At 51.7% G+C, this 137,363-nt stretch overlaps 15 protein-coding genes across 17 annotated transcripts; 9 read left to right on the forward strand and 6 right to left on the reverse strand.

Annotated features, from left to right (window-relative positions):
* Positions 1–1,878: 1,878 nt before the first annotated feature.
* LOC100905440 (tyrosine-protein kinase RYK-like) lies at positions 1,879–11,074 on the reverse strand. Its single transcript, XM_003746339.2, has 7 exons — positions 10,900–11,074; positions 4,215–4,421; positions 3,955–4,119; positions 3,633–3,821; positions 2,530–3,529; positions 2,106–2,420; positions 1,879–1,990 (listed from the first exon to the last, which is right to left on the reverse strand). Exons 1-7 carry the CDS (start codon positions 11,072–11,074, stop codon positions 1,879–1,881), a joined length of 2,163 nt encoding a protein of 720 aa, XP_003746387.2.
* Positions 11,075–19,679: 8,605 nt separating this feature from the next.
* Positions 19,680–20,358, forward strand: LOC100899992 (uncharacterized). The gene is made up of 3 exons (XM_003746302.1): positions 19,680–19,933; positions 20,023–20,112; positions 20,196–20,358. Exons 1-3 carry the CDS (start codon positions 19,755–19,757, stop codon positions 20,326–20,328), a joined length of 402 nt encoding a protein of 133 aa, XP_003746350.1. The 5' UTR covers positions 19,680–19,754; the 3' UTR covers positions 20,329–20,358.
* Positions 20,359–22,102: 1,744 nt separating this feature from the next.
* On the forward strand, positions 22,103–22,691 carry LOC100900137 (uncharacterized). Its single transcript, XM_003746303.1, has 3 exons — positions 22,103–22,212; positions 22,339–22,403; positions 22,521–22,691. The coding sequence occupies exons 1-3, from the start codon at positions 22,119–22,121 to the stop codon at positions 22,677–22,679; spliced, it is 318 nt and encodes a 105-aa protein (XP_003746351.1). The 5' UTR covers positions 22,103–22,118; the 3' UTR covers positions 22,680–22,691.
* A 4,491-nt stretch (positions 22,692–27,182) lies between these two features.
* On the forward strand, positions 27,183–28,793 carry LOC100905877 (3 beta-hydroxysteroid dehydrogenase/Delta 5-->4-isomerase type 1). The gene is made up of 6 exons (XM_029112331.1): positions 27,183–27,301; positions 27,385–27,473; positions 27,589–27,866; positions 27,961–28,134; positions 28,235–28,486; positions 28,608–28,793. Exons 2-6 carry the CDS (start codon positions 27,416–27,418, stop codon positions 28,791–28,793), a joined length of 948 nt encoding a protein of 315 aa, XP_028968164.1. The 5' UTR covers positions 27,183–27,301; positions 27,385–27,415.
* A 4,013-nt stretch (positions 28,794–32,806) lies between these two features.
* On the forward strand, positions 32,807–56,773 carry LOC100906024 (protein Wnt-4). Its single transcript, XM_029112325.1, has 7 exons — positions 32,807–32,985; positions 36,309–36,622; positions 47,685–47,762; positions 47,909–48,119; positions 48,220–48,352; positions 56,341–56,553; positions 56,672–56,773. The coding sequence occupies exons 1-7, from the start codon at positions 32,915–32,917 to the stop codon at positions 56,771–56,773; spliced, it is 1,122 nt and encodes a 373-aa protein (XP_028968158.1). The 5' UTR covers positions 32,807–32,914.
* Positions 56,774–62,822: 6,049 nt separating this feature from the next.
* LOC100906171 (cytochrome P450 4V2-like) lies at positions 62,823–64,412 on the reverse strand. Its single transcript, XM_003746344.1, has one exon. It carries the CDS (start codon positions 64,410–64,412, stop codon positions 62,823–62,825), a length of 1,590 nt encoding a protein of 529 aa, XP_003746392.1.
* Positions 64,413–68,091: 3,679 nt separating this feature from the next.
* Positions 68,092–72,253, forward strand: LOC108864619 (uncharacterized). The gene is made up of 16 exons (XM_029112332.1): positions 68,092–68,198; positions 68,546–68,652; positions 68,729–68,890; positions 68,989–69,086; positions 69,217–69,346; positions 69,428–69,545; positions 69,696–69,771; positions 69,869–70,036; positions 70,151–70,299; positions 70,471–70,537; positions 70,622–70,862; positions 70,951–71,102; positions 71,188–71,407; positions 71,593–71,731; positions 71,902–71,977; positions 72,125–72,253. Exons 1-16 carry the CDS (start codon positions 68,092–68,094, stop codon positions 72,251–72,253), a joined length of 2,139 nt encoding a protein of 712 aa, XP_028968165.1.
* A 183-nt stretch (positions 72,254–72,436) lies between these two features.
* LOC100900561 (tumor protein D54) lies at positions 72,437–75,030 on the reverse strand. Its single transcript, XM_003746306.2, has 4 exons — positions 74,846–75,030; positions 73,457–73,673; positions 73,172–73,321; positions 72,437–73,058 (listed from the first exon to the last, which is right to left on the reverse strand). The coding sequence occupies exons 1-4, from the start codon at positions 74,886–74,888 to the stop codon at positions 72,947–72,949; spliced, it is 522 nt and encodes a 173-aa protein (XP_003746354.1). The 5' UTR covers positions 74,889–75,030; the 3' UTR covers positions 72,437–72,946.
* Positions 75,031–76,452: 1,422 nt separating this feature from the next.
* Miro (mitochondrial Rho GTPase) lies at positions 76,453–79,679 on the forward strand. The gene has a single exon (XM_003746345.3). It carries the CDS (start codon positions 76,804–76,806, stop codon positions 78,841–78,843), a length of 2,040 nt encoding a protein of 679 aa, XP_003746393.2. The 5' UTR covers positions 76,453–76,803; the 3' UTR covers positions 78,844–79,679.
* Positions 79,680–81,932: 2,253 nt separating this feature from the next.
* On the reverse strand, positions 81,933–102,329 carry zip (myosin heavy chain 10). Its single transcript, XM_018640660.1, has 12 exons — positions 102,259–102,329; positions 99,481–99,763; positions 90,813–90,955; positions 90,561–90,717; positions 89,905–89,922; positions 88,130–88,222; positions 87,672–88,014; positions 85,289–87,561; positions 84,410–85,168; positions 83,481–84,272; positions 82,707–83,363; positions 81,933–82,593 (listed from the first exon to the last, which is right to left on the reverse strand). The coding sequence occupies exons 1-12, from the start codon at positions 102,327–102,329 to the stop codon at positions 82,267–82,269; spliced, it is 5,916 nt and encodes a 1,971-aa protein (XP_018496176.1). The 3' UTR covers positions 81,933–82,266.
* A 3,830-nt stretch (positions 102,330–106,159) lies between these two features.
* On the forward strand, positions 106,160–109,577 carry LOC100906459 (ras-related protein Rab-40C). The gene is made up of 6 exons (XM_029112338.1): positions 106,160–106,516; positions 106,971–107,109; positions 107,479–107,852; positions 107,967–108,168; positions 108,283–108,439; positions 108,559–109,577. Exons 2-6 carry the CDS (start codon positions 106,987–106,989, stop codon positions 108,831–108,833), a joined length of 1,131 nt encoding a protein of 376 aa, XP_028968171.1. The 5' UTR covers positions 106,160–106,516; positions 106,971–106,986; the 3' UTR covers positions 108,834–109,577.
* Positions 109,578–112,454: 2,877 nt separating this feature from the next.
* On the forward strand, positions 112,455–113,273 carry LOC100906602 (methyltransferase-like protein 22). The gene has a single exon (XM_003746347.2). It carries the CDS (start codon positions 112,455–112,457, stop codon positions 113,271–113,273), a length of 819 nt encoding a protein of 272 aa, XP_003746395.2.
* A 748-nt stretch (positions 113,274–114,021) lies between these two features.
* Positions 114,022–115,002, forward strand: LOC100906750 (protein glass-like). Its single transcript, XM_003746348.1, has 2 exons — positions 114,022–114,092; positions 114,174–115,002. Exons 1-2 carry the CDS (start codon positions 114,022–114,024, stop codon positions 115,000–115,002), a joined length of 900 nt encoding a protein of 299 aa, XP_003746396.1.
* Positions 115,003–116,055: 1,053 nt separating this feature from the next.
* LOC100900845 (epidermal retinol dehydrogenase 2) lies at positions 116,056–121,581 on the reverse strand. The gene is made up of 5 exons (XM_003746308.1): positions 121,053–121,581; positions 119,499–119,704; positions 117,635–117,803; positions 117,341–117,533; positions 116,056–116,312 (listed from the first exon to the last, which is right to left on the reverse strand). The coding sequence occupies exons 1-5, from the start codon at positions 121,369–121,371 to the stop codon at positions 116,210–116,212; spliced, it is 990 nt and encodes a 329-aa protein (XP_003746356.1). The 5' UTR covers positions 121,372–121,581; the 3' UTR covers positions 116,056–116,209.
* A 4,064-nt stretch (positions 121,582–125,645) lies between these two features.
* On the reverse strand, positions 125,646–128,647 carry LOC100900993 (high mobility group protein DSP1). 3 transcript variants are annotated; one of them, XM_003746309.2, is made up of 2 exons: positions 128,561–128,647; positions 125,646–127,268 (listed from the first exon to the last, which is right to left on the reverse strand). In XM_003746309.2, the coding sequence occupies exon 2, from the start codon at positions 127,263–127,265 to the stop codon at positions 126,702–126,704; it is 564 nt and encodes a 187-aa protein (XP_003746357.1). In that variant the 5' UTR covers positions 127,266–127,268; positions 128,561–128,647; the 3' UTR covers positions 125,646–126,701. The 3 variants fall into 3 exon arrangements, with proteins under 3 accessions (XP_003746357.1, XP_003746359.1, XP_003746358.1); XM_003746311.2 differs by lacking the exon at positions 128,561–128,647 and adding an exon at positions 128,310–128,421; XM_003746310.2 differs by lacking the exon at positions 128,561–128,647 and adding an exon at positions 128,111–128,278.
* Between the last annotated feature and the right edge of the window lie 8,716 nt (positions 128,648–137,363).

A 137,363-nucleotide genomic window follows, 5' to 3' on the forward strand; every position in this document is an offset into this window, starting at 1 on the left:
ATGAATGGACCCTGCGGGAAACTCTTCATCCCGGTGTCGTGCTCATATGCATCGGGTATTTGCTCCGTGTTTCCGCGCTTTGCATACGGGCGAGAACAAACTATCGCGATGAGCTGGAAATCGCTCCGCGACAGTGCCGTCCGCGAGAGAGCACTCGTACAGGAGACCGGAGTCACAACACGGGGTAGAGTTGCATTGTTTTGAGCGGAACACATCCCTTCACCGGTAGGCAAAGGACTGCCTAGGGAGTATGGATAAGGAAAGTCTAGCCCGCCATCCACCCGCTTGCTTGGTCGCTGGTTCGTCGGCGTCTTTATCAGCTTTGTTCATCTGTGTCCCCACGGACCTTTCGGTAGGGATGTGCTGGCGAGACAATGTATTGTATTTGGTTTCCCATACACGCAGCGGGCAGCAGCACAAACACATCAAGGCGTGATAAACACAATACAAGAGAGGCGGCATCGCAATCCGATGGTCGCCTATGCACGACCAGGGGTATTTGTCGCCTAACCGCGGAGGGTTACGGTCTCCAGCGGTATTTCCAGCGTGGAGTGCCTCGGTCGCATAAGGTTTTCAAGAACGATTCCGCTTCGAGTGCGAGGAGGAGCTAGAGCAGGAGGAGTTGGCGAGCCCTGATGGAAATTCAGATGTCAAACAAAGGGAATATCCGCACACACACGGACTTAAACTTACCTGACCTAGTTTTTCGGGGAACCTCCATCAGAGAGGTCCATCTTCATTTTTCAAGCTCGTTCTGAATAGGAGCTCCAACTTTGAAAGATCTTTCGTTAAGCGTCGTGGTAATGAATAGATGAGCGAATGAATGAATGTGCACGAGCGTGCGTGCGTCCGTCCGTCCGCCCGTGAGTGAATAGTAGAAGCTTGACCTCATGACGCGGTGCCGCCCTTGGTCCTTCTGTTCATGCATTTTATGATATGATTCTCACACCCAGTTCATTTTTATCCATCGACGTCCATGGTCCGAATTTTCTGCAAAATGCACGGTAAGCACACAAGGAGGGCTACCTCTCTCCTTAGATCGGATACCCACCTCGCTTGTTCATTCGGATGATTGGATCCTTTTCCGGAGATGCCGAAATCAGAGCTCCGAGAGGAGCATCCACATTAGGTAACGGAAAGAATGAGACCTCGTTCCTTTCTTACGCAAACAACTTTTTTATAACCTAATCCACTCCGAGGAGCGACTCCTCCACATAAACATCCGACCTTGGCGTATGTACAACTCTGGCAAGACTCGCACTCATATTCTTCGCTGAAGTCACTCCATGGACCAGGATTGTATCCAATAAGTCAATGCATCCAGAACAGAATTTCTATTCAAATTACGTCTCGGATGAAGATTTCTCCAGATGAATATCTAGGAGGAGCAGGACCGAGACAGATCCACTACCGTCATTCTCCATTCAACGAAAAGGGAACCTAACGATTCCCAGCGATCCTGCATCGGGTCGATGAAACTCCACAGTACAACGAGGTTTCCTTTCTGGACGATTTCGTCCCCTCTGGATAGAGTCTACGTGATGGTGTAACATATGAGCGTTCCTAGCCCGCCTCATGACGTGGCCTCGCGAGTCCAGCGAGGGTTCACAGAAACGAAATTCCATCCATTCCCCATCCCAATAACGACTTCATCCTCAGAGGAAGGCCCACTCTGAGCCGATTGGAGTCAATTTCTCGTTTTTTTTTCATTAAACCATACACAATCCGATGCAAACATCCCATCAGGCTCGCGATTTCCGTCTCCTCGCTTCACATTCTCCGGAGAACAGATTCTTCCGCGTCGGCGTTCTCTGGATTCTGAGGAATGACTGGGTTCTGAACACCTCGCCAGGGAAATGCTGAGGTCGCGCCGAGCACTCAGATGTAGCTCCCAAGCTGATTGTAGAAATTGGCAAGTGCCCTCAACATCTGCGGGAGAGTGAGCCGTTCGCCGGGGCACATCGACCAGCATCGGAACATGACGTCGTATCTGAAAGTTGCGGATAGTCGGGAATGAATTGCATGCTGATTAGGAATACGAACCCCATCGTCTCACAGCGGCCGATCTCGCGACACTTCGCCGATCTCCAGCGTCAAGTGCTTACAGTTCATCTGGACAGTTAGTCGGCTGTGGTAATCTGTAGCCACTTTGGAGGTAAGTGACCATTTTTCGAGGATCCACTTCAGGAAAAGGCGGCTGTCCGAGAGTGAGCAATTCCCACAGGGTGACTCCCAGCATCCACAAATCGGAGGCGGGCGTGAACTCCCGCTTTTGGAGCGACTCCAAAGCCAGCCATTTCACCGGCCGCTTCTCCTGCTCCTGGTCTCGATTGCTGTCGTCCATCCAATGGTAGTCCTCGGAGAAGAAGTCGCGAGCGAGCGCATTGTCGGTCAACTTCACGTGAAGGCGCTCGTCGACCCTGAGGGGAGGAAATCATCCGAATTTCTTCTCGATCCGAATCTCACACAGAACCTCGAATTTCTCCGTGTCCGGGACGGTCATGCAAAAAGTCCGAGCTCGTTACTCACATGCAGTTCCTCGTCGCGATATCTTTGTGCAGGAAAAACCTCCGATGTAGGAACATGAGACCCTCGGCGATTTGGACGGCCATGTCGACCAGGTCTTGAGTTGACAACGTCGTCAGAGGATGTGCCGTCTCCGTTCTCGGAGGGCTGTTCCTCGAGAATTTGCTCCTCTGCAGGAAATGCGCGAGATTCCCCTCGTTCATAAACGGATATAGGAGCGCTGGTTGACCGTTGGGCATGTCCAGACATGTCCCGACGACCGGCATCACATTGGTGTGGTTCATCCCGACGAGCATCATGCCTTCCTGCATGAACATCCGCCGTTGATCCGAGCTTGTTTGCTCGGTGACCGTCTTGACGAGGACGGGCTGAGACTCTGCTGAGCTGTTCCCTGACGAGGTATTCAGCAGAGCATGGTAAATTCGCCCGAACGAGCCCTCTGTCAACAGCTTGACAAGAGTTAAACAACGCGCGTCCACAGCGAGTTCTGCCAGCTGCTCGGACAGCGTAGAGCTGCTGCTCTTGAACGTGTCGTTAATGGTGCTGTACTGACCCGCGGAGCTATTCACACCGGCCGCCGAGTGCATTGTGAGAAGACTCATCGGCGGAGCGGGCGAGGGCGGCACGCCGAAATTCGGCTTACGGAACGACGAGTACGACGCGACGGTCGATGCGACCGGGCTTCCGGGAACTCGCAGGAACCGATTGGTTGGACCGGTCGCGACCGGCATCTTCCCCGAGAATCCCTTGTTGCTGTACTGCGGGGCTTTCAAGTGCAGAGTGGAACTCGCCGTAATCCATTCTTGTAAATATTTATCCGCTGTCGCCTGGATGATCACGTTCCCTTGATGCTGATTCAGACTCTGCAGTTTTCTTGTGCGCACGTAGCATAGTGTTGTAGCCGTCATCAGAGACATCGCCACCACTACGGCCGCTCCCGCGACCGCGTACAAAACCAACGAATTGCCATCAGCGACCAGGAGGGGTGTCGTCGCAGCGTCGTCTGCGTAAGGAAAAGACGGAAATTCGGGTCAAATCTGAATTCGTGTGGATACTTCAAGCCAGCCGGCCTGGTTCCTCGCTGAATGATGCGGAGCGCAACTCACCCATGACCATGGCCGTGTTTGACGTGTTCGCCGTGTTCCTCCGTCCGTGCTCAACGCGTTGAGTCTCTGACACGAATATTGTATTCTCCTCGTCCCCGTCTTCGTCCGTATCGTCCTCATCGACATCCTCTTTGTAAACGTGTGCCGTGGGACTCCGTGTTGTAGATGTTCTGCTCGTTTTCTTCTCGTCTGCGGAAGATCATGTTTTGGCATTGCGATGAGTTCGAATTCTATCGTCAACGAGTAAGCACAACGTCGATCAAAATCAATTGCCTTGCTGGTCGATATTGGCGACCTCCGAGATGTTTTTTTTTCAGCTTACCTTTGAGACATACTTTCTTTCGTTGGATTTTCACCAAGGTCGTCGACGTTTCCTCTCCAGCTGCGCTTATGTTCAGATTGATCCCGATACGAACCTCGGCACTCGTCATTCCGGTACACGAGAGGAAAACGACGAAGGATGATGGCGAGGAAACTGGCAGGTTACCTACGGGAGGAGAGTAACACTCGTTTTGAGTATGGCCGATGCCCGAGCTAGAACACGCGAAGTTCCGAGAATTTGTCAGGTGGCGAGGAACTCACCCGTCGATGGAATGTCGAGTTTTGGCGGCTGCATGGCCTCCGGGTTATCGACGGTCATTTCGATGCGGTACTTGAGGGACTGTTGGGGACGCAGGTTCTGCCACGTGAACTCCAGCCGGGAAAGATTGCCGGGAACCGGAACAGGAAATCGGAGGGCGTAATCATTCATTGAGCCTTCTTTCACGTAGTACAAGGACACGTTGATACCTGCGAACGAATGTGGCGGAGAATGTATTAATGTTCGGTCCAACGTTCAGCTCGATCCTAGCACCGAAGAAGATTGACGGAGAACTAGCTTGCTTCGCATCCTCCTCCACCGCCCTCGAAGTTCGCGCACTGATCCACTTCTCGAAGTTGGAATCAATTCTCACGAGCGGCGTTAACGAGCTGCTTGTTGGGCTCCCTATCTCGACGCAACAGTTCGCAGTGTGGAGAGAATTTTTCAAAAGTTTATCTTGTACATAAATTATCGATGAACTCAACGTTGGAGAGCTTTACGACAACGTCTGACCGAGCAGCCGTTCGAAGTTTCGGGAGAGTTGAGTATCAGCACCCATCTGAGAGCTGTCTGTTTGACGGCGTTGGGAGTGGTTGCCGCACGGAGTTCTTGTTGCGTCATTGGCTCATCGCGTCGACTAGCTCGGCTCGCAGCTGGCATCGCTAGTTTTCGAAAGCTTTTCGGAACCGGATTGGGAATCTTGATTGGACGGAGCCAAAATTGATTCTGCCTCGACTTCGCTCCTCAATTTTGCGCTTTTTTCCCGGCGCGAAAGCTTGGTCTTCCCCTTCACGTTCTGCGCAGCTCCCGCGTTCCTTTCAGAGCATCATTCGCCTTCTCGGATGCGGCATTGTTTTTCTTGCGTTTTCCGTTGTCTGCTCTTCGATCTCACCATCCCTCAAACCGCGTGAAGTCACTTGTTGCTAGCCGGAGAGTCATCGAATAGAGACTCCGCGTTCGAATAAAGCGGATGCTTTAGCGATCTCGAGGAACCCTACAGCGACTCCCACGAGGAGGGGTCTTACTCTGAAGCGATCTGCTCGGGGATTCCGCAACAGCGATTCCGTCAATTTTTCCGGCGGTCAATCGGGGGATTTGGTTCCAATCGCTCGCAAGCGAGCGACGCATCACGTTGGCATCTTCTCAGAAAGCTGACGCAGATTCGAAACTCGATCCGAGGAAGTCTCCTTCGATCTAAATCCTCCGACAGCCGAGGCTGCTGGAGCCGAATCACTTCAATGGACTCGAGTAGTGAAGGAATTTTTGGCCGGCGGACTCATCGATTTTTGTGGAATAGACTTCTTTCAGGGAGCGGTTTCTCCGTCGACTTGAGGGTTCTACTCGTCAACGCTGAGGGAATACGTTTCAAGAATACGGTCCCGGACGACACTGAAGCGAGTTAGGTGTGACCCGCGAATCTTTCTTAAAGAAGTTTGCGATGCTCTCCGCAGAGCATCTCTGGCTGACTGAGCATGAGTAAAATTTCTCCGGAATATTCAGAGGTCATTGACGCGAAGCCATATTTTCTCTGGTGATTGGTGACCTATCGCATTCCCTGACCTCGCTGCTAGGTCATTCATGATTCTAAGCGCTCGGACGGATGTGATTCGACGTGGCATATGTTCAGTCGTTTGCCACTCCGGACGCAAAGTTTGTTTGTTTTGCGAGTTCGAGCTCGGACAGCACTCAGTTGCATTAGGAACTTTGGCCCACGAACACAGCTGGTGGTGACTCCGCTCTGAGCGTTCAGCTCTATCCAGCTGCCGCTGAGAGACGCAATTAAACCTCAGACCGTGAGTTTTCTGTGCGAGTTTCTAGGCAGCGGCCCGGCTTCATTGCATTGCGCGGAGCTCGCCCCTACGTTTGGCGAAAACGACTCGGATCTAGAATTGAGGGAGCTGCGAGTCGAGTCCGACTCAGAAATATCTTGGACGTACCGAGGATGTTTTCCGCATAACATGTACCTACTGCCGCAGCACCCCTCGACTTTCACTCCGATAATCCGTTCACGAAGACGTCGAATGCTCCTGAATTCCCGATCACTTGCTGTTGATATGGAAAGAATTACATCTCATACACAAACCGTCAGAATGAGTGATGCAAAAGCAGGCAGGCATACAGACAGAGGAAAACATGGTTTGCACGTGGGTCGGCTTTGAACTCAAAATAAGACGCTTACCCCCTAAAGCTGGGACCTCTGGCAAGCAAGAAAAAATTGTCTGACCTCTCCTCCATCTTCGATATCCCCCAGCTCGTCAGGAATAGGAGTAGCATCAGCAATATTCGGAGCACGGACTCCCTGCTCGGAATGGAGTATCACTCGGCCGATCGATTGAAGCGAAAATTTTGATCTTCTTGTCTTTGGTCACGTTACCGGCGAAGATTTTCGGTGGAGCTCCGGGATCCCTCCAACCGCGAGCCTGCGCTTGCCGTGGCTCCTTTCATTTGTCGATAAGGGCATAAGATGCACAGACGTCAGCAACCGAGCGGGAGGAAAAACCTCTCCAAGAAATTTTCCTCCGAGGTCGAATCTCCGACCCAGAACTTCGAACGAAAGCGCCTGGCATTCGAAGTTGCGCGGTGTAGTAATCTCGCGTTGGCAGGTATTGCAACTTGCAGGGAAACTAGTCGAAGGAAAAAATTTAATATCGCGGATCTGGATGGGGGCGGAGTCCGGGGAATGAGCCCAGAACACGAGATGCCGTGAATGAAAACACAAGGAACCACAGGCGAGGATTCGAACAGAATAGAACTTCGGCGCTTCCAGCGTGCCCTCAGCGCGGGAGCCGGAGGGCGGATGGCGGGAAACAAGAATTCTCAAGATCTTCATATAGGGAAGATCTGTATTGTATCCATTCTGTCTCCTGTTTCACTCCAATTTCACTCCAATTCTCATACTGAACGGAGCGGCACTCCAGAACAGCTGCTCGGGTCGAATCTTCATGGGAGCTATAGCACGGTCGTAAAATTCCCTAATTACCCGAATTCGAGGCTCGATACGACGATACGAGGTTCGATCGAGAAGCTACTGAGTCAGCATCCAAATGCTAAGTGGGAGCGGGAGTCTGACGCGTTCGATTTGCGGGTAAAGGGTCGCATTTTCAGCGGGGGCTCACGTGAGCGACCGAATGCTTCTCGTGAAGTGAAGCGTCTGTGACGGGATTCTCTCCATCGTCCCGAAGTCGGGCTGGTCGACGACAAGACAGTCGCGAAATCGGGAGGAAAACAGCGAGGTAATATCATCGCCCGGGTTTGCGACTCGCGAAACCGTAAAGCTTGGAATTTACTACTCGGGCTCCCGACGCAAGTAGAACATCGATCCGAACTGAGATACATCGAATGGCAGGACAAGAAAGAAGTAGCGAACTGGACAAATACGCCCTGGGTTTCATTGATTTCCCTCAGGCTCTTGTGAAATGCAACCAATGCTTGGCCCGGGGATCCAAACACGGAGCGAGACCGACAAATCAATTTGGTCACAAACTCTGCTCAAACAATGAGAAGCGAACGTGTGGTCCAAACTCGCTTGTCCTGAGAGCTTTCCTCCCTCTGGATCTCGGGAGGGAACGACCGAGGAGAAGTTGGAGTCGATTTTCATTGAGGGCCGTCTAGCCTCCTTTCTAGCGATTCCACCGATGAACCTGCGCCGTCGACATAACGGAGACGGCGACGGCGCTTTGAGGCAAGACCGTATGTTTTCAAGAGGAGGTTTTAGTTTGCAGATAAGCCTCCTTACCCACCCTGCACTCAACATTAATCTTCCTGCCCTCGGCTGATATCTTTATGTATCCGTAATCATCTCTCGACTCATCGTTTATTATTATGCGCTGCAGCTCGATCAAAAGGAGAGGAGGTGCCTCCTCGTCCTAGATCCGAACGTGCACTTCGATAACCTATTCAGGATGAAGAATATATCTGAAGTAAAGTAAAGTCTCGGAGAGCTGTTTGTCAATGGAATTTGCATCACAGAAGGAAGCGCGTGCACAGTCTGCAATTTCTGAATAGCGAAGAAGCTGCTGATGTATTGTCGCGGTTCCAGGTGTGCGCTTCGGTCTTGGATCCGAGCTCTCTCGAGCTTCGCACTCGTCGAGTTGCGAAAGCACGTTCAGCTGCTCGTCGAAGGCTAACTATCATCGTCCCTCGATGCCTCGCGGTTTCCATCGAAATCCATTCTCGAGGGAAACTTCGCGAAGCACAGTTGCAAAGCGCCTCCCCAATGGAATCCATCAGACGAAGACTGCGCATCGGGTTCTCCTGATGCAGGGTGAACGTATTCTAGAGAGCTCCAACGCTATACGTCGATTTTCGCGAAAAAAAGGACTGCCCTCCGCCTCTCGAGCGAAATCGGTCGATCAATCGAAGTGCGTCGAAGAGCCCTCATTTCAAGAATAATTCCGACATCTGTGGTCATGATGTAATTTGTCTCAGAGTCGCTTCTATTCTCCCCGTGGACGTCCGAGCGAAGACGTAAGCTCCTCGCGGGACCCACCGAACCACCGTCGATCGACCGGGCCGTGAAATTCTATTCGCCGTCTCGTAGAATGAATTAAAATCGACTCGAAGAATGATCCGCATTCATCGGTCCGGGTCTGCCACATCCCATGAGTTGCGAAGAGACTGAGGAGATATGAGTGGGGAGGTCATCTGAATCACACAATTGATTCCCGGGAATCGAGGCCATCATGACCAACGGAGTGTATCGTCGTAAGCGAGCGGCTTCATTTCTCATCGTCGACTCGAACCTCGAGCACGCGGAGCGATTTCGTCCCCCATCCCGGCAATCGTCATCGTCTGGAAATTGGGGGAATCGTCCGAGTCCCTCCGGGTGTTTCTTACGCGAAGATAACGGAAGGTCCCGACAAGCAACTGCCGAGCAAATCCACCAGAAGACTGTCGCGCAGGTCATTAGGGAAGCCTACAACGTTTAGTTTGGTCGAACCAAATATCGGATTCCGATACCCGATGTCCACTTTGCGCTAATTACGTCGAGGACTCATGGTCGAGGCTCTCGAGTTCGCTGTACGATAAGTAAACTCTTTGCCGAGCGAGCGCTGGAAACTCGGGGCCGGAGGGACCGAAACAAGGATTCCCGCCTCACCTCGCTCGGGAGAAAACACCTCCGTCGAGTGACGATTGCGAGCGTGCGTCTTCCCCAGTCAGCGGAAAGTTCCGTCGCTCGGGTCACTTGTACCTGCCTACCTACCGACAGCTTGTTGAGCAAGGGTCTGACTCCCTCCGGCGTTCGTCTTTTCCGTCGGCCCTGAATCCCTCCGCCCTCTTTCCCCCCGCTGTCTCGCTCTCTTGTCGTTCCGCTGAAACCGATAGAAGCTTTTCAACAAAGGCGTTGGAGCGCATTACGTAGAACTACGTGAAATGGTCGACGTCTGGAGGCTTTCACGCCTCAACTCGTTTCTATCAACTCTTCAATTCAACTCACTCAGACAAGTTGTGTAGAGCTGCCAGACTGCTTGCTTACAAGTCGAGTTCTTTTTCCCATCCAGCAGAACCCATCCACGCACCCACCTATGGTCTTGTACATACTATCGTTCCCGTTGCGGACTCGTCGGCCTCTCCTCTGGGTAGATGCCTCGACCGTCCGGACCGGTATTCCCGCTCGCCCGACCCAGCACCTATCGCGATTTCGTTCACTCCTAGAAAAGAGAGCGAAACGAGAGGCTTGCCGAGGCGGGGACGCGTATTTTTTGATGAGCTCGGAACTCAGATAAAGATTTCAGCGAGCACCGAGGCAAGGGCGGTGTTTACCTCGATGCTTACGTACACAGCTTTTATGAAGCCAAAGGCGCAGCTCTTGTATAACATGGGGATTTTCGGACGATGCCTTCCCGTCGCCGGCAAATGATCATAATCTCCACGACAAACAGAACATGAAATGTTTCGCTACCCCAGCTCAAAACTGGCCGATCTATTCAAGCGGAGACGAGCGCTCCGCATCGAAGATGGGCCCGATATTTATGGATCGACAACCTCTTCCCACTGTAGAACACCCGGAAGAGTCGTACAAATGGCTTGGAAGCAATTGGCACCGAGTAAAAGGCACATTTGCGTTATTACAAGCCATTGATCTTGGACTCGGCCTGCAGGGCAGTCGAGCTCACGCTCGGTGCGCCCGAACGTACGTACTCTCAGATTGAGAGACAGTACCGAGAAAGGGCATCGAACGTCTATTGTGGTGACGTTAAGCGTCTTTCGTTCGCGGAACACGATCCGAGCATCGGACGTATATACGGGGCTATATTTTGCCGCCGGTCAATGTGCGCAGCGACCGGATGCGAATCTGAATGGCCAGCATTTTCTCTGCGGCCGAACAATAGGAACAGTATGGACGGGAGCTGTACTCCAGGAAAAGGCTACACGGAAACGATTTGTGCGTAGCTCCCGTTGCCGCTAATCGACGCTTGAAAGGAACGACGACATATCGTCATTTCGCGATACCGAGGCACTACTCGAGAAAGTCTAGCGGAAAATTGGAGGCGGCTCGTCGGGGTCCGCGAGATGGGAACTCGTGGGGCTCTCCTTCCATAATGTGAGTGTTCCTGCCTGCCCATGCGCGATATGGCTCTGGAGTTGGCATTCACAGCGGAAAATATGGATGTTCTACACACACACAACGCTCACAGATCAAATTATCCCCATTATTATCCTGAGAAGCGATCCCGATAGACTCACCTAACATTCTCTGCGATTCCTCTTGGCGTAAAAATAGATTGAAATTCAAAGTAGGCCCCTTCTTGTGACCGCTCTTCTGACCGTTCTTCTGCTGGCCGTGGAACGTCTCACAACCAGTGAGCCACAGAAGTGGCAATAGTATAAAATGATTCGAGGACGAGCACGGAAGACGCATCTTATCCTGGGAAGCCGCTACTACAACGGAGAGCACGAGTTCACTCCATCGATTGAGGAAAATTATACGCACTCCACCTACAGGTCCAGCCGTCCCGGTTTTTTTGGAACATCCTGAGAAAACTGCCGACGTCCTGCCATATGAACTTCCAATTTCGCTAGGAACTTGGGCATCGACGCATCGAGCGTTCTCGCGAGCTCCGACTGAAGAGGAACGGAGCAAATCCTGCAAGCAAGTCAGAAGGGACCGAGCCCTCTCTCGGAGCCCTTTCCGTACCGCGAGAAGGAGGGCTCACACAGCAACAGGTAGGGTACGTGTGAATACACAAAATTCCGGGAAATCTCCAGAATCCTTGGAAACTCATGCGAGTACGCACATACCTGCTGTTCGTGCAAGAGACATGTCCGAGCATCCGGCCTTGGGAGCGAACAAAGACGCTCTGCTGAGTCGGGAGGGCTGGAACTTAGGCCTGCTATGTGGTCTGTCATCTCTGATAACCCCTTCATCGAGACCTTCGGCGTTTCAAGTGAACTGGTCGATCGGATTGCTGAGAGAACCCATGCGATAACCATTTCTCTCTTCCTGAAGGCGATTGGATTCCCGAATTATTCTCGAGTCCCTCCTCGAACCGCCCCGCGTCACGTCGGAAAGCTGGACTCTGTGCGCGAGGATGCCGTCGTTGAGCTACTAGACGTGTGTGATGTTTTCAATCGTCTCCGAGTATTGCGGAGCTAAATGCCTGACGTCGTCGCCGGAACTGACCGCAGATGGCTGCACGATGAGGGTTCAATGACGGCCTTAATAAATATGATAAACAGTTCGGAATGTTGAGTTGCTGTCGGAAATGGCCAGTGTCGGTATTCTACGCTATTCTTCCCGCGGAAGAGCAAGGAGGGAATGTGGGAGTTGTGGGAGAATAGCGAGACAGACGCCATGGCCCCTCCCGCCTTCTCTCTTTCATAGTCGGGAATTTCATCTCGCAGGAATCCTCGCCTTTGGAGTGAAGAGAACGAAAGGCGCAGGCCAACGAACCGAGTACATAAGCAACGAGCGACATTTTCTACTCACAATGGGCAGTAGAGAGTTTTTTTCGGGCCCTTCCCGAGGAACCAACCATTTAGGACTCCGAAAATGAATTCGGCCCCTCTCGCGCGGTCGCTCGAAGACCACAAATTTAGGTCGCGAAGGACGACATTCTCGAATGCAGACGAGCCTCGTCGGGCCCGATGCGTCACGGGGTAGCGCCGTATACGTCATTGAGCAGAGCAGCAGATCGACGTCGATGAGAATACTTGAGAGGCAACTCGAAAAACGGAAATCTGCTTCATCTTGAAACAGGCCCTCTTCGACTCGGAGAATCAAAATATCGATTTCGAGCTGTCCGTCGCGTCGTTGCCCTACGTGAAACCTGTAGACGCGGGAGCGAGCGCCGAAAGATATCATCATCGTTTCTTCGTTTGTCTTTCCGTTTCGAGTGTGAAAATTCGATCGAATCAATTTAGTTTCTCTCTGCGCAGCTTGTCTTGACAGCTCTCGCGGAGACGGGGAGCGCAGCAGGAACAAAACAAACGGAAAGCGAGAACCTTATGGGTCGCTGCCAGGAGAAAAACAAAAAAAGTCCGCTCCGCAGGGGTGGAGTACGACGGAGTATGAAAGCTCACTCCGAAATTCATCTCAAACGATTGCCGCTAATGCATGTATTGGGAATCCAACAGCGAATCCGAATGCCTTAGGATTTTTCCCGTTCGAGAATCGTTGCGTTCGGGTACGTCGATTCTCCGTTTTCCGAAATTCCCCGTCTCCCGCTCGCGAAGGCGGAAATCAAGCAATTTTTCTCCCGTGTCGATGAGAAGCTCGACGTGCAATTAATTCGAGGGTTCGCTCCCCACCCTCCATCTCTCTCTCTCTGCGTATAATCCCCACCGCTCTCTTCCTCTCTCGTGATGTGCTCGACTCACTCTCGGTGTTTCGTTGCCGGCTCACCTCCGAGTCGTTAATTTTTAGGAAGAGGTGACTGCTTTAAATTTTTCCAATGGACCTATCTGTTCGCGCGTCGGCTGGCGTAACAAGGGGAAGTTGTCGTCGACAAGGACGGCTACGCTAATGAACGTGTCGGCGGGCTCGCGGGCGTCTCCGGCTGCTCCCATCGATAAGCAGCTTAAACATGCGCCGTTCCAGCGATGTATTCCCCGCTTCCACATCAGTTGTGCTGCTGTTCATCGAAGGGCCTCGAACGATGTTGTGTATAGGGGTGCTGCCGGGATCTTTTCCAGCTGAGCTCACTGGAGCTATGCAGCTATATATGTATGTATGTATAGCCTCATTCGGTGCGACGGAACGCCTGTGCGCGCCTCGATTCTTCCCGGGAACTAATTGCTCCGCTCCGTACACGAGCTCAGAAGGATGCTCGTACAACGGGGTCGTTGGATACCGATCATGCCACATCATTTGAGGTGGCGCCGGGAAACGACTTCGCGGAGCATCGCATCTCCGCGTGCCCTCCGGAGGCGGCTATACGGGAAGGAACTTCAAGTGCTCGCTCGTTTCGCATGAAGTTCATGGATCTATTCGCGGGAAATATGCAAGAAAGATTGACCCCTGCTTGAATTCCTTTGATCAACGCGTCCTGAACGATATTTTGCGGCATTTGGCTCCCTCGCTCTGCTCCACCGGCGTCGATCGTGGAGCTCTACGTTTACTCAACTCCGTGAGCGAGGACTCCCGCCGTTGTCAACTAGAGTACAGACATGGGATCGAATCATTCGTATCTCGAACTTGAGAGAAAGATGACTCATTTTACTGAGGAAGAACACGGAGAATAGGATGTCGGAGGAACACGGCCGTGTGCGTCGTCTCGGGTCGAGGAGTGAGACGATTCAATGAGCGGAAAGCCATCCAGCCGAGGAGCCTTTGGACTGTGATCGGCCCACTCGCGCCGAAAATGTTTCTCAGACTACCCAGATATCCAACATCATGAGTTTTGTGAATTTATCCTCGATACTACATACAGGGACGGCCAAGAAATTCATGCTCGTCCATAGCAATCGATGAGAGGAATTTCATCCTTCCCCTTGATCAACGGAAAGCCGTGGAGAATTGCATTGGGATAGAAGCTCACTCGAGCTCATCATGGCCAGCTCTATGATCTCGAGCCGGTGGATTCAGCGCGATCCGACGGGTCTGAGAGCCGCTGCGGGCACATTGGTTCGCCTGCTCTAGAGCGATTTCACATTTCCCTCCGCAGTAATCGACGATATGCTGGGGACCGGCCAATCGACTGATATTTGCTTTCGCAATTTTTTCCATCGCGAAACTGCTCGGCACCAGTGTTGTAGTGAGCACGACGATACGGAGCCCCAGAGGTTCGTTCGGAGCTTCAGTATGAGCCGGCGGCTCCCGCATGAGGGGCACCGCTGAGATCACTGACAAGTGAGCCTCCGTGTACCCTCCTTCCTCCTGCCACCGGCCCAAAAGGGCTCGCTTATCAATGGATTCATCATTTAATGCAAGAAAACGAGGAGAGACTCCTGTGATCCGTGTCGCCAGTGAGCGTAATGCGCTCCAGTGCGCAATTATAAAAATTCATGCGCCTTCGTGTCGTGCCATCGCCATTTCTACGCGTCGTTCCCCGCGAACCGTAGGAACATTCATTGTTCAATCTGTCCTGGCATTCATTCAAAGTCACCCGTCCGGAAACGATTCAAGGGCTCTCCGTCTGATGTATTCATACGTCACCTGCCCCGGAACAGGAACAATGCCGCCAAGAAGTCGCGAGAGATCCCCAACGATTGCGGATCATGATTACGAAGCTCGCCATTTCAACGAGGTTATCCGACGACACGAGTACCCTCTCGCGATAATCGCTCGGCGTGTCATGCTTGATCGGCTGCGACGGAGTTTCCCTCCTGAATTGATCTCCCTAGAGGTCTCGGGAGCCAAGCGATACCGTAGGTGACACATCGAGAGGCAATGACATAGGTGGGACTAGATACGATTCATTCAAAGTCCGCACGTTCCGATATACGGGCCTAGGACCCGTCAGAGCAGACGGTTCCCCACGTAGTCCGCAGCATCATCCCCGCTCACACCGTTCTCACTTTTTTCAGTCCCCCCGTTTTAGCTATATGACTAAATGAATCAACTCACATGGAGTAGAGATAGCTAGCTGACGGAGCCTAACGCGTCAAAATCGAACCAATGAATAACAGCGAATCGAGGGCGCTACATGAGAATCTGTTTCGTCCGCAATGCAGAATCCATGCTCGCAGAATCATATCCGAGAAGAAATGTCGAGGAAAACTCGTCCTGCGGACTCGGCGGCCGATGCTCCGCAGCCTGATCGTGAGTATGGAAGGACTACCAAGGCGGGGAAGTTTGCAGATTCGGGGCGTCTGATTCCGCAAGGGAGAATGAATTCAAGGGCGTGCGCATCGCACCATCCAAATCGCCTGCGTATACGCTGCGGAATCGCCCCGCCATCTTTTCCTCGCCGGAACACTCCGAAAAGGGGCACAATTTAATCACATCCATCTCCGGGAGCAGCGATATCCGTGCCTGGCCGCGGTCTCGATGCGAGGATCGTTCGAATGTCTTCAGAATGTTCCGGACTCGGATGAGCCTACAACGGGCCGGTACGAGGGACTGTTCGAACTAATTCCTCCTCTTCAATACCGAACTGCGCCGCTCATCCGTTTTTCTCAAATATTTCCCCGACCGGGGACGGGATTTCTCTGTCTCTCGAAAGCTTCCATCTGTGTCGGTGAAAGGCGGTTCTGATGTTGTACGGTATCAGCATGAGCTGATCACAGACATGCCGACGGGAAATCCCGCCAAAAAGTTTGAACTACCCTCTCCGGCGAGGGGCTCGCCTTCGAATTCGAATGGCGGCACCCGGAGCAAAATAACAACGGACAAAGCTAGGAGGAACACAGTCGAAGTTTTTTGATCAGTCCAATTCCCTTATGGTGACAACTCCAATTCATTGTACTCTACGGAAAGGAGGAGGAGACCGCCGCCAGATCCGAAATGCAGGGACGGCGCTCTGTGAGTTATTCGACATTCGGAGGGGGTAAATCAGATGATCCCAATCGGCTCGTCACTGTAGCTCAATCCTGCAGAAAAGTTGGAATCATCTGATGAACTTCGCGACAAATATGAACCCAGAATCTGTATCCTTAATTATTCTCGCTAATTATTCCCCCATACAGATAATTAAACGGCGAGACGACGATGAGATCACTCTTACTCGTCCGCTGAATAAAAGAGTGAGCTTCAGCGCCAACAATTACACAAGGCTATTCCAAGTTGACTCTGATGAATCGACGCGGCATACGAACCTGGACTCGACCGGACAACAGGTGAGATCAAAGCACGAGGGAGCTAAGATACGAAAGAGAACATCGGGCTGACGTGTTGCTCTCATTTTGGCTGATCAAAATGCCTGAACTCGAAACTCGTGGGTCCCTTTAAGACATCCTGCCTCACCATCCGGCGGAACCTCTGATGATGGAATAACCAGCGTGATTTTTCGCAGTCAACAATGTCCCTCATGGAGCACACCGCCTCCCACTCTGTGACCCTCGGCAACTTCAACCGAACTGCCTCATCAGCTGCCATGGAAACAACTCAGATCGGCTTCCCTCTGGACGGTGAGGATCTATTGTTTCTGCACTAGATGACCAATCCTTATGGACGGGTTGTACTATCCCAAGCTGCCGGGGCTGAAAAAGAGAATGCTCCTCTAATTATTTCGTTCTATGATTCGATACAGATGATGAAGCAGGGTTCGACTGGATCGATGAGAACTTGGAAATCGATCCGAACGTTCCCATAAAACCGATGGGAACCGACAGACCAGACGTTTGCGACGGAGACAAATCGCGCTCGGGTGAGATCTGCGTTCGAAACTTCAAAATCAAAAATGCAGTCGAGGTCTCCTGATTTTGGTTTTCTGGGGAATACGCCCATGACTGTCCCACGTCATGACGTCATAAGTTGCCAAATGCTCCATTGAATTGCTCATGAACTCTTTGACGGGGGGCCCGCTCCATCGGAAGATTCGACGGAAAAGGATTGGCGAAAGTCCAATCAGAAGCAGTTCAACTTCGAGAAGTTGACTGTGTACACTCGAGAGGAGTTTTCCAGTTGAACCATGTGGCGTTCTCTCGTCTAAAATTCTCCCTTTCCCCAGCGCCCATCCAAACTGCTCTCGACAGTGACTCTGATAAGACTCATGCGGGTGAGTTGGAGGACTATGCGACCTTGACTGTAGATTAATGCTCGCTTCCCGACGGGGGCCAAATCATTTTTAGCGGCAACTCGCGGTGGAATCTCATATATCGTAGGTCGTAGGGCGCCGAGAGTCTCGGAATTTCGAGTTCATCATTATATTCTTCCTTCCAGTCGAGCTGCGAAGCGAACAGACAGAGAGCGTCAAAAACGAGGTTTTGAAAGTAGCTTCGAAATTCTTTAAATCGGACAGGACAAATGAGGAAGCGAAATCGGCTCTCGACATCTTCGGCATCAACGCTGCTCTTAATAGCCAAACGGGTTAGTGGCTGCATGCTTGAGGGGAGCCTGTCCGTTTCCGGTCGTTCTTTCTTCATTCTGGCTCTCGATTTAGCCTGTTGGACATCGGCTAAACATAGAATCTCCATCTCCAGGTCGACAGGAAAAACAAGACCGAGTGCCACCGGAGCCCGAAGTCAGTACGAGGCCAACACTCGGGGAAGTGTTCCCTCGACGAGATAGAGCTCGACTGTCGAGTATCGAAAACCAATCATCGAGTTCCTCGAGCACCAAAGTCGAATCGGCCATGGACCAATCGGGAGCCTCCGAGAGATCAGCTTGTCGAAATTCCACTGAATCGAGAATGGAAGATACAACGATCGGCGACAATTACGGGCAGACGGACGACAGGACCGCGAGCTACGAGGAATCCGATGAAGACATGAGCGAAGGTGAAGCTTCCATCGAGATGTCCCGGTGTCGCAGTTCCCAAGAGTCAATAGTTCTGCAATCAGAATCGTGGTGCAATTTGACTGGGGTGAAGAATCTGGAGCTGGACGAGGAGTCCGGCTTGACGAGCTTCCAGCCGACTCTGCCCGTGGAATGCATGCCGAGCCAGTCCTCTTTCTCTCAAAGCTGTGACCAAGAGAACGAGTCGGTCAGTCGTCGAGAAAGCTACCGATTTCAGTCATCAAACCTCACCGCGGACTTATCATATCCGGTGAAGAGGTCCGATGACGAAGATTCGCCCGGAAGCGACGCGTCTGGTAACAACGATGAGCCCGAGGACGAAATTCTTGTTGATTCCCCGATGCCGAGAAACGTGAAGACTCGCCGAGCCACGATGGGACGCCCTCCAGTCGAAACGACTATTTCCTCGGACGAGGATGGAAGCGCGCAAATGGAGCCAACAGCTCTCTCGGAGCGACTCTCTGTCGGTTCAGGAGGAACTCCGGACTCGGCACATGCAAGACGGAGAACTTACGAAGTTTCCGCCACTAATGAAACCTACTCCATACATCATACCACTCACGTGAGCTTCGTGAATTCTCGGGGATCTGATCTAGATCAGCAATACCCATTTGGGGCTTCGCGGAGAATCACCGATTGCGAGGCCTGAAATTACTTTCAGACCATTGACGCAGATGACTGCAGCAACATAACGGATGAGAGAGAACCCACAACGATGCATCAAAGCCAATCTCCAACGTTTGTCCGCCCGAGCCTCCGCTCTAGCGTTTCATCGGTGGAGATGCCCAAACCTGACTGGACTCTGGAACAATGGATCCAATGTGAGTATCTCTGACCCATGTCCGCCTTATGCTTGTTTCTTTGTCGGGGGAATCCCGGCGGAATTTATAGTCATAGTCTGAGCTGTGGCACTGAGCAGACGCTCGCGAGACAAGGCTTTCCAGTCTTTTCCTTGATTCCGTTCGCGTTCCTCGCACATACCCCTCCTGGATATCGGTTCAGTCTGGGGGAAATACGCGGAGATTCGGGGATTCAGCTGACAGGCTTTCCAGATGATCCGGAAACGTTCTCCATCTTCGCGGAGCCCATCGTGGAGCGCGAGCCAATCCCGAAGGTGGTCAGAGCAGACAAGCAAATTCTCCAAGTAGACCGCGACCGACTTCGAAAGGCTGTCACGCTGGAGCCTGACGCCGCGCTCGAGGAATTCATCAAGTAAGCGGAGAGACCTCTAAAAAGTGACATCACCTCTGACACAGACACTCCAAGGGAATGATGATGAGATTTGAGATCGACAATCCCCTCGCCAGGCGTGAGAAGCTAGTGATGCGGAACATCAAAAGCGAATGTGAAGAACTCTTGAAGAAATTGAAAACTCGATTGGAGCAAATGACTGCTGTCCTCATCGATAGCTCGCCCTTCTACGAAGTTCTTCCGCCAGAAAATTTCAAGATTTCAACGGACAAAAAATCAGAGACGGTGACCGTCAGGTAGGACTCACGCCCGAGAGATATCCACAAGAAGTTTCCACGCCTATGCGACGATCATTGCATCGCATTCTCTTATCGGAGCCGCTTTTCACAGCTACCAGATTGTGCTGATACCGTGTGTGACTTTTGAGTGTCGACAGAGACTAGACGGGCTAGTGCTTTGTTCCGTCACGGTCTGCGAAGTTCCATCGGCAGTCTGTATATTCTCGGCGTACATGCACACTTGGATAAGAAACGCCCTCGGTGGCCAGAGTACTTTCAAAGGAAGGACATGGCTGGAGGTCCAGTCCAAAATTCTCTCCGCCTTGCAAGTCATCGATAACCATTTCAAGGCTTTCGAAAGCGTCCAGCATAGGCTCCGCTGGTGCCAGACGAGAGAACAGGTCTATCTGAAGTGAGTGATGGGTTGATTGCTCAAGCGGTTGAATTGCTCGTCATCGATGACTTAACTGTACAATCCTGATGCTTCTGATGATCTTCCAGTCTGATGTGGAGGGATCGCGTCGTGCGGGCCTATATAAGCGCCGATCTTTGCGAAGAACTGGTCCCTGACGATACCGCGACTACTTTGAGGTGAGTTCTTCATGCCTGAATATTTTGTGGTTCATCTGCTCTCGTGACGCAATGAGGTCGATTAAGGATTGTCATCCGGGCAGTTTTAGGCAAGAGGATCTGCAAGCGGCTTGGAGAGGCGACGGAATTTTGAACTTCCGTGAGAGGATAAACAAGGTTCATCGGAGGAACTTGGAGATTGCCGCCGAGGAGACCTTGCAATCGGCGAGATTCTAGGTCACGCCCAACGAACTGCGAACTGTAATATATATATACATATGCGCATGTAAATAAATGGTACACGGATCAGATGGTCTCGAAGGTCCAGTAATGAGGAGAAATATCATAAGCGTATCTCATCGGCCGATGTTTTATCCCTTTCTGGCTTCAATGAGTCCAGTGTATTTGATGGACAGATTGGACGAGGCAAGCATGATCTGCCAGCTTCAGCATCTATCAGGCATCTTTCATCGATGTATCCATCCACCTGAGACTGATGTCCAGCGACGAATCTGAGCCATGTTGTGCCCGACACGGGAGTCGGGAATGCTCAAACTCCATTGACCTTGTCCATCATGCCTAACCTATTGACGATTCCCATCTTCGAATCCCAGTCCTCTAGACGCCGTTGTGTGAAAAACAAACACCACCGAAAATAGCGCCGAGTCCTTTGCACGACCAATAGCAGGGTCGCATACTCCGCTGAGTGAGCCGGTCCATAAACCCTTGGATGAATAGTTTCATGCTGTTTCGAGCATACATCACTTACTGGGAAGCAAAAATGAACTACTCACCGAAACATTATTCCTCAAAATTCCTATTATACAGAAATCATCGTGAATTATTGGCGAGTGAGCCCTGGATCCCATAGCCATGATCTGGAATCATTTCCCCCGCTTTTCAAGGTTTTTAGGAAAAGATTACGGCCACGTAAGACGATCGAAAAGAAGAAAGGGAATCCAACGATGGATTCGTTTCATCGTGTGCTGAGGCGAGAGGAAACCGTGACAGGTGAAAGAAAGCTAAACGAGGCAATCCAGAATGGCATTTGTCTTTCACTCAGTCTGACTTGTTTCCATCGGTCGGGCCGATCGTTCGGTCGACCTCCCTAGTAGGGCGATGGGAAGTCGACGAGACTCTCAAACCGCGAATCCAATAACATTTTGGATCGGACGGAGTGCTGGGTAACTATTCTCGCCAGTCAGTTCGGACGTCGCCAAGATGCGTTACAGTTCTCGTGTCGTCGCGATCCTGTACCTCTGTGTGACCTGTCACACAAGCCTTTGTTGTTCGCAGGCCTCCGAGCCTGTTGTTCAAACCCGATCTCGCGCGAAAAATGGCTCAGACGTACCATTAACGAGCGTCGGTGGAGAATCCGGCGCTGTAGCCGATCTCAGTAACCGCGAGAACGGGAGTGATACGGGTTCCCGGGCCGGTCGGGTGGATTCGATCAGGCAAGAAGGAGAGCCACGGGAAGCCACGGGTGCGCCGTACCAGTTCTCGTTTCGAACCAGAGTCCGACTGGACGTGAAAGAAATCACACAAGATAAGAGATGTTGCGGTGAGTACTGCCGTTGCCGAGTACCTAAGTTGATCCAAGTAGCTATAGTCTATGCTTAAAGAATTTTGAGCGGCTCACAGACGTGCGGATCTTTCATCAGAGCTCGAGCTACGAGAAACGGAGGACAACCGGCTGAATCTAACTCTCGTGAACATACCGTCGACTAGATGTGTCGGATGTGGGAGATACGGTGTGACAAAGGCGAAATGTCTGATAAAGAAAACAAAGTACGACATAGGTGAGCCATTTCGCGATTGGATTGCCGTTCCAGCAAGCCCACCGCGGTATTCTCTCAAGGATGGCTACACCTACTCGCAAGATTCCGGAGACTATTCGAGACAAAGAATTTCACGGCTGTTTCGCCCCGGGACGGCATTCAGTTGAAACTGATGAAGGAACTTTTTTAGCGCTGGGCGTCTTAGAGCCCACTGATTGGACCTGCTTCTCTGCTGGAGTGCCTCGCGAAATGTATGAAGCCCACTCGGACCTGCAACCAGTTCTTGACCTGTCGTGTCGAGCTTCCAAGAATGATGGGGATCATAATCTCTGCGTACACATGAGTGAGTTCGATTGTACACCTATTCGGCCCAGTTGAATCGTAGGTGGGGTTCCGAGGAAGGCGGACCCGCATCGGGAACATCTCGAAGCGTAGAAGAATACTAGAATAGAACACCCGATTTTCGCAGAGAGTTGTGAAATCACAGCCGCCATGCACCCCAATGACATGCCTGAAGGTTCTCGAAGATTTCACGTAAGTACGCTCAAGCCCTCCAGTGCCCCGGATGAGACCGCAACGCGCGAAACAGGCGCTGCCGGCGAAGCGACCGACAATAACACCAACAAACTAAAATCGAGTGGGTATCTTCAGTGGGATGCCATTTCTGTTGGAGTTTTCGTATTCGCGGCTCTGATGGTTTCTTCTGCGGTCGCGGTCATCTTATACCTGCGGCGGGGGCTGCACTCTAAGCCTCTTACGGGGGAATCCTCATCCGCACTGCAGCCGAAAGGGAAAGCTGAAGTGGAATAAATATTTTTCCTGCGCCCGGACAAGATCATTCAATATCTATCACTGCTACACTCTACGAGACGTTTGGTCGAAGGTTCCCGCGAAACTATTTCCCATGGGTGACTTGCTTAGAGATTCGGCCATTTGCTTGTTCTGCAGAGGTATCATTCCGCCTCGGGGACCGTATTTCGATTGAGAGCGAAAAGTCAGAAATCGGGGTTTTGTTCATCTATCTCGGTCAGGAATGAAGCATCCCCTATGCGAAGTGTTACGCTGGAGGATCGAGGATTTCCGAGCGCGAGCATCGGAATAATCGAGACGACCCCAACGGGACGACGAGTATTGAAAGATTCCAAAGGCTCTGGACTTACTGATGATCACAAGGTGGAGTCACCGAATGGCCAGGCTGATCGGTTCCTGTACCTTCTTATTCATATTCTCGCCTATTGCCACAGACTCATATAGGCCGATCCTAATTACTTATCTATACCTTGTGATTTCATATTTTGCATGGTGAAGCATTAAGACGCTTCTAGTGCTTTTGACTTTGACCAGCAGTATAACGAGGCGCCTCGCCACTGACCAGCGAGCAAACAGGTGCCCGGATTTCGCAAAACCCTCTGTCGTCCTCCTGGTTAGAGTCAAAAGACGGAAATGCGTGAAACCACTGGATACACTGAGCCTTTTCGCGCCTGGATTGGAAGGTTGATGTCCACATGATATCGTCGGATCCAAGTGAACCCTTATCAAATACACCATCAAACCATTTTGCCCCGGGGTACTCGAAGCAATAATAAAAAAACGCATTCCGTTCAACCATTTATATTTCTTTACTTCTTCCGTCACCCAGAAGAACGAGGAGAGTTTTTGCTGTCACTTACGATTCTCCGCTCAAACCAGTTCGAGAGACTCGGAAGGGGATAATGGCGGACGGCGGCGTGTTTCGGCCAAAGTACTGCAGAAAAAAAGAAATAATTTTCGAGCGAAAATCTATTCGGCCGTGGCCACAATAATTAGTGTCATCGTTGTCGTCGGATGTCGATCGGGGACCGCGGAGGAACAGCCGCTCTGAGCTGGTCCATCGCTTTGGATGAATATTTTCCTGCCTGAACTCGAATGATCGAGCCAGTCTTCTGATCTTACAATTAGTGACAGGAAGCCTCGAGCGGATGCAACAAGCCTGGATTGCCTGACCGCTGGCCGTTGACGAGCTCCGTATTCCACTCGAGCAGACGCAATGGGGCGATACTCTCTCGGAGTCGTCGTCATCATGTTCCTTTGTACAGGCCCAGCTTCATCAAGTACCAGCGCAGGCCCGGAATCATTGAGTACCGGTGCGGACGTAACATTATCGAGTACCAGTGCAGAGCTAGCATCATCGAGAGCCACAGGGTTCCCGAAACCCGTGATTCAGCCCGACCAGTTCGAGCTCAAAGCCCACGTGCGGATCTATGTGGAGCACTTCGGAGTTGTGGACAATTGCATAGGTCTGTTGGAGTGTTCTCGATCGACGGAGCTTTTCGCGATTCCATGCGAGGCCGGAATGAATTGATTAATGTAGTGCTCAATGAACTTATTCTCGCCAGGACATGAACTCGGAAGCGAAAAGCACTCGCAGATCGACTTGGATCTGTTCTCATTCGAGGAACAAGTGCAATGCATCAGGTGCAAGGAGTACAACATGACTAAAGCGAGATGCTTCGTGCCGGCCGCCAAATATGACGCTGGTCAGTTCGGTTGCGCCCGAATCGCTCACTGTCCGGGGCTCCTCATCGTAGTCGACCCGCTTTAAAATCGAGGTATCGATTCCATACTCCTGCCATGGATGTGGAATCTCTACTCCGATTAGCCGCGATATCAAGATCGAAGACGCCTCGCGGTGGCGCAGGGCGGGTAGCTAAACATTTGGTTTCCTCAGTGATCCAGGTGCTCGAGCCAAAAAATTGGCAGTGCCGATCTGTAGGAGTCCCCGCTGAGGTCTACGAGCCCAATTCCCATCTGCAACCTCAGATCAGGATAATTTGCGAGGCTCGCTTAGACCTGCAAAACAAGAATCTCTGTCTGAAATCATGTGAGTACGCTTGGAAGGACTGCTATCTGAGTCGAGTGCTCACCTTGAGCGAGAGAGCATCACGTCGGTTTCAGACAGCCTTCCGAATTTCTGCCTCGTATCGACGGGACTCCAGCGGAGTCGCGAAAGTAGTGGTCGCGAACGCTGTAGTATCATGTTGATCTGACTGATTTCGAGTCGGGGGACGTCAAATTGTGTAGCGGGGGCAGTCGCATGCGGACCGTGTCCGGCACGTCTCTTCATCTCGAATGGAATATTGAGCATCAAAGGCTGCGAGAGCAAGAAGCGTAGGGTGGAGTTTTGACTTCTCGGCTCGCGCCCCGCTATAATAAGTACACCCTACTTGATCGGGCGCGCTGCCGGCATCCCCCGAGTTCGGCGAAGCATCAGTCCTGTAGCCAGAACTCATTGTAAAACATCGGATCCATGGAGATGACCGATCTTCTGTGTTGACAAGGTGCTCGAGGACAGAGAGAAGCGTTCGCACCCATGATAATCCAGCAGATACGTACATACGGCAGCCAATTGATACGATGACTGGTAACAGAATCTTCGTCGTCAGGGTTCCGCGGAATGTTCCCCCCGAGGGGAATATTCGAATTCTTCGACGAGAGACGAATCACGGTGATGCGGAAAGCAGAATAGGATGCTGGGATTAAGACGAGAATCGAGAATCTCGGACTTTGAGAGGATGTTCTGAACATCCTGATTGTCGTTCATGAACATCCTCACCTTGGAGCTCATCTTGGGAAACCGGGTCCATAATTCGGCATCATTAGGAGTCGGCGCGAAAGAGACATACGGTTTCTCTCCCTTTCGAGTTCGTCGTCGGGCGTTTCTAGTTATATTTCCCCAGGAAGAGCCGCGCGAGTTCAGATCATGGGGATCACTTCTTCACCTCCACCGAGCGAGGCCGGACGCGAAACCGGAGGCTGCCCTGTCCATCCTTCCATTCCGAAGAGATCGAGGATACATAGAATCAGCCCGACGCTCTGTCGAAGGTGAAGTGGAAAACTGATGATACGTTGTCCTTTGCAGCGAGCTGCAAATACCTCGTCGCCATGTATCCCGAAGACTTTCAAGGTTTAGACGAAGCGGTAGTACAGCCGATCGCCCCCGGCGACGAGATCAAGCTGAAGAAGACGGACAATTTTGTCCTGAGAGCAATCATGTTTTCGATTACGCTCATCCTCTCCGCGGTCGCGATCTACATGAGTTTCTTTCGGCCTACTCCTCCATCGCTCTCTTCGGACGAAATTTCGATGTGAAACCGAGTCCTGCATGGAGCCAAGAATTGATTAAAACTTTTTCCCATAACATTATTTGAGGCACGCCTCGTTTCTTCGCCAAACCCAGGCGAGCCTAGCACTCGCAAGGACTCGCTCATCTTTAGGCTGGTATTCCATCAAGAGGGAAGTCCCGAAGACATGGGCTATCTCCGATAAACGGACTGTTTCCGTAGAATGGGGGAAATGGACGGGCAGTCTCCAATGAACGGGTAGTATCCGAAACGGGCATTTCTGACAGTAGAAATTCTGGTAGGTCCCCGCTTCGTGAAGAAAGGGAAACTGCTCTCGCAGCTCGTTCGGGTGGGTATTTAGCATGCTCCGGGTATCCATTTGATTATTTAAATCCTGAATGTGCCAGAATGAGCTACCGGTCCCGATTTTCTTGTTGGTTGACAGACGAAGTAAGTGGGCAGTCTTGATTACTCGGGCAGTCTATTATGAACGGGCAGGTTTCTGAGGTTCCGAGTACTGACGGTCATGACTTCCTTTGAAAGCTACGGCAATTTCGATAGATTTAAATTTTTCGCGGATTTCATTGGGAGAATAATCGATCTGGAGTCGATGTAGTTACGCAATTCCACGTCACGCCAGTCTGCCGCCGTTGTGCAGAGCCCGAATCCTAACTACAACAGAATATTTGAAAATTGTGTCCTCTGCATCGCTTCCACCACAGAATTCTGTCGCAATCGCCGCTTTGCTCGAACAACGCTGTAGCTTGAATGAGTTTTATCCGGATGTTCGGGAACATGATTTCGAGCCGTTATTTCTAAAGCGGCGCCCCACCGTCCATAGGCCGGCTGAGGTGAAGCTCGAGATCACAGCGGGGCTCCCTCGAACCGATCGTTCACGCAGACATCATCACGACTTCCGGAATCGCTTGCTCTCTAGCCCATAGAACTCAGTCTGAATGAAAGGTGCCCCGCCTCCGACGCGGGAATTCTGAATTCGATGCCCATCTGAGACGATGAGACCGCCCAGAGCCCGTGCGGCCATCATTATCGTGGAATTCCGGGCGTTTCTCGGTTCGCATCCCTCTCTCTTTCTCTAGCATACATTGCTTAGGGTATATAACAAACTCCCGCGACCTCAACCCATATCGCTCCTACTGGAGTCTGAAGATCAATTATTCGCAACATGGTACCAGCGGTGATCCAAGGGCGCCCGACGAATACAGTTTTGGTCACCGGAAGCAGCGGCTGCATCGGTCAGCATGTAGTGAAATTGCTGCAAGAGAAAGACCCGAACACGAAGAGCCTCGTTCTCTTCGATTTGCTGCCCTATGAGTGAGTTCCTAAAATGTTCATTCTAAATCTAATTGCCTGATTCGAACTACAAGCGGTAGGATGAGTGATCTCCGTGCTTACAGGAATAATCTGGAACACGCGACCCCGAAGCCCATGAAGGAGATTCGAGGGGATCTCGCGAACGCGAGAGACGTGGCCAAAGCTTGCGAGGGTCAGTTTTCAGTTTCGAGAGTTTTGTAGAGGACCTCCGACGCCCTATCCGTCCTTCCCTTCCGCGCGTGCCCGTATTCTGTGAACAGAAGAGATACAGTGCCAATTCTCTACAGGTGTAGATTGTGTGATCCACTGCGGGGCCCTGGTGGACATCTCGATTTTCCCGGACAAGTGTGCCCTCGAGGCAGTCAACGTTGAAGGGACTAGGAACGTCATCAACGCGTGCATCGAACAAAACGTTCCATACCTCGTTTTCACATCCACGGCGTATACGGTTATCGGCGCTAATCACATTTTCTACGGGACCGAGACTACGACATTCAAACCGAGGAGCTTTCTGATGGGATCGTACGCCGAAACAAAGTTCCGAGCCGAGCAACTGGTTCTTCAGGTATTTTCCGGCGCCTGATCCCAAATGACAGAATCGCATTCGATCATAGAATTCCTATACAGATTCGAGTCAACGTTTCGTTCGTCCCATTCAGGCGAATTCCCGTGCATTGAGGGACGGCGAGGGAACACTCCGCACCTGCGTCTTGCGTCCCACTGTGATTTTCGGAGAAGAGGAGAAACACTTCATCTCTAGAATGACGTCCGTGGGCAAGCTCTACTGGACGGGAACGGTCCCAAAGATCCAGTTCATCGACGAGCGATTCCAGGTACGTCAGCCGGCAGTATGCATTTCTGCCGGAGAATTATCTGCTCATATCCGAATACGTTCTTCATGGCCTTTGAACCTCGAGACGCTTCAAATTACAGCTGACCTACGCGGGAAATGCCGCCTACGCGCACATCCTGGCAAAGGACCGCCTCCGCGAGAGCACTGAGTGCGCGGGGGAAACATTCTTCATCACTGACGATACCCCTCTCGACGAGCTCTACGCGTCGATAAAACCGTTCGTCGAAGCCCAAGAAATGAAGTTGAGCGAGTTGAGCCTGCCGTATGTGGCCGTAGTCTTCGTGCTTTTACTACTGAGCACGCTGGCCAGGATCATCCGCCCCATTTATCAGGTGGGTCGCCTCTGCTCGGATCAGATCTTCGAGTCGATTCTTCTTAGGATGACCCTTTCCCCGCCCCCCCTCCGCCGAGCTTGCGGTGAGCGAAACGATTTATGGGTTCAATTCTCTTCAGGTAGGAGAGCTCTTCCCGACACCATCGAAAATAACCGCCGTCTGTATGTCTGTATTCTTCAACAGGCAGAAGGCAGCCCTCCGCTTGAAATACTACCCCTGCTACACCCCGGAAGAAAGCCAAGAGAGAACTATCAAGTATTACGAGAGGGTGAAATCGAAAAGGCATGAGACTTCAGATACCTAATAATTGAAGCTTCTGCTTGCGACCATGACTTCACGCTGATTTGGAAATAAATATGGGATATTAGCTCTAAGATCACGGACTATGAAGTTAGATCTCTCCGCCTGGTGATCCTTTCGTCGTCAAGGAGGAGATGCAGACCCAGGCGATTCGCGCTTGAAGTTGTCATTGAAAGGCGATCATGCATCAAGTTTTGAGGAGAACAAATACCGCGAAGATGAGCCCCTCTTATTCGAAGAAGGGGAGTGGTGATCGTGGTTCGGCTCGCAGCGCTCGCGCGGAGCCCCGCTGCAAAAGATATTGAGAGCCTCTCCGCTGACTTTCACCATGAGTAGGGTTGAACCGAAGATCGTTTCATCTCAGAGCTCTCGATCCGCGGAAGTTTTGATATTTTGATTAATCGGTGGGTTATATTCGAGGTAGAGGATGAAGCCAAACGAAATGATGGGTAGAGGGCATGGGCGACGGGATCCGAGGCCCTCCCAGAGAGATGATTTGGGTAAACTTTGCTCTCCGGGAGATTCACTGGAGATTGGCTCGATTCTCGCATCACTTCAGCGGCATACAAGAGAAGACCGAAGGATTCCTAGAGCATTGGCGAGATTAGGCTGAGCGGTCAAGGCCTGATGAGGTCCTTACGGACGGAAAGTATTCATCTACCCAGCTTCGGACTTTTTATCGTTTTGAGCTACAGTGGAGCAGTGGAGGCGGTTCGGGCTCAGGGGACGCCCCCGAAGAGCATCGACTTCCATGTTCCGCTCATCTAATGCCACAGGCAACTCGCGCAAGCGAAATTCCCAGCATATTCCCAACTCCGGTTCCGGACAAATCAAAGTTTAATCCAGACTGACGCTCAAGCCCCCCCTGTGTCCACAGCTCCCGTGATGAGATATCTTACAGAGTCTAGAGCTCCCGACTTCGGATGGGGTGAATCATTGCTCGCCGCCACGCCGTTGACAATCAATGAAGTAGACCTCGGAGGAGTCCGTATTCGGATCAAAGCATTGATCACCCAGAAATACCATCGGGCTCTCGCCGTGATTCTCGAACAGGTGCTCCTTCGGATAGAGGCGGGCATACGTATGAGCCCAGGAGGCGATATTTGTGGCAGCAATTTGAACGAGCCGTAGGCTTCAAGGACGGACATCCTGTCTTCTCCGACAAATGATTAGCCACGAGTCACGATGAGCCCAGTCGGAGTTTAACATTCGAAGTTGTTCGGAGGAAGAGCCTGGGAGTGCTCTGAGAAGTTTTCCGAGATCGGTTCGAGTGGCGAAGGGTCTTCCTGCATATAGAGTTCTGAGAAAGAGCTACATCCATACGAATTTTCGATCCCGCCCCGAGTCTGCCGACGGACCCATCCGGTCAGAACAGTAGCGTGCTCCGGGGGGCAGAGGGGGCGCTCCGCCCCGGGCGGCACTTTCGGGGGCGGCATTTTCGAGATCGGAATTAAAAAACCCCACTACCACTTGCAAGTGCTTTCGAAGTCGCATTGAATTCAGGATTTGGGGCTGCATTGTGGACTAGTCATTTCCGGGGCTCCCATGCTGGCTCCCGCTAACTCTATCGTTTCAAAGTGTGAACTTCTCGATCAGATTGCGCTCAATGCGCTTTTCAAATCGAATGTATGAAATTCTACCCGCTCCGATGGGTATCAACTAAGGTCGCTTCTCATTCCTCAGAGTATTCATCGGAAGGAATCTGAATGAGCCCAGCTCATCGCGGAGGATGGGTCTGCCGTCCAAGGATACTGTCGCGTCCTACACACTTCGGACTCCGGATGGCAACTCTCATTCCAGAGGATGGGCGAAACTGTGTCAGAACTCCAAGATTATCTCGATGCCATGTTGTTCTGACTCCCAGATATTCGCATCTGATTCTGAATGTGTCCCTCGCCGGACGTCTACTCAAGCGTCACTGACCTCCGAATTCGTTCTCTCCCGCTCTCCTGCGCGTGAGGATCGTATCTTGATGGCGAACCTACAATCTTCCATCCAAGCCATTCGTAGGTACTTCGTGTTCTGATTACGGATGCCCTTGGAGATATCAGGATGATTGCTCGGTTGTATGACGCGAGAATAATTGAATGCGACAATGGCGACCCGGCCTAGCCTCGGAACCTCCCAACTCAATGGAGGCTTTTTCTATCCCTCCATACAGGAAACGCCGGTTTGTACACTGTCTGAGATTACCCCCGAAAACCCCGCCTCGGAGCGACCCATCAGGATATCGCCATCAGGACATCAGGACGTCGTCCCCACTGCATTCGGCTCGAATCCGTGTACCGCTTCTTCCAATCAGAACCGTCCTCGGTCTTCAGCCTCCGTTGAGAGTATCCCCTCTCGAGTAGATCATCGCCCCAAATGATCATTCACACAAATCTGTCTTCCTCCGGAACGCTCAGCTATCAGGTGTGAGCAACGACGGCGACAGACCTTTGTTTCAGGTTCAAAGATTGCAGAGGAATTCGGTACCTCGGGGTACTTCGATGATGACGCTCTCGATGACGAATCTGAGACAGAAGGCTGTGCGATAGCGGAGGCATGTTAGCCTAAAAAAGAAAGTCATCAATAGAATCTTCCTCGAGCGACCCGCCATATGTGGGGTGGGCTTGAGAATTTCATCTTCTTCACTCCCTCCACTGAGGACTACGCTCTGTGATAACTACTCTTGCTCTGGGGAATGGCTTGAGGGGGGCTCGACTTATTTCACCTCACTAATTTATTGGCGAATACTCGATTGGACTGAGCGTCGCGCGCGCCGTCGGCTACGACACCACACTCTCGACTGACGTCATGAGGCCCTACGATGACGATCATGCAAACGTGCACCTGACCACAGACGTCCCTGATATTTCTGCTTCTGACAGCTCGGATATTGAATCCGCAAAGGGGACTTCTCAATGTCAAGAAGGATGCACGCGAAGGCAAAGGTGCCGTGGAGCGGCTGGCGTGGGCTGACACATGGAAATAGATTGAACTGCAAGCGGAAGAATGAACGACGATGAGTGGCTAGAGAAACGATCGAGGGAGGTGGAGCGGGTCAATGCTCAACTGCTTGTGGAATGATAGAACTCCTCCCCGAACCCCTCCATGCGCAAGGTTCCGCTCAAAATCCCAGCGGCAAAGAAATAATGCATGGTATCGCAATCGAGTGACCGGTAGATTTAGTGATAGATAATCATCTTCTCAAAAGTCGATGCTAGCATCTACGTCGACCCTAACCGACATCATGAGGGATCCTACACAGGTTTCGCTCCTGGAATGAGGTCACCAGGGTCACCACTTCATAGAGTCATGATAAGTTCCGAGGAACGAACGCTCGCCATCCGAAGACCCCACGATGAAGTCCACGCTTGATGAAGGAAACTGACGAGAACTTCCCTCAGACAGAATACTTTTCTCCTTTATTCTTCCTACCGTCTTCATAGGCCTCAGATCGAGCGTTCTGCATTCTCAATGAGCCCATCCGCGGATTGTGTTTTCGGTCTTGCCTCGGTCTTGCCGGCCCGATTGGCGAAACTAGCCTCCGTCCGTGGGGAGCCTTCACGTCCGAGCGAATCACCCATAAGTTGACCAGCACAGGGTTTCCCAATCCGAATAAGAGCTCGCACAAGAATCTCTATCCGTTCCGGGCATCCTTCACAGAATGATAGAGTCTTCTACATCTCAATGGCTGTCTTCGGAGCAGAGTTTTCTCTTCCGAGCTCTTGCCTGTCGAGAGTTTCCTCAAACGATCCCCAAGAACGTCGAGCCTGCCCGCACCAGGAGCTCGGTGCAAGCAGAATTCAAGATTTTCCAGAGGAACGCTCTTAAAATGTTCCTCTCGTTTGTCCTGAGCAACTCGGTGGACCTCGATTAATTCGAAAAAGCCAGCGGGGCTGACTCGTGTTTGTTGGTGCTACCGACCAATCCGAGAATCCAATCGCGTGACGTCACGGGCCCAGGAGGTGGAGTGGAGTCGAGTGGAGAGGCGGCGGTTGTCCTGGGAGAGGGGTCGAAGAAATGTTGTGGCTCAGTTGCGAATTTCCGCTTGCGACGAGTAGTTCGTATCGCCCTGAGGCGCCACTGTTTTGAACGCGTGCTGGTCAACTGGTGTGTGATTTTTTTTCAGCCGATTTCAAAATGGAGCTGTTCGTCTGGAGTCTCCAGCTGGCCTTCATTGGCATCGTGACAGCATCTTCTGGAAGTTGGATGTGAGTAACTTCCGGTCCAATCAAGAGGAAATTCTGATTAATTCCCGGAAGGTACTGGGAATTCCTGAAAATTGCGGAGACGTTTCGAGTGAGGAGTCGAGAGAGGAATTCAGATATTTTACAATGTCCGTGCGCATTCCCGTCGCGATTGACAGGTCGGGGAAGTTTCCTCGCTGGACCGATCGGATGAAACGCCAACGGTTACTGCTCCATGCGTGCCCAAGCGCGAGCAAGTTTCTCCCGAATTCACTTTGGACTCGGGACTTGGGTACCAGTTGCGAGTTGACTCGCCAATGCCCAAGAAGGACTCTGCACTTGATTCCTCTTCGAACCGATACCTCTCGATGCCCCTCAAAATGCATCCAACGTGGCTTGATAATTACATTTCGTTCGAAGCCCTGGTCCGCTTCTGCAGTTTTGAGGTTGGGACACGTGACCCCGGCAGATCCCGGCAGGTTCGCGGACTCGGTATGGGACTCGAGAGACTCGAACTGTTTCCTGGATCGAGCCTCCCCTCCGAGGAACCAGACGGGAAGCTCCATGATTCATGGAAAGTCTCAAAACCCTGGAAATTCCTCCGTCGATGTCGTTCGGACGGTGTATCGACGTGGAGTGGAGCATGAGGAGCAAGAAAGCGGCTACCACGGATCGAAGGTGTGGACGATCACGTCATTCGCCAGTCTCTAGAAATTACCCTCGAATCCTCAATTTAATCTGCGATTTGAGGAGTCTGAGACGCATCTGGGTGATCATCGACGCCACGCTGCGAAGTTCCCCGCGGCAGAGACGAACGCGACGTTCCCTTCACTCGACCTGCTTATTCCTCAGCGTAGAGGTCCGGGCTGAAGTCCTCGAGGATCACGAACTGAAGTCACACTGAGAATTTACGGGTCGGAACGCTAGTGATGCGCGAGAGGCAGTCGATCAGTCGACGGTATACGGCGGCGTTCTTCTCGAGGCTAGCTGTTTGAGGTTAGCTTCCCCACAATAAAAATGGATGGGATCGAAATGACAATTCATCGCTACCTGCTCGACCATCCGCGGAAAAAAGACTCGCTGACACTGTCTCCATTGGGTCTTTGAAGGATCGTCGAAGAACACCGAGATGCTTCTGTTCCGCTGTCAATTAGCGCCGTCGACTTCGACGTCACTTGCGCAGAGTGACGAAGCATTTCCCTCTTTGAGTAGCCTTGTACATCATCATTTGTCATTTTTCTCTCAGTCAGCCCGAGTCGGTCAGAGGGAGCTCCTTGCTAAGAGTTTCACTCGTGTGTTGACAAGCTTGTGGGGATGCGGGCAGCAAGGCAATTGGCTGCAGAGACACCAGCCGGAAGCCTGCTTAGTTATTCCGATCACTGCTCTCAGCGTCGGCCGCCGCCATCACAACCATGTACTCATTGGTTTTTTCTTGTTCTGTAATGATGAACAGAGGCAGAAATCGAGCCAACCGCGTAATTCCACCGAGCGGTTCTCGTTCACTCACGTACGCGGATATGTGGTCAGGAAAACTCACGTGCGGCGAAGGGTAACAGCGGTGACACCGCGCTGTGCGCGCCGCGTCATTGCAATACCGTTTCGGATCTCGAATGTTTACCTCAACCCAGAACACGTTTCCGGTACGGCAGATCACATATCCCGTATATAGAGATGATTCCAAGGATCCGTCGCTGATTGCAGTGATTTTTCTCGGAGACTCGAAAGTGAAGTCGATCCGGGAACACACCGAGGAAACTCGGCGGATAGATTTTTCTGCACGTGCGGGCTCGGCGAAAGGTCTACGATCTGTCTCTCCGACCCAGCGACAAGGCACTGAGCATCATAAAAGTCCTGCTCCCACTCCGAAGACAGACATTATCTTCGGAAAGAAAAAGCAATCACCGTCATCTCGATTCGGGCCAGGAAGTAAAACCCACAATTCGTTGCCAAGAGTTGCCCTTATGGGCAGAGCGAGAAACGTACCCATTGCAAAAGAGACTCGTCGTTCCTCTTCTGCTTTCCTTCCGAGGCGTGAAGAGATCGAGCAGTGCATCTCCGCCAACTCCCATCCATAGGGTGCAATTTGCGACGTTCGCCGAGAACAGCTGAAATACAGACTTTGACAGCTCCAAACAGCAGCAGGATGTCTTAGAGAGATTTCAGCAGACTCCCCCGTCTGCAGCTCTTATCCTGTGTTGCGGATCGCCCGCCTCTCCATGTATCCGCATTTCTGGCTCCTCTCGTCGAGACGCATCTCTCGCGTGGCAAGTCGTTCTCGCGGACAAGATCAGCGAGAGTCCCGATCGAGACCCACCTACGATTGAAGAATCGGCCCCGACAAAAAAGGATATGACTTCCGTGGATGATCACGATTTCGGAGGATCGATGAAAGCATAGAACATCGACTCCCTGCCCCTTTCGAAGAGGGGTTCTTGGGAATGTGGTTCGGGTGTCACTTCAGTTTGGGAATTATGCATCGACGCGCAATCGCGGCGAAGAGCGGCCCGAAACGGAACTGGGTCCGAGTCTTCTGGAGATAGAGGTTGAGGGACGAGGCCTCAAGTGTAGGAAATTATGGGCCACCTGATGGAATAATAGTTCAGGTGACCGATGGAGAATGATCGAATTTCATCCATGCCGTCGCCATTCCCCGCATCACCGATGCGATACGTAGCTCCCGCGGGACTCCAATTCAGACCGAGGACGGACTCTTCCGAGTTTAAGGAGTTATGGATCACTCTCTTCCACCCGTGGAGAATCTCGGCGATAGATTCGCCAGAGACGGAGCACTCCGATATATCGGTTTACTGTTGTTAGTGCTCGCTCGGGACTCTAGTCCACTAAAAGAAAAGACCTCAGCCGCCGAAGCTTCTATCAATACATTAGATCGGGCGGATAAAAGAGCAAGCATGCCTCCAATAGTTCGAAGCAGAATCAGCTCTGAAGAAGTAAAGGCCGACCGACGTCGACGGAATAGATTGGGAGATAGACCGAATAGACCGATAGCATCGGATTCCGTTTCAAGTAAACCAGGACTGGATGCGTCCGGACGCTTCTCCTCGGTGTTTGTTCCCGGCGAACCGCATGCAGGTACCGCGTTCGTCGACGATCCGCCTCCGGGTCGATGATTCGCTGCCTCCATATCTGCTCGGAGAGAATAGTTTGAGATGAAACGCGCGAAGTACGCTCGGCTGGAGCTGGAGCGACACGCGGGCCCTGGTCATGGCGGTTCCCGACAATCTGAGGTCTGCGAAGATCTCAGCGTCACGCTGCATGAATTCAGTTCGGAGAAAACTTGAAATAGACGGACGCGTACATAGGAGTGACTCACTGAATTTCCGTTGCAGGTACCTCGGACTAGTTGACTATCAGTCGATCCGGTCGTCTGACAGATTGGCAGGCGATCAACCCTCGGTCGATGACGGTTCCCCAACACCTCTGGTGGACCCTCTGGCAGTACGGCTGTCAGAGCTGTGTAGCGCCGTCCCGGGTCTGGTGGCAGAACAACTGGACCTCTGTCATCGGAACCCTTACGCTCTATTGGCCATATCTGAGGGCGCGCGTCGAGGAATCGTGGAATGCCAGGAACAATTCCGGAATGAACGCTGGAATTGCACTCTCGAAGGAGGCATCAATGTTTTCGACATGACCCTGCAACGAGGTACGTATGGAACAGAACAAACCGTTTGCTAGCGTTCCAGCAAGGCTTGAGGGGCGACTCAGTCTAACCAGACAGAAGTAGGAGCGTACGTACGTACGTACGTACGCACGTACGTGGCTTAACGTGAGGTTCAAGCGATTATCGCGTCCCTGGGCCCAATAAGGACGAGCGCGCTTGCTTTAATCTGGTAATCTCGAGGCTTCGCGCCGAGCTTCGGGAAGTCCTCGGGGAAATTCACCGAAGGAAACGAAATCGCTAATGGGCGGCAGGAAGAGAATCGTTTGAGATTTGTAGTACGTGCTCTTCCCCTAGACTCGGAGAGACGGTAGCAGAAGCCGTTTCGTCTATTAAATTGAAATCTCGCCTAGCCCTGGCAGATTTCCTTCGGGAGAGGCGCGGAAAGATTCTCATGAGCGTTGAATGAATCTCTGAATAGCGGTGGAGCCGGGAGAGGATTTATTTACCGGACGAGAGGACGCATGTCAGAAACGGATCTCCTTCGGAGACGTTTTTGCGTTGAGAAGTCTCGTCTAACCGAGCTCGCTCGGGTGGTGTCAACTCGTTTTTCCGCACGGTTTAACATTTGCATCCAAATTAAAAATGAAGCGACTGTGCGCCTTCGTCTCTTCTTCCTGCCTCCTCATCTCCTGCTCCGTCTTTCTCCTGCGTAAAGTCAACACTCAATCCGGAGTGGCCGCGCCTTTCGTGAGCCTTCCCCACGATCTTGCGAGTAGACCGTCTTCTCGACTACGCTCGAAGTCAGAATATAACGAATTTGCATCTGACAAGCCTAACACTTGACGCAATCGTATGCGTTCGACTCCGCTTCGGAAACAGTGTTCCGCGAGCAGTCGAATCGTAAGGTGAGGCTCGGCAGCCGGAACGCGTGCCGTTTCCGACTCGAACAGGTGCACGCTGCAATCCTAGTCGAATGAGCGAAGCTTTCGTCGGAATTCGTTCCCGGGGATGCATAAATCGTCGGAATAGAGGAACTCCCTCCGACTTCTATCGGGAGCCTCTACATTGTACGAGAGAACAGAACGATTGAATTCAGGACTCGAGTGTAATTTATTCAACTTTCCTCTGCCTGAGCTCGGGGACATCTGCATTCAGAATCTGTGACTATTTACAAAACGTTTCCTACGATATCGTACCCGACCCCGGGGGTATCTGTGTCTTTGCCAATTTTCTGATTGGATGCAGGACGGGATATCCTCTTTTTGCGAGGATCATTGAGGCCGCGCTCGAATCCCCGGGGAGCGTACCTCCATCGAGGATCGCGTGAAGGTCCGCTAAACGGTTCTCGAATCTCGGCAGGACCAGTCTCGACGCCACACTGGCTACCTTGATCTCTTCGTAGCCATTGAAGAGACCGATGCAGTAGGATCGCGAAGACCTCGACAGTACGTTCGTCAGCAAGAAGATGTCCATTGTCATCTCCGTGACATGACTCTGGACAATGTCGTTCTTGGCAGCGTCCTCTCCGAATTTCAGCACCAGAGCCTCACAGGTGTCCCCGAATCTCCTTTGGCAGTAATCGAGAATATTGGCAGCCTTGATCAGGCTCGGGTGCAGGAACTGATAGATTTTACCGTTTTTCGTCGGGTTGTCCTTCTTCACTTTGGAAACGATCCGCTGCAAGGGACTGTCCTCGCTGCTCAGAACGGGTACGAGAGCTCGTCGTTTTTGAGGTTCTCTCGCGATTCGCTCCGCGAGGCCTCCGAGTCCGATACGGGCGATCGAAGCTGAAAGACTGCGAGGCGAGTCGAAGAAAAACGGCGAAGTCACAATATCGTCCAGCCACCGGGTCGCGTTGTGCGTCAGCTGTCTGCCACTGGCTCCGAATATGTCAGCGCTTTGGTTCAGTACCCGACTCGAACCCTCCAGACAGAGAAGGGATGTCGCGATAGATTCCATGACCGTGTCTGGGTCTTGAACAACGTCGTCGATCGCCAGCGTGAAGTAGAGACAGCTTTCCATCGCGAATATTTCCGAGGCCATAACGGTCACCTGCTCTTGTATGACTTGGTAGGAGCAAAGACGTGCCCGGAAACGATCATTGGCGAACGTGTGCTTGAAAGCTTCGTTGAAAGCCTGTCGACTCGCGCCGATTGCCGTCGCAGAAGCAGCGCATCGCATGTTCGAGGTGATACTTTCCGCGAGCTGCGATCGTTTGCCTTCGAGACCGAGCACGCAATCCAGAGGAACTCTGACGTCTTTGAAGTACACCGTCGAGATGCCGCTGCCTTCGAGACCATGGAATTGGGAAGAGGTCTTCTGCAGGACTACGCCTTCGACTTTCCGATCTACGAGGATTGCCGCTCGACCTGATTCCCCCATTCCTTGAAAGTCACAAATGACGACAATCACCTCGGCGGTTTCACCACAGCGAACGAAAATTTTCTTGCCGTTGAGTACGCACTCGTCGCCATCGATTCGAGCCGAGGTTTTCGCCCCGCCGAGAGTATCTTCATCGATCGCGTATGCGACAACCGGTTTCCCGGAGGCTAGGAGCGGTAAAAGTTCCGATCGGTATCTACTCGGTGCGAGTCGGTCAATAGCGCGCATCCCGACGACGGTTTGCGTCGCCACAACCGATCCTAACGAGGGCTGGGAACCGAAGGCTTCCAAGATCCTGCACATTTCAGTGATCGTGAGTTCAAGTCCTTTTTCGGAGAATGGCAGAAGGATACTGAAGACGTCTAGTGATTTCAAGTCCTGCATAACTTGAGCGGGAACTCCGTCCCGCATGCAGTCAGGGGGTAGACCGTCCACATATTCCTTGACTCGCTCATAGAGTGCGTTGATGCTTTCCGATCTCCCGGTATCGAGCACCTCGGGGTAGGTGAGGAAACGCTCATCAAACTTCTTCATGAAGATTTCTTTGAGGAAGGGTGGCCGAACCGATTTTTCTTCACCGAGCCTAAGCAAAGGAGACTCTCTGTCCAGAAGATCCTGCATGAAGATCTCATGTTTCTTCGGGTTGAATTTGGTAACTCTTTTTTCGGTTTGGGCTGATCGATTCCGGTGGAGAAGCTCCGCCTCAGAGCCCACAGGATTCTTCTGTGCGAACGCAACATCTCAAAATTGAGCACTCGTCCCTTAGCTTCACAATAAATGGGGATTTCTTGACATCGCCCAGGTGTTCAGAGAACACCGGACGCAGACCACATCCTTCACGCGCGGAGAATGTTTTCATCTGGAGCTGCTTCTTTCTCCTCAACGTCCTTGCTCAGAGGCGAGCGGGCGGTGCGCATGCGTCGAGTGGCGCCACTATTCGAATTCGCATACCTATCTCATCGCGAAACCGTCAGCCGTCATTCTGGATGAGCAGAGTCCCATGTAATGCATTCCCCTGATTGCGAAGAATCCCCCTCGCTGTCGGGGTCGGGTGGTCCGGGAAAACACGTAGGTCATCGTCGGGCATTTATTAATATTCCTTACTCGTATATTTATATGAATGAATCGCTTTCTCTCACACAGACTCAACAGTCCAATCAATTTTTATAAAGCTATCTTTATACAAAACACTACGAGGGCCGCGTTCGCCACTCAGAAGTTCTTCGTTAGAGGGTGCTCGAGAGTATATTTCCCATCGAGCAGTAGTTTTTCGAAAACGTCGAGTCGAGTCTGGAGCGTCGAGTATTCCAGCAAAAGATCCTCGTTCCCGTATTGCACCAGACTTTTTCTTGACTTGTCCGCAAGCACATTGAAGAACTCGAGCTCGAGTTCCACGCTCTCTGATCCCTGCGAAACGCTACGGTTGAGTCTCGACAGAGCTGCCGTCAGCAGCGAGACATCCTGAATCATTCTGGTACATCTCATCAACGGAACTTGGAAGTCTAAGATTTGAGCGCCGTACTCGCCAAGTAGACTCTCGAACACGTCTCCCAGTCTTCCGTGGAGCGAGTTTACTGTCCTGACTTGACTCACGAGGCTGGGGTGAAGCACGTTTTCGTAAGGACATTTTTTGTTCTCTCCCTTCTCGAATCGATATCCCCGTCTTACCAGCTTAATCATGTCCCCGAAATGAGTCAAAGGATCTCTGGCGATCTTGACCCTGTAGTCCATCACAGAACCGGCGAATTGCGCAGCTCTCATCGCAATGAATAACTTCGCTAAGTTTGGCGTCTGGTGGAACCATTCGATGCAATTCAGATCGCGCAGCAGAGAGATCGCATGATGACTTTTCTCGAAAGCCTCCGATCCGTAGATGTCCAAGCAGGTTCCCACGCAGTCCACCGCGTATTCCGTGGCGGCACGCGCGGCGACCGTCATCTCGAGCACGGTTTGAGGCTTTTCGACCGCGTCTTCGATGGCTGCATTCATATAGAGTATGCTTTCCAACGCGTAGATATTCGCAGCCATTTCTGTGATCTTTTTCTGCACGGTCAGATCCTCTTTGAGTAGTCTCGAGCCGCATTTTTCCTCGTTGACGTCCTCCACCAGTCTACCGTAAACCGTCTTGAGTGCGCTAAGAATCGCGGCCGAGACCGAGAACCGCATTACATGATGAATAGAACTGTTTATTTTCGCTGCGTCTCCCGACTCACCGATGATTTTTTCGTTACCCACTCGCACGTTCTCGAATGTCACATACGCCAGACCATTCCCATGAAGTCCTCTGAGGGGAATCGACCGGTTTATTTTCACGCCGGGAGAGTCGCGTTCGATGACGAGAATCGAGGATTTGCGGTGTTCGTCTGCGAGTTCGCCAGAGAAGTGTTCCACGTGGCAAAAAGTCAGGAACAAATCCGCAAACTGACCGTTGGTAACGAAGACCTTCTTCCCTGATACGACCATGTGGTCGTCTCCTACAAGTTGACGAGCCGTGCTTTTGCACGCATCCATGTCAGAACCACAGTGGCTTTCCGTGAAGGCATACGCCCCCAGGTATTCTCCGGAGGCCAATTTCGGCAGATATTTAGACTTGAGCTCTTCGGAGCCGTATTTGTCGATCGAATGCGCCACCGAGCAATTATGGGCGACGAGTATGGATGCCAAAGTCAAGTTTCCTCCGAACGCCTCCATGAAGCGCGCGAACTCGGTGAAGGTCAATCCGAGACCCCCGTACTGCTTAGGTATGATGGCGCCGAAAGCACCGAAGGATCCGAGCTTCTCGCGTATCTCCGATGAGAACTCTTTCCTCAGAGCGTTCGGGTCGAGACTGTCAACGTAATTTCTAACATTGTCGTGTAGCTCATCGATGGAAGCCCTCCTGGCATCGTCCAGAACTTCGGGGTAGATCAGCAGACGTTCTTCGAAGTACGGAGGAATGAATATGCCTTGCACTAGAGATTCTCGCAAAGCTTTGGGTTTCGATAGTTCCAGCCGCGGGTTCTCTGGACCGCGTTTATTCGTCCTCGGCTTCAGGAAAGGCACTGATCTGCTCTGTGCTTGCGCCGACATTCGGCGCACTGAACAGACACAACTCCGAGGGAGTCGGACGATCCGCAAGGCTTGCATTGAGTAGTTTAACGTAGGGAGAAGCTCCCCGAGTTGAACACCGGCTGATCAAAATACTCTCCGTCACTACGGTTCAGCACCCGCTAACCATCGACAACCGACAACACGCGCGGAGAATGTTTTGGTGGTGCTGCTCTGCCCGTTCGATTCTTCTTCATTCTCATCGTCGACCGACGGGAGCGAACGGGCGGTCCTCGCGCATGCGTTAGAGGGCGCCACTTTTCGAAAAATCGGTCGAGCGATGAGCCGTGTCCCTCTTCAGGAGCAGGATCGTTCGTTCCGAAGTCGCTCCTCCGGGGAATTTGATTAATCTGTTGAGGTAGCAATCGAAAGAGATAATCATTTGGGGGAGTCTGGCGAAGTCGATCCCATGGAGTTGTCGGGAAAATCCGATTTCTGCGAAAATAGACGAGGAGACCGAAATTTCAGAGCGTCTCGTGCGCGAGACGCGCAATCGCAAGCCTCGATTGCGGTTGTGCGTCTTTAGGCTGGCTCCTACCAGCAATCTCCACGGGGTTCTCGCCGGGGTTTTCGGCAGGATTACCGTAGAAACCGTAGGATCTTCAGAATTGCGAAAGGAAGTCTAGCCCGCCGCTACTCTCTTTATCTGGAGTATAAGATCGAGAGAAAAAAACTCAGCTCAGCGTTTCGATCTGTCAGGAAGCGTCTATAGCGGCACGCGGCGGAGGGTCTCGGAAAGCCGACCACGTTGGTCAACGCTCAATTTCGGCCCGCACTGGACACCTTTCCTCTACGCGAGGTGACACCGCTACAGGAACGACGATCTCATGCTGCCAATTTGCGATCGTCTCCGCTCTCTCCCCATCTATACTTGCTCATGGGTTTGCGGGAGTGAAGGGGAACTCTCGCGACATAAGGTTACCGTCCATCGGTTGTCATCCAATTCCTGTCAGTGATCTGCAGCGGTCGTATCACCTAGTGGACGAGGCCTGGCAGTGTTCTTCCCTCGCTTCTCCCGATCCTACCTGTTCATTTAACAGGACATCACCCGACTTGGCCCTGCCGCTGGTGGCGTTTTATTGTTCGGTGTCGCTGTGGTTTTCCTTGCACTCCTTGAGCAGTGGTAGCGGGAGAGTATTTTTTTTCTGTCTGCCTGACCATCTTCTCCTCGCTGGGTCTGTCGTCGGTCTGGTCGTGTCTTTTCTGAGCCCGGTCTGACCAAGACAGAGCGCGCCTGCCGACTGCAGATAAATGTCTCAAACGACTCCCACAGGAGAAACAGGAGACTGGAGAGTGGCTTTGTGGCCAATTGCGCCGGAGGCCATTTCACGATAACCATTCGAGCGGGCAACGACTGCCAACCGGTCGACTCCCGAGTCAGTCTGTCAACCGCGATCTGATCTTCGGTCCAGGCCAAAGGGAGTGGGATTAAGCGAGCGTGGACCATCTGATGCAAACGGGCAGACTGGGATCGTCGAGAAGGTTTGCCGACTTAGCGGAGCGATGCCGCTCCAAACTGGTCGTTAACACCGAACGGTGAGCCGGTTTGGCAACGGGGTTTTCAAAATTCTGCCTCACCATATGCCTAGAGGCCTAGAGGTGAGCAGCGAGACCTCGTCAAAGTTGAAACCTCCCGGGGAACTTTTGAAGAGCTCCCACGCATCTGATTTCGATCTGTATTGTAATCGGGTTTTCGTCGGGGATTACTTCGCGGCTCATCGTAAACCGCGGCGATTGGGCTCACCGTCTTCGCACACGGCCGGGAGTATGCCCACGGCCGATTGAAGCGGGAAACTAAAGGTTCGCGAATGCTGAGTCCCATCACCTGAACCCAATTTTTCAACGATTGAGCGATGTTCCGATTCTCTCGAAATAGAGTCAATCATGAATCATTCGGTGTGGGTTTCCGAAAGTGGGCCGATCCCAAGCTTCACTTCAGGAACTCCCCAAGAGCTCTGCGCCTGGATGATCAACCCATCGAATTTCAAAAAAAACTTGGAGCACCGCAGGGACAAACTGGAGTATGTTTTATAAACTTGTCGATGAGAACGGTGAGCCGGCACTGCTGCGTTCGCACCTTCTCTGTGTTCTCGCTAGCTCCTCCGTTCGACTTCCCCCATGCCCCAGAGACGCATCGGATGTTCCCTGTTTGCGCTCCGATGAACAAGTTGTGTCGACAACTGGCGCCGCATCTGAAGAAGTCGGGCTTGAGCACCTTTTTCCTTAAAACGCTTATCGTGTTTTCGTTTTCCTGTTGCACGCGGGAACGAGTCGGAGAGGGTGGGAACAGTGTTGCTGCGTCCCTGTGCTCACCTCACGCGATGAAGCGCGAAAACTGGGGACGTCTTGTCTGCGCATATGTTTCCTACACCATATCTGTCGACAGGACGTACCGGCCCGACGAGCAGCAGTTTTTCCGTTCGACAACACGTCCTGGAGAATTTCTCCGCTTTCTTCCAGCGACGAATGAGTTAGTCACGCGCGGAACGCATGGCACGCATCGAGACTAAGTCGCTCGAATTGATTGCTCTGTATTTTGTCACGTCGCGTAGCGTTGGCACTTTGCGAGTTGACGGTTCCCGGACAGCAGGTGGGCATTACTTTAGGAAGGGAACAAAGGGGTGAGGGGAGGCGCGTCGGTGACGCGGGCCCCGGGGCTCACTTTCAGCGGCCGTAATTGCTTCGTCAAAAAGTCACGCGGCTTGCTCGCATGCTCCGGAAAATCTCCGAAACGTAATGAATCCCAGTGCCGACGAAGCAGAAGTGCGAAAGCAGTCGAGGTTTAAATGATGATTAAACGGAAATCTTTGCTCTGAAGCGTCCAGCTTGTCTTCACCGTTGGGGGGATTCCCAATGACGGAGTCGGATAGTGATCATTAGGTCTTTTATCGCGGCACAATATCGCCGAAATTGCGGCTTGAGACTCGAAGCCGGATTCGGGCAAAGGTTGGAAGCTCTCCGAGCGCGGGAGAGTTCCGGATCCCGACAGATTGCCTTGACTCTTATTCCATGATCGAACTTGCTTGGATGAGTAAATGTAGTAGACAAAATGGAAATCTTGGGAATCAAGAGAGTCGCTAGAGGGAGACGAAAATTCGCGCTTCCCGCGAGTTCCGCGATCGCCGCGATTTTCTCGCAGCCCTGGTAATTATCCCATCTTCTGAATACACTAAGATTTCGCAGGGAGTTATAGGTGGACATTCCCAACCCCGCTCTATGGTGGACCAGCCGCTGCTCTCTGATATTTTTTGGGGAGCGATTGGCCTGTTGCAATGGAATTGTGAAGTGACAGAGGAGAATGAATGGGAGGTCCAATCGGTCTCGATAAGAGTGGAGTGTATTTGTCAAGATACGGAGGCGGCCGAAGCGAACATCCGTGGACCTCCTTTCGGGAAGATCCTCTCCGGTTTCTCCCCTGGAAATTCCTCCCGATTCTCCGGTTCCTCTTTCCGAGTATTCCGAAGACTAGAGGACCTATCGGGGGAAATCAGAAGGAATGACCAACGATGGCAAACATCCAGTGGAGAGGAAAATCCCTGGAATTCTCTTTCTATGAGTGGTCCGTGCATATCCCTCGCGACGGAAAAACATTCCGCTGCATTTCACTCCGCGTCTCATCAGAAGTCAGTCCCGCGACTGCCGAATCGAGAGACGAGGCGATTGACGAATGCGCCAAGGACGATACCATCACGAAGCCTTCGGAAGGCTTCGCCTCCCGCCTTGGGATGACATCTGAATTGCTGAAAGACGCCACTATTATCCCGAGCTTTCCACAGGTGGAAATTCTTCTCCCCCACCGCCCTCCCGAGCTACGCGTTCGAGCGAGCGGAACACGCGAGATCGTTTTGATAGAGGGTTCCTCGAGGTATGCGATGCTTGAGTCGCGTTCCCCGCTTCCATTTCTTCGCGCATTACTCAATTTTCGACTGCACATCTATTACCGCGACTGGTTCCGTCGGCGGCTTCCGAAACATTCGCAGCGGAAGGAGCCAGGAGCTTGTCAGCGTGGAAATCAAGGACCGCTCCCCAGTACCCACCGCTGAATCCGGACGCCTCAAATAGCATTCGTCAAGTCGACAACAAGGGAAAGATTTCCGGTATGTGCGGGAGGAGACACGGACCAACTCAATGTTCCACGGAGGAGAGACCGGGAATGTTGCAACGGAAGTGATATTGTTGTTCCCGAACGCGGCGGAAGGAGCCGACGACGGAGGGACCAGGAGAACGGAGCGCCATAAAGAGATATGAGTTCCTTTCTCGAGTAGACCGAGATTCCTTTCCGAATCCACGTCGGAGATTGACGGCGTGCTAGCCAACCGATACCAGTAGCGTAGGAAGCTTTTGATTCCGGTGTGAGAACGCGTCCAACGTAGATATCGGACTCTGGCCGAGAAAGCAAGCCGCTTACTGCGACGCTGAGATTCGGTGACCCGGATGTACTCGAGCAGGAAGCACAGCTTTAATTTTGAGCGCCCTCGAAAGTCGACGTCTCGGTTCGGAGCTCTCCTCGGGTTTCAGCTGTGGAGGAGCGGAACGTTTAGATTTGTGAGGAACAGCTCCATAGGAGAGAACCGATGTGGAATGCTAATGCGAGATTCGTGCGGGACCTTTCCAACGACCGCACTGGATGTTTTTGGATTCGTCCACCGCACCGTGAGAAGAGAGACTGATTTTCAAAGATCCACTCCTGCAAACTCAAGTGGGTCAAACTTCCTTTCATTCGGTTCCCGATTGAGGCTCGAGCTCAGCTCGGAAACTCAAGCCTGCAAAGACCCTCGCCAAGCGAACATTTTCGGGACGAAATTCCTCTTGCGTCCAGGCTTCCGGTCATTTTCCCCGATTGAATGTAACCGGACACCGTAGGAATGTCCCATTCCCTCTCCCCGGGAATAATTATCCGCCGGTATACTATATTCAAGCCGAAGCGAAGCCTATAGTCCATACGCCGGTACCGGTATCCCCGTCTGATTCAAACCTGGAGAATGGAGATTTCAGCTCCACCTCCATATACCGCCACCGGCTTGGTCGCATTTCGCGGTTTTCTAGTCACCAAGTGAGACTTTAGAGGGATTTGCCGAAAGGAAAAGTCGCTGCCTGCAACGAGATTATTTTCGATTGGTTTAAAATCCAAGCGTGCAGAAGGGAGTCCTCCGAGACGACCTCGCTCCTCCTCACCCACCCATTCGAACTTCAAGCTCCCGCTAATCAAGGCTCTCTCTCGGGATCCCAATCGCGCAAAGCGACCACCTGAGTTTCCTGCATGGGTCAACGGAGCCAGGCGGGTTTGCGGAGCTCGACGACACTCGTGTATTAAAAATTCATACATATAATCCCTCGAGTCGATGTGAGTCCAAGTCAGTCAAGAGGCGGGCGCTCAGGTGGTACACGGAGCGCGGGGTCGCGGGGCTCGCGCGATACCCCGCCATCCAGGGGAGTTTCAATTCGTGCCAAACAATTTGAAAATCACATCGAGCAATAGCTCCCCGGATCGGGCAATGATTCGCTAATTGGTATGCAGGGTCGCTGTTGGGAGTGGTGCCGCCTGGGACCGGCTTTCCTGATCGAAAGATTGATTCGCAAGCTATACATGTTCACCATTGACGATTCACTGGTCTTTTCAATCCTATTATTTCAGCGTCACGTGAAGCCGCTTTCATCTTTGCTGTGACATCCGCAGGTGTCGTGCACTCGGTTTCGCGAGCTTGCTCAGCAGGTATTTCAGAACGGAATTCAAGATTCGCTCGGAATAGTTGGAGGAGCTCTCCACGGGACAATTTCTTCGAAATCAATCCCTTTGACTCGGATAACCTAAGGGAATCTTGCACGATTCTCATAGTCGTGTGTCGTGTCCGTTCGCAGGGAATTTGACAGACTGCGGCTGCGATCCGAACAAACCAACAGGTCACAAGAGTGGAAGAGGTTGGAAGTGGGGAGGTTGTTCAGCAAATATCGCACAAGGACTCGATGTCGCGAAAGAGTTCATCGATGTCGCTGAAAGGGAATCTGAAAAGAACACACTCCGATCGCTCATGAATCTCCATAACAATCAGGCTGGCCGCATCGCTATCAGGTAATATTTGGACTGGCTGTGTGTCTTTTCCGTCCGGGGAAGACACACGTGTTTCTCCCCGATATTGAGGTTCTGACGCTCGCGAATATCGTTTCCAAAGAAAAAACATGAGACTTCGATGCCGATGCCATGGAATATCCGGATCCTGTGAAGTGAAGACCTGTTGGATGCTGTTGCCGAACTTCGAAGATATTGGAGGTTTCCTTAAGGAGAAATACGAAAACTCGATCCAGGTAAGTGGACCGAGAGACTGACGGCGGCGGCATCCTGCGCTCGTTGATCAGCCGCGCAGTCTGGGTCGCGGTGGAATATTCCCTAGACTTGACGATACATCTCGTGAGAAACAGCTGAGCAAATGTAGAGCTCAGAACAGCTGAATGCCCGACGGCTCGCATTTCGCTCGTGCATATGTAGGTAGCTCAGCTGTGGAGGTTCCAAAGTGAACAAGATTCGAAAAATGATGGGAGGATCCCCCGTCGATGACCCTGACTTGCGTGGCGCTTTAAGGGACGTTATGATGGATTCTCCAGAAGTCGATGAAAACATATTTTTCTCAATCCTGCGATCTGGAACTTTTCGCCAAGAGCGACTCATTCATTGGAAGGGATTCCCCAAGACATTGTAGAGTCTCGCTCTGATCCCTCGTACCCCGTCCGTCCGCTCATTCCACCTGTTCGTTCATTAGTTCGATCCGTGAGGTCCAACAGAGACGTCCGACATGAGAGCGCGACGCTCCTGGCGGGACAGACGGCGAGTAATCCTCGAGCCTTCGCTTCCTTCCCCACGAAATTCTCGAAAGCTGTCAAACGCACCCGTCAAAATTCTCGGGGCCGGAACTTCAGTCTTCGAGTCGACAGTGCCCTCGCAGGAGGCGCGGCGCCGGCCCGTCCACCGGAACGATAACGGACCTGTCTGCAGGACTCGTGTGCTCATAGGAGTCTCGTGAAATTGGAGAACATCGCATGCAGAGGCAAAATATCGAGAATACGAGTATTCTATAGCGTTCGCTCCTCCTTTCGATGCCAGTGCCTATCTGTAATTTTACTCTGCGGAGTCTGACACTGAATTATTCAAGAACGTTCCCCGTGAATCTGCTGACACTACTTGTTCCGAAACGGATATTGGACTTCCCCCAGGACACGAGGCCCGCTCCGCAGCTAGATAGGGAAGGACTAAACTCTTTTAGCCTCATCTCTAACCGGTTCAGACGAAAATATCGCTGCTCTCTGATATACCTATGTATGTACATATGTTCGCAAGCGTTGCTGTTGTGTATTTCAATCCCAACTAAGTCGCCCGCGTCCGAACCCTCTCATCCCCGCTTCGACGGAGTCGAATTTGCCGAGCCCACCCTCCCAGCTACTCGCGCTCCCCATCGCGTCGCTCGACCAAACCCTTCCATACCCGCCCGCTCAAGCAGCCGCGCTCCCCAGTCTCGGGAGATCTCTCCACAAAAGGCAACCTGTCATCTGGTCGAGTCTTTTTAGTTTCCTCCCCATTCACGCCCCTCCGATGCAACTCTTAGCCCTCGTGGAAACGATAGCTCGCTCGCAGGCTGAATGCGTGCCGGAGAAAAGAGAGGCGTGTTCCATATGCACCACCGCTCGTTTCCGCGGCAGTGTAACCGACACGAGGCACCGGATCGATCCCCTCGAGGAATCGGGGCTAGCTTCTGGTTAATGTATCGCTGTGACGAATTAGCAGAGAGCGCCTCATCCTCCATCGCCCGACTTCACCTCCTGCGCCTAATTGATATTGACTGCAGTCGGAGAAGAGAAACTTCTTTGTCTAGTCATAATTTCGTCAGTTGGTGATGATTCGTGGAATTATCCGGCTCGACAGAGAATCGGCAAAATGAATACCAAGCCAATCAATACTCCGCTTGCACCCCTTGAGCTCCCTATGGGAGCCTACGGGAAACGCCAGAGTGGCAGACACCGAAGTATGGCGCAGACGCTACGACTGGTTTGAGCTGCTGCGTCGGACTCTTGTGCTGTATGAGCATCCTCCGGCAAAACGAAATTAGGGGCTCTACGCGCCAAAGTGACGCTCCATTCGAATCTTCCCCGCATCTGGGCTGACTGAAAGATGATTATTGGATTAAAGAGCGCTCGTCACTCTGAGGAGATCACTGGGAACAATTCAATTAGTTGATGCTTCACCCCGAGAAACGAACAATCATTATTCGTCTGTATGCTCAATCCATTTGCGGGTGTTCCAGCGCGCTCTTCCGAGCCGACCCTGCCGGGATCTCGATTGGCTCCACAAACACGAAGATTTGGAGCGATGCCGCCCGAAGTTCGTTGACTCCCGTGATTCAACTCCGAGAAAGATCCCGCGGACTTCAGAGGGATGGAGAGCGATCTCTTCTCCTGTCAAGCAGCAGGATTCAGGGTATCGTGGGAACGAGAGGCAATTCCGTAAGGAGAACAGCCACAGATTTCTCTACCAACCAACATCTGCGCTTGTAGCAGGTGTTGATGCTGCAAGTTATGAAATTCACTCGAGCAAATCTGTCGTATCGGGGAATTCGTTGTTGTGATCGCCGTCTTGTCGTCGTTGGCATCATCGTCCTTGCTGCCGGGACCGATATTGAAGCGTTGTCACCCAAAGCGGTGACATACACCACCGAGAGAAGACGTCGACGTCTGTGTCTACGGTTCCAGCCGGCCGCATAGAAAGAGGGGCCAAGCAGATAGGAGACTGCCAATCTCGCCTCTCCCTCGCTCCCTGGCGTCGTTTTGGGAATATCCCTGAATTCCTCCCACGCCTTCTAGACGTGGCGGACGTATCATCGGCTCAGTGATCCGCTGCGATTTATATTTGGAAATGTTGTCGGGATCGTCCTTCCTGAACCGATAAGAATGTTCGATTAGATGCTGATCGGGGGCTGCCGCGCTCAAGTCTGCGCGCACGCGTTTCCGCATGAGGAACCCAAAGAATCGGGGAAAAAACTGAATCATTGTCTTTTCTCCCTTGCGCTCTTCCCCGGAGGAAGGTAGTCAGGGGAAAAGCTCTCGCGATCATTTTTCAAGAACAAACGTCGGTGTCTCATTTCGTCGGGGTTCTGATGCTTCCTTCGCACGAGTGAGCAACAAGTTCGTGTATCGTTCATAATTTCCCTGATCGGCTCTATGCGATGGATACTCGAGGGTCGCAGGAGCTCCCTTAAGGAAGCTTCAAATAGATTCATGGACGGAATCCTCGCAGACGTACAATACGTCGGAAAACATAGGCGGATAAGATGCTAAGCCTGATTGTAAAACAAGGATCTCAGAAAATTTATCCTACTCAAGACTTCTGTGGTTTGGACAGAGCTGTGAATCATGTCGATCTGTCAGACCCCGGTGTCTCGACAATTTCATCCAGACGTTTGCGCCGAATGAATCGCTTCCTGAGTGGAACTCAGTTTGGGGGCCAAGCTGGCACGGTTCGGAACCCTAGGAGTGAAATGAGGGGTGCACTCCAAACTCTAAGGGTCGCGGCAGTGAGTTCGCGTCGTACGGTTTATCCGCAGCACGAAAAGGTATGAAGCATTCATTCGGACAAACCGTGAAAATTTCGGAATATCTCGAAGATTCATCGGCGTTCAGACAGAAACGATAAAACCATCAGAACGTAGGGTACTCGTATGACACGCTATCGGCCAAGGGGGAAATGCGAACGCTGGGCGTTCTACGCAGACGTTCCATTAGGAGAAGGAGGAAACTTCCGTCTCGTCGGCGTTTTGTGCTTCTCGAGCAGATGCTCTGGTCCCCTCTGGACAGTGAATTCACTCCATGGCCGACCGTTCGAACGCTGCCGATGAACGGCGACTATCGTGGGAGAATCTTTCCATCAGGGTAATATTGCCCCGCCTCGACCAAGGGTCAGATGACTGAATGTTGTCCATCCTTTCTGTGTTCCGATCTCAGAGTCGCATGTTCAGCAAGAAGTCCTTGGGATGAGTCCAGGTACGGACGAGCGGAACGAAAGTATCATAACGCGTGTGAGACGACGACGACGACGATGACCATGGGAACTCGAGGGCTGCGGACCGTGAGGTGCTAAGGGATGAGAGGCTCGGAGATGGGAGCAGCAACGATTAGGAACAAGACCGTGGCGTTCGGAGTAGACTTCTCTCGAAGGAACGACGACGAGGAGAATCATTCGAGCAGGGGTAGATTGAATGACAACGGACGGGGAGAAGGAATTAGGCCGAGGAGTAGGACGGGTTGCGGCGGAAGACGACCACGATGGCCTCCATTCGCTAAGCAAGCGTTTCGTCTCTCTCAAAACGAGCGTTTCCGTTTCCCGTTCGCTCGTTAGGCTTAACCGACGCGACGATGGCTGATGTCCCGATTGCCCGCCGACGGAACGTTGAGCGCTCAGTGTTCCAAGCTGTCTTTCTGCTCACCGCTCCCGGCCTCAACTAATGCGTTCATTGACAATTACTTCTTTGTTGTTAGTGAGCCGTCCCTTTTGCATCCCGCTCGTCTCTTATTGTGTCGTGTGTCGTCCATCCATCGGTGGGTTCGTTGTTGTAAAAGCGAACGAACGGGTTCACGGGAAGCGAGACACCCGATGAGGACGGAAAAAGACCAAACCAGACATGTCCTTTACAGCCACGACCATCACAGTCATCTAATGAGCCAGGTCTTCCTGACAAGTGAATTATAGAGCAATAAACACGCAGTGCACCGACCTTAGTTAAGCGCGGTCTCATCGGGGACATCCGTTGGCCCTTTGGGAGAACCCAGGCGGGAACAAACAAGCTCCTCGTTGAGTTCGGCGAGTCGAAATCCCAAACGGGCTTCGTTCTCTGCGGCTGGAGCTCGTCTCGGCGCTGTCCGGGTTGCCTCAAGATGCTCCAGCAGCCGATTAGTCCTGCGCCGCAGAAGCTTATCGAGTATGCACATCGAGATAGGTCCGTCGCGGGGTTCGTGCAGTTCCTTGCACTTGATGAATCCGGTCTTCGAGTAGGAAGACCGGATCCTACTCCGCGACCGGCTCGTTGGCCGCGTCGTAAGACAAAGTGAGTGACAAGCTAGTCACGCCAGCTAGTTCGCTTCGAACACTTCCATATGATCTCCATCTTTCCCCAATATCCGCGAACCACTGTCCGCTTCTGTTGCTGCATGTTGAACGTCGCCGCGGTACGGTCGGTCGTCCGGCGGACGGGCGCCTTCACTAGTCAGGCGACGGAGGCAGCAGAGGGGCTCTCCCACCAACGACAGATATGAGATGGGTGCTGGCCGGCTTGCTGAAAACTTGGAGAACTTTTCCAAGCCTCTTTTCACTGCTATATTATGATAATAAACTTTGGAGCGAACATCCAGCCAGTGGAGCGAGCGAGACACCCTCGCTGGCAGACCAAGCGAGGTCCGGACGCGAGTCAGGGGTCGATATCTTTCTCTTTCGTAGTTCGTTGGCGCCGATGCCATGCCGTGACGACGCAGCCATGTTTTGTTCTCCCGGGAACAAAAAACAATTGTGAGGGGAACAACCCCCCTTGCGGACCGGAATCCGCGTCATTGGCGTAACGGGAAATGAACGAATCGATCCACCAGAGAACGATTGAAGACGTTCGAGAAGGCTCTAATGAGTTTTTCCACATTCCATTCGTTTCGCTTCTCGTACACCGGAAGTTCTGAGGGATGGTTGTTGAGTGCTTGCAACGTGATACCATGCAGTCTTCATTTCCCCTCCGGCCCGAACCACGAGAGAGAGAGAGCTAGGAAATCATCCCCTACCGGGAAAGCGCGGTTTCGCTCTGAGATTCAATCAGAGGCTCTTCATTTTTCTCTTTCGGATCCGACAACGATCAATGCCCGGAATGAGTTCCCGCACGTTACCAAAACGCCATATCGAGCAGGAGTAGTCTCGGCTGGTGCTATAAGGCGAAGCCCAATCGCACATGTATCGGTGGCGAGCTCGAAGTGCATACAGACCGCTCACAAGGCTCGGTGCGCGCAGCTTCGTGAACTTGGAATGGTCCCGCCGTCACTCCAACCCCTCTCCCTTTTCGACTTCAGGCTTCATCGTGCTGATAACGTGGGATCATCTCTTCTATCTAGCTATTCCGGAGTAAGCCTTCGATGTTCGAGAACCGCTATGCCTTGTTGCCGAGGGAGTTTATTGGAACCGTTGAAGCCGTTTCCTCTTCCCGGTGGAACAAGACCTGGGGCACGATGAGAAGAGATGTCCTCTTATTTTCCCCATCTTTTTTACTCGATTCACTCCAATGAGATCCCTGGAACATTCGGCGGCCGAAAACGACGGCGCACAGGAAAGTGCACCAGCAAGAACAACAATAACAACAACCATAACACCACGGATAAGAATCGCGAGAAAACAGAGTGAGGAACGCGGCAGTAACGGCCTATGACGAGATTCTTGTTTGCCGAGTTGCCCCACCCGAAGCGTTTGCAGTTTGCAGTCGCTGTCTTCGTTGTCGTTGCGAGCGACGCTGACGCTGCTGCTACCGCCAACACCGCTCTCAGCTGTAAAAATGTTTTCCTCCAGTTGCTTCGCTTTACGTTGCGTATTTAACAGCTCAGCCGAGATCCCTTGAGCGAGACTCCACAGGCGACGGCTGACAGCCACTATGGCGGTCGCCGGGCAGTTTGGCAGAGAGCGGTCAGGTCGAATATCCTGTTCAACCCATCCTTTATGCCAACTCAGGACATGGAACCTGTTTCAGGAGTCGAGCAGGAATCCCGGAGAAGGCGGGCGCTTCCGAAACTATACCGCTAGCAGCACAGCCGTGGCAGTCGCTGCTCCTTCCGCTGTATCCTTGGCGGTGGCATCGATAGTCAGGGAAGATTTAAGCGATACTGGCGGTTCGTTTCCCTTCACTCCCTCTTCTATCGGCTGGATCAGAGCAAGAAAAACGAGTTTGCCACATCAGCAAATCTCGCTGTCAACTTTGTCAACGATTCCCTTTTGCGCACGCTGTCCCTTTCGGGGCTTAATCTTGCGGAATAGACAAGGTTGACACGCTTATAGTCCGTACTGAGCTCAAACTCCGTGCGGGCGAACTGGCTCTAGAGTCTAGACAGAAATGACCTCGCTCGATACCGAACGAAAAAATTATACTCGTCAGTGTAGCCTCTTAATACGGAATTTCGAGAATATTATTAGAGGACCCGGGACTGGACTGATGCGTGAATACTTTGCCGGAATCGTTTCTTGCCGACTCGAAGACTTGACCTAAAGACGAAGCAGACCACGGGGTGACATCCTTCGGTTCGCGGATTAATTGGTACGATAGAGTTTCCACCCCGGGGACGGATCGTCTCAGTCAGTCGGAAACCCTTCCCCTCCACTCCTTCGACGAGGGATGAATACGGGGCCTCTAAGCAACTTAGGAATCTATGTACGCCTTCTCTTGGTAGTTATTCCCCTATGACGCAAGACGCAAGGGCGCTGCCATCGCGGCGCAGGCTTTAAGAACTTCAGACCGCCGGTCCTCGCTAAGATTTCTCCTCGGGGAGAGGAACGGTGGGGACATGGAAGCTCTTCAATAAAAAAGATCAGATTTCATTCTAGTTCCCCCCCGGAGAGCACAGTCAGCCTTTCAGCTTCGGGTGGTGACTGGCGAATCGACGCTCGGAAGATGGGGCAGACAGCGGATCTCAGGTTACAGCGAATTTGAAATGAGAGTTTTCTACCGGAACTTCGCGGAGTAGCGATTATTGGCGTTGGAGGTCGAGCCAACAGATCGGCTCCTATATTCAGCCATACACTCGAATATCAGACCTGACAGGGCTGTGTTCTGGCAGCCCTTCCATGGAGAAGGGAATCCACACTCTCTAATATCGAGAGCATCTCGTGTCAATATTTCCCCGCTGTGACCACGTTCGATATCTCTCCCACGAAAGTCGTCTCGATTTAGAGGCCACGGTCGCGATCAAAATCCCATGTATCAGGTGGTGGGCGATAAAAGGAGGGGAGGATGGCGGAAGCGGGGAGACGAGGCGCGCTGCCCAGTGGTGCAGCTGGCAAGAATCGTTACGCTCCAACTATTCCTGTATAGGAATGCGAAATTCGACGGGGATATCGACAATGTTACGACCACGGCTCCCGGAGAAAATGATGACGAGGACCCAGGTCCTCTCTGAGTTATATTCCGTTGTTTTGGAGAATATGGGGCGAGGATTCCGTGGACTCAGCTTCAAAAAACTTACTCGCAATAGATATACAATACCTTCGAGAATTTATCCTACGCAATCAATTGCAGATCTCAGCAGAAGGTCTGAAGAAGCAACGAAGGGGGAAGCGTCGCGTTCCGTACTCGAGAGATAGCCTGGTCCACATTCACGAGTCTCCGGATTTCTGCGACAGGAACGCCAAGAAGAAGATTCTCGGCACAACCGGTCGAGTCTGCAACAAACATTCGAAAGGATCCGACAGTTGCGACTATCTGTGCTGCGGCAGAGGGGCTCGACGAATCGTGAGTGGCCTGCAAACGTTTCGCTTGTGATCGGTCGAGGCAATCCCGAGCGATTTCCTCTCGCTCGAGGCCGACTCATTATCCTCGAAGAATGTCTCAGAGACTTTGAACTTTCCAGGTCAAACGGATAACTGAACGATGCGACTGTCAATTCCACTGGTGCTGCTATGTCACTTGCAAGCTGTGCGAGAGCCGCACCGAAACCTACATCTGCAAATGAAGACAAACGTTCGCCCTTTGATTCAATCTTGAGGGACTTCAATCCGGTCGGTGTTCGCTCGGGTTAGTTGCTTGCTCTCTGTCTCTGTATGTGCTGAGCAAACAGCTTCGACTTGACTGCGTCGTCTTGATGTGCGCCTCGCGCTGCCGCTACATTGTGATACGCCGGCCCAGATGGTATTTGTATAGTCGTCGTCATCATGCCTGTTTAGAGAGCGAGCGAAATTTTTCCCCCACATTATCTTCATCCAGCGTGAACATTCTCAGAATTTGTGTCCTCAGTCATCGGCCGCCGATTGTGCTGCGGTACTTCCGTGCTGTACATATCCTGTAGGAAGTAATACTCATACCATCGACTCGAGTGCCAAAACACCGGAATCATCCAAATCATCGTTGCTGTGGTAACGGAATCCCCCTTTCTACTCAGCCGTCGAATGGACTTTCGATGATTGTTCCCCGCCCGTCCGCTGGAGTGAAACATAGTAGTCTCGAATGGGAGTGTTGGAGAGTGTATAAAATATTGCTCGTCTTCCGGAGTGTTCCACGAGTCATGTCGTCGATTCCAAATAGCTCCGAAGTAGTCGACGGAGATATCGACATAATCGGTGAGAATGTATTCAGGCGTCTAAAGTTCGCATGTGCCATTCGGTAGTATTTCTTCCCTGAGATACCAGAGTGGAAGACTGTGGAGCAATTGAAGATCCAGTCTGGAGGTTGATCCGTCTCATCCTGAGCGCCCGGGAAAAAAGTCCTGAGAATGCCTCATGATAAAGCTACGATTTGAAATTTCGGATACCATGATGGTCGTGACCCCGACAAGTGTCAATACTTGCGAGCGAGGAATATATAACTAATGAATAATAAATTACTGAATCGTGTATTTCCGATTTTCCTTGTTCGAGAGCGATTCTGGGCAAGGTGCGAGACAACTCGACGGTCTGAACTAAAAAATCCCCTCGATATCAATGGGAGTGTGGCGATCTGCGGCACTCAGTTTTCTCGAAAAGGGAACGTCCTCGTGCGGGCTTCTGGGAAGAATCCGAGCTTTCCTTGGACTCCTAGCTCCTGTTAGTCCCTTCAAAAATAGATGCTCGGAGTAACCCCCATCCACGCGGAAGAACATCTGAGTCGCTCCCTCCATCTGACATCTGACAACGCCATTCGTGAGTCGTATTTTGCGGTGGTCGCGAAATTACTCAAATGTGCTGGTCGTGTTCTGCGACCGATACGGAGCGACACCGTCGTTGAGCGAGGGCCCTCGCGATTTCCTGACGGATGGGAAACCAATGAGTGCTCGTTATTTGGGTCGATCAAGGAAGAATGAGGGGGGTCGGCACCGATTTTTCGACGCACCATATCTGCCGCCAGGCGGTGTGGCTCCATGCAGCTGTCGTCGCCAGCAGCAGCAGCAACGAGGATGTCGAATCCCACTCTCCCCACTCGGATTCTCATCGGGTCTTATTCTATGCTGCTCATCATTCGTCCTTCTGAGCAGGAATTCAAATCCTTGACAGTCAATCGAGTGCCCCGGTGTTCGGTCAAGGCGACGGTAATTCCCAGTCTCGGAAAACGTTACTTCAAATCGATAGCTATTCGGAGAAAACAAGAGCTCCCCGATTCGAGGTCGAGATAAGCAGAGAATCGCTCCGAGCGTTACCGTCCCCTTACGGAATCCGTGCACCGGAACGGGACGACTGAATTCATAGAGAGAGAGGAGCAAGCGCAGAGAGAGTCCGGAACGGGAGGAGTGCGACGTCGGGTTTCCTTGCGCCAGATGTGGCGCATACCTATGTTCTCGACCAAGGCGGGACAGGCAGTCGAGAGTCAATAAAAATCCCATTGTGAAACTTTTATGAAACGAGCAGATAGCGGCGCAATGGAGACGTGCGGCGCAAGAAAATTCCTGACACTCGCTTTGATTATTTTTCTTTGCGATTCAGCGATACTGCGATGTCCTAATTCAGGAGCGTATGTTCTCACTCGACTTCTGCGTTTTCCTCTTTAATCAAGGGAACGTCATAGGGGCGAGGTATTCCCTGTCGCGGTGTCGAAGAGGGATTCACAGCCTCATCGACTCGAGAAAGCAGATTCGAAAACAGGGCCACGTCAGTCATCCGGATGACTTGGGGCATTCTCGCGAGAGCTCAACGCCGGCGAAACAAGCACACTATCAGAGCGACATTCCCGACGGAGAGAAATCGTAACACAGAACAGGCTGAACGAAACTTGCGACGATTACCGGAAACCCTCCTTTGACAGGCACTTCCTCTCGAAAAGGGTTTGTGCCCAGCGCAGTATTCCCGCTCGCTGTCACGTTTTCCGTTCCTCTTGACTCGACAGAGCGCACTATCTGTTTCTCCCGTCGACAACGACAGCCGAGTCAAATGCTGTCAAGCTCAGCTGATTATGACAGCCTTTTAAACCGAGAGTTTATGTCAGAATGGGTCTTCATCCACCAGTTGATGGAAAGCCCCGAGAATCGTAGGCGAATTCTCGGGGGTGCCCTGTGGACCAAGGAGCTCAAACTTCAAGCAGGAAAGTGCACGTTTTCTTCTCTTCACGCAACCCGAACGCCAGAAGACGTAAGCGTCGATGTATTATCAGCCTTAATTGATCGCGATTCAAATCATTTCCGGAATCGAGAGATGATTCGCGCGTTCGGTGCTGAATCGCGGCTCGCAGAACGCATGATGTTGACGCGACCGTGCTCGATTACATTTTTTTTTGTGAATACTGGTTCGGGAAGGCACTCGCGACAAGCGAAAATTCGGGAACATTCTCTGACTCGATCGCGCCCGCTTCATTGTGGTGGAATTAATTCACCGGTTCCCCATCGAGAGAACAAATCTGAGCGGAAGACAAACATTGGCTTTGTGTATTTTTTTCGGATAAAATCGCTCCTTTATTGCCTCCGCTCGTCGTCCCTTTTTTACTCGCGTTTCTCTCCCCGGGCTTAGTTGCCTCCCTATTATTTGTCCCCAACATCCGTCATCCCGTCCCTCTCGAGACTCTGAGCAATGCTGCTCGTCCCATTCGCTATATTTAGGAGCGAGAAACGCACTCTGGATTCTCACCAAATCATCCCGGAACAGCGCCGTTATCTGTGTTCGATTTACTTCGCATCGACTGAAGGAGCGCAAAGTGTGCCGAAGCGGCGGAAAATATCTGCTCGAGATCCAGAGCTGAAAGCCGTTGGTCGCTCCGGCAGAGGATGCAGGCATCTCTTCCAGATCGTTCTTGCCGCGTCGAGATCCGATCGAATGAAGTCCCCATGAGACTCTCCGTATGACCGATAAGACGAGAAACAGACTTTGCCACGAACGATTGACAGATCGAACGACCGAAGAACTGATTGACTGGATGACAGTCACGGTGGCAGACATTTGAGCGGAACAACAAGCGAGAGGGAGCAGACTGTCGACGACCGGCTCGCATCTCCTCATTTCAATAAGATTGACAGATTCACGGACGGCCGACTCTCAGGGCGCGGCTTCCTTGAGCGAGAGCAGTTATCGGAGCGTACAAATCATTCATCCATCTATATATCGTTCGTTCGCACTCGTTGCTCACATCGTCGTAGCTGCGTCGCCGATTCCCATCCGGGAAGGGTGAACGAAGCCGATCGGAGCTTGTGCCGCCCTCGTGGCCTCGTGGGGCGATGCTGGCGAGGCTCTCACTACATCGGTCAACTGCAACGATCAACAAAACCGTCGATATAATACTTGAACTCCAGCAGGATCTTGCTGTGTCCTCGCCCGGCGTGGTGGCGGGCCACGGTGTCGTGTTTGCACTAAGCGCCTTGTTTGCGTTTGCTGAATCCACGACGGAAGATCCATCGCCGGGAGACACTCCCCTCGTTGCCCCGCGCCAAACCTCGGAAAAAGTATGCACATACATACATACATCGCCGCTCGAGCGCATCTGAAGCGGAATCTGTCGCGAGTTGAGGGATTTTCCCCCGGCGGCGCGGCGTGTCTCTCAGACATTTTGCGATCCGTGTCGAGTGTTGAAGGTAGCGAAAAGAATCGACGGAGACCATCATCAGAAAAGCTCCAGCGAGCAGGGACGTCGCTGCGTTTGCCCCCTGAATGCGTGAGCTCTTTCAGCGCGCGTTCCGCGCTCGAGTCAATCAGTATAGTCAATCCGACTTTTCCAGCCATTGGCGATGACGACGCTTCTGTTTCAGTCACTCAAAAGAAAACGGAACGGAATAGACTGACTGATGAGGAGACATTCGCCGGCGGCGTTGAACAATGCCCCTGTCGCTGCTCTCACCCATTCCTGTGCGAGAGAAGCCTCTCGTACGCACTAGGTAGTTCCGCCAACGTTCTTCGGTCAGAGTTGCTCTCTGCTGCTCCATTCAGAAGCGGGTTATTCCAGGCGGGCGAATAATTAGATCGGAGAACAGGACTCGTCCGCTCGAGAATTCAATTCGACTGTCCGGACTCAGGGGGCTGGAATATCGGACGCAGTGGCACAACTCAACCCGGAAACGAGAAGCAGTATCTTATCTTTATTAACAGAAAAGAAGGCTCCCGGTTATTCGGAGAAAAACACAGATGAGAAAAAAAACGTTTCCGACGAAGCTCTCGCCGCCGGATTATTATCAACGCTGATCAGCTTTCGCTCATTTGCCGCAAGAGTCACCGTAATTGCAGCTGCTCGTGGTCTGAACTCGAATCGGAGAGAAGTCCGTGTCTTCGTGTTGGCCAATGAGAGCGTCTTTGATATTCAAATGAAGCCACTCGACAGAGCGCCAGCTCAGTTTGGATAAGTGCGACGACGTCACTGTAGCCAGCTGTGCAGGACAAATCCAGTGAAGCCAGCCAGCGAGCCAGCCATCCACAATCTCACGCAGCTCTCCTTAGCTCGCTCCCTTATTGTATGCAGATCGCGTCCCATATGAGTCCACGCTCGGAGTTGGTCTCGGTGACAGCCTTAGTCAAATAACAATGTCTCCGTGTACATGTGAGCGCTCATGTGCTCTCGATGAAGGTATGCTCGCGCATGATATGCGGAAACCCGACCGAAGCGGAGAATATTCGCCATTCGAGGCCACGAACCTGAGTATACGGGTGGGTATTTGCTGCTCGGATTTCCAGAGCGTCGCGAGGATGGTTTGTGCGGGGTCAACCGTCGGCGACGAGTTCAATTTGCTTTCGCTCGGATTGCTCGCGAGACAAGTGCGCTTGAGCCGGGCTTTAGACGAGATCTTACAGCTTCAAGCAGCCAGCATCTGAATTGTCGCCGTTGTTCGAATCTCAAGCGCTCGATCCGTTCGATCTCGGATTTCTCCACCGGTGTCATTGTGGAGAGCTGGTGGGGGGAAGTCGAACACATCCGACTACGAGCCTGGATACAACTCGCTAGAGAACCGAAGTCAGGAAAGCGTCTCTGAAAATCGCCGGATTTCGACGGAACTCGTATCCAATGCTGCCTCGCAGCGCTGGAGCTCCCTTTCGGTCCGGAACCCCCGCAACCCGGGCCGAGGGGAACTCGAATGGAGAATAGGGGGTGATCTTCCGTACGGACATCGAATCGTTCAGTGGATGAGTTTGTGTCCGGAGAATTTCGCCAGTTCGGATTTTCAGAGGCTGATCTCTTCGCCCTCATGGGAGTTTTTGCCAGAATCGATCGAGAGGAATGCAACACTGGATGTATTTATCCATAGGAAACCATTAAGGGTGATCAAAATCGGCATCTGTGAAACATGAATGACTCGACGTCGCAATGCGAATGGACACGCATGAACGACCTTGAACGCTTCGTCGTAATGTCAGAAAGAGCTTCGATTATGACATGACTGAATGGAACTCCGTAGATACGCTCCGAATCGCGGATCATCTCCATTAGAGAGGAATTTCATCATTTTCCCATTAGTACGTTGCCAGACCGCTCAAGGGAGCCTCCCTCTTGCCGATTTTGCCGCCCGGTCGGAACCGAGGGTCGGGCTCCGGCCTTGTTGACACGACTGGCCTCACATTTCCGGAAGGGAAAAAAACAATCGGAACTCATTGGGATAATTCCTGATTTATGGAAAACTTGAGCAATCAGCGAACAGGATCTGAATTGCGTGAGCGTGGAGTGCATTTGACGGGTAGCCCACATTTCGATCGGAGCACTAATTCCGTGTAGAGCTTGATATCGTCTCGCGGCATCATAGACTGAAGATTATATCTCCGCAGGATCCAAGCTAAGATGATCTTTTCTTCTCGCAAGGCGAACTTTTGTCCTATACAATTTCTGGCTCCCGCTGAGAAAGGTAAGAACGCGAAAGGATGTCGCCCAGCGGATTTCTCCGGAAGAAACCGATCCGGATCGAAGCGTTCCGGCTCTGGAAAATATCTCGGATCGCGATGCAGGGCGAAAATGAAGCAGTATACGTTGCTGCCTCGAGGGACGGTTTTCCCGTTGAGCTGATATTCTTTAGTAATCCTCCGACCGACGAGAGGTACCGAGGGGTAAATACGGAGACTCTCTTTGACGACACACTCGAGATACTTGAGTTGTCGGAGCTGGTCGAGATCGATGTCGCAGTCGTTGTTCTCGATCCCCAAAACCTCATCGAGCTCTTTGTGAATTCTCTGCTGGACTTCGGGATGGTGTCCGATGAGGAACAACGCGAACGACAGGGCCTGGGCTGTGGTGTCGTGCCCCTCGAACATGAAGGTATCGACTTCTTCTCGGATGTCCTCGATCGTAAATTGACTCCTCTTATTGAAGTGTTCCTTGAGCAACAGATCCAGAAAAGGTTTCTTACATTTGAACGACTCGTCGACGTCGAGTTTCATGAGATTCCCCAGTGCTTCCGGATCGTTCTCGAAATAGGCTTGTCTCTCCTCGATAACTGTCTTGCTAAAATGGTGGAGCCGAGCCACAACCCCGTAAGCTTCGGAGCCGCTCGGAGTCCACCGATAGAGCCACTCCGGCCACTGATACGGTGAGATCACTCGAAGAAGTAATAACTCCCCCATTCTCCGCATGGCGTCAAGATAGTCTCGCGTGGCCTCTCTTTCATAAGTGTCCAAATTCACCCCCATCACTGTTTCACAAATTATTTTCAGGGTCAGCGTCTGGATGGGGGGCACGATGTCGTCGTCGATCCTGGACCCGAGCTGTTCCGTGAGTATCCGAGCGTGGTGATTCATCACCGCAGCAAACGAATCGAGTATCTTGAAATGAAATGCAGGAGTGAGCATTTTCCTCCGAGAGCGCCACTTGCTGCCGGTGCTCGTGAGGAGACCGCGCTTGAGCCAAGGGTTGACCATGTCGTAGATGATGAAGGGTTTGCTGATGTTCTCACTATGGCTCACGAAGGCTTCGACTTCCTCGGCTCTGTAGATGGCGACATTGGCTTCGAAACCGCTATAAACCACGAATGAAGATTTCCCTTCTTCCGTCAGCTCTTTCAGAGTTCGGAATACCGATGTGTACGGATCGCCACCGCGCAGATGATCCCTCAAGGCGCTGTAGGCTACTTGCAGGAGCACGAATCCGTAAAAGGGGTCGTAACGTCCGCCGAACTTCCTTATGTAGCGATAGTATTCCCAATGAGGCCGGATGGATTTCACAGCGAACATGAGCAGGAAAACCGCGGCAAAAGATACCAGGACCTCAGTGACGTGAACGGCCCAAGCCATCACGGCGGGTGGCTTCAGCGCTCGGACCGATAGGCACTCTTGGCGATTTCTAGCGCCGCCGTATCGAGAACCACCAAGTCGGAAGTGAAGAGAGCGAAGTTCCCACTTCTCTCTGCTCGCTCAGAGGCTCAACCTTGGACGAGACCCAAGCGCGTGATGACGGAACAACTCTGACGATTATTCTGCAACGGAGCGGCCAATGAACGGCTTAAGAACATCGCGACTCCCCGCTCGGTTCACACGTGGACGTACACGTGCCGGGCCATTTTGATCTTCTCGGGGTTTTTCTTCGAATTTGCTGATCACGAGACCCTGGATAGATGAGAGTGATAATATTTAGCTCAGATAATCGGGACTGCCGACGATGAGGCTCCCGTCAAAGACACACCAGCCCTGCCGTGCGTGAAACGTAATGATTGCGATGATACGAATGTTTTGATCTTTTTGATATGGATGTGAACGATGATAGGGAGAGAGGGATAGACATTTTCTGTGTTTGCATTCCTCGCAATGCTCTCGAGTTCCGACACTGAACAGATCCAGGTGTTTTGAACACGATTACAGGGTCCAGAAAATACGGCGGCCGGTGATCTTTACTGACCATTTTTTCATCTCGGCGAGAGGAGCGTCTCGATGTCATGCGCTGGATTGAGGCAATATTTTTTCTGTGCGGATATCGACGGAGATTACGATCGAGGAATGCTCTCGAGAAGAAATTATCAACTTCATCCGAAGCGGATGTCTAATATTTCCTTCTCATTCGATTATTCAGCCCCTCAGCCTCGCAGGGTCTGCGACCTCACGCGGTATCACGTTTCGCTCAGCGTCGCTCCCGAGAAGATGATCTGGGACCCCGGATAAATTTCATAGGCATCCGTTGAAGCTCTGACCGTGGCCATTCGAAAATATTTAGAGAGGGGCATTGTTCCTTGAGGAATGAAATTAACAAACATTGTATCCGACTGCCACATGGAGGCCCGACCGCTATCCGTTTAGTGGACGCTGGGGAGCATTTACGCGGGCGAGTCCATTGAATACAGGATAGGCTCAACAGCTCGTTTTCGATACCGGATTCACTCGAAGTTGCCGCGACGCGGCTGCTGCTCAACTGCGCAAACAAACTCCCAATGGTGAAGTTATTCAGCTGCCCACGCTGATGGGGAGCGCTGAGTCGTTCGTGTCGCAAAAGAGTGAGGGAGTGAATGGCACGCCCTTCGAGAATCGATCCTGTGGCAGGAGCTCCCACGATCTCAAGAATTTCGTTCTTGGAAAAGAGCCCCCGACGGGATCTGAATGAACTCGACGAAGAAAGCTCTGCCCTTAGGCTCATAAGAAATCCCCAACCTGCCTCAGCCGACAGTGAAAAATCAAGACCAAGCCCCTCCGATCCCGCGCAGGTATCTGCGGGGGGTCGGAACATTACTGATTGGTGCAGCGTAAACAACGAATAGAAAATCGTGATGGAAGACATTTTCAGAACACTTCTAGAACGGACTGAGAATCTCGGACCTGCAGACAAAAAATGGCTCATACAGAGGACGCACTTAACGGCGATGAGAATTGTTGAGAGACTGGAAGGACAGCTGATGGAGCTTTCTGAGAAGCTCTGCCCCGAGCATAGTTTGATGCAAAAACAAAGGAGGCACTCGCCAGAGTGAGGAAATTCCAGTCGTGGTTCTATCGGACCTACGATCTCACGAAATTCTTCAACCTCGATGCCTACCTGTATCACCTAGCGGAACAATCGTCGAGGAAGAAGAATCGGCTAGACCGTACTGAGCTCGTGAAAGCTTTCAATCACATCCATGACAACTTTCTCCCCAAACATCTGGGTATAGAAATTCGAACTGTATCGCTTCCTGTCCACGCCAAGCCAGCCCCTGAGGAGCTGAATATTTCGTTCAAATTAGAGGGGGGGCACTGCGAGGAGAGCATCGATTGTCAGTCGGACGAGTCATTTCATTTGGAAATACCAGTTTATGGAGACAGTCCGCTCAGCATCGAGATTACCGGACCTTGTGAAGAGAAAGTCAACTGTGACGTTGTGAATCTTCTGGCGGCAAGCGGTGTGGTCACGTGGATCGGTTCAGTGGGTTTGGGGCTCCGCATCCGAATGTGGCCGGAGCAAGGCATGGAAAAGCAGTATCAGGAAGAAGCTCGTTCAGACCGAGAGGCTCGAACAGAAGAACTTTGAAAGCTAACCAAAATTCCGAGGACCCACTGAATTCAGTTTCTCGAAGGAAATTCCCCGTCTGCTCGAGACCGTCGGACGTTTTACTTCACTTATCTTGGAAGAGAGCTCCATCTTCGCGGAGGACTGGGTCTGCACGCTCATCAATCATAATTGAATCGTCGGTTCGGCTCTTCCGAAATAGTCGCGGAATGAGCGGAGTCTCCAACACTGCATTACAACTGGGAGAAGGAACCTCCGATAGCAATAAATGGAGGGAAAAACATCTGATAATGGACATATCGTCCGATCCTGCGCAATAGACCGAATATTTCGATGGTTCACGGGTGAATGATTTTTCCTTGAGTGATAAACGAGACATCCGATCAACTGCGTGGCTCGATTACTCCTTACAAGGGCTCCCTGGGATATGGCGCGGTATAAATTGTTCATCTTTTTCCATTTGAAGGACGCCCGAGGTATGAATGATGATCTGAGTGCCAACACTCGGTGCATCGTGTATTGATAAAGGAACTGAGGGCTGTGTCGCTGACACCCTTTTGCTTTGGGCCGTCACGCAACTCGGTGCCCGTCACGACACTACCCCGCACTGTTCCGCGCGCACCTGAAATGTATGCCAATATGTGCACTTAATGTCTATTTCCACGACTTCCCTCTTAAGTACTCGATGCATCATGAGGGTCCATTCCGTGGAGTCCACTGCCATTGGTACGCTGGACCGCGGCGATGCTTGTCGGGATCCCAACTATTCGGAAATGGTGCGTCGAGTTCATTCGAGATGGAAGAGACTCGTTCTGCGGCTCCCGCCAAACACTCATTTTGCGTAGAGATTTCATTGGATAGAGAGCGTTTCGCCCATCATGATGATCCTCGATTTTTCCTCGTTCTTCACATGATCCCAGGCTAGACGCCTCCAGTCTGCTCCGCGTCGTAGTTTTCATCTCTTCAGTGATAGCATTCGTCTACCAAGGATTACAAGTAAGCTGATCGAGTCTCGGCTTATCTATGCTGCGACTCCGAGGGAGGAACTTTCATTGGAAACGTGCTTTCCGAAACCCAGGTAATGATGGACTACTGGAAGTATCCCAGTACTGTCGACGCTCGGACTGAAGGCGAAGGAACTCTCCTCTATCCGGGATTATCTTTTTGCATAACAAACTGGTGACTATCGAAGCTTTGTCTCGGCATGGCGAATTCGCCGAATGTGAACCCTTGGTCTCATCCGAAGTTCCATTGATCTAGGATTGACAAAGCGAAACTCTGCGAACGTTTCGAAGACGCCTGCAACGATACGATCGAGGTACGTGTAGCACTTCTGGCGCGATCGGGGTAGAGAATCGTTTTGAGACTTATCCACCGTATCACGGCTCTCTGAGACTTCGGCAGAGAGTGTCGAACTCAGAAGCAACCAAGGTTTCGCGTAGTTTTTCTGTGTCTCAGAGAGTATTACGTCTTGTTTGCAAGCTGTCCTTGATACAAAACATCGTGATGACCGAAGCGAATCTGTCGGAAATAGCCTTGGATCCAACAAACATCCTTCAAATCGGCTTTGTGAATCCCGCGCAATACTATTTCGAGTTTTATTTGAATACTGAGTGAGTATGCGTCGGCTACGTCGGAAGACCTGTATCTGGGAAGGCTTCATACCTTGGGACCTCAGGAACGATCGCTCCTCAACTAGGTATCACGTTTTGCGTCCGTTTCCCTTGAAGTAATGGCGCTTTAGAACTTTCCGATGCCAATAGACTCCATGTCTTCTGGTCGAACGAGTGGTTTGAGGATTGGGACCTGGGAGCCGGATCGCACGATGGAGGAATTCATGGGTTCGGAGTTACGCAATTGAAATTTTCACTTAGAGCCCTAGTCACTTTTTTTTCGGTCGATCCGGGCTCTCAGCTTTCGGCACGGATGATATCGAAAATTGATTGCATCTCTCCCTCAGCATCACTCAAGTATCGTACTCCATCCTACCAAGCCATATGTGTTACACCATGAATTGGAGAACAGACACTAAAATGGAAGCTGTACATCAAAACATCATCGCTTTCGGTGGGTCTCTCTGCTGAAGAATATGACTCGGAGAGTCAGAGAGCTCGATTAAGAAAATCGTCAATAACCCAATCAGAGATGAATATGATGGTGTCCTGGCCGGACGATGAGCACATTCAGACGTCGCCCTATGAGCTGACCCTAGGCTTTCACTACGTCGATACGAACACGGCGGGACAGAGGCATGCCATCGTCTTACGCCCGTCGGGTGACTACGTGTTCGGAGTGATCCAGGAAGGCAAGCACTCTCGACTGAGGTTTATGTTTCAATGGAAACTCTTCTTCCCCCTGACGTCCTTGCCGAGCCCTCCCCTGAAACTACGCCTGCACCCACAGGGACCCGGACATTGCCACCGCCGTATGACACTATGTGCCGGAACTATACTGAGACGCTCACTTTCGACGACGGATACACGGTGAAATCGTCCCGAGACGTAAGCGAACGGGGCCGGAATCCTCCGTTGCGGAGCGGTTGATATAAATTCTGTTGAGGAGCCTGGAAGGGGCTCCCTGACATAAGGAAGCATTCTGTGGTAACGAAGCGAAACCCTCTCCTGTCCCCAGATGTGCAACGAAGACTGCAAAATGCAGGTGGTTCTCCGGGTTTGCGGGTGTCTCATGTCGAACTACATCTACAGGAATAAAATTAGCGGGAACGTCTGCGACGCGAACGCGACCGAAAACTGCGTGCAAGGTTCGGCGGCTGACTCAACGCCAGTTTCCAATTCCGAAATTACGCTCTGAATGTAAAACAGGAGATTCGTTTCTTATTCAGCTCATGCCCGGGAAATGTACACCAAGATTTGTCCGACCGAATGTCCCGCCGCCTGCAGAGAGGACACGTACAAAGCAACGCAGTCCATCTGGCGTCAAATCGGATCGGATGACAACGAGTGAGCTTTTGAATCATTCATTGCTTGCCGATTTGTCAGAACACGAAAACGTCCGTCCCGGGTCCAGTCGAGAAGAGGGAAAGGAATGGATAGATGAAAATTTTTTGGACGGGAAAAATCCTACCGTCAATTTGTTCCCGTCTCTTCCAGTCTGAAGTACGTGAATGTCAAAGTTATCGTGACGTCTCGTCAAGTCGATGTCCTGCATTTCGTTCCCTTGTTGACGGTGGGTCCCTTGAAGGTCCATTTTTCTCGGTCCGGAAGAAATTTAAGACTGTCACAAAGTTCTCCGGGGAACCTAATCGATCGCTTTTCCCGACAAGTCCACCCAGATACTCGGGATCATAGGAGGTTACATCGGTTTTTGGATGGGGCTCTCGTTCTACAAGGTAGGAGCCCTTTGTGCCAGGAAAGTTCAAGTCAACGCCTACCAGATGTTTTCTATCTTGACAATCATGCATTACCTCGTCGTTCATAAGTCATTCAAAACGGTACGTGTCTGGGTCGTGGAATCCAATGGGCGACGTGCGTCAAAGGGAAGAATTCTCGCGACGGGCCCGACGCGAGTCTGCTTCCACTCAGGCGTTCCCGCTTTCCTACTGCAGTGTCTCCTGCTGAGTACGATAATTGCATGCAGCGTGAGTTGCATCCGCGAGTTCCACGAGTACAGAAGATATCCTACTACGGTCTACTACTCTCAGGACTCAATAGACAGAGCCGCCTTCCCAGCGACGACTGTTTGTCTTCTTGACGGGTAGAATACGTTCCGCAATGGGACCGCCCACGACGACACCTGTCGTGCTTGTCACCACGCCACAGTTCTCATTCAGCTCGTTCTTAATGATCCTCATAGTCGCTGCATATTGGGTATGATTTCGTACCTATTGGTGACTTTGGTCGTGAGCAGGGTTTTTTCCTTTTCCAGAATTAACTACAGCGATATATGCTCTACGTACCTGGGCGAGAACTGCGCGAACAGAGAACCTAATTTCGTGGGTACACCTTTCAAAACACCACCACAAATTAATAGATTGCCAATCGGAGGAGAATTTCCACCGGAGTCTCCCTCACAACAGGAATCCATGGTCGGGAACGACATCGTGCTCATGAAATTCATAATTAACTTCACCTACCTCGCCGAAGAAGTTGTGAGCGACTGTACGATGGAGTCTCGATCGGATCTCTGCGAATCCTTCGATTGCACCGACCTATGGAATCGAACTTTCACTTACGTGAAGACAGGATCCTGCTACACTCTGGACATGACCACGCTGCCAGATCATACGTTCTGGAAGTGTAAAGAGCAGTTCAAATACAGTGAGTGAATGGTCTGTTATCCGTTCACCTCTCAAGACGTCGATACAATGTCGGCTTTAGCGTTCCTCTGAAACTCCCAAATCCTCAGATTTGAAGTTCAAAGTGAGGAGCTTCGGTGCCAAGGTCGGCGGGGGTGCAACGATGACAGCTCTGGTTCATGAACAGAACAGATACACATCGGGAATAATCCATTCCTTCCGATTCGAGCCCGGCAGGAAATACTACTTGACAGTGGCTCAGGTATTGCGAGAGGTTTAAGTCGTTGGATGTATTATGTACGATAATCTCTGACTGAGGTCTAGTCCCCATCCGTGATATTTCGCAGTCTCACCTGGTGTCCTTGCCGAAGCCCTACGAGTCGGGCTGCGTGGATTACGAAAAGGACGGGAGCAACGAGCGTTTGTACCAGCGTTACATAATTCAAGAGGAAGAGTGCTGCGAAGCTTGCGTGGCTGCAACTTGGATCAAACACTGCGGTTGTTTCTCGAAGATGTACGCAGTGAAACACAAGATGACTGAAAATGTGTGCGATTACGTCACCCATTGTGAGTCAACTTCCGTTTGAGTTTCGAGCGATGGGGACTATTCACTCTTTCGTCCCCGGAACTCCAATTCTCGCGAAATGAGTCGAACTCTCCTCTGAGACTCTGGGGTCATGGAACTCTCCGGATCGAGAATTCCTCTAGCCAGACGGGATGATCTGGAATTTCATATCGATGCCATCCGACAGTGAAATGCATCGACCGAATGATTCAACACAAGTGGTCCGTGGGCTGTCAGGGTCGGTGTACGCAAGGTTGCAACGACAAGCGTTATCGCGGTCTGATGCACCAGATCGGATACCTGAACACTCCCGAGGGCATCCCGAGGTGAGAAGCACTTAATTTCGGAATCGGAGTCAGTCCGGACAAAATCCGCCGAAGAACATTATGCGTCTAGGAACACTTGGCTCCGCTGGAGGACATGCGCGGTCCCGTGGCCCCGGAATTCCCGTTCGAGCGTCCTGTATCGGTACAATGGGATTTTTTTTCATCCACAGCTCTGACCAGTGTGAGATAAGAGTTTTCTTGGGATCGACCAGCGTCAAGAGAGTCACGAATTTAGCGAAGATCAAGGTGAGTAGGAGGCCGCTCAGGAGAAGGATCAGTCGGTTGGGTCTTTTAATTTCGCGGCAGATTTTTCGATACTTGAGGAAAAGGTAGGAATCGAAGTCGAATTCATGTATCATCGCCAGAAATTCAGTTGATGACATTCGTTCCCAGCTGTCGGACTTCATTCTTTACTTAAGTGGTCATATCACAATGTGGCTCGACGTCTCCATCATGGGATCGGCCCCGGACACCATCCTGAGCATGATGCGCCATTTCCAAAACACATTGTTCAGCATATGAGCTCCCGACTCTATTCCGACTCCCAACGAGTGGTACGCTGACCCAAGCCTGTCTCACGATCACGGCGGATTCGAGTGTCCGCGGAGTTTATAGTACTTTCTTCCTTTGCCTCGTTAACATTTTATTCTTCAGGGGGAGGATTCTCCGCTCATTTCGTGAGAATAAAGAAAAAAATGACCGGGATATTCGTCATTTCTTGAATTTATTCTGGAATTACGAAAATATATTCACGCTCGAGTCGCGGGCAGCGCATCTGCCTGGTCGAACGCTGCCGTACTGAGACCACCTTCAGAGAACCGAGATGAAACAGGAATCACTATTTGTCAAATCTGCTCGGCAACAATGCCTCGTCCTTCCCTCTCGGTGCTCTTATGGGCGGGGTTGGATGTTCGGAAGCTCCGACGATGACTCAAATTCAATGTGTGAAAGGGTTTTGGGACGTGATGACGAATTCATTGATCCAAAGCATTCAAATCGGAAAAAAATGGCAATCCGGAGGGAAGAGATGGAAATCGGGAAGAATTGCTCCGAAGGCAAATTCGAAGAGCGGGCCACATCGAAATCGGTTCCCATCGTCCACATCACGTCACCGCCGGGCCGTATGCGACTCAGTGAGATTTCCAGTCCGTCAGATAACGAACGAGCTTTTTCCACGAACAAGATCCAGAGTTCTGTTCACCGCCCCGAATATCATCAGTGAGGTTGCTCAGCAACGATGGGCTTCTCTTCTTGTGCGGGAGTGGGGGCAGTAGAGCCATCGCCATTGAAGCTGTACAAACTACTGCTGCGTGACGAGATGCTCGATCTAAGGGGGAGGAATACCGTAATTGATTACACCTGGAGCCGCATAGTCGGAAGGAGGATTGATTTCATCACGACCACGAACTTGAAATCGAGACTAGACGCAGGTGACCTTACCGGACATTGGTGTAAGCAGAGCCCATGCGTTCTTCGATCGACCGGTACGTAGGCGTATTCTTCATCTCGCCGAGTTTACGCCCGATGCTCCCAAATAATTGGTTGGTCTTCTCGCCGGCAACCTTCACAGCGTCAGTGGTCTTCTGGTAGCTGAAACCGAGGGATTGGAATCAATTTCCTCGAGCTGAATGGCAGGTCGCCGCAGAGGCCAGCTCTCACGATGGGTCAATGGAGATCGGGAGGTCATTACCGAAGAATTGTGAATGTTTGAGAGACGAAACTCACGCTTGGGTTTCTTGAATATTCCTCAGCGACTGCTCCATATCGCTCTTGAGGTCGCTAAGTGGACTGATCCCGAGTTTTCTGCGAATTTCCTGAGCTTTGTCCTGCTTAGACAGCAGAACCGCCCTCAAAGTATCCATCTCTCTCTCGAGCTCGGCCAGCTGAGCCCGCAGTTCTTCTTGCTCCATGGCATTGGCCGGAGCCGATGATTCAGTCGCAGCTGTTGAGAAGAAAAAAGCAATCAGATCACGATAGCCTGATATCGAAGAAGTACTTCGGAGTATCCTCAACGAGATTGAAAGAGATCTTGATCCACACATCCCGCTCCCGAAAATGAGTACAATCATAGATTACAATCACGTCCGGTAGCCGTCAAGCTCCGACGACATGGTCGAGCTCGGGAACTTCTAGCGGAAAAGAAGTCCCCGCAGCGGACGAATGTCTAGGGTTAAGAAGGATTTTTCACTCCGTGGTCACTCCGCAAGAATCTCCCTCGTCGTGGACGGACGGGGGGGAAGAAGGACAGCGGCGGAATCACTATCACGCGTACTCATCATCGTGGGTCGACTGTCTCCGAACGGAAGCCTAGTGCGGCTGCAGTGGGTGCTCTCAACGGGTGACTGTCCCGGAAGAGATCACTTCTCCTCGCAGTTAGCCGTCCGCTTTACCGGTTGCTCTCTCTACCACAGGGTATACGCTTTGTTGACGGCAAACTGTAGAATTCACGTCCGCCTCGCACCGCGGTAATTGCACAAATCTAGCGTCGTCAAGGCTTGTGGATTTTGAGCTTCGATTCGACAAAGGATGTGCCTTAAACTAACGTACGGGAAATTCTTTCCATCGGAGATCGGGTTCCCGGGCCTCACTGAGACTGCTAGACGATTGGGTCGATGCTCGCAATGAAGCGCATTAAGTTGCTGGCTGATCAAGACTCTCTTCCGCGATCAGGGGAAAGGCTCGCACCCTTCTCTCGGGATGCATGATACTCTCGTGATCTCCTATCGAGACGCACTGCTTGTATTCCCCGAGAAGGAAGATTTTGCTTCCAGCTTTCGAACGACGAATGACGTATAAGGGGGGTTCTCTGTGGTTTTTCTACTAAGAACCGGGTCTTTCGAGAGCGGATGTGACTGTGATTTCGAAACCTTATTCTCGGAGCATTTCGTTCGCAAGGAGTCGTACCCATCCTCGCCGCCGACAGGTTTATGTGGACTGTAGCAATCTTCGATTGGTCTAACGACAACCATTACGTCTTCATCGACTCCACGGTCGAATTTCATCGACGATCACAATGACAGTCAGATTGACGGCTATTCTTTAATAAGCGAGCGAGCGGCGGTAGAGCGAAAATGGAATATTATTATCGGACAAGTGACATAGATTTCCGCATACTTGGCAAATTGAGCTCGACAGGGTGATCCGCTGGGCTCGCCATAATGTTCCCTCCAACAGAAGCGCAACGGAATGTTATTTCCGTAGCACCACAATTCGACGTTGAGGTCGACCGCTATTTTCTCAAAGGGTTTCTCTTGAAGTCTTCCAACCGATGCAGTCACCAAGAACACGGCGCCACACATGCAGCACCGATACAGAGCGCGTTGGTGTGTGGGATTTTTCGAATCACTTCGCCGGCGATCGGCTATTGCCTCGAGCGGGCATGAATGGAGTGAAGCGAGCCGCTGAGTCGCGATCGCGGGATTTTGAAGCGATGACGATTAAAATTTCGAGAGCAAATCACGGAAGATGAATCGGATGAAGAATATCGTTCCACGACGCTCTAAACAAAATCTCCGTTGACGTCGTTTTCGGGCTCGCGGGGACATTGTCTCACCTGCAGACAACATTTCCGACTCGGAGCGCGGCGGAAACGACATTGTGGCGTCGCGGGATCGAGATCCGGAGAATCGCTATTGACTCCCGATCCTGGGCAAGGCAGCCCGTACAAAGTTCCCGGGCATTCCCGCGCGACAGACCGGAGCACGGAACGGCTCATGAGGGAACATACGAATGAGAAATTCGACCTCGATTCCCACTAGTCGGACACCCCCAAATGACATGATTCTGCAAATTGATGACTACGTCGAGTCTAAATGGCTCCGATACTTCAAGCCCTCGTCCTGACCGACCCTCGGAGGGACCTCTATCTTACCACCAGGGCCCTTTCGAGACCAGCTTGAAGGAACCCGCACCCATCATCGTACTGCAGACTCCGAGCCTCGGATATTTCTCCCTCACCGTGCGACTGCTTTTGAGCTGGATTATTCACGACAATACACTGTGATTCATCTTTGTTTCTGGGTGGAACACGAATGACGTGACGTTCTCTTTCAGGGCTAAGTACAGTCAAGTTTCCGCTGATCGTATCGGGGGATCGAGTGCTGAGCGGTGTACTCGGGCTCGAGAGCGAAGTCAGGGAGGGAGTGGAGCCGCGCATTATCCAGGTTCTTGATCTGATCCTTCAGGGGAGATACAAGCTTCGAAGCCCGAAAGAGCGAGCTTGCCGCGCGAGAGACCTTCGTCGATCCCGGAGGAGTACGGAACCGTTAAGAGAGCGCGACTTCCTCGCTGCTTCTTCCGTATCCTCGCACCAGAGAGCTCTTTTTGTGCTCAAGCGGACATACGGAGCACATCATTTGACGATTGCTTCCGACTTGATCTATGTAAGCTTCCGCAGTCTGCGAATTTCACGAAATCGAGATATCTGCAACTCAGTCAGAACACTTCGCGTACTTTCTCGAGCTCAGACGCAGGACGGGGACGATAATCATTACATCCTCCACCGAGCGAAACCGCCGATTGAGGTAGATTTCTACCTGATATCAATATCTTCCAGGATCGAGGGCTCTACCTATTCACTCACGGTTCAACGATGGCATATTTCCTGTTCTACTCGTCCGCAGCGATGATGCGGCTTGTGTGGCGCGATTGGCGAATCGTAGAGCATGCGTTCATTCGCAACCGCGTTCTGCGAGCGGATAAACAACACACTCGGTCGGGAGAACGTTTCGGTCAAGGTGGAGTGTGAGTTGTGTGTATGGACCGCGGTGCGTCTGTGTCTGGGGTTGCGAAGGAGACATTACTTTGCAGAGGACAAAGTAGTGTGCTAACGAATTCTAGTCTCCGAGCAAGCCCTGAAGCTTCTGTACCTGAGAGCTCCGTCTTCTGATTGTCGCACATTGGGGAAATTCTGTTCTCCTCCGTTGCAGCGGCCGAATCGGCAACTGGCAGTTCAACTGACGTAATGTTCGACGCAGCGTGAGCACCTATCACATTTCAGCGACGGTTTCTCGACAGGACCGATCGCTTTCCGTGGCCAGAGCAGAATTTGATCGACCAGTATCATCTCATCAATGTGCCAGAAAAACTGTCGCGGTGATTGCGACTGTGAGTCTCAGCCCATGGGGGGTGGGCAACGCGGAACGAAATGCGATGTTCGCATTTTGCTCGTGGGGGAGCCCGGAGTCGGCAAGACATCTCTCATCCTCAGTTTAGTGGGTGAGGAGTTTCCCGAGGATGTACCCCCGCGAGCCGAGGAGATCACCATACCAGCCGACGTGACGCCCGAGAAGGTTCCCACTCATATCGTCGACTTCAGTAACCAGGAACAGTCGGCAGAAGAGCTGTCAGAAGAAATTCTAAAATCAAATGTCATCTGTATCGTGTACTCGGTCGTCGACGATGACACCATCGACCGCATCACCGATTACTGGCTCCCTCTCATCAGGAGAGTCCTGGGAGAAGAGCACAGCACTCCCGTCGTCCTCGTCGGGAACAAAGTCGACCTGGTCGAGTACTCCTCGCTCGAGCTTATTCTGCCCATCATGAATCAAAACCAGGAAGTGGAAACCTGCGTCGAATGCAGCGCGAAAACACTGAAGAATATATCCGAGTTATTCTACTACGCCCAGAAGGCCGTCCTGCATCCTACAGGACCTCTGTATGTACCTCACGAGCGAGAACTGACGGACAAGTGTAAGCAAGCGTTGACGAGGGTTTTCCGAATTTGTGATTTCAATAATGATGGAGCGCTCAACGATTTCGAGCTCGACCGCTTCCAGCAGAAATGTTTCAACACACCCCTGGAGCCTCAGGCCCTACAGGACCTCAAGGCGCTGGTTTCCCGTCAACTTCCCGAAGGTGTTCGAGAGAAGGAGGGAGATCCGAAACAAGGAGGTCTGACATTGGCGGGCTTCCTTTTCCTGCATAAGTTGTTCATTCAGCGCGGCCGTCACGAAACAACGTGGACGATCCTCCGTAAATTCGGTTACGACGATTCTCTCTACCTGAGCAGAGAGTATCTGTTCCCAAAAATCCGAGTTCCTGCCGGAACGACGACCGAACTAACAGAGAAGGGCCACAACTTCCTGAAGATGCTGTTCGAGAAGCACGATCTGGATAAAGATGAAGCTCTGTGTCCAAACGAGCTCGAGCAGCTGTTCTCCGTCTGTCCGGTAGTTCCGTGGGGTCCGGAACTCATCTATACTGTGGCCACGAACGAGAGACGCTTCTTAACCAAGTCGGGTTATTTAGCGATGTGGACTTTGACAGCGGCGCTGGACGTTACGAAAGTGATGGAATATTTCGCCTACCTTGGATTCATGTCTGTGACAAACGCTGAGAGTCAGCTCGACGCGGTCACCGTCACTCGTGACAAGCAGCTCGATTTGCAGCTGAAGCAAACAATGCGGAACGTTTTCCACTGCCGTATCATCGGTCCTCAAGGCGCGGGCAAGACGTCGTTCCTCCAAGGATTTCTAGGTAGGACCGCCCAGGAAACAGATGAGATTCCCCGGGCGCATCTGCCCCGCTACACGATATCCTCAGTGCCTGTTTACTCTCAGGAGAAGTTCCTGGTACTTCACGAAATCGACATATTCAGCATGCACGATGTGCTTACGCCACCCGAACTGCACTGCGACGTCGTGTGTCTGTTGTACGACGCGTCGAATTCCAAGAGCTTTGAGTACATCGCCCGAATATATAAGAAGTACTTTGAGAAGAGTCGAGTTCCGGTGCTTGTCGTGGCTTCTAAGTGTGATCGGAGTCCGGTGAAGCAGGACTACTCGGTACAGCCAGAAGAGTTCTGCAATTTGCACAAACTTCCGCCGCCCCAAATGTTCACCACAACCCCCGCGACGGCCGGCGAGCCTGCGAAAGTATCCCGAGATATTTATATCCGTCTCGCCACCATGGCGGCTTATCCAAATCTCAAACGACTGGTCCATGTGCTACAGAGCCGCCCCAGCTGGATAGGGGAGTACACGAACCAGATGATGGAGCTGCCGCCCGAAGTCACCGCCTGGATGAAGGTCGGCCTGGGGGCTGCGGCTGTAACAGTGATGGGACTTCTACTCATGAGAACCTTGAAGAACGCCAACACTGCGAACTGAGCTTGACACACAGCATAGTGCATGCGATTCGAACTCCGTCTAGAATTTCGGTCGTCAAATGATGATGATGATGATGATCAGGAGAAGGAGGAATTATAATCTCAGCGTGCTCATTCGTTCGATCCCTCGTGATCAACCGATTGAATGGAGCGGATCTGACACGAGCAAAAAACGATCCTCTCAGCAGAATGTAGTTCCTGCCACAGATGTCATCGCTTGAAAGTGAGAAAGAGAGTATTTGCTCCTGGTGGTGAAGTGGCGGATCCAGAAATTCTGTCCCGGAAAACCCGGAGTGGCGTAGTACTTCTCCGATCTTTTTCCGACTTGGGAACTCCACAAACAGCTCTACACTTATGCGACAAACTTGAAGCGCTCCGCTCACTGAAACGAACACAGGCACACAAGAGACAGAAGCGAGACGAATCGAACGTTCATCGACTTCACCTTTAGACTTATAATTCACCATTCGAACTTTTGGTTGCTTTCTGACTGGCGCTAAGACCGAAGAGGTCATCGACTGCGGAAGGAACCAGATGAAAGTTTATTAAGTCAGGCTTGCTCCTGCTAGTTGTGTAAACCGAATCTACGATAGTTTATCTTAGAAGCCAAGGCAACTTGAACAGGATCGAGCAGCGCTCAAAAACGCCCCCAACGAGGAATTCCGCGGTTCCTATCGGAGCCGCCATCGAACCATGCGTTCAGGAGCTAGAATCCCCCACAGATGGACTTTCTATGTGTTCAACTTCGTAGAAAACCGTAGAGCGAGTCAATTACAAACGATCATTCGTTTAAGAAATGTTCCTTTGTACTACACTGTAAATACTGACATTTAAATAAATTCTGAGGTGAACGGAAGTTGTCGAAATGGCCATGTCATCATTCCTCTTCATCCATTGATTGAGTGCATAGAATCGGCAGCGTGCTACTTCGGCTCTCGCGGTCGCTATCTAGGCGAAAATTCCTCGGCTCGCTCGGGTGGATTGTTCCCCGACGTGAGAGAGTCGGAACCGAAGAATGCTACAGCAATGCTTCCGTCTTGACGCGATGAAGGCTTGGGCCCATGGCAGGTAGGCGTTAATGGGCAACGCGGTGAAGAGCGATCGGAGACCCTTGTGGAGATGAGAATACAGACAGCTCACATCGGCTGGTAATAGATCGGCAAGCGCTGTTATAGAGTAGAAGCTGCAGATCAGATCTGCTCTACGACTGGAGAGGCTCATGAGTGCTTGCTAAAAATAAATATGAATGCTCAGCTGATCCGAAACCTTGGAATGTCATTGAGCATTCGTAGTGCAAGTTCTCGAATGATCTCAGGCTCGAATCTACAGGCTCTTTTCGGCGTTCGAACGAGCAAGTATCGAGTAAGTATTCGGGATGATAGTCGGAGTATTAGAGCACGGAAACTCCAGCTCAGAGAAATCAGAGGATCGTCTGGAAAACAATCAGTTTATTCAAACTCTTTTCATGTCGGTGTATATATTCTTTATATAATGGATGGGAAGGAGGCTAAATCAGTTTCGATTTGACAGTTTGTAATAGCGTACTCATTCACTCGTAGGAATGTAGTTTCACCTTGATGCGCGGATCGAAAGCAGTTGATCTCTCCGTGCATGGAGCTCGACCTGACCCCGCAACACGATTTCTGAATGATACACCTTCAAAAACATTCAAAATCTCATCACCCAGCTCCCGGCTCGCGCCCGGGCCCACCGAAATCTATACTATTCGTGTATGAGAAGCACACATACATGTCGAATCGTGACAATGGTGACATCTCGGCTTCTCCGGGTCACCAGCTTCTTTCAGCTTGACCTCAGGCTATGGGAGAATGACCAGATAGAAATGATGGATCCGAAAACAACAGAATTATTCGGCAAGATAAGCACGGCGGGAGTCGAGGCGGGCGAGGCAGTCCACCATGCCGATAACGTCGTTGGAAGTATCCGACATCGAGTCCCGCACTTCTGTTGACCAGACAGAAGTACTGAGCACTCTTTTAGCACCGTGTTTCAGCATGGTCCTCTCCCGCTGCTTGATCGGCGCCACTGCTCCGAAAAAAAGCGGACTTCTGCGTTTTGAGCCCAGTCCTCTTGAGAGACCGAGTAGCGAAGGAGCCCCTCAGGCGTCCTGGATCTACACGGCAAGTAATCAAATCATGGGAATCGTCGAAGAGGTGCTGAAAGAAGACCCTTGTGCTCTAATAAACCCGCCGCGTGATCGGCATCTGATTCGGTCGCGAGCACCGTTCTTCTGCTTGACTGTCTCTTTGTCCGCTCATAATTCGAAGCTTCTACAAAACTCATCAATCATCCATATACTTCTCTCATTTGAGCTTGTTCATTTGATTCGCAAGCCGATCGCTCCGTCCGCTCAAATTTTCTAGCCTATCAAGCAACTCGTGTCCTCCAAGTTCCACTGTAAGACTCGATATCGAGAGATACGTCAGCTGCCATCCTGATGACAGCGTGGACGGTACAGAGTCCTTGCAAAAGGAGAGAAGTCGACGTGCTTCTGGGAGCACCGGCATAGCGGATCGATCCTATCTCGCGTTGCTCCTGAATTGTCAAAAATCAGCTTGCTATGAGTGGCACGTGTGTTTCAGCAGTGTATCATATACTGTAGACTCGGAATAAATGGAGAACCCCGTGTGAAGCGGTCGCGGCTATCTCGCAAGGCTTTCGCTCAGGGTTTCTGTCTGTGCCTCGGCTCGGTGAATGTAGATTTGCTCTGCATGTAGAAGAAGGCTCTGCGTGTTCTCTCATACTCGGTCAGAGAAGAAAATTGAATATTGCTGTCTCATTTCACAGGTGCACGGGTTTTAAATGGATGGCTCCGTCGATTGAGCCTCATTGTCCGTAGGTCTTCGGGAGCAAATTTCGTTTCAGAGCCCCGCGTAAGAAACTGTCCATGAAAGTCTCACTGCTCCTCTTACGATCGTAATTTTTGCGTACGGGAGCATGCTCATCTGCCGTCGAATAGACTTCAAGTACTCGACCACCGGAGCGCTCTCTGCAGTGAATTTACAGGCGGAGGAATGTTCGCACTTGGGAACACTAGTTCATTAGCTGAATCGATCGCTCGGTTTGTCGAGTTATAAAGATGACCAATTTATATTAAGAAGTTCAGTCAAGAGGAGTTTCCCTAATAAGTGCTGCTGTAGGTAATATATTCATCATCAGTCTTCCGAAAAAAAAGTTCTCGATAACAGTCGTCTCTCCCGTTCGTCTGCTGCAACATGTCCCATGTTCTCGTCCTTGTCTCTCTCGTTGGCATTGCGATACATTGTGGAGTACACGTAGTAGTGATAGTAGTAGGTTGAAGTCACTTGGCATCATTGCAGACAACGAATCGATTCTCATTCGCCCTTCTGTAGGGGGAACGTCGCTGTGCTTCCGCCGCGACAGGGGAAAGCGAAGAAGGCTTCTATTGGATCTGCCCGTCTTCGGAACTTGCCAAGCTGTCGTCAGGCAGAGAAACGGGGCTCTCGTCGCCCCTCGAAGGAGTAGATCCCTTGAATAGTCCGCCACCCGCTCGGCGCAGTTTCGCCCGGGTGTTGTTCAGGTCTGCCGTCAACTTGTCGTTCTGCTCCTGGAGCTCAACGAGTTCTCGTTGCAGCTTTCTTCGATGGGCTTTCTCTCGAGAGTTCTCCTCATCGATCTCTTCGAACTGCCTCTGTGCAGCTCGTAGCCGTACAGACATCTTTTCCAGCTGATCCTTGGTGTGCTCGTTGTTGCTACGCTCTTCATCCACCTGGAAGATGCGAATTTCAATAAATTCCCCTCAACTACCGTTAGTGAATAGGTTGGTATCAAGAACATTTGGGAAGCTAAGGAAAAATTCGAGGGTCTTCTCCTCTCGCTGACCTGGCTCACGGCGTCTCTCATTCTCTTCTCGAGCTTTCTGGCTAGCCTCTGGGCGGTCTGCTTCTCTTGCTCGGCGAGGTCGAGCTGTTCTTCGAGTTTGGCGTTTCGCGCTTCGAGTTGAGCGGTAGCGCTTTTAATTTTGCTTCGCTGAGAAGTCTCGGCTTCTTGAAGTTTGGCGCGCAGTTCTTTGATTTGGCGCTCCAGAGCGGCGTTGGAATTCTCCAGTCGAGCCGAAGTGTTCCTTTCTGTCGCCAGCTCGGCATTGACGGTCTCGACCTGGTTTTGCACCTTGCGCATTTTCTCGACGAGGATCTCTCCGTTGGATTGTTCCTCTTCGAGATCCTCTTCCAATTGGTTGATCTTAGCTTCGAGTTTCTTCTTCTCTTCAGCCAAAAAGCTCCCCCGACCTCCTGTGGTCGAGAGCTCTTCTTGCAGATCGTTCCGTTCGGATTCGGCGGCGCGTCTCGCCCGCTCGGACGACTGGAGATCTTCCTGCAGCTGGACGACTTCAGCCTCGAGCAGCTTGGCTCGCTTCTCGGCGTCCTTCGCGTTTGCGATTAGCTCTTCTTTGCCGGCTCTAGCCTCCTCGTAGTCTCGTTGGAAGTCTTTCAGTTGAGCTGCCATCTTCTTGAAAGCCCGGTTGGCGTCTTCCTTACTCTGAAACGAGAGAAAGACTGGTTGGATCAAATTGCCAACTTCCGACTTCTGCCTGAAATTCAGGAACCAAGAAAACCTTGTTTTTCGGCAGAAGAAATTAATTCGTAGAACGCGTACCTTGTTGGCCAACTCGAGTTGGTGCCCCATGTCGTTGATGTCGGCTTCGAGCTTCTTGCGGTGAGCTTGGGTAGCGGACCTTTGCTTACGCTCCTCGTCGAGTTCGCTCTCGAGGTCGCGAATATTCTTCAGGAGATTTCTCCTCTTCTCCTCGGCCTGGTCATCCCTGGCGGCCATATCTCTCTCGAACTGGGCCTTTATTGCTTGCAAGTTTACTTCCACGCGCAATTTCGCATCCTCGGACAACTGAAGTTCGTCCTCGAGCTCTTCGAGGCGTTGCTTCTGAGCGGTCAATTGACCTTCGAGGTTGCGTTTGGCTTTTTCCAACTCGTGAAGATTTCGGTCGGCGCTGCCTTGTGTGCTCATCAAGGACTCGAGCTCAGCCGCCTGCGAACGCCGTGCGGTCTCAAGCTGTTCTATGAGAATTTCTTTGTCTTCAAGGTCGCGGGTGAGCGCTAGAAGTTTCGTTTCTTTCTCGCGGCACTCTCGCTCGGCTTGATCTTTTTCAGCCAAGACGCGTTCCGTGTGGGCTTTTTCCTCGGCGAGGATCGAATCGAACTTCCGCTGTTTCTTTTCGAGCTCGGTAACCTTGGACCTCGTGGAGTCGAGTTCGATGTTGAGGTCTTCAACTTCGGCCATGAGCTTCCGCTTGCTCTTGTCGACTTTGTCGACCTGTGCGAGGTGTTCGGCGACGCGAGCGTTCGCTGATTCGAGCTCCTTGGAGAACTTTTTCCGCTGTTCCTCCAGCATTTGTTCCCATTCCTCATCGCTCTTCTTCTTGGCTTCCCCGATCTGGGGGGGGGAGAATTGGAGCTTAATAGAGGATACTTCGCATTCGGAATCTGGACTGTCATAGCATCTCATGGGACTATTATCGAGCATATGAATGATTCTCGATTAGTATCATCATAATAATTATTATAATTTACCTGTGCTTGGAGAACTTGGATCTGTTTATCCATGGTTCGCTTGGCCCCCTCTTCTTCATCGAGTTGATCTTGCAGTCGCTGTTTCTCAGCTTCCAAAAGACGGAGTTTCCCGCTGAGGGCCAACTTCTGTTTGGTTTCCTCCTCGAGCAGCTCCTGAACTTCGGCGAGCTGAGCTTCCAGATTCGAAGAGTTCTTCAGACCGGCCGTGGCACGCTTGTCTAGTTCCTCTAACTGAGCAGATACAGACTCCAGTTCGGCCTGGAGTTTGCTGCATCTCTCCAGGGCGTCCTGCTTGAGGCGCTCAGCGTCGGCGACTTTCGCGGACGCCTCCTGGAGCTGATGCTCCAGAGCCTTTCTCTTCCGCTCTGATTCTTGTCTAGCTGCGATATGACCCTTGATCTCGTTGGCCATGTCGATGTTCTCGGCCTCGAGATTCTGTTTGGTCTTCTCCAGGTTGAGTTTGGCTTTCTTCAACGATTCGGTTTGCTCGTTTAGCTGCTCAACGGTCTGGTGGTGTTTGGCCCGAAGATCGGCGAACTGACTGTCTTTCACGGACATCTCGTCTTCGAGTGTTTTCTTCAGCGCGGCCACTTCGTGTTCACGCTGTTTCTGCAACTCTTTCTGAGTGGCCGTGGAGTCCAGCGAGTCGAGAAGCTCGTTCTTGAGCCGCTCCAGTTCCTCGTTGAGGTCTCGCTTCTGTTTTTCACTCTTCTGTCGGGCAGCTTTCTCCGACTCCAGGTCCTCTTGGATATCACCCATCTGGAAGAAACGGATATTGACCAATGTAAGACGAACTATGCTTGCAAATACATACGCTCCTGATAATCGGGTGGCACGTTCGTCGCGCGTGGATCCAGACAAAGAGAAACGATTCCATACCTGCGATTCGAGTTCCCGAAGAGCTTTCTGGGCCTGGGATTTGGCAAGGGTTTCCTCGTCGCAGCGGACGAGGGCTTGGTTGAGCTCCTCCTCCTTCTTGCTCAGCTGGAGTTGCATTTCCTCGAGCTGAGCTTTCTTCTCGTTGAGCTGCTCTTTGATGTCGTTCACCTCGGTATCGAGTTTTCGCTTGGCTCTCTCGAGTTCCTGTCGGACATCTTGTTCCTTACGGAGTCTCTCTTCAAGATCGACGATCGTGGCTTCCTGCTTCGCCTTCAACTTGGACAGCTGTTTGCACTTCTCTTCCTCTTCTTGCAGGGTCTGCTCGACGTCTTTCAGTCGATCGTCCATCATTTTCTTCTCTTTCAGGAACTTCTGGTTGGAGTCTTCGAGAACGGCATAGCCTTCCTCGAGTTTTTTTATTTTTCCATCGAGTGCGTACTTTTCGATTTGGAGCTTCTGTCGCTGCCCTTCCTCCTCTTCGAGCTGTTCCTCTAGGTCGGTGATGTTCTGCTGGAGCTTCTTCTTGTCGTTCATCAGCGCCTGGATCTTCTCCTCCTCCTCTTCCAGTCGGCTCTCTAGCTCGTGACAACACTCCTCCAGCTCTTGCTTCTTGGTGAGCAGGCGCATGCGGATCTCTTCGGCTTCTGCGCACAGCTCGGTCTCGTTCTGGAGCTGTTCGCTCAGCGTAGCCTTCTCCTCGACGGCCTGCTGGAGAGATCGTTCCATTTCCTTCATCTCCTGCTGAGCCTTGTCGAATTTGTCCTTGACCTGTTTGAGCTCTTCGTCCTTAGCGTTCAACTTCTCCTCCTGCTTGGTGACCTGGAGGAGAGGTTTGACTTTGGTGTAAAGTCGCCACCAGGGCCAATTGCGGAGCTTCAGATAACTCGCGCAATTCCGTTGAATTATACGAATGGCATTCAATTGCATGGTGCGTTTCTGGTACATGCGGCGGGCGAGTAGACCTCGACAGTACGCCTGGAATTGGATGATGAGATCCGAGATTTTCATATCGCGTTCCTCTTCGAGTCCGGCTAGGACGCCGGTACGGAAGAAGATTTTCGACTTTCCGATTCGGAAAAGATTGTTGTCCAGCTCGAGTGCTTTGACCATTTTCTCGACGGCGGACTTTCCGTCCATATACCCCTTAGGAATTACGTTCGGTGTCAACAACTCGTACCGCTGACGGAACTCGCTGAAAGGGATGCGGTTCGGGAAGCCCTGGCGACAGATTCGAATGCCTTCTAACACTCCGTTACAGCGCAGCTGATCCAGAACGAGGGGCGGGTCGATCCGGCCCGCCTTCTTCTCGTGATTGGGGATTATACAGCGCACGAAATTGGCATTCGTATTGCTAAGGGTGACCATGAGCTTGGCCAACTGTTCTTTGTACAGCATGGCTACGGTTCGCATCATTCCCTTTCGCGCCCTCGCTGGGCCGAAGGTGCCGTCGAGGGTGGCTCCCATCGAGATGATTTCGGCGTCCTTCCACAATGCGGCTACGAACGGGTCCTGTGACTGTTGGAGAATCTGGACGACGTTGTCATTCAGGGGGTCCATGTTTTTCTCGAGCCACTGGCTTGCGGAGTACACGACGCTCCCGGCGTAGTGCACGATGCTGAAGTCGGCGTCGGCGATTCCCGATCGAATGCGATCGCTCTTGATGAACTTCGGATGCGTTTCGTGACCGCTCTGCAGTTTCTCTACGAACGTGCGATCGGTCGCTTTCGGGTAAATGCACTCTTCGTCTAGGATGGCGAGGATTCCTGATCGGTTGTCGATCAGGTCGATCGTTGGCTGGAGGTCGAGACCGAAATCGATGAATTTCCACTCGATACCCTCCGCCTGATACTCTTCTTGCTCTAGGATGAACATCGTGTGGTTGAAAAGTTGCTGAAGCTTCTCGTTCGTGTAGTTGATGCACAGCTGTTCAAAGGAGTTCACGCCAAAGATTTCGAATCCGGCGATGTCGAGAATTCCAATGAATGAAGTGCCCTGACGGGTGCTACGGTCAAGCGATCTATTTATCCGGTGGACAATCCATTTGAAGAGGCGCTCGTAAAGCGCCTTGGCGATCGCTTCGACGGCGAATTCGCATTGTTCTTTCGTCTGCGCTTTGTTCACCATTTCTCTCCCTACTTTCATTTTGGGCTTGAGGAAAGCCTTGCTCATTTCGAGTAGACCGATTCCTAACAAATGCGATACTTTCTGAGCGACGCGATTATCAGGTAACGTGGCTTGGTCAGAGTTACGTTCCTGCTTGAAGTGCATGTTGCCTATGGAGGGGAAGGAGAACTACGTTAGGAATAATGTTCATCACGCCTCGCCCCGCGGACGGATACCTCATATCCATTGTGGAATCCATCGCTAGGGAGTGCTCGCTCACCGAACAGAAGTACAGCGGAGAGAATCTTGAAGATGCTCTTTATATCGTCCGGCGTGAAACCCATGATCTGCATGGCTTGCACCGTAGTCCTGAACTCTTCTTGTTCCTCGACGCCGGGGATCGTGACGTTCCCTTGCGAGAGGAATTCGTAGGCCCCGACGTCTTCAAGAAGCAGTTCTTTGATTTGTTCCATCGAAGCGCCAGCCAGTAGTTGATAGAAGATGTGGAACGACCTTTCGTCCTTGGCCTGTCGGATGGCTCGCGACTTTTCCAGGAGATAGGTTTCAATGTTGGCGCCGCTGATGTAACCCGATGCGTCGAAGTTGATTCGGATGAACTTGCCCTGTGTCGGGAGAAACCGGGACGGATAAGTGAAATATTTCCTCCCATGCTTATTGGCCAGAGCGGATCAAGTGATACCAGAATTCTCGTAAATGGCAAAACGAATGGATACGTACAAATCTGGAAGAATTGTCGTTCTTGACAGTCTTGGCGTTACCGAACGCTTCGAGGATGGGATTGGCCTGGAGTAGCTGTCGTTCCAACTCCGTCTACAGAGGGAGATTGTTAGAATTCGGCTTTTCAGTAGGGAAGAAATCTATCCCGTCTGCGAAAGCATCACCTTCCGACCGCATATTCAGTAGGGCTCCATGCAAAGTGAACCAGGCGCATTCGGGAACCAATCGGTTAGAGGTTCACTTGACTGCGAACCGCAACACTTTCGGTAAATAGCTGATTCCGTTTTGACAAGTTTACCGACAACGAGCAACCCGACGATCGGATCGGTTAGAATTCCAACAAGCTCGTATGCAGACTGAACTGACCACCGTCGATTAGCGACGTCACGACGAGAGTTAGACTACGGCGTTAGAATTACCCCAGTGACGTGAGTTTTCTACATTGGAACTGCAATCCCGAATCGGACCCCAAGGTGTTCGAAAAGCACCCCGCGCTGATCGGATCATCTCGCGATCGGGGAAGGCGTTGCTCTTGGCCAGAAGTCCAGAGCACTCGACCATTCCCTCCTGCAACCCCAACTCTGCCCATCCCTGCCAGCAGATGAATTATTCAGCCGGAATCACAGCGGAACCAGTCGGAAAACGATTCAGCGAAGCAATACGACACAGGCTTCATATAGGAGACTGTACTTCAAAGAAACGCGAGCATTCACGAAAAAAAACGGAAATACGACAAAAGTCACGAAGACACGCAGATCGATAGGCTATCGAACGCAGAGACAGTCCATTCATCAGGAATGGATCGCAAATCAAGATACCAATGCTCATCCACGGAGCACCGAGACAGGTGTCAGCCCCGGCCCCGAGCTCTAGTGGAGGAACAGAGCACATGCATAAGTGCTCGGCTTGCTTCTAGAGACAGAGTGTCACCTCACCGAGAGTAGGCATAGATGAGCCCTCATTATTGTGCCATTCGGGCTAGCCGGGTTAGAGCTGAGGCCGTCGCCGCCTTGAGTTATGATAGGCGGTAGCGGCTTGCCGAAGATAGGAAACTTCGTCAGGTTAGAAACACCGTTAGCTACGTCTACACAAATCTACGGAAACGGATCGACACGACGCGGAGGCAAACCCTTCGGCGCTCGAAAGGTCTCGACACAAATCACAGCAGAAGGAAACATTTCGGGGAACACCACCACAATTTCTGGCAAATTCATGAATCAACCTGTCATCGACAAGAATCCATGACTAATGATCACAGAGGAAACGAACGAGCTAATCGGAGATCGGGCAGCGATCAGAAGAGTTCTCCGAGAAGCAACACGGTTCCAACACGACATCCAATAGATAGTTACCAAGGATATCGTTGAAGATTCCGTGAAGCACCGTGGTGTTCAATGGTCATACAGCTGTGTGGTAATTGCACGACATGAGAGATAGACTCAAGGGACACGGTTGTCAGGAGTCAGAGAAGACTTCAGATCGACCAGTGATGGGAGTAAGGTCTCCATCTCAAACTCGCACTGGAGTCTTAAGACTCTCAGGCGATTTCGGACTCCTCTATTCAAGATTCAACGGATTCTCTCACACGGAGCAACGCCCCCCGTCTTTTCGCCCTTATCTATTATTGAGCCGAATTTCGGTCGAGCTCAGAAGCTGTTCAACTTGCAAGAACCCTTGAACAGGCCTCAAGTTGTTGCCGAGGCTTTGGCGGATAGCTACTCTCTTCGCATCTTTCAAGCTCCTAGTATGCCCGTACCTAAGGATCGCAAACTTACCATGTTGATCGCAGGGGGCTAGGCATGAAAATAAACAAGATCTTTTGAGTATATTGGAGTACGGGGGAGAGGGACTGATGGCGATTCTCGACTTCACACTCGACGTGTAGAAACTAGCTTCACACGGAAACAGGGTTTCAAACAAGGGAGAAACTCTCAGCTCCACGAAGAAACTCCGTCCAACCTCACGGATCGGATTCATTCACACGAATTCTCAGCTCAAGTACTCTCGGCAACAGTGATAAGGAACAAAATCAACTCCTCAAAGGGGACTTCAAAGGAGAGGAATCTAACGGTATACTCACTCAAAATATCAGGCTTCCACAATTTCTAAACTCTCTAAATTGAACGATTCGAACACATATCGAAACACAGGCGCGCTCGGTCATGGCTCCACGCTTGTTCATTGCAACGTTCTGATAAGTCTTCGAAACTACACAACAGGAAGTATTCAGGGAATGATAATTTACGTTTAGGGTGCTCTCGAAGTGGACCCACCAGGGTTAGTACCCTATGACGGAAAATCACCGTTCATGCACTCCTAGCATCGATGAATCGAACCACCATGACAACCATGCATCCATTTCCACAGGCAGCTAATCGACACGTCCTGTCGTTCCGTCATTTACGTTGACGAATGCAGCCAGACATCTTACCGAATGCAACGTCGACGAGGCGGACGAATTTTGTCTGGGTTTCGGAGCGGCAACGAAGGCTAGATATTGAATGACTTTCTTCGTGTTTTCTGTTTTGCCGGCGCCGGATTCGCCGGTACACAAGATACTCTGATCCTCTTTGTCCTGCAGCATGTGCCTGAAGGATTTTCACTCGGTTAGCTGGATCGATGAGCTCTGACAGCCGCTGGGAGCTCCATCAATCGTGTCCCAATAAAACTACTCGGCACCCACCTGTATGAGGAATCCGCTACTGCGTAAATGTGCGGCGGCACCTCTTGCTTCTTGCGGCCCTTGTAGCCCTCCATGAGCTGATCCGTGTAAATCGGAAGCTTCTTGTAGGGGTTGACCACCACGCAGAACAGGCCGGAGTATGTCTGTGAAGAAACATATGATCATTATTCGGAGTGCTTTACCCTGATCCATAGTCCATTATTAATTATTATGATGATGATGACTCTGGTGTTTGTCCTCTGTGACGATTTCTGTCGTCCCGGGGAGATTTGAATCAATGGGAGCGGAGCTGAGGGTCGATTTTTTTCGAGAGCCTGACAGCGCTGTTGATTGACAGCTAGCTGCTGAAGACGCTCATCTGAAGAGGTTTCCGAATCACCACTTCGATGAGAAGGGAGAAAGTGTTGACGGCAGAATAATTTGAAGAAACCGACGAATAATATGGCTCCGTCTAATTCCAAAAGGGGGGATCGACTCGATTGAAGACAACAAAACTCGTCATGCTCGTCCCGTGCGACTGATAGAGTCTCGCGCCAGAAAGTTCGCTGCGGTGCGACAGTCGCCAGACCTATGCGACCGCTAGACCCAATGCAACTACCAGACCTCTCGAGGGTTTCGAGGCGGAATTCCGGAAAGGCTCGAGACGTTGAGCGGCGCGCTATCGAGGGAGCCTAATAGCAATAGATATGGAATTCGCCCCTTTGGCTCATGCTCAGGTTTGAAGAAGCTCGAATTGCCCCTGACTCAGAGTACCGCTACTTAAAGTCATGGATTCTCTCGACTCCGGGCGTTGACGGAGAGAGTATTGTTTGAGCACCGCACTGTAAGGGGACATCTATTGCCCATGAAGATGATAATAATGATTAATAGAATTTATTGCCGTTCAATTTTGTTTTCGTTTCGACCGAACATTCTCTGCCCACGCTTGTGACACCAAGATCGAGCGAGTCGAAAGAAAAGCTGATCATGGCAGCGCGGCGGATCCTCATACGGTTTGTCCACTCTACCGGTGCATTTGCCCGTTTAGCCCGGCGCGCAGAGAAGGAGAGCTCCCTACTGTGCTTCCCCCGAACTGATCGATCGAGTCTCGGAACTTCGAGAAAAATATTGTAGATTCCATATTCTAGAAGGATGATGCATTTCTGAGAGCAGATTCAAGAATCGCCGCTCGACGCTGCCGACGGCAACCCTTCCAGATTAAAAGGTCTGGGTAGAATTTGGTCGCAGCTAATTCGGATTTTCCACTCACGGACAGTTCGTGCCGATCGGATCAGAAGAACATTCTATCCTTCCGTACAATGTGTCGGAGCCCCATTCTGGAACGTAGGCCACGGGCTCGCGCTCGACTAATTCTCGAATTCGAAGAAAATCCAATCTCTCTCATACATGAGAAATCCGGTCACGGAATCGAGTGACGTCTCGCCGTCAGCGTTGCTCTTCCAAGTTCCGAGCTTGCAATTGAGAGCTCAGCATCTGTCGTCGCGCACCCTAATCGATTCTCGAGCTGTTTTCCATTTCACCTTCTGGGAGTTCCCCCTTAAGACTTCTTGAAGATGAAACCACCGCTCCCGCTGTCGCCGTTTCCGCGGCTGAAGCTTCGCGGTAGTGTGCTGTGAATTGAACCCATTGTCCGTTTTGTCGCTCCGTCGTTGTGATCTCCTCCGCCCGCGCGGGACCCCAATCTGCGTTGGTGGTGCCGGTGGTGGTGCTGTGGCTGCCGATGCTGGCGTGGCCATTCTAAATGTGAGCCGAGCAAACGCAGCTCCCAGTCAGCCACACTCGCAGACGTAGCGACTGACTGACTCTCTCATACGCTTGCCAGCGGCTAGCCGGCTCGCCAGCTCGTTCGCATACAGCTCCGACTTGAGCAGCATTCAAGGGAACCAAACAAGAAGAGAACCCTATCTATCTCCTGAGAGCTCGCAGAATAACCGCTCCAGGGTTCGAAACCGGAAGCTCCCGTGTATTTCGTGTGGACTCGCGATTTCGCGGAGTTCGGAGCACCGTTCGGAATGACGGCATTACGAACCATACTGCACCCCCACCCCGTGGACGAGACTCGGGCCTACTGACCACGAGCGGTCCGTGACGATACGGAGGCAACCACGACAGAGACAACGACAATCATGGGCCGACATTCGTCAGCGCGAGATTGAAATGAGCCTCGATGGCATTTTCGATGCTCATGAAGTTGAGCTTCAGATGACGGCCGAGCAGATCCGTGGGTCAACCACTTGCTCGACGCTCGTCCGCTCACTCGCTCGCTCGTTCGCTTCGTTCAACGGCATCGCAGGCTCGTGGCTCCGAAGCTCAGTAACCCCGACGAGTCGCACTTCGACCTTCTTATCTCTAGCAGCTGTTGTCGATCGGCTCTCCTCGCAGCCGAATCATATTGTCGTTCTTCATCGTACGCTTCACTTACTCCAGGCGAGCATCATCGCTGCTCGCGGCAGGTGTGCGAGCGTTCGATGACAAATCCGAGTCTCTCATGCTTCGATACAAATCGATGCTATATGCAGAGACACAATTCAATTAGTGGAGCACGCGGGAGACTCTAATTCGTTTGCACGCCCATAGAAATTCTACTCGGCGGCTCGATCGGAATGTGTGTAGGTGATCGCATTCGAAGAGCGTTCGCTCTTTTCTGGAACTTCTCATCCACGGGTCTTCTGCGCGCTGCTCGAATCCAGGAACTAATGACGTCAAAAAGAATCCACCTTCTAAGAGAAGCGCGAGCCAGCGCTATTCCTGGCTAAGCTCGCTTCGGACACAAAGGATTCTCCGTCACATTCCGCTTTGGAGCTCTGGACAACATTCCTTTACGTTGATTCACGGTAGCAGCTCCCGTAGCTGAGCTCATCTCGGTGTCAAAGCGGTGGAAACACGGCCAGCGAATCTTGTCTTGGATTATATAAACATAAACGTACTTTCGATTCATTCAATGGATATCGAAAGCGAAAATCAGACACCTATCCTCTCAATCACCTTCTGAGCTCGGGTACGAGGAGGTACCGATATCGGACCAATGCGAGCCTGATCCAAGTTTCTGTCGGTCGTCGAAATAATTCAGTTCATATCATATGTTGTCGTCAGCAGAGCAACGACAGCAGCAGGCGGTAGCGGGAAGCCACCGAGTATCTATCCGAATGAATCGAGCGAGTCATTGCTCGAAGCTTGCGTTTCGACGTTGCTCGTCCCAATATCGACTGAACGAAGCTATGCATGAATTACGTCATGTAGTTCCACAGAAACTGCCGGTCAAAGAGCTCGAGTTTCCCCGTATGGAACCGAAGCCAATGGAGGATAAGGTTCGTCTTGAGAACACTTAGCTCTGCATAGATCGCAAGGCTTAGAGCGTCGCTGTCGAGTTTGGGAGCGGAGAGCGACCTCGATGAGTTGCCACACTCGCGTCCAAAATCTCTCGATGTTTTTCCGGAGAACGCGGAATCGCTTCCTCCGACCGACGTTCCATATTCGAGCAAGCCTTGCTGTTCATCGTTTGACGGGGCTGCATGAAAAGCATTCGCGAAGGCCATGCAGAGGATTCCAACTCGCACGATCGCGCTCAAACGCTTCCGAACATCGACAAATGGAACCGTTGCCGGCCCACCTCCCGTCTTCTTCCAATCACTGGTTATGTCATCTGTCAGCTTAAGAGCCATCCCGACCCCTAAGTCGCTCCAGCGTGGCATTCTGTCAAACAACACAGAACTCGCCATCATCCGCTGCATTGCCCGATCGGTCTGCCCACGCGCTTGGTGTCCCCTCTAGAACTGGAATACTGGAAGAACAGCTCAACGCTACTTCACCACCACAATAGCTGAAGATCAACGACACCACCCAAACGGAGCAGGCAGACGAAGTAGAACGCGTATCAACGCTCGGAATCATCGTCGGAGCGTGCGAGCTGACCGAATCGGGCAAAGCGCTTCTAATTCATGCATGGGGCATATCATTCACCTCTGTCACCGAACTGTCTCGAAAGAATTCATGGATAAGCTCCGGAGGGGGATCCGTAGATCGGATCTTAAACCGGCAGCGGCCGACAAGTCGGATATGCGACTTGAAAATTGAACCATCTGACCATCCGCAGCGATATTTCACTGTCGTCGTATGGCGGGACGGAAGGAAGGAGCAGACAGCGGTGAAGCCATAGATTTTTCACCCACGCCGATTGGTACGAGGAACTCGGCTCTCTACGAAATTTTCTGCAGGAATACGTCTGATTTTGGGTCTCGATTCTACGGGAGGACTCGGAAAGCTCTCCGCCGAGGAATCAACCGAAAGATCGCCCTTCGCTTGTCCCTGCTCCTTGGAACGTCATGGTGACGCGATTTAAGTGGCGACAAGAGCGTAGATTGAGGTCGATACATGGCGACCGCGGAAAGCCGCACCGGAACCCTCAAAGGTCACGTCCGGATGTGTGATCATGACACGCCTCGAACAGTAGACCGAAGAGCTGAGCCAAACCCACCGAGAATCGTTTAATTTACGATCAGCTGTTGATTGAATCCCCGACAAGAGGTAAGAACTCATCGGCGAGGCGAATAATCATCCTAGATTGACATTATCCTTAAGAGAGCTGTCGGGACTCGACGAAAAGGCGCGAAATTCAACTCGAAATATTTTTCGAACAGATCGCCTTCGCAATGTTCTGGGAATATTCGCGCGATGACGCCGAGGAAAAACTGTCACGGAGCTTCGAGCAGACGAGTGTCCACTAGAATTACGGGGAGCCACTTCGAACTAGCTCGTAACCGAATGCATGCCCTTAAAGGGATATGCCATAAGCTCCGTTCTGGCAACTGTTCTTGACGGTGAACGTCGAACAATCTATCCCGGAGGACCGCTATACTTCTCCGCTAGATAATTGCAGCCACCACCCGTATTTTACCGTGAGCGGCTCGCCGTAAGCTAAACATTCGGTGGACTGGATTTCTCCTATTCAAGAAAAGCGACAGATATGGGTGGCCATCAAATTCCATCATTCAGCCAGGAGCTCACAAGTGTGTAGTGATTCATAGACTGGATCTCGAGACTGAGTTTAAGTCAACGGAAAACGATCGCTGAATCATCCTTCGACTGACTGGGAGTCTTGCCTTGACGCCACGGATAGCGTTCTCCTCATCGTTGTTTAAAAACCAAATTCTCTCCTTTATATTCCGCAAATCACTGTAAAACTCGCTGTTAGTCGGAAAGGTATCAATTTAGACGAATTCACTGCGCGACATTTCTTCGGTGACCGGTTCTCCTATTCTGTGGATCACGGTGAGGTGGGTTAATCCCGCTCGGAGCGGAACACGGATTGTTGGCTGATTGCTCGCTCGGTCGGTCGATCGCTTGGCTGCTCGGTAAGCGGCATGACCCAAGAGCGCGAGCTCGAAGAGCGGCCGACCGAGGTAAGGGAGAAGGCTGTGTGGCTAGAGAAAGCAGCAGCAGCAGCAGAAGTGAATCAGTGCGATCTTCGTCGACCTCAGGGGTCCTCTCGCATTTGTGAAATCTCGTTTCGCTAAACATAGGCAGTCAGCGTGTTACGTTGTCTTCCGCCGATCTTTGAGCCAGCTTGAGGCACACCGATTATCGCCGCGTTTTTTTTTCTCTTGCCTCCGAAGTCGAGGAATCAAGATGGACGACACGCCGTGCAGGAAGAAGCTTCTCTCCAGAAGCTTCTCCGCGCTCGTAATGAAGCTGCATTACGACTCATTACAAAACGGTGCGAACCCTCTAGGGAAGTAGGTACCAATCGTCGAGCGATAGTGTCAGTCCCGAAATGTAAATCAGTCGATTTCCTGCGATTTCTACGCGAAAGCCTCCAACGTCGCAGGTCGGTTCGGAGCAAAAGCAGCAGAAGGTGCGCTCCTCCATAGGGAAGGTGTTCTTCCAGTATTCCTATCAAAAGTAGCACCAACGAAAAGTCGGAGTCGTCGTTTCGATCATCACAATCGGAAGAGTGATCATTAGAGAGCGCGAATTCCGCGCGGGCGCCGAAGATCGACATTATTTGGCTTTCTCTTCGAGAATCTATTTGCATGTCCGTTCGTACGTCCTGGCATCGAGAAAGGGGCCGTTTTCTCAGTGAGTCATTGCCGGCGGCTTCGGCGGTGGCTTTTTCGGCAGCGGCAGCAGCCGACACACATTCTGACTCCATCCTGCGAGCACTTCGGACGTTATCGGGATTCCAGCGTTGAGTCACGGTTCAACCAGAGTGGAGCTGTCAAGGTTTCGCGCGCGCACCGCCGCCGGTCGGTCGGTCGACCAGCCAGCCAGTCGCCGGTAAGCCAAGCGCCTGGGAGTTCTGCAGCATCCGAGCAAGCATAACATGACAACCAAGAGACCGACCCGAGCAGCTATACTTCTGTTCAGCGCCCGGCGGGCCGGAATACTATGTCCAGTGTCGTCGTCACGCTCCCGAACGAGCTCCCACTTTGGACATCAAAATGTGTTCACGTCGTTATCAACTTTATAGAACGCCGACGCTCGCTCCAACCAAATTGTACTTTCGCGATAGTACGATATCGACGCGAGACCGAACCCCGTTTGGATTTGACCGCAAGACTTCGTTCGCTCTCTCCGGCAGAGAACGGGAACATTTTTACGAGGCGGATCGCAGGATCCGGGGACGGTCAGAGACGAGGAGGCGCACAGAGTCCGCAATGATCGACTTCGTGGAGCGGGGAAGGACTCTCGCTTAGGCACGCTTCACGGGCGAGAGTTGCGTCAGAGAGGACGCTTGGAAAACCCAGGCGTTCCCGATTCGACGTCAATTGCCCCAGGATGCGGCAAAGTTTTGTCTGCTAAGGGTGGCGCGAACATCAATGTTCATCGCGCGAATATCCACGGATCAGCGGATGTCATAACAGAAAAGAACGTGCCAAAACCTCGGTCATATCGAAAAAGAGAACCAGGAAGGATTCCGGTGCCAGAGCCTGGTGCTAAACTAAAAAGGAAATACGAGAAACACTTCTCATCTACAGTGCGGACTGGATGAGCATCGATCCCGATCAGCTACATTCGATGCTCCGTCGGCTCCATGACAGCTCTCGCGTCGACCGGCGATTCGAACGCTAACGTCGTACGTTCAAGAACCTTCTCCCGGAGTCAAGTCGAAATGACGGATGACACCACGCTCAGCAGGGCTCGCGCGAATCGAACGCTTTCGCCAAGTCCCCGATCAAGTTCTTCAAGATGATGCTCAACGCTCCGAACGTAGTTGATTGTCTCGAGTTCTCATCGAGTTCGAGTTGGTCAGCGATCTTAAGACCGACGGTGAGAGCACCAAAAGTAGCTGCGACGGTAACCGCGGTAGAAGCTAAACAGAGAGTGCCGAAAACACCGCTTCCTCTCAAATCAGACGAGTCTACTGAGGCATGGAGGAGCATAATATTATACAGAACAGTACCATCGGGCGAATCGACCTCTTACAGAATGCAGATGTTTTCAGGGACTTCGGAACGAAAGCCGTTGCCGCCGCCACCGCCGTCGAAGACGACGACTCTCGTCATTCTCAACGGCGGCGACGGATGGACAGACAAGCCATCGACGAGCCAATGTTCATGGGTGGGGCTTGCTTCTTCTTCTCGAATGACTGTGCTGTATCAAGAGCACAAATGAATTCCCGCGCGACTCGAACGCGCCGGAGAAGACGGAGAGGTACAAATCGATTTCCGTCCAAATAATTGGAAAACTGTGTCTACAGTGTGCTGAACAAGTCGAGCTCTTTTTTCGGTGTTCGCCCTTGGATAGAATTTATAGACACTGACTTGTGCACGGCGGATCCGACTGAGTCACTTGACATTCGCGGGATTCTCCCAAGGGACACCCCACGGGGACAGAATGATTTTTTCCGGTTCAGTGAAAGGTGACTGATCAGAAAGGATCGCGGTCGGGACCGTTTCTGATCCATGAGGGAGTTTCCAATGAGGCTTCCTGGAGACGTTTCTCGGAGAGGTAGGGCAATAATCGCCTACTCCGGGAGCCGAAAAACTGTAAGACACCGCAGCAAGAGCTTTCAGTGCTGGATTCCCCGGGCTGAGGCTTTGAGCGAGCCGATGAAGCTCGCGATGCAAATGAAACGATTTCTTCCGTCCAGTAATGAGTCTTCAGCAATTACAGGGTGAAAAAGAAGAGAAATTCTGAGACAAAGAAAAATATCTTCTCACGAGGACTCAAAGCGGGACCGTCTTCGGACAGGGAATTCTCACAAGTGAACAACCTATGCTGGTTAGTGCAGAATTCCAAGCCGAGAGAATTCTCCACAAGATTTCCGCAACCGTTAGACTGACCATGGTCTGCAATGATCGGACGGGCCGAGAGAGCCTGCTGCCGGGATCTAAGGGACTCCAAAGTTAGCACGCGATTCGAGTCTAGAGTTCGAGGTCAAGGTAATTTGCGCAATCAGGCTTTCAGTTCGACAAGATGAGCTCAACAGCTCAGAATGAGCTCATAGAATCGGGTCGGAAGGAATAAGGTAGCGATTTTCTAGATTGCAGACTGGACAAAAGGATCAAACTGAGAAGAGTCTGCAGTGCAGGGCATCCTTAGTCACAGTCAAATCAATCCCACGCCCTAAGGGCATCGGCAGCAGGAAGCTATCTCGCTTTCGAAGCGAAGGGAGAGCCTAAATCCAGGCGGTGCCTGGGTATCTCCGTTTCCGGTAGAGGGTACTCACGTAGATTAGTCCTGAGTAGTATCTCTCTTTGATGTTGTGGAGCACACAGGCTTCGTTGAGACATGTCAAGTCGGCCATGTCGTCAACTCTGTCGAAGTTCGGGGGATTCATTTTCTGGATGTCGTCCCGACTGACGACCATTTTTTTCGCGGTCTCAACCAATTCCACTTCGAGCTCGTCGCCGCGTTCCCCTCGAATCGACGCCGCGCAGAATCCTTGTGAGTCGTGCGGGACCCAGACGAGTTTCCTCGCGGTCCATTCTGCTTGCAATGCAGGATCATACCTTGAAAGGAAGCGTGACCCATTAGATACTCCATCCCGACGGTCTTGAATGCGGAAAACATGCGCTCTGGGAATCATTGTCCTGAAAACCAAGGCCCCGGATGATCGACACCGCCGCGCTCCCCAGGACTTGAATCTCATCATGCAAGAATAAAATACCCATAGGTTAGAAGCAACCCGGGAAAATGCTGAATCTCGGTCGAGGGTACTTCGGGAACGAGTTTGCGGATGAGCCAAGCGAAAAACAAACCATGTCGTGGTTTTAGTGCCGTGTATTTCCCTGCGGTAATTGCTTGTTCTGCCTAGCAACCCTACAACAGCTGTGTGCCGCGCAGATCTATCGGAAGAGCTTCGGATGTGTCCGCGTTTCCGACCAAGGTAGCTTTGACAAAGGTAGCACATAAGGCATTCCAGAGCGCAGCTTCGAAATCCCAACCGTGAACTTGCACGTTCCCACTTTGTTTGCTTATTCAAGACCTATTCTCCGACGGTCGGTTAAAAAAAATGAAACTGCAACTGAATGTTTACATGAGCTCGGAGAACCACTGCCGCGGTTATGACGTCAGTGCAATGTCGAATGTTCGTCTAATCGCTGAGCAAATGACTCGCAGAGGATCCTCCGACTCGATGTCGAAGGACAGACATTCCCAAGACTTGTCGTTCGGAGATCAAATCCACCTCCTGGTCGCAGCATTTGTCCATGAAACAAAATAGGCGTTTCGAGGACATTCCTGGCCGTCGATAGCAATGAATATACGCAAAATCAAGCTACCGATTGTGCTCGCAAATATGTCGCACAGGGAGCCGCATGTTGTTCTCGAACCGATCGTTTTTTCGAAGCCCTGGCAGCTCGGAACCTTGCGTCTCCTTCAATCAAGCCCGTCGCACAACACGATCCTGAGTAGTTTTCGCGCTTCGTTGCCTGTTTGGCTTGGTATGACTCAATTCATATACACCGTACACCATACAAATCGCTGCTTTCCGTCTCTGAATGGTGCGGGGTAGGGAGGAATGCGGAGGGGAACTCCTGACCGCGATGGGACTCCTATCTCGCCGGTCTCCTATACCGTACAAAAAAAAGTGGAGAATTCAAGCGAGCCACTCTCGTGAACCATGCATAACATCATGTCTGAGTGAGCCACGCTCGAGTCAGGCTTGGAGATCGGCTAAATTGAGGGCCCGACCGTTGCAAGGACGGCGCTCACGATTTCGCCCTAGCCGAAGCTTGGCTGTTGGCTTTGTTATAACGACAGAAATTTCAAACGCCAGAATGCCCCTTCAAAGAGTTCACTGTTTTCCACGAGAAGAAACACTCACGGCACACATGCAGCTCATAGCAGCAGCAGCAGCAGCAGCAGCAGCAGCAGCAGGAGGAATCTTAGCGGCAACGGTCGCTCGGCCGGCCGGTCGGTCAGCTCACACATTATGGCGACGACCAAGACCACGATACGCTATGAGTGCCGTAGAATTTCTTTAGGTAATATTCGTTGGACGGAAAACTATGCGGCAACACTTTTAGACACTTTTAAACGGCGAAAAGCTTAGACGCACAGAAACCACACACGGAGTCAGTTGCACTGCGCCGAAATGGATCCTCGACAATACCTCAGACCAGTTTATCGGATCTAGCTGTCAGGAAAGCTATGGGTTCGTCGAGATCGCTCGATTCTTAGTGCCTCCGTCATTTGAACGGAACCGTGTCCTGGGTTTCGCAACTCACACTCGACCTCCGGTCGCAACTCACACTGATCGATCCCGAGCAGGAGTCGATCACTACTTCGAAACATGTGTCCCGCAACTTCGGCGCGGAACAATAAATTTTCCACCGCAGTCCGTCTCGAGCTCGTTCTGCGTGCACGCCAAGACTCTCAAGAAAGTGCCTATTCCGGCCTACGATACTTCGTGAATTGAACGAGCTGATCCGAACGCTTTCTCCGGTAAAATCCGCAGGAAAGTTTTTGGCTGAGTGAAACAGAGGACCTGCTCAAAAAGCTTACCGCTCGTGAGATTTGTCATCTCTCGAGAGTCCAAGACGAGAGAGCTCGCTTCCTTCCAATTCACCAAATCATTACACGACACTTTCATCGAAACCTGACGATGACAGGTGGATGCCCTCCCATTTTTTTCGGATCACGAGTGATCACGAGGATCCCCACGAATTCAGACGAGAATTATTATTATCATCGTTCTCAATGTAGGAAACTCTCCTCCCGGAGAATATTAAGGCATCCGCAGGCCACGTCGCGTCGCACGCGGACTCCGCCGGCATCGGTTTGACAAGCAACGATGGCCACCGGTGGTCTTCGGCAGGCGGACAGGCCACGACGGAGCAAGCCGAGCGAGAAATACCGATGTGCGAAAACTACGAAAATCTCGATAATACACGCTCCGATTGTCCTTAGTTTCGGGGCCGGTGCCTGCCAAAGAAGCGGCTCAGGCGAGCGGTCCGCATTCCAGCAGGCCGGTCTTCAATCCAGCAGGAGTTCGTTGACTTACCGGTCGTTCTTGCTGGCGACGAGAAATTTGAAAACCGGCGAGTTGAGGTTGACTCTGGCCGCGTCCCCCATGATGCTGCTCGACGACGTTGTTTCGGTCGCCGCTTTCGTCGTCGTCGTTATCGTATTCGTCGGTCAGTAGATAGTTTCTCTACCAACCAATTGTTTTCAACACCACCTTCAGCAGCCGTGGCTTGCTCGCTCGGCACACAGACAGCTCACTTCGACGAAACTTCAATCACTACTGCGGCGGCTGCTTCGGCTGCGGTGGCTATGCCTGCTGCGGCGGCGGCGGCGGCAGCGGCTGCTGCTGCTGCTTCTAGGGTTGCGGCGGCAGTTGTTGTTGTTGCCTGGCTGCTGCTGCACTTCACCACCACTTTTTCGTCGTCGTTGTGAGAGCGGCCGGCGCGTCGTCTGGTCGAGCCTGCTGCTGCCTGCGTGGATTGTCGCCGCGCCGTTCGACTGTCCGTCTCAAGACGGAGTCATGAACGCGCTACTCTGTCGCGAGATCGACGGCGGCGGCCGCCGCTGGAAGAAGCGCCGTGACGGGCGACTCTCTTTCTGACAGCAGCAGCGGCAGCAGCCTCTGTGTGCTGCGTGAACGCTAGCGACGGCGGCGGCTAGCGCGGTAAACGGTAACGACGGCGGAGCGATCCCGGCCGTCGTCTGCTATGTCACAGGCGGGGCGGCGGTAGCGCAGCAGCGATCTGACAGACCCGCGACGGACGGGCGGGCGCACGGAGAGATTTACGAGAAGAGTTCTCCCAGAGGAGGAAAACGAGGGAGTCACCAAGGGATGGTGGCGACAACCGATCCGTGGGAATGATGACGATGATCTCGGATCCCACCAAGAGCGCTGAAGGGCCCACGAGCGCGGAAGGTTCTGAAACTGGGGACCAACAGACGAGAATCTTCAAAATCGCCCAGAGCTCAGAGCGGAGTCAACTCCAGGAGCCTGGGACGATCTCTTTATAGCTAAGAGCAGATGCCTAATCGGGTATTCGTGGTTCTGCGGGGATTCGTCATCCTGCGGTCGCAGCGGAGAAACGCGTCAGATTTTATGGCATTCGCAGACCGTCAGCGGCCGGTGGATCGGACCGCAGCGATAATAAGGGTGACGATGTCGATGATGAGAACATCGTTCCGCTGGAATCAGACATGAGGAACGGCTCGGAGTCCGGGATGGCACGCACATATCGTTCATGGTGTCAGAATTCAATCACATGGACTCTTGGTATTCATCACGCTAAGGGTTATATTGGATTCTGAGCAGTTCCTCTGGACCAGAAAGAGATTCGACGACATCCGATGCGGCGGACGTGGAGCTTTTGATGGGGACTTGACTCAACTTGCAATGTTCGTCGACGGAACGGAAAATCCTTCGGATATCGACGTTGAGTCCTCTTATGCGTCTATGCCCATGGAGACGCTCTCGAATCAATAAGATTCAACGCACCTGCCGTATCTGTTCATTCCGCTGATGGGCATCCCGAGCATTCGCTCCGTCTAGATTCTAGTTCTTGCCGATTTGCGCCCTTGATGGGGACGGTGGTTCCCCGCCCTTGCAACGAATCGCTCCTAAAAAGAAGAGTGTAAGCGCTCGATCCGGCCGCTGAGGACCCCGAGCTAGTCTCCCAATGCGACCGAGATCAGCCGAGATTTGTGCAGCACCTTGCCGTCTTTTCTCGTATCAGCCTCTCTCTGGTGGCCCCGGACTATGTACGTGGGTGCGGTCTCGTTCTGCGCACGGAGACTTCCGCTTTTCGGGGAAAAATCCGTATTTCTTTCCGATGAATGACCGAGGGCAACTTGGTTCATACTGCTCAGGTCAAGACTAGGTAATCTTCTTGACCCTCAACGAGATCATGATTTCTTCTTCAAAAATCTATTGTCATTTCATCTCGGGGAATGTCTCATGATTGGGAAAGCCTCGTTCGTGCTGATCGAGTTTCCGAACACAATTCCCGCGATATAGTAGAGTAGAGCGTTGAACCATATGATCGGAAATACCTGCTTCGTGACCAATTCGGAAGTTTTGGGGACATGATGGTTTCGGAGAGATCGATTACCTCTCTCCACTGCACTCTCTCACTGAGTGAGTTCTTTTTGCGGGTGAATCCTTACCAGCCTTCGGTATTCGTTGTCTGATAGGAAAATCGCAGGATGGCGATCGACGCCGATTCCTGACACCTTGATCGGCAAGCGATCGTGAGGTAGACGTGAAGGAATGGATGAGTCTACGGGAGTACTGTTTCAATCGGACTCTTTTTTCCGCAGCAATGTCTCTCCTCTTTCCTGTAGGGGTAGCATCATCTCTTCTTGGGGACAGCGAACGAATTCTTTGAGCCTCCGAGCCTTCGAGCGTTGCTTCAATTAGGAATGAATGAACATTTTGAGACGTCCGTCTCGGAGCATCCTGACTTACCGAATTCAACAGAGGTAATTCTGACCTTGTGAGGAGCAGTTGGGACAGGAATACTGAGCCTATAAGATATGTGTAGATTTCGCTATGATCCCGCTCCGGGCGTATGCGTCCCACAAAAGGTTTCCCGAGACCGCAATGAGATCACAGTGGAGTTGCATCAAGAATAGTCATCGGTTCGGGGTTAAGATTGAAAAATAAGCAGGAACCTCCCATTGAATGGGCCCATTCTAGTTGGAGGGAATTCCTCGGAGGTGACTAAAGACGAAGGGCAATACCCGTTCCTTGGAAGAAGAACATTATTCATCTCCTATACTTGATGGCCTGGAGGACAGATCAGCGCAAGATGATACTCTCCGGGTCGTTGTCAAGCAGGAGATCGCTTGAACCACGCCTATAGATGTTTAGACCGAAGCAACGATTGGTGAAGACTGAAAAAATCCTAACTGCCTAGCCCGCTATAGAGCTTGAAGACAAGGTGCAGCGTAGTGTACAGTGTGCAGGTGTACAGTCCGTAGCCTTCTGTGATATTTTTTAAGAGCTCCGGCAGTATATTTGAACTGTTGGTGGAGGAATTCTTACTCCTTTATCGGTTTTGTCTCCACCGTCCGCGAGATCAGTCCCGGGACCGCCGCGCATGGACTAGGTGTCGACGAAAACCTTATGTCCGACGAAGGACCAGAGCACAGGCCAGACTAGACGCTGAGCCAATCTGAACTCTCGAAAATTCCTCTGGACTTATACGTGAAACGGTAGTATTACGTGACTTGACGTCAGAAAACCGCGGATCACTCCGCCTGTTTCCTGAGGGTTCCGCGACATCACATACTAGTGTCTATGAATTTTCAGCCAATTCCTCTCCACGAGGGACTACCGGAGCTTAAATCTGAGCGGGAGCTCCACATCCAACAATGAGGCCCGTCGGACTAAAATTCCCATATCGATGGCTCGTACTCGCGAATCCTCGACGGTGTTGGATTTCTGTTGGATCTATGGTTGCTCCTTTGCCGAAACTGACAGCATCCTCGTCGGTCGATCCGCGACCTGGAAAAAATTCATGATGGGCTTCAAGAGGACACGCGACGTTCGCCTGTGTTGTTGAAGTTTTTGACGTCTTAAAGGAGGGCCACCTGAGAGTTCATCTTGATATCTCGAATCTCGACCGGATTCAGGTCGGAGCGATTTGGCGCCGATCTCAAAGGTTAGCAGACGCTTTCTGGAAGGAATGCGTATCGAGAATTTGGGTGAGGGGGAAGCGAGGATGTAAACATCAGCAGCCGCGGCGCTCTGTGTAGCAGAGCAGCAGCTCTCTAGACAAGCGTGTCCCGTGTGTGTGTGTTGGTGGTGGTACTTCTGCGGCGGCACCACGAGCAACAGAACAGTGCGGTGAAAGAGGAGAAAAAATCGCGGTGCAGTGGCAATACCCACACACTCGCTCACGATTCCGCTGCCCGCCCGACCGACCGTCTACAATATTCCCGATGGCTGCTGCTGCAGCCTTACCCACAGCAGCAGCGACGAAGGCGACCACTTATATTCCGTCAAAGCAGAAGGCGGAACCGAGGAACGGAATTCAAGAAAACATGGCGGTGTTGAGCCGCAGTTTCCAGTTCGCTGAGCAGTAGCATCAGCGGCGAAAACCCCCGGACGAATTGCTACAACGGTGTACAGTTCTGTGGACGTGTTTTTCGTGAGGATAATCGTGTTTGAGCTTCGGGGTCCGCACTCCCCGCTAGTCTGCGACCGTTCGAAACGATCTGGATCTCCGGGTCCGATTGCAGCTCGAAGCTGAAAATCTGAAAAGCGTCACGGGTCGGGTAACCCTTCGTTAGGAGAGGTGAGGAATTTCCCGCGTATCTCGATCCCCCGAAGATTGCTGATTCGGGAAACTATTGCCGAGTTGGAAAACTCCGGTGCTCCGACACCTGAGAGATTTGGCTGACTGCCTCCCAGAACATTCAGCTTCTTTATCCACAAGTTCCCGTTAGATCGGTCGGTGCCAATTTAAGTCGCAAGAGCTCTTTATCGCAGATCTAGTGCTGCTAAAGTCGCGAACGCATGAAGACTTCCTACACCGGAACCTATCTATCGAGACATGTCGGCTTGTGTCGCATTCGCGAGTTTCGGAAGCTTGCTTGGCTGCAGATTCAGTCCGGTAGTGAAGTTTAGTGGTCCCTTCCACGGGTGTCTCTGTTTGCTCCTCGAGGGGAATATCGTGTTCCATGGTCTAGAGCTCCAGAATCGTAATAGGATGCTCTGAGCGAGTGAAAACGCGTGTGATCTACTTCCAGATGCTTATCGTTTGATATGGACAACCCGTCGGAAAACCCTTCGGACGGGGCTGGTCAACAGTACTGCTGCCAAACGTCTCAAGTTCGCCTCGAGAATGTTCCCTCTTCTTCGAGAGCTCAACTTGCACATCCGCACCAGGTGAGAAGCGCTTAGGAATGCACCCATTGCTTATTCTGATGCGTCGACGGCTCAACGACGGCTCGCTTGGTAACGGTGCATCGCGGCGTTGCATCACCACTTGCGCCTCATGAGCGTGAATCGTCGGACGGCCGTGGATTTCAGAACAGCAATGGCAGATGGATCGAAAACTCGAATCGAAGCCGAAATTTCTGCCCTTGTGAGAAAGCTCGAGTCCGAATGGTTTTTTCCTCGAGAGCGATGGGCCGAGAGCGAATCGAGTGTTTTCTGAGGGAGTCGCGCCGAGCAGAAACGCTAGGCCGCCGTGAATTCCCGGAGAGTTGAAGACCGTTGCAGTGGAGGAATGAATCGTTTAATATTTACTTGCAGCCCTCTTTGTTCTCGGCGGAAAGTTTCAACGAGGCCCAACGTCAGCTGGGCCTCGCAACTGGATCACAATTGTGTCACAATGCGGCAACGCCACCGTTGCTGAGGTCTGCCTCCGATGACGCTCTGCTTTCGACCGCTTCAGCTTCGGCTCCTCTCAGTCAAGATCTCGATACCGCAGGACGTCAGGCCGATTGCGGTTCGCCGTTCTACTATCATTCCCTGAGGTTCCTCCTGGTGGGCGATTCAGACGTGGGGAAGAACGAAATTCTAGAGAAGTTTCAGAATCATCGTTTACCGCTCGTTAACCAAAAAGAAGTCGAATTCAAAACAGCCCTCATCCTGCTCGACGGCAAGCAAGTCAAGCTGCAGCTATGGTGAGCGAGCGAGACCGATCAAAGGGGACATGACTCCCAATGCGTAACTTTCGCATATGACTATAACAGTAATACAGCTCCGTGGGTGGTATTGATGGCTCTGCATCTTCTCAGGGACACGTCGGGCCAGGGTCGGTTCTCGACTATAATCCAAAGTTATTCCCGGGGTGCTGACGGGATAATTCTCGTGTTCGACATCACCAATAGATGGTCTTTCGAGTCCATCGGCAAGTGGCTCAAAGAAGTTGACGAGTACGCGTCTGGTGTACCTAGAGTACTCGTCGGTAATCGACTTCACCTCGAATTCAGACGAGAGGTGAGCATTGGCCGAGTTCTATGCCCAAAACGATTTTTCCGATCGCCAAAGGTTTGAGATTTCGAGTTCGTCTTCTCATAGTCTTTCCGAAATCTTCTACCCTCACATACGCAGGTACCGAAGAACGCTGCTGCGCAATACGCCGCGAAACACCGCATGTCTTACCTCGAAGTGAGTTCACTCGCGGATTACAACATCACTGAAACCTTTGTGGACCTCAGCCGTCAAGTTCTGAACAGGATTCGCTTGCACTCATGGCACGAGAGTCGAGGTAAGCAGAGTCTCCGCTCCGCTTCCGAAGAGCATCCCCATCATTGGGACCCCATTTTCCCCCTAGAATCGCCCTACCTGGCAGCAGACTTCGAAACTGACCCAGAACCTTGTTTTCAGTGCTGAGTCTTCAAGAACTGTGTTGCCGCACGATCGTACAGCGGACCACGTCATACTCAATCGAGCGATTGCCGCTTCCGACGAGTGTTAAATCAAACCTGAAGTCGTACTCGCTTAATCCTTACCTTTCATCGGTGGTCAATTGCTGTGCACACAAGCAGCACAAATGTTGTTTGAATCTTCATTCGAAAAAAGGGCGAAGATCCAGTAGCCCTCACAATCTCCTAGAGACCATACCTACGCTTAGACACGACAAGAAATGCACGATAAGTTAGAATACGAAAGCTTCTTGGACAAATGATTTAGCTCTTTTTCAAACAATGTAAGTTAAATTGACTTTGCCACGGAGTATGACCCACGATAATGAGTCGGCCGTGTCTCGGGGGCGATTTCGGCCATTGTTCGACCAGAGAGTCGCTCTTTGCACACAGTAACCCCAAACTACGGAGTTGGCCAAAATATTCGGATTTTGTCATCGATAAGCGAGACATTGTGACATTGAAGCACGCACGGATTTCGGAGGGGAAGGGTCGCGGGCTAGCAGATCGTGCTGGATGGATTTCGGACGATGTTCTCACAAGACATTCATCGGGAGGCCCGATATGCTGACATTGGAATTGATGTACGCACCAAGGAAACTGCACAAATGACTTGACGCGAGAGTGCTTGCAGTGAGTGAATTTTCAGAATTGAAAAATATGTACTTCAGGGATCCAAACTGATTGATTCGATAGGCTTGAGTGGAATATTCGATCTACGACAGAAGACCGGTCGATTCTCGCTCTTCGTTCTTACTATTTGGCTTGAAAAAAGACAGATGCACACGGGACCATGGGAATCCGAATTGAGATTGTGACTATGGATGATTTGGTGGAATCTGACGGAGCCCGTTGAGAGGTTCTTGTGACTCATGTAGGAGATTTTCTGCGTATATAGTTGTAAACATGTAAAAACCGGTATCGAGATGTACAAACATTCTTACCGTCGATGCGAATAAAATGCCTCGATCTGTGGAACAATTGTCTCGTCTCTGCAAGGCAGATCGTCGAGTGCAGGACTCTGGTGACTGAATCACATCAGATTACAGATAGTTCCAGGGAGATGTTCAGGGTTCCCCACTAAACCGGAGCCTTCCCGGTGCCACCTTTGAGTAGCTTTGAGGTCGGAGTGCCGCCATATACGGCAGACAGCGACCATTTTCCGAGGTCACGAAGGACGAGAAGCTTGGTTTCTCACCGAGGTTCAGCGCGAGGGCTGCTGAATCGAGGAAATTCGTTCATTTGGCCGAGGGATTCTACGGTGATTCTCCACGAATCGAGCAAAACCTTCTCCCCGATCATTCTCAGCAGCTCCCACCTCGGAGAAATGTTTCGTCGGGACACTGTTTACACAAGTCTCCCCAGTGAGTTATCCCCTCTGCCGATGCGTACTTGAGGTTCCCTGATCGAGGAATGCGCGGGCATGTCCTCCACGTATTATCCGATCCGATGGATGTCATCCGCTGCCACTATTGGTATGGTTTGATTAAATGAATGCCTGAATCCGTTCACACGAGTCTGCTGGTATTCTGCGGCTTTCCGGTCAATCAAATCCAAACCTAGGTCTACCAAGTCCTGTCTGGAGAGAAGCATACTATCTGAGACCACGGGGCTCATCCCGGGGAGAGCACAGAAATCATGAAGAATCACCGTCTCAAAAAGCTCCCTCACCCATGGGCTGGAGGATGCCCATGGACAGCGATCTGATCCATCGATGAGGAAGCCATGCCCTCCGCCCAAGAATCCTCGATCCCTACTCAAAAGCATGGGCCGTGAGGTGGCGCGTCATCATTTGCGGCTCTTCTCCCCCTGAAAATATTACTTGCCCCCTCCCCAAGAAAGAAGCTGGATCCGCCCCTGCTCCGAAGAATACGTTTTGATAAATCCAGTAGACTTACCTAGGAAGAAGCTTCCTCGCCAGAGCATCCCACCAGCGACCAGATGCATGGGTGAGCCTCCGATGATAATTTGGGACGAGAGCTCTCTCTCTCTGTGGAAAGTATCCTCTTGAGCAGATTCACGAGGATACTTTCGAGCGTGAATCGCTAGCTTCCGGAGGCGAGTTTCGATTATTATATTTTTGGACCGCTTTCACACGTATAACCCGATTTCTCGCAAACGGAAATCTGCCATCTAGTTATGAATCTCACGACGCTTCACGCCGCAGTGGAGACATCTCTCATCTCTGGTGAAGATTACAGAGTGCGAGGGAACTAAGAGGGTGGGGCTCGCGGGCTGCCGCGAATTCACGGAGGACAACGGATACTCCAACTTCACGGAGGGAAACGCTTCTCGCCCACCCGTCGAATACCGACTCGTCTGGAATATCGGTGTTTTCACATGTGCGTAGTGGAGGGCGGCTGTCAGATGCGTTGCAGGCGGAGAAGGAGTCGAGAGCGGTGGCTCGATTGGGGTCTCCGCACCGACAGGCAGGGCTTGAAATTATTCCGGAGCGGAATACAACATGCATCGTGATTCACGTGCAGTTCATCAGGACCGGTTCCCAGCGCTGCCCCCAAGACGCCCAGAAGACATTGTCCTCATCTCCGCTCTCGGAGTACCTGTCGGCGACCCATGAGAGTTCTGTCGGGGCCGGGAAGCTCGATAGATTTCGACGTGAGTCTTCGGGGTCAGCTCCATCATCCATGGATTTTTATTTCCGATGCAATCGGGCACTGGAGCTGAAGATTGCTCCTGAATCGGCAATGTATCCAATGCTGCGCGCTCATGCGTCAATCAGTGATTTCTTCTTGTACAGCTCTGAAGTGTCTCGATCAGACTCGTATCGAAACCGGATTCACTCGTTTGTCCATCGCAACGATCAGCCACCTGCGAATCTCTCGCAAAAACTCTCCGCCCTCATACCCCCCAAACCGAAGCCAAGCAAACATCCACACTACGGGCATTAAGAGATCATCTCCCATCTCCTCGTTGTGCAGGTGCTCCTCCTCAAAGACTAGTTCTCTTTTAATCGCTGGCCTGCTCTCTCTCCAAACTACATCTAAACAAAGGACACCTTGTTATGTGTAGACTCATCCGACTAAGCTGGCCAAACTGTACGACTCTCGAGCGAATCTCCGCGGCCGACCGATGGGAATGAGTGAACTACGCGGGGACCGTTCCAAGAAAATTCACCTTTATCGTTGCGCAATCGCCCGGGTACGTTTTCGTCGAGTTTCGTAGATCGGAACTCAATCACAGAAGAATTTCCCGTACGGAATGATAAGAGTGCCGGCACTTGACATAGCGGTCGAGCGCGATAGCATCGTCTTATCTCCCAAAGGCTGTTCCGTCCGTGGCCAAAATCCTACCCCTAAGGAGTTTGCCAGGGCGTCAGACCAACCAATTCAACCAAGTCCATTCCAGGTGGATATCTCGCTCTGATTATTATGTATCAGCCTCGAACCGCAAGCAGACTAAAAGGACGAAATATTGAGCGTCTGAGATTTCTGCTCAGAGAATCGGTTCGACGCTCGAGTCGCCATCGAACTGGGGACTGCATCCCGAGCGTGTCGCAATAGACCGATGCGTATCGCGCGCTCGAGACGCTGCGGTGTTGATGGCTGATCCTTCTACAAAATCAGATCATCGTCGAGGTCAAGCTCCTAATTAATAATTGAGTCTTCCACCAATCTGAAAATGCTGAACTCCCCGAATGCTCTGGGAGCTAGACCCGGATCAAGTTCGCGCGCATGATAGTTCCGCAGAGGACCGACATCGAAACGCCAGAAGTGTTTACACGATGAACAGCTGATTCCGGCGCGCGAGCGAGTCAGCGGTGTTTAGGAACTCGTGTCAAACTTGGGTGCCATCTGTCCACCTATCACATTCCGGTCTTCCATATGAACCCCTGAACATATGGAGGAACACGAAACAGTCCTCTCTGAAGTTCACATTGGACTTCCAGTCTGCTCTACGTCGACCAATGTGGTGTCGAGATTCGAATTCGAGGTTCCAGCCGGTCTTTCGCTTCGAATCGAGCGGAACTCTGAGGAAAGCAGCGACAGTGAGGATCAGGAACCGCCTAGAAGGAGACAACCGCCTCGTGAAGTTTTGTTCATCGAACATAACATGGCCACGGCTCTGAGCGATGTGGGACTCCAGGTTTGGCCGGCTGCGTTGGCAATGGCCGATTTCTTGCTTCACGAGCACGAAAAGTTCAAAGAGTCTCTTCTTCTGGAAATCGGTGGCGGTGTGGGTCTCTGTGGTCTGGTTGCGTCTCGGGTTGCCAAGAAGATCGTCTGTTCGGATTACAAAGCAGAAATCGTTGACGCAATGAAGACGAATTTCTTGAAGAACCGCGGCGTGGTGCGCGATAACTTCGAGTGCCTTGTTCTAGATGTGAAGGACGCTGAAGTTGTTGACTGTGATTTTCTGTTCGGCAGTGACTTAATTTACGACGATGAGATAACCGATAATATTCTGAATTTCGTCAAGAGATCCCTCCTCAAAACTACTGTCGCTTTCTTCTTGTCCCTAGAAAAACGCTTCAATTTCACGATAGACAATTTAGAAGAGTCATGTCCTGCGTACAAGCATTTCCGGGAGTGTTGTCAACGGCAGTGCTTACAAGTGGAAAATATTGATCTCGAAGCTGTCCCTCAGTACTTCAAGTCGTTGCCGAGATCAAAACATATAGAAATATTAGAGATAAGGATTCAAACGCCAGATCCATAGTTTCTGAGGTCTCGATACATGCATATTCATCGCGAGTGTCGTGCCTGCAGACAAGAAGTCACGAGGGGTTCACAATTATTAAACAAATGACCGAGCATATTCTCTTTTTTGCTAAAGTCACCTCTTGCTCGGAGTCTGTCATAGGAAAGAGCAATGTCGGCAATCTCATGGATTCTAGCTCGCCGATGAAGAGACGCCGTCGAGAGACATCGCAAGCCGTGGAGTTCAGTTTTTCCAGGGCTCCGAGGATGGAACAAGGCTCGAAGACGCGCATTGAGCGGGGACCCCGATTCCGAGTAGCTCTCCTGACGATTTTTCACCGTCCCGGAGTCGATGGAGCTCCACCTCGATGACTCCAATGCGATACACTCAATATTCCTCACTCGGAACATCGACGAATCCGGAGAAGCTAGGCTTCTCTCGGCAAACTGCACGCCGTCGATCTGCAATTGTCTACTATCGCTTCCGCGATCCAATAGCGCTGCTATGTACATGCCGGGAACAAGATGTCAGAGACGAAACCTGTCGCATTCGAGGTGGTCGTGGGCCGCTCCTCTCAATCGAAAGCGAAATCTCGAAGAAGCTATCCAAAATCGATTATATATCGTCTGGGCGTAGTTTCCCGAGGTCGAGCCTCATAATGAAGCCTAACTCCGCCTCGATCCGCCCACCGTACTCCCAATGAAGAGATCGCGGGAAGCCATAGCCAGTTTCCTTTCGGACTTTGTCTGGATTCCTCGGCAATAAAATGAATACAGCAGAATCTGCGGTATTACAGTACTCGAGTCCGCTAGCCGTCCAGGACGAGCTCAAGTCCGAGTGAGTACGGCTTCCGAATCCTTGTGAATTCTTCCGTGAGTGATCTAGTGCCTTGGTTTCTCAAAGCTCCTCTCGTTCCAGAGTATGCAGCGACTCAGGGGACCTTCAGTTGCTCGACTGTGTGGACCAGACGTATTTCCCGCAGCAACAATTCTACCCGGACCCTTACCAAGAATACGTGTTCAACCACTACGAGCAGGACCCAGGGAGGGTGTTCCACCCGGCGGACTACCACCACCTTCATGCGGAGAGCCGGCCCGGTGTCGACGAGTTTCGTCTGGTGCCCGAAACCCAGGAATACTTCGATTTGCAGCAGCTCGAGCGCTCCGACGTACCTTACCCTGTGGAAGGATGCTCATCGTCCGAAAATTTCCACGTCGACCCAGCCTCGCTCTTGACCCACCAACGGCACGACGTTCCCCCGGAAAACCATTATCCCACTGCAACTGCAGACAACATCTGCACAGCCAGCAGCGGTGTGTGTAGTAACAGCTGCACGATCTGTGGCCGTTACTACGCACGCACGTCAACATTGAAGACGCATCTGCGGGTTCATTCCGGCGAGAGACCGTACGCTTGCCTCCAGTGTCTGAAGCGCTTCTCCCAGGCCGCGAATCTCACGGCTCACATGCGAATCCATTCAGGGGAAAAGCCCTTCCTTTGTCCAATATGTCATCGAAAGTTCTCGCAAAGTTCTTCAGTCACGACTCACATGCGAACGCATTCCGGTGAGCGACCTTATCTGTGCAATCTGTGTAAAAAGAGCTTCTCCGATAGTTCCACCCTAACGAAACATTTCCGAACGCACAGTGGCGAACGCCCCTATCAGTGTCGGATTTGTTTCATGCGCTTCTCTCAATCGGGTAACCTGAATCGTCACATGAAGATTCATGGCCAGAAAGGCGCTTAGATAACATAACTTTATTAATAAGCCAATTCCGAGTATTCATGTATTCAATAGAGTGTCTCGAACCGAACGAGGAATATCTACGCGCCGGCAACGATCATGACTGCGCTTATCTGTGCAAACTCATCTCGAGCCATTTCCTTGGCCATATCATCAATACATCTTGAATCCCTTCGATATGCGTGTATTCAATCGTGGAACACCGATAAAGATTAGTCTCGAACCTAATGCTTGGGGGGAAAAATCGTCCATGAGACGCTTGGGGCATGAACCAAACCTAAATTCGACGAGCATTCGAAGGGAGGAAATAACGAAAATTCGGGAGCATTCGTGGCTCATCCGTGCGAGGTCGGAACTCGAAGCCTCGCTGATATGAGGGGATACGGGGAGTTTCCAGGTGATTTTCCGAGCCGCAGGAATGGCGCTGCAAACTCATACTTCCGCTCCCAACCGACGGCGAAGCACTTATTCTACAGAACACTTATTTGGGAGCTACTATATCCTGAAAAAAAAAGGTTTGGACCCGAGAGGAGGTCCCTCCGCCTTGAGGATCTCCTGCCGCGATTTGGGTCAAGCTGCATGAACGGCACTAATTTCGAGCTTCTCGAACCCAGATGTGCTCAAATCGTGCCCTTCCGGAGATCGTGTAGCGAGGAACATTTGCGGTAGCGCTTCTGGGAAAAGCTCTCCATACTTGAATTTCTCCGAGTTCGACTACAGCTTTTTCCTAGAGTGTCAACATAATTCGGCCAAAAGCGCACATACATATCTGCCAGACATCGTGTACTCCTAAAGAGGAAGTATCCTGAGAGGAGGTAGGAGGTAGAGCCTAACGAGTGGGCGGGCTCTCGGGGGAACGTCGGGTAGAGGGTCGAGGGGAAACTCGAAATAGAGAGCGAGAAGCCTCACAACCATCCGGAACGACGATGAACTTGTTTGTATTTGACCCTGATGTAGCACTAGATCTTTCTCCTTCTCACGGCGGAACGGGGAACATGTGCCCTCAATCGGAGAGCATGCGTGGATTCGGACGAGCTTAGTCGAAGACAAGATGACTTAATCTTCCCAAGTTACGACTTTATTATCCTCTCACAACTCAAAGACGTTTCTGGTACCTAGCTTCGATTCGAGTCAAAGCGAGCAGAAATCGCTAATCTATATGCTCATATCCGATGAAATCAAGCTTATCTACAAGATGACTTTAATTGAATTAATTGAGCTTCTTGTTCCGTAGGGCTGGATTGAAAGAATCCATAGAGTGGAGTACACCGGTTTCTCTCGCGAAGAACGCCAACGCTGACGCGGGGAACCAACTGCAACAAATTTCCGTGCTTAAAATCATAGACAGGCGGTATATCGATGTCGGATCCGAAGTGTGCGACAATATCCATATTCATTCGACAGCTATCATCAGACGCTTCTGTACGATAGAGAGGTCCCCGGGCTTCAAGCAAGCGTTCTCTTGTTTGGCCCGTTCCCCATCTCGTGAGAAAAAAAGGTTTGCTACGGAATTCTTTGTACAGCGAACAAGACCACGGGAGGAATCTCTATCTCAAGGATATCGATACGAGGGAACAACAGAGGCAGTCATTGGTAGTCGAACCGCAAACTCGACACGTCGCGTCGCCTCGTTGACTCCGGCAGTGACATGCGGATTTTCCATGGGAGTGTCGGATAATTTATATTGGAGGGCCTACAGGGCTTCGCGTGCTTCTCCAACTTGTAGAGTAAGGGAAGATGGGATCATTCAGCGGAAGGATCATTGCCGTCCATAGATCCACCGCTGATTGTCTCATACTTTTCGGAGCAACAGGATTACAGCCATAAATTTTGGTGAGGGTCGGTCGACCACTTCTCCAGACGATCCATCTTATTGGAAAAACGTCGACTACGGATCTTCTGTTCGTGAAGTCCGCACCAAAGATTCCCCCGTGAGCTCAGAGAAGGAACTCAAAATGTCCCATGATCTCGCTCATAAACTCTATGCGATGATGCCAATGGAACGGAGAAGTGTGATGGCGTGATGACCACAGAAAAATTGATCGCGATGTACGTATGTTTTAGTAACTCTGTTTCTTCTGTGTTTATGCGTTTCGCCAAGAGTTTCCCCTCTCATCCCAGACAAATCAAGTCCCGAGCCGTCGGCAGTCAATCACAGTCATTCTGGATCTCTCGAGCGGGGTTCCGCCCCCACAAGCGAATCCCCATGACGTCTCAACAGGATGCTGAATGAGCGAATACATAATCTCCATGACCTCCGTTCTCCCAAACGATAAGAACCAGGAGCCCCTCCCCCACCGGAGATCCATTGGGTGCAAAAATATTTTCTGGCTCTACTCACTGTTTGAGAGCCACGAGTGGCACCAGATGCGGCGGCAGGATTACGACGTCCTTGTTCAGAAGTACTCCCTTGACCACCTCACTCGCGACGTAGTCCGGCGATAGGAAAGCGAAAGCTCCTCCGTTCACCCCGTGGAACATTCCAGTGTCAATGAAGTACGGACACACCACGGTGGATCGGATACCGGTGTAGCCTGGGGATGAATAGAATTACTGAGGAGGTACAGCCATTCAGCTCTCAGAGAAATCGATCAGTTGAGCTTTCTCGCTCGAGATCTTGACAATTCAAACCTACCTTCCTGGTAGAGCTCCAGAGCTAGTGATTCCGCGAACCCGACGGCTGCGAACTTCGTCCCGCAATAGTCAGTTAGTCGATTGACTCCCGTTTGTCCCGCAAGCGAGGCAATCGACACGATGTGGCCATGGTTCGAGGATTGCATGTCGGGCAGGAAAGCTTTCACGATCTGCAAAAGTTCGAAAATAATGAAACCTGATTGACCGAGTCGTCCTGTCCTTCACCGGGGTCTCAACGCACTGCAATGATGCGCTTCTCATGACGAGCTTGTTTGTCATCCAGGGAGCACCGCGAGTTTCTGATGGTACCTCGTACACACGTAGCGCGATGACGTATTTTCGTCGAATAATAATTGCGCAGACCATCGCGTGAAGCGAAGTCGTGCTCATAGAGAATATCAAGACGATCGTCCGTCTCAATCAATTTCGATTCCAACAGATGAGTTAAGCACAGCTCAGAAAATTTTTTTGCATATTCGTTCATGAGAGAATTCCCCTGACTAGGGATGTACACGAGAGACGATTGCTCCATCAGAGGCCGTGATACTTAGTTCAGTACTTTAGTACATCTTCGAAGCCAAGTCCTCGATCCTCCCGATTCGGATCAAGCAGACTTTTCTGCTGCATGATCTCGAAGCAAGTGCCACGCTCGTCAAGAATTGGCAGAATTGAATGAGTTCTCTCCTTCGGCAGCATCTCCTCTACTTGGGGTCAACCGATGATGACGGGAGCCGCGCATGATCGAGAATTCTTGAGAGGAATCGCGTTGAGATCAAAACAACGTTATGCCGCCAATCCCGGCACCCCGTCCCGAAGCAGGATTGAATCTTCTCGAACCGAGAGTCGATGCGAGACCTATCCAGAGAATATTACAGCGTCGCATGCCAGCAATCCGAGCGAGAATCGAAAAGAAAGGTAAACAAGATGCCGTCAGGCCTGGAACCTCCTGCCGAGCGACGTGGACTATTTCGTCCGAACCCACTCATCGTCAGAATGTCGTTCTGGGAGTACCATCCGAATTGTCTGCGACGCGCTAGACCCGAATCTTTCTCTGTTGGCGGACACCGTGATTGCGGAGAGGGACGTCGCAAACCTCTTGATGCTCGTATCTTCATTGTCCTTGGGAACAATTCGCTATTCGTGAGCGATTCCAATCGAACAGCTGAGATCACAAGCAGATCCTCGGCAAGGTCTGAGCCTGGAACAGCGATGACTCAAGCATCGAAACAGCTGTTTCGACAAATCTAAGCTGAGGATTCGGAGCTCTCTGCCTCGAGCTCGCGCGCGGAAGAATCTTGTTGTCTTGCGAAATACAGCGTCAGATCTTACGGCAGAAAACTCAGACATGCCGCCGGCATGCTTCGGTGCGGATGTCTTCACCCTGCGGATGTTACATTGCTGCTCCTCACTTCCGAAGACCCAGCATGCATCATCTTGAGGAATCACTCCGTTCCCTGATACCGCAGAAAAAAACACTCACAAACTCCTCAGAAGTGGAAACTTTGGTCGGCCACAGCGTATTATGCGTCGGCATACGACACTAGGGAGCCGTGCTTTTTTGACTTAAACAGAAAATTTTAAATCCGTAGACATTCGTAGAGGAGATGTGGGAAGTAAATTCCGGTAACAAAACTGTCGATATTGTTCTTGCAGGATTCCGTCGCTTTTAGCGTTTCGCGGCGCGCGAATCTGACGGCTGTTATCATAAGGAAGAGCCACTCCGTTCGTGACAGATACTCAGGCATAGCTCCGCTTCCGCGAGGCATCGCCACATCGAACACTTCCCGAATTACGAAAGCGACGAAACTTCAACTCTAGAGTAGAAGAGAGATGAAATGTTTCTCATCGGTCTCTTCGGGGCTCACCCAATAATGTGCCAGACAGTTGACAGCGAACGACTTCTCGATTTGCTCGTCTTGAAGCTCCAGCAATCGTTTTCCATATACGATTCCAGCGTTATTAACGATGATGGACACCTTACCAACTTCATCACGAACTTTGTCAGCCACTGCGTAGACTGTTTGTCTGTCGGCGACATTGCATACGAACGAGAAGGCGATACCGCCCTTATCTGAAAGAATCGGCATCAGCAATTAGTTCCTAACTTTCGCTGCTCGAAATTTATCCCCGCCTCAACGTGTTTCACGATAATTCACATGCATTAGGAAGGCGTCGATTCCTCCAATCCGATAAATTTCTGGTGAACCTGATCTTCTGCGCGAAAAGTTGGACATCAGAAGAAAACTTCTACTCATTACGATAATACAAATTACATCGAAGATGACGAGAAGCCACGGTCGCAAAGTGCGCGAGATCGCTAGTGAGTGTGATCTGGTGTCAGGTCCAGAGTTTGATCATTTTGATGGAGATACATTCGCACCAGATCCACCGGGAAATCGACAAGCCCGTAGCTCGACATTCCACCGTGTTAATCGCTGGAGTTAGATATTGTTGCATGCGCAACAATCGGTCTACGCCGGAAGGAGCTGAGGAAACAGTCCCAAAAAAATGGAGTTAAGCCGAATTCGGGCCCGAAAGTCCCCGAAAGTTTCGCCTCAGTCAGTCCAGCTGGCAGCTATCGAGCGATTGATCGCGGTATCGTAGTGCCGGCGAGCCCGGCATGCGATAATCTCTTGTCGGTTATCGGAATTGAGCGTCTCTGAGGCCCGCCCTTTGCTCGACTGGCAGTCGAGAGACTGGACTCAATCGGCAACGATTGACTCTCGATCGAGTCTCATCGCGAAACCACTGATAGAGTACATGACTAATCCGATCAGTTTCGACGCCGACTTCGAAAGCGAGAAAACGCGTTTCTTTCAGATAGATTACAAATTTTCTAGACACTCGATCTCTGCGCGGAGAAGTCTCGCGGCATCATCGATTTCAGATTCGATGAGGGGAATCATCGCTCGAGTAGATGAGCGTTATCTGGAATTAAATATCGAGGAATCGAGGCACTGTGTCTTGATTCTGTCAGCAGTTTGAGACATGCGAATAACCATTGGGAACGACAGAGATCGTGTCGGTATCTATATCCCGGCGAGAAGGTTGGGATCGATCTCTTCGAAGCCCCTAGTCGAGTTGGACTTGGACATTTGGATCATTCGACACTGGTCGAAAGTCCGGCTCTGTCTTCCGTTCGCGCGATCCAAGATTCTGGTGACGGGATCCCCGGAGGGTTTCGCAATTCGTATTATATTCAGCCAAAAAAATTCTGTGCGTCAGTGATTATCCGAGCTTCGGACTCCCGCGATGCATCGAAGATTGACGATCCTCCTCAGAAATTCGCCATAGTTCAATCATTAGTGCTTCAGAGAAAGTCGAATCGTTGGCAACTCCGAAAGGGTTGGCACGCACTTGAGGATCGAATCATCAGGGACGCGTCAGAGAATTGGTCATTGAAGGAATCATCAACCTACTTTTGATATCGTTGACCGTTTCTTCCATTCCGTCCTTGCTGATGTCCCAGCAGACAACTTTAGCTCCTAAGTCGGCGAATTTCGTGGCCATTAGCCTCCCGATTCCGGATCCGGCTCCCGTCACGAGCACAATTTCGTCCTGGATGTTCTTGAACCGTAACTTTGAGGGCACAAACTTTAGGACGAAGGCTTCGAGGATGAAGTAAAACACCATAACTATATTGGTGACCAGGCGCGCGAATGCCTGGAAAATATTCTGGTCGTCGGGTGGGCCTTTCACCGGTTGGGGAACGAAACTGGCGGTCGTCGTGCTGGTCATGATGAGTGTACGAACAGAATGAAACGGTTCGAAACGTCGTGTGTTCTGAACTGAGCCAGGCGAGCAATCTCTCGCGATGGAGCGGCGGAGAGGGACAGAGGTGGTAATCGAGCCAACCAGCAAGACTGTGAGCAAGGCAGGCAGGCAGGCTGCAGACGCGCGTCCAGAGATCGTTTTCTCTCCACCACCACAGAGGGGCAACAAGTCGTCGTGAGCAAGAGTCTTGAAAACGGACTGCGCTTTTGTAGCGGAATTACTTGTAGTATCTCAATCATCAGTGTTGTTTTCGGAGAGGGACTTACGAGAATCAGGGAATGGTGACGGCGTTGGTGAGCTTGCGGGATATCTCAGAGGAGAGGATGGTTCTACGGATGTCTTGACAGCAAGCGATCTGACAGCAGATCCGTCTCGGATGAAAGAGATACCTTTTTTGAGACACGGTATTCGATGAACGGCTCATGAACGGCCCGATCGGGAGAATGAGTAGTTCTCTTGTTAACTGATCTTTGGGCGACAAGCGCTGGACTTGGTGAAGGCTCATCGAGGAATTGAGTAAGGCCCTGGCTCTCTTCCTCATCGGAGTAATTCGCCCCACGAGGCTAACTGCTCCCTTCCGGGAATCATCGACGCAGGGATCGGTGAAGCAGGAGCTCTATCAGCCAGAGCTTCGTCGACTCTAGAGTTCAGACCAGCCTGCGAGATCGGAACTCTACTAACAAGAGGACCGCATGCAATCGATTATCACGAAGCGTGTGAACTATCTCGACTCCAAACCCACCTTCAAGATCTCCGACGAATTGTCAGAGTGTCCTACCCGGGTCGTGCTCTTTTGAGTTGTCTCTAGAATTGCGACAGGATCATTCTCTGATAGGTGAATATATCATAGCGCAGCGTCTGTCTCGGGGGCTCCCATCGATGATTGGACGCCGAATGTTGACGAGGCTAACCTAAGAATTGCGTCAGATTCCTTCCCATTGTGGATGGAGATCCTTCGAATCAGGGCCTGCTCCATGACGGAGTGAAGCTGTAGCAAGGTGCTACTGGACTCTATGTGAGGATCCCTCGGCACACAAGACTCCGATGTTGGAAACAGATCCGGTTCCAGGGAGCTGGTTGGACGGGATGTGTGGAAAAGAAAAGTCACAGAATCGCATTCCATCTCCATCCGAGAGGCAGGGGTGAAGTTTTGAGAAGAGACTGGGCAGCGACATGGAATACGTCTCAGGGGCATCAGCCCAGGATTCTGGAACCCATTCGAGTCTTGAACACGGATTAAACACCTTCCCTCGTTCTGCATGATTGTTGCTTGAAGTCCTGAAATCCTGTACGCGCTCTATCAGCTCAGGACGCGGGCGAAAATGTACTGCAACGATGCGATGATATTTTATCGGTACCGTTAACTTAGCAGCGTCCCGCGCACCGGTTATGATGTGTAACTAATGAGGGTTTTGCCGGAGCGGTGAATTCGTCGCAAAAACTGCGGCTTCTATCTCTACGGAAGATCGTATCGGGAGACCGCGACAAACCGCCGGGTTCCGCGATAGCCTCGCTGACTCTGGAGACGCAGTCTGCCGCCCGAAGAGCCTATCTCCGCTGAGCGCAGTCCTGAGATGAAGTTCTCTAGGAAGGAGATGCTCCTCGATGTATCAAGAGAATGATCCCCGGATCGGAGACAGCTCTCCTTACTTTGATCTTGATTCGCTGATGTGTCGGGGTTCCATGCCAATCTTCGGTGTCTCCGTGAAGCATCAAATCATGCCGAATCGGTCAAGGTCGATACTACATCAGGTCCGACGCTCATGGTGATATGATAGCATATCTATTCACTAGATAAGACAATCTGACGCGATTTCGGACACGATGCACACACAAGAACGGAAGCCTAGGAATATTCGGCGTGAGATAGAGAGATTTCGGACGAGAATGACTCGAACGATATCGCGTCGTGAAAATTCCTGAGTCGATGCATCGCAGAGAGCTTCCGAAAATGATGTATCGCTGCCAGGCCTGTCATTCTTGATCGACGAGTCGAAGATTTTTGGGAAAGGGAAGATCGCGGTCTCACAGATCATGATGACCAGTAGACGGCGTATTGGAGACCTCTTCGAGGGAACCGGTTCCCTACTTCCCTCAACGGCAGGGAGGAAGGAGCCGCTCCCCTTCCACCCCTGCATGTGGAATTAGCGCTCAGAAACTGCAGATTGATACATTGATGGACTTTTATCCCCCAGCGTCATGGCTGGTTACGACAAACCTCTCTGACTCAGTTCACTCCGATTTCCTCCTGAGTCTTCCTTCTCTTATACTCGACAGCAAATTTCGTGAGAAAGCCGCCTTCACCGACTGCGAGCAACCAATAATAGTACAACAGTGTAGTCCCCGGAGTCGAAGGCCATCATGCGAGGTCGTAAGGCAGCTGTCTCCAGTCCTGATTTCCCGATTCGATCGCCTTATGGGGTCACCCTGGAGGTCATGATGTCATCCGGAAATAAGGCATGACGTGAAATCCCTCCCACAGTCGCACAGAAGCTTCTTACCGAAAAGCATTGACGAGACGGATCACGAGACGTCGCAGTTGTCAATTGATATAGTACTACAATAGCACGAGCGATTTCGGGGAGCGTAATGCCTTCATCGCACACGCGGATTCCACGAGGTCTCCTCTCACGATCTCTCCGGCGGGATCGGAAAAATCACAGGGCGAAGCTCCAACTGTACTCCAGTGTGAGTCGAGCAACGACCGGATTTACACTCGTCACCGTGGCATAGCGGGTACTTGCGCGATCGGGTCTCCTCGGAAGTGCCTCCAGAGCATTCTTCGATTAAGGCCGATGCCTCCATGACTCTCAAGCGGCCAGCTGCCCGAGGAGACTCGAATGGGCCTGATCTCCTATCAAGCAATTGGTATTGAGTTTTTCAGTGTGGACAACGACATCGGATGACATCTCGACACGAACGAGGCTGTCGGTGTTGAGCTCGGAAGGTTGCCAACAAAAGTCCTCGATTAGGTCCAGATCCCGAAATACGGGGGTAGCAATTAACAGTGTTCACGGCGGTCAACTTTCGCACCGAGTCCCGCATAGAGCCGAACCTCATGGAAGGGATGGTGATAGCCCAATATTCCGCTGGAATGGTTAGTTTCGAACTTGAAAGTCAAAACTCGACGCTCGGCTTGGGCATCCCCAGACCTGGGGTTCCCGGATGGGCCCGAAGGTCGATGATACATAATATAATAAGGAAGCCTGTGATCCTTTGGAGAAGTAGGTATATTCGACTTGGTTTGCGAGGATATCGACCAACCCTACTGCGTCAGAATCCATTATTTCTATACTGAGAGGGCTCATCCGATGAAGACAGCAAAATATCCGTTGTCCACAGCCGACGACTACAGTGAAACCTGAGGTAAGGACCAACTCCATAATCAGTCCACCTGAGCTATACTCTTTTCCCGAGCTCCGAATCAATAGGCTCCCACATTCGCAGACCTGCCCAAAAAGACCTTACTTATCAGACCTAACTCTTCCTTGTACTCCTTGTTGTTTTTTCGGAATATCAACGCAGAGGGCACAGTCGAGAACCTCGGGGAGGGTCCCGCGCTGCAGAAATCGGGAAGCGCTGGTCTAGACCATTGCTGAGGTCGACTTGGCGGACTTGCTTCACTTCGAGCGACGATCTCCGGGCCTATTCTACTCGAGAATGCTCATCGAGTCGAGGCTCATTTTCGTGAGGAAATTTATTATCACAAACCCCGGGTGATGCTTTTATCGTTGTTTGCACCGGGAGTACCGGCGCACAGGATCATTCGAATCCACCCTATTGAGGGATCGGTGATGGTATCGTTGAAGCCGCCCCTGATTCCATCTCGGGTTCTCACGGAGTTGGCGTTTTACCGGTACGTGGCTAGAGCTTTTGGGAAGATATCCTCATATTCCATTGGGAGTCACCGATCGTACTGGAATACGCGATTGCGTGTGAAGTCGGATCTGGGAATTCCACCTTCACGTGATGCTGCGTCTGCCCGAGTACTTCCCCCCATGATACCTGTAAGCGGGGAAGCCCGTTCGCTCCTGGACGGCTGGACGAATAATATTCGAAGCCCTCATCATTCCAGCCCCCAGTCCAACCTCCGAGGGTCGATCGGAGTCTCCCAATGTTTCGGGAGGGCCCTCAAATAACCGAGAATGCTCCTGGCTTGAGTCCGGAACTTCACGAAAGTTGGGCGAGGCGGAAGTGTTTCTGCGAATTCCAGTTCTAGAATGAATTCACTCTGATTTTTTGAGGTTAAGTTTTATTATGGTTCTGCTTTATACATGAGTATCTGTGTACAAATCCGGTCGGCAGTTGTTCTCTTCTCTGAAACTGATAATTCAATGGGGTCAAGCCACCAGGGCCGATAGACTCAGCTTCGAAAAATCGAGTGGAATATACGACCTCTGAACCTGACAAAACTTAAAGTAATCCATAAAAATTTCGATGCTATTGGATCGTGTGATCGGTCCTCTACCGAACGTTCAAGTTCTGCGAACATTAGCAGGGAGTCGGCACACCGTGGAGATTGACTTTTAAGACAGAGTTTCCCGCTCTTCTCCACGTATTTGGTTGGATTTCGGAACGCTGCGATCCCGGATGAGCGCGACAAAAAAATTTACACTATGTCCTCGACGAGGTATGTGGGGGAAGAGGGATATAGATGATGATTCGCATTGGTTTATTGATGATTGATGAATATTTCTCGTACTTCGTCTCTCAGCTGGTTTGCACCTCCCTCGTCGCTTCTGCTACTCGAGGGTTTTACAAATCGGTCGGAAATTTAAGAGGTGATCCACGAAAGTACTAATGAAGATGGCTCATTCAGAACCACAGTGAAAAGTTACTACAGCAGATGGATCCGTCAACGTGGAACTCAGCTCCCTCGACTGCACGAGAGCGTCAAGGGTACGCTGAATGATCCGCCAATCGGTTCGATGGTTGATGGCTGGATCCATCAGTTACGATATAGTAATGCTTTTTAGAGTAGTTGGAGTGATGATCCATCTGAATGTATATGTGTGTATGCAAATACAGAACTAGGTTTCTGCTCTTGATGTTGGATTCTTCCCGACGATGTTGCTTTTGTTGTTGTTGCTGCTGCTTCCACTTTGTTGTTGTTGAAGTTTTCCGCTGTTGACAGTGTTTTTCTGTCCTCTCTAAACATGACAAGTATGAAAAAAGAGAGAGCTGGAGCAAGAGACTGAAGAACTGACAATACCATATGAAGTCGGAGTTTTCTGCGAGTTGGGAGCTGCAACGACGCCACCGCTCATCTCGTTCGAACTCGGTGGAGCTTCTATTTACTCGTCATCGTCTTCATCATCGTCGTCATCGTATTCGGGCTCCGGCGCTGCGGGAACGACGCCACCCTTCTTGTAGGCAGTCATTTCGCGCTCGTATCTCTGTTTGTCCTTAGCTGCCAACTGTTCGTATTTGCCCTTCTGTTCATCGGTGCAGTCTTGCCATTTTCTGCCGAGCTCCTTGGCGACTTCTGCGACGGTGGACTCACCGAGTGTGGCCTTGACCTTAGGACGTTCATCCTGGCAGAAGTGGAAGAAAGCAGACAGAGCTCTCTTCGGTGCGTTGGGGTCCTTCTTCTTGCGGGCAGCCTTGCCTCGGGGACCTTCCTTGGGAACGTAGGTGGACATCTCGTTCTCGTATCGTTTCTTGTCCTTGGCGGCCATGAGGTGAAATCTCTGCTTCTCGGGCTCGTTCATGGTCTTCCAGCGCTCTGCGCACTTTTTCGAGAACTCGGCGAAAACAACGTTCTCATTGGGGTGCTTCTTCTTGTGCTCTTCGCGGCACGTCTGCACGAAGTAGGCATACGCCGACATTCTTCCACGAGGTTTATCTCCCTTGGCCATCTTCTGCAATTGAGAGACTTCGATCAACAACGATCCGAGTTCGTTTGGGGCGACTTCGAGCATCGCTAGTTTATCTGGCTATCGATTGCTCTCCTATTAGGAGAGAGCATTGGGCGAAACCCGGGTCTCGCTCCAATCCGCGAATGAAGTTCGGGGGAGCACCCGCGAAAATTCCGAGAATCCCCGCTCAGAAAATACCCCCCGACCGAAGTTTCAGAAGCGCGGATGCGAAAACATTCGGAATGCCGAAAATGAATCTCGCCGTTGACGAGTCCGCTAGAATGAGCAGACTGCGTTTCACTAGAAACGAGACGCAGGAAAAATCAAAATGTCGAAACGTCAACGGAATCGTACGCGTCGAGTTCAGCAACAGTAGCCGCCAAAGCGAATGGCTGGCTGGCCTAGGGCAGCAGGGCCGCTTGCTTGACTGGCTGGATGTCTATAGGGCTAGTGCAGCCAGCATGCATCGCCCATGCTATCTGAATGGGCGGCTAGCTTCGGCCTATTGAGCCCATGTTGAAGCGAGCCCGCCAAGCCACAACATAGGTCTCTATGCGGAGCGGCGACAACGGTCTCTAGCTACTTCACATCTCGTCCTGACGCCGAAGGTCATCAGTTCGCAGTAATCAGAACCCGGGAACCAATCGCCACGAGTCGATCGAGCCGACGTACGAACTCAGAAACACCCCGAAACTTAAGATAATTCCGCACCATGTTGAGCAATGGCGGGATCGCGGGCGTCGGCCGCGAGCCACAGGGCGCCCCCCAGCCGTTCACTTGTCACACAAGGTCAGATAGCTATAGTGACTCGAACGAAAAGTGCAAATCAAATTCCAGCTCCTTACGTTCAGAGTTCAAGTCGAGCCGGCAGTCTCGCATGCGAGCATCAATCGCGGTAGCTATGGCTATGGAAGTCTATAGAAGACGCCGCTCGCCTACGGCGTCACCAAATAGGCTTAACACGGGCTTCGTCGTGAGGCGAAAACACGCTCAGAAACAATTGAGTCACTTGCGAACATGGCGGGAATTCACCAATTGCCTTACAAGTTCGAGCTTCGGGTCAGATAAGTTGGTCTCGATTAACATGGGACGCTATGGCAGCAGTAGCAGCAGCAGGCAGACAGGCAGCCCAACACAAGGCAGCACAGCCTGCTACAGCATTCATAGAGCCGCAGCCGCCGCAGAGCTTAACACAGTCCCATAGGTTAACATTGTGCATCAAAACGCAGCAAAACTCAGTACAGCGGCCGAATCCACCGTACTCGCTAAATATACGGATAAAGTACGTTACTTACAGCTTGTTCGAGTTGAATGAAGTGAAAATCAGAGAGCAGCTTCGAATAACGACCGTTTCAAAGTGTCCAGGCCACAGCGAATGGCGCCTATCCAGACAGACAAAGCATGTAACCCTATGGGAGGCCTCTCATTGGTCGCGTTTGAAAATGGCGCCGCGCTACAGCCAATGGCGAGCTCTCGCGGAGGGAGCTATAATTCCTATTGGTTTCTATGCTTCAAGGGATCCATGCGCTAGCTGGCTGACTGGCTCTCTTTAGCTGGATGGTGGTGCTGGCTTCCCTGCTGCCTGGCTTCCCTGCTGCCTGCTGCGCTTGCCTGCCTGCCGCTTGCTTGCCTGCTCGCTCACACAGTCGCTGCCGCCGTCGCCGCCGCTGCTACTGCAGCAGCGGCCGCACTCACACAGCTTGGCTGGCTTGCTCGCTCGCCTGCTAAGCCTAACGATGCCGACGGTGGTTCGTAATCGTTGGCGGCCGGCCGGTCAGCCAGCCTGCTAGCAGCACTCGATAGAAAAGAGCGCAAATTCTACTTTCCCGCGCGAATTACTCCATCGAGTGACAAGTAGCGCGTTTCGCTTATGGATCAAAATAAAGCTCTCGGAAAAAAACGGGAAAGTTTCGCGCAATCCGATAATTTCGAAGAATCTTGTTGTTGTCAACGACTCCACCAATGGCGCCCAGACAGCTAAAGTCGGCGGTAAGCAGACCACCTTCTTCTCTGCCGCCTCCCGCCACCACCATCAGCTGTCATGAATTACATAGTAGAAAGAAGACAAACAAGCCATTGCTTGCCAATCCGGCTATCATCACGGAGCTTGCTCATCGATACAGCCGTCTGCTCTCTTGCAACTATCGTTTGCTGTTGCACGGGAAATACAATGCTCTTGCAACTCTCGCTGTCAGCAACCGTTGTCAAGTCGAGGAGCAGCAGCAACGGCGGCAGTAGGAGCGCGGATCGGGGAAAAATATCGGATCGGTTGGAAGCAGAGCCCAAAATATCGCGAACCGGAACTCTTCCGCAACCGGAGAGTCTGGCGCTCCGTTACACTAAGTCCTCATCCTGAGCTCATGATAAAATTGTAGAGCTTCCTGTGAAATACGAGGACGATCGTCCGTCCTCGATTATGGAGCTTGAATGTGCTAGTGGAATTCTACTGGATGCATGCGATGTAAAAATCGGTGGAGGGGTATATTCTGTCATTTCGACGGCACGGCAATATCAATCGTGGGGAAGAGCTGACCGAAGACGATCCGAGATGGTCTTTGTAGAAGTTCGAAATATTCTCGTCTCTCGGAACGTAGTGATTCATGAGTATCGCTCGAGAGATCCACTTACATCGGCCGAGATGCTCATTTGCTAGCCGTGCATCCTGGAAGAAAGAAGAGTACCCTTCCGGATCTTCCCCCCCTGCTCTCTGAGCTCGAATACGAAGAAACTGATGCAATGGCTCCTCCGTTGGATGAGCAACGAAAGTTCCTCTCGCTCAGGAACCCCGAATCTCTAGAAGCTCTGATCTGCGCTCAAGAGATCCAACTCGTCTTCATCTGAGTCGCCGGAGAGGGCATTTTTTTCGATCGACAATTTTCGACGTCCGCCTATGCTCTGGGGAGTCTGCGACCAATATTCTTTCCGAAAGCTGGTTCACAGGTTGTTTCGATGCTTTTATCCTCCGCCGATCGCTCGAATTCGAATCTTCGGGAGAGACTCTCAAGATCATATCTCAGGAGAGGTGTCGATCCTCTTGCATGTATTCCTGCGGACATTTTTTTTCCCTCGAAACTCTGACCCACAGGGGCAGGGAACATCGAAGGAAAGTATACATCGCATCGTTCTGGATGGCGAGCCGGTCTCCCAATATTCGGACGCAGGCCAGAGTAGCGGGAGGTTTTTCTCGAGTATGCTCAGCTCTAGCACGGGGAGGTCGCGGTAGCGAGCGGAGCGAAGTTCGCACCAATGAGTCATGACGATGAAGAACTGATTTAATCGCTCTTGTCTTCGATGCAATTTTCCCTCATCGGTCGGAAGTCGAGGAGGAATGAACTCTCACAGCCTTCCGAAACTTTGCAGCGCTTTCTAACACTGACTATGATATCATTGAGTGATATTCTGATAGAAGTGTCCTGTTTTTGATTCCTTCCCGGAATGCAATGAGTTGTGCGAGCCAGAGCGTTTCACGCATCGCAAAGGAAGGATTTTAAAGGAAGAACTTGTGCGAGTCGTCGGAGAGCTCTCGGCGAGACAAGCCGAGGTTACTGCACAGCGCAGAGCAGGCGAGCAAGCTAGCCAGCCTCACATGAAGCCCTTGAACATCTTCCTCGATTGACGTGGCGGGATCTAGGAATATCATACCAAGGGAACTTTGTACGTCCTTCATGAGGTCCCTACCGCTTCCGTCGGAGGAAGAATCTTCGGTGCTCGCGTGGCGTGTTTCTCAATGGTCCGACCGGCTAATTCACTCGGGAGAATCGAAAATCGAGCAGAGCCGGACCTGAAGGACGTTCCATGATTCGATATTCTAGCGGAAAGCGCTCCGTCGCGTGGAAACGAAGGAGCTCCCTCTTCAAGCTGGGAACGATGCCTCGTCAGGGAATGAACGCTCGCGAGCTCCGCATCGGAGAACAATCCTCCAACGTCGAGGATTCTCGTTGAAAAGCTTGCGATCTCAGATCTGGGGCAGGGAAGCTGAATAGTCCATCGGAGACCTTCCCGTCTCCTCCTTGAGACGAGGACACGAGGAGTCCTGTTGTGATTACCCTTCCCCCGAGATATCCAAGGGGTATTCGAATTTCCTTGGCATTGTATGTACATATATGAGAGAAAGATTAGACATTGTATAAGACCAGGCCTCTGCTGGATTGAATTGAAGGAATCAACGAAGACCCCAGGCTCGAGTCGTCATGGCTCGTCTTCGAGAGGATGTTTTCCGGGAAAAAGAGGTTCAACTGATAATAATAAATAATAATAATTATGATGATAATTTTCGTACGCCAGAACGGTGATGAGGAAACTTAGAAATCAGCAGTGATGTTGTTCTGATTATATGAGGACGATCCATATTCGGTTTATAATGCCAAACCTCGAGCTCTTCTCCCAGGAATTGGCCGGGCGACGAAACGTGTTGACATCATCAATTTACCGTTTCAATCAACAATGCTCTCTAAGGGGTGCCCATCTCCTCGATCCCCTAATTCACACCGCAGCTCGATACGGATAAATACGGATATATCATTCGCGTTGATACATGGATTGCATTCCTGTCTCCGGGTCAACCCAACCTCAATTGTAGCATCCTTGTACGACCGATTTCTAGAAATGCGTAGCGTCTTGGAAAGCGCGCGATCCTGTCATTCGGGTTTTTGATTCTGGCGGGCTGTCCGCAACGTTGTTCAATGCCTGCGGCTCGAAGCTTGTCTATGGTAGTGCTGGCGTGCAGTGAGCCAAGCGAACAGGCAAGCGAGCGAGCCATCCAGCAATACATACGAACCAACGAACGAACACACCGAGCAAGAGGCAGCCAGCCAAGCAACCAAGCCATAGGCAGCCGAGCCATCAGCAGCTCTATGGGTGAACCAAGCGAGCGGCCGGCCGGCCTCTATATCTCTGTGTGTACGAGCGGCGGCTGCTCCTACAGCAGATTCGCTCGCTCGTTCGTTGGCTTGCTTGCTGCCAGGCAAGTCAGCAAGCGAGCGGCGTTTGCCTGTCTGTATTCGCCTATGACTACGTATGGCTGCTGCGATGCGCCGTCGCTTCGCTCGCTGCCTATGCTGTGGCTCGACCGACAGCTACCCAGCGATCGAGCGTCCGAAAGAGCCAGCCAGCAACGTCGAACGAGCGTCTTGCTGGCTACGTTGTTGACGCGCGGACGGAAAATAAAACGACGAATAAAATTGAGACTTTCTCATACCGATGTTTCGACAATTCGATGCTGAGCGATACTCTTCGATTCAACATCCCTCGCAACGGAGGCTCGACACATTCATGCGTAGTCGTGAATGATGTGGATGTAATTGAAACCAGAATTCCCCATGAGTAGTCAAATTGCTCGATTCATTTATTCGGAAGACACTTCGATCGTTTTGGGGGTCCGATCATGAGTCACTTGATCCGTCCTCGAAGGGAGCCGGTGCGGGGATGTCCCACTAGTGTTTGACAGATCTGTGCAGCCTTCTAAAAAAAGCGCGCGCAAACTCTCCGACAGAGCCTGCTTCGTCCCGTGCACCATGTCACATATTGCGGGCGCTTATGCTGGGCTAGGTGTGCGGAATAGAGACATTCGTCGGAAAGTAAATGAATCCGGGTGAATGTACGCCGCTCTGAGGAGGAAGCTGGCCCATGCGGTGAACGAAATCGTCGGGAAACTCGAATGCGGTCTTGAAAATTACGTGGAAAAGCCTCGCCTCAAACTCTAAATTCCGTTGAGCTAATCGAGCGCAACTTCTCGACGGATACTTAGCGAAATCGGCGTTGAAACTACGAAGGATATCTTCGTCTTTATTGGGGCAACCCTAGGCTCGAAAGACGATCCCTCATAGTTATCATCAGATATTTCTGCAATTGAACAGCTGCGTAGAATTGAGAGATATCCTATTCTCCATGGAGTCAAGGGGACTTTTCGTTTGCAACTCAAGGGATTCATTTGCTGGGACCCGTGAGGGCAGGGGTGGCACCTAACGCTCATCCCCCAAATCAGACTGCGAGGTCCGAGGTACGTATTATCGTAATCATCTTATCGTACAATTTCGTCGCGGAATTATTCCAGCATCAATGCGATTGTACTCCACTGAAAGGTTATACCCTCGCGAACTCAAAAGACTATTAAGATTTTTGAATCCCTCGAGGCAAAGAGTGATTAGTGGCGGCTTGTGACGGATAGCGTCTGATCGATTCTCGGTCTGAAGATTGACGTGGACGAGAGCTTGAAGGGTGATGCCGTGAGCATGACCTTCATTTTCGAATTATTGCTCGAATAGGATAAGGGCCCGGCAAAGGATCGGCTCGAATTCCCGAATTTAGTCAAGATCTCTCGGGGGGTTCTCTGATTCCGGAGGTCCCTATCCAAGAGACGATTTCCTGATGAAGATTTGGATCTCATCAAGGGCGTCATCGACATTGCCTCCTTGCGGGGGTCCTCCCACTGATTTCCGAGTACCGGGGTCTTTGGTCGAATGAATCGGATCGATTGACCATTCGATTCGCTCCCCGATGGTTCCCAGGCTGCCAAGGGTTCTTTAGTCTAGACTCTAGACTCTAGAGACTCAAGGCTCCCATCTGAGGGCATGTTGTAAGCACCCGAGATACCAGCGTCGACGGATCCCCAGAGAGGAAGGGGGCAAGGGAACTCTACGTTAAGGACCGGGGGAGATCCTCGACTAACGGCACTTTCTGGAAGCACTCGTGGCACTCCGCAACCTCGATGTCATGGCAGGGTCTCCCTTGAACCGAGAAGCTATATGATGCACATCGTCAGGGTCGGGGAGTCCGGGGTCCTCCATAAGCCTGGCGCGCCAGGTGATTCAATGGGGCCGATTCAGTTAATGACCCCAACGAAACTCGATCCCCGATTCCCGATACTGATCCGACTTGATCGAGCCATCCGCTCGCGACCCATGAAAACATCTAGAGGAGGCATTGACGTAAGCTCTGGTATCTCGGGTGTCATGCACCCGTGTCTGTCGAGACCGGTTCCTCGCTGTTCCTTCTCCTCGGAATTTCCACCGAATCCAATTTTACCGAGCTCCACGTCGCTTCTATCACCTCGTGACTTCCAATGGGCTTGTGACTTCACGTGATTCTTGGGTCCTCGATGCTCACTCGACGGAGTCTCACATGGTCAAATCGAGGCCGAGGGACTGAGAGAGCTCCTACAGGCAATGAATCCTAGCATAGGGAAGGTCAATGTCGAATTCGCAAACTGCGATCAGCGGCGGACTTCATGCCGTCAGAGAGAAGATCGGCTACACCTCGAATGTCGACTTCTCGACCGAGTATCACTCTCGAGAGAAGGCTTCCGAAATTCTTATCGAGCATTGCTTATATCGGCGAAGTTCTGCCACAAAAAACTTCACTCAATTGATTCATCACCGGAGCTGATTGGCCGAAAAATATATGTACCTCTCAATCATGCACTAGATATCGGTCGAAATGCTCTAACAAGCTTGCGGTATAAAGTTTGTACCCGACGCGACGTAGCTAGATGGGGCTCCGCAAATCGCCCCTCAGTTCTTGATGTGCGAAATTGATTTCGAGGTGAAACCTCGTTCTGGAACCCCGTCGCAGTCCCGTCGCCCTCGGTTAGAATCCCTCGCATATTTCTACTGCACCTCCGGAGACGTCGTATCTCCACCAGGCAGAATACGCTCCCTCACAATCCGTGATTGCGAGCATGGGTCGAATAGTGAGCGGGTTCCTCCTTTGCGTAGTCATCGAGCCAGGAAGAAGGATGGGGATTCAGTTTGCGCAGATTCATAAATTGCCAACCAACTCGCCGCTAATGAGAAATAATCATCGTCGGAGTACGCGCGTCCCAAGTATTCTTTCCTCGAAGCACGAGGCCAACTACTTTGGTCCATGGGTCCGTTCGATTGACGCACCGAGCGATTGTTAGCGAGCCCGACGAGTCGGTCAGGCTCTCGAGCTGTCCGCCGGACGTGGTGCTGTGTCGTCTCTCTTTTTCTCTACTGCTGTCTACTTCCATCGGCAAACAAAATGCAAAGTGACGTAATTGTCTCCGTTTCAAGTGAAACGGCTCGTCCGCAACTCTGCCGAACGCAAAGACTAGCGAGCGTGCGAGCGATCGATCCAGCCAGCCACCGAAACAGAAACCGACCAATTCAGGCGTCAAGCGTCGATTCAAGATTGCGGTTTCGAATCTCGAACCATTGTAATGAGTCAATGCAATGGTCTACGCTCTGCGTCTTGCTGGAAGGCTTCGTCTGTCTCGTTAACGAATTTCGGAGTCCGAACGATTCAGTCAGACACCGAGACTCTCTCGCCGAGCAGCATGGTTCCCCGGAGTTTTCCCCCTGGAAGGACTCAGTCAGACAATCGAGCTCATGCAGCAATGGTGCAGAACCGCACCGCGACATGGTGCTAATCCGGAACTACAGCCTTGGAAATACCCCCTCCCCTTAACAAAGACGCTCGACAACCACGAGTGTCCTCAGAGAGCTCCGATGCTCTTTCCTTCCGAACGCTTCCCTCATGGAAGTATTGGATAAATCTTCGCGAATATTAAACCGTTTTTCCCGCCCTAAGCTCGGTGATCAGGAGTCTCCGAGTTCGGTACCGAGCCCCTGCTCGACGGACTTGCTGTCCGTACGACCCATTGCCTAGGCGCTGCCTACCGAGCACTCGACTACCCTAAGAAACGACTCCCCGGTAGCAGCGAGCTCGCATGCAGAAAGCAAGCAGTGAAACCCTCGATGTTAAATTCCCATAGGCTATACATGGGCTGCTTGGGTCTCTGCCTGCCTGCCTGTCTGCCGCCCGCCCGCCTTTTCGCTTGCTTAGCGGCAGAAGCAGCATAGCCGAGTGCCGAGGGAGGCTCCGAAACTTCATGAGGAGTGGAGCTCGGCTTCGTTTGCTGGCAAACTGCCTGCCTGCCTGCCCGGTCGCTCACTCGCTCGTTCTTTGGTTCAGGCGGCCGGTCGGGTGCTGGATCGCCTGTGAGGCTTGGCTGCTGAATGCCATAGGAGCTCTGCTGAAGATGCTGAGAGCGAAGAGCAGGTTGCTGCCTATGAGGCTCTCAGACCCGCTCGTTTAGTGCGGCTGCTGCTGCTGCTGCCTCTGGCTGCTGTGGCGAGGCAGCAGCGGTGGTCGTGTGCTTCAGGGGGCTCAATTCCCAGCAGCAGCAAGCGGTACAGGCTCTCAGCTTAGTCGACAGCTCCAACCACCCCACAGCCAGCCAGTCAGTCAGTCCGCCTGCCTGCCTGCCTGCCTGCCCGCTCTCTAGATAGGCAGGCAGGCGGCTATGCGGCTAGTCGTCATCGGCGTCGCTCCATAGCCGAGCTGAAAAAGCACCCGAACGGCTGCGACCTGTAGTCGGACAGGAAGGCAAGCCGGCAGATCAGGTATTGGTTCTCTAACCGGCTGACGAGGAGCCGACGATGAGCTCCTCCGTACCTGTCCGGAGCTTCACGCTGGACGCATGGGAACCAAACGAACCGGCGGGCGCGCAATAGATAGCTGGACAAACGGACCGGCCGAGCGACCGACCAAGTGACCGACCGACTGACTGACTGAATGACTGAAAGTCCATCCTACGACGACGACGGCAACAACAAGGGCCGCGCGCAGATAGACACAAGCAGCACTTTATCCAGAGCGTTGGAGACATTCGCTCGCTAACGCACTCGTCTGCTTCTTCAAAGAAAAATCAGCGAACCGATGTCGACAGCGGCTACGAAGGAAGCAGTTCTACATCTTCTGGTCGCTCACTTTTCGTTCTGTTTGGCATTAACAGAGACAGGAACAACAACAACCACAAACCCGGACTCTGCCGAAGAATAAATTCCATTCGACCGTCGTCAACGCCGTCCACTGGGGACATGGTCAATAAACGATACCTCTGAATACCGGGCTCCGACCACTCATCAGGAAGCGAAATCGCGTCAAGTTGATCGACGCACGGAATTTTCAACAGGTCATTCCCATTAGACTTTCACCCTCAACGCAGCCTTCCCCGAACACATTAAACGATTTCCCAAGTTGCGAAAACATAAGGTTTCGATTTCTATCCATTCAACCGAATCTCGGATCTGGTTCTGAAACCACGGACGCGAAGCGCGGCTCAGTGTGCCGTCCTGA

Source organism: Galendromus occidentalis, unplaced genomic scaffold (assembly GCF_000255335.2).
Source record: "Galendromus occidentalis unplaced genomic scaffold, Mocc_1.1 scf7180000077495, whole genome shotgun sequence".
Taxonomy (NCBI): Eukaryota; Metazoa; Arthropoda; class Arachnida; order Mesostigmata; family Phytoseiidae; genus Galendromus; species Galendromus occidentalis.

Excerpts from the sequence above, each read along its gene's own strand:
- LOC108864619 (XM_029112332.1), top strand. The coding sequence starts at position 68,092 with ATGACCGAAGCGAATCTGTCGGAAATAGCCTTGGATCCAACAAACATC. Across the intron at positions 69,772-69,868 it reads ATTTCGTTCCCTTGTTGACG|TCCACCCAGATACTCGGGAT; the intron begins GTGGGTCCCTTG and ends TTTCCCGACAAG. Across the intron at positions 71,732-71,901 it reads ACTCCCGAGGGCATCCCGAG|CTCTGACCAGTGTGAGATAA; the intron begins GTGAGAAGCACT and ends TTTCATCCACAG.
- LOC100900137 (XM_003746303.1), top strand. The coding sequence starts at position 22,119 with ATGTATGAAGCCCACTCGGACCTGCAACCAGTTCTTGACCTGTCGTGT. Across the intron at positions 22,213-22,338 it reads TAATCTCTGCGTACACATGA|AGAGTTGTGAAATCACAGCC; the intron begins GTGAGTTCGATT and ends CGATTTTCGCAG. Across the intron at positions 22,404-22,520 it reads AAGGTTCTCGAAGATTTCAC|TGGGATGCCATTTCTGTTGG; the intron begins GTAAGTACGCTC and ends GGGTATCTTCAG.
- LOC100905877 (XM_029112331.1), top strand. The coding sequence starts at position 27,416 with ATGAAGGAGATTCGAGGGGATCTCGCGAACGCGAGAGACGTGGCCAAA. Across the intron at positions 27,867-27,960 it reads CCGAGCAACTGGTTCTTCAG|GCGAATTCCCGTGCATTGAG; the intron begins GTATTTTCCGGC and ends CGTCCCATTCAG. Across the intron at positions 28,135-28,234 it reads TCATCGACGAGCGATTCCAG|CTGACCTACGCGGGAAATGC; the intron begins GTACGTCAGCCG and ends TTCAAATTACAG.
- LOC100900845 (XM_003746308.1), bottom strand. The coding sequence starts at position 121,371 with ATGACCAGCACGACGACCGCCAGTTTCGTTCCCCAACCGGTGAAAGGC. Across the intron at positions 119,705-121,052 it reads AACGGTCAACGATATCAAAA|ATAAGGGCGGTATCGCCTTC; the intron begins GTAGGTTGATGA and ends CGATTCTTTCAG. Across the intron at positions 117,534-117,634 it reads TCTGGAGCTCTACCAGGAAG|GCTACACCGGTATCCGATCC; the intron begins GTAGGTTTGAAT and ends ATTCATCCCCAG.
- Miro (XM_003746345.3), top strand. The coding sequence starts at position 76,804 with ATGTGCCAGAAAAACTGTCGCGGTGATTGCGACTGTGAGTCTCAGCCC.
- LOC100906750 (XM_003746348.1), top strand. The coding sequence starts at position 114,022 with ATGAATACAGCAGAATCTGCGGTATTACAGTACTCGAGTCCGCTAGCC. Across the intron at positions 114,093-114,173 it reads CAGGACGAGCTCAAGTCCGA|AGTATGCAGCGACTCAGGGG; the intron begins GTGAGTACGGCT and ends CTCTCGTTCCAG.
- LOC100906459 (XM_029112338.1), top strand. The coding sequence starts at position 106,987 with ATGGACAACCCGTCGGAAAACCCTTCGGACGGGGCTGGTCAACAGTAC. Across the intron at positions 107,853-107,966 it reads CAAGTCAAGCTGCAGCTATG|GGACACGTCGGGCCAGGGTC; the intron begins GTGAGCGAGCGA and ends GCATCTTCTCAG. Across the intron at positions 108,169-108,282 it reads ACCTCGAATTCAGACGAGAG|GTACCGAAGAACGCTGCTGC; the intron begins GTGAGCATTGGC and ends TCACATACGCAG.
- LOC100906024 (XM_029112325.1), top strand. The coding sequence starts at position 32,915 with ATGGAGCTGTTCGTCTGGAGTCTCCAGCTGGCCTTCATTGGCATCGTG. Across the intron at positions 48,353-56,340 it reads AATACGAAAACTCGATCCAG|ATCTCAGCAGAAGGTCTGAA; the intron begins GTAAGTGGACCG and ends AATCAATTGCAG. Across the intron at positions 56,554-56,671 it reads GCAGAGGGGCTCGACGAATC|GTCAAACGGATAACTGAACG; the intron begins GTGAGTGGCCTG and ends TGAACTTTCCAG.
- zip (XM_018640660.1), bottom strand. The coding sequence starts at position 102,329 with ATGGGGGACGCGGCCAGAGTCAACCTCAACTCGCCGGTTTTCAAATTT. Across the intron at positions 99,764-102,258 it reads GTCGCCAGCAAGAACGACCG|GTATGATCCTGCATTGCAAG; the intron begins GTAAGTCAACGA and ends CTTCCTTTCAAG. Across the intron at positions 84,273-84,409 it reads TCCAAGTTCTCCAAGCACAG|ATCGGGGAAGCCAAGAAGAA; the intron begins GTAAATTATAAT and ends TCCCCCCCCCAG.
- LOC100906171 (XM_003746344.1), bottom strand. The coding sequence starts at position 64,412 with ATGGCTTGGGCCGTTCACGTCACTGAGGTCCTGGTATCTTTTGCCGCG.
- LOC100905440 (XM_003746339.2), bottom strand. The coding sequence starts at position 11,074 with ATGCGTCTTCCGTGCTCGTCCTCGAATCATTTTATACTATTGCCACTT. Across the intron at positions 3,530-3,632 it reads AAACACGGCCATGGTCATGG|ACGACGCTGCGACGACACCC; the intron begins GTGAGTTGCGCT and ends TTCCTTACGCAG. Across the intron at positions 1,991-2,105 it reads ACTAACTGTCCAGATGAACT|ATACGACGTCATGTTCCGAT; the intron begins GTAAGCACTTGA and ends CGCAACTTTCAG.
- LOC100899992 (XM_003746302.1), top strand. The coding sequence starts at position 19,755 with ATGCACACTTGGATAAGAAACGCCCTCGGTGGCCAGAGTACTTTCAAA. Across the intron at positions 19,934-20,022 it reads AGAGAACAGGTCTATCTGAA|TCTGATGTGGAGGGATCGCG; the intron begins GTGAGTGATGGG and ends ATGATCTTCCAG. Across the intron at positions 20,113-20,195 it reads GATACCGCGACTACTTTGAG|TTTTAGGCAAGAGGATCTGC; the intron begins GTGAGTTCTTCA and ends TCATCCGGGCAG.
- LOC100900561 (XM_003746306.2), bottom strand. The coding sequence starts at position 74,888 with ATGGCGAGCCCAGCGGATCACCCTGTCGAGCTCAATTTGCCAA. Across the intron at positions 73,674-74,845 it reads TGTCGAGCTCAATTTGCCAA|CTGCGACTGAATCATCGGCT; the intron begins GTATGCGGAAAT and ends TCTTCTCAACAG. Across the intron at positions 73,322-73,456 it reads AATATTCAAGAAACCCAAGC|CTACCAGAAGACCACTGACG; the intron begins GTGAGTTTCGTC and ends CCTCGGTTTCAG.
- LOC100906602 (XM_003746347.2), top strand. The coding sequence starts at position 112,455 with ATGGAGGAACACGAAACAGTCCTCTCTGAAGTTCACATTGGACTTCCA.
- LOC100900993 (XM_003746311.2), bottom strand. The coding sequence starts at position 128,351 with ATGTTAATCGAGACCAACTTATCTGACCCGAAGCTCGAACTT. Across the intron at positions 127,269-128,309 it reads CTGACCCGAAGCTCGAACTT|AAGATGGCCAAGGGAGATAA; the intron begins GTAAGGCAATTG and ends TCTCAATTGCAG.